The sequence below is a fragment of the Triplophysa rosa genome, linkage group LG6 (assembly GCF_024868665.1).
Source record: "Triplophysa rosa linkage group LG6, Trosa_1v2, whole genome shotgun sequence".
Classification (NCBI taxonomy): Eukaryota; Metazoa; Chordata; class Actinopteri; order Cypriniformes; family Nemacheilidae; genus Triplophysa; species Triplophysa rosa.
Window position 1 is genome coordinate 2,248,785 of NC_079895.1, and position 133,947 is coordinate 2,382,731.

A 133,947-nucleotide genomic window follows, 5' to 3' on the forward strand; every position below is an offset into this window, starting at 1 on the left:
TTTGGAGGGAACCAGAGGTGGAGCAAAACTTTGACATCATTCAGGATGCACAAAACATCTCTGTCTGCATAAGCTAATGGCCAAAATTAAAGGGCAGTAACTGATCTTCACGCCGTCAATATTTTGATTAAAAATAGTTTCTGAGCTCTATTTTACATGTATTCGAGAGAATTCTGCAGCTTTCCTTCAAATCAGCACCAAAAAAGAAATCCATGTTAAATCAACCAAATTTTGGAAACTTTTCCAAATAAAAATTTATTTTTTTATGATTATTTTTCTAAAGAAGCATAAACTTAAATGTAGAATATTAAATGCCCATGAATGATGTACAGAGTAATCCACTATGACCTCTTGTTGAGTTGACACAGAATGACCCGACTGTGACTTTACCAATGGCTAATTCTTGGTAGTATCACAAATGCACGACCCCAAGTGTTTTGTTGTATTTATAAAACAGTGTCCACAGCACACACACCTGATTAATTTACAGTTACAGTTATACACAATATTTTTATCAATGTTTATGTCTCATGCAACGCAGACGGAGCGCCGGCCCACGGAGAGCTCCGTGTGAGTTCATTAGAGTCCCGGGAAACTGAAAGAGGCTCCGGAGAGACGGTGGGAACTTATTCACTGTCTTAAGACTCAATCCTAATCACCTTACTATAGCGTGACTGACAGAGGCTCTCTTCAACATGATTGAAAGTATCGATCGGCTCATCGCTCACCGGAGCGCTCCCTGCAGCCGGGATGCACAAACACAGGCTGCGCTTTAGAAACAAAGATCTCTTCATCTGTCCTAATCATCCGATCGATAATTAGAGTCGGAACAGAGTAGATCTGACAGCCTTCACTTCTTCGTCGTCGTCGTCGTGTCTCTCTGACCACCAGGGAATGAATTTGCTGAGTTGTAAATGCTGTAACACAGTTGACATTGAGATTCACGGACCCCACAGTTTGCGTCTGTGTCACCTTCAGAGATGGCAGCGAGCCAGACTGTGAGCTGCCGGCTGCGTAAGAGTTGTTCATCTCTAATGTCAGACTTCACGGAGATGTTATTATGTGTCACGGCTCGTGTATTTTCCTCTGGGATCCACCTGACTTGTGTCTGGTGTGATCTAGCTGTTTACAGGAACAGATGGACTGATCTGTGGTCATGCGTGTCAGTGTTGAGCATCGCTCAGAACTGAATTGAGTTCGCCTTTACAATTCACATTCAGTTATTGAGTTTGCAAACACCACCCTGATGAAGAAACTACAGAAGCCATCACAGACATTCTATTGGATTGAATGGTTATGAAAGAAATTTGTAAGTCGCTTTGGATAAAAGCGTCTGCTAAATGACTCAATGTAATGGAAATGAAGCTTCAGCGCTAGTTCTGCCGGGAAGACTCAATCTTACGTCACTTACTAAGTATAGACCTAACCAATCATCACCTAACACATGGAGTATAAAAGATCGCCACTTACCCTTTGTTTGCGTTCGCAGTTGAAGCAGGCGATATTCACCCCCATCCTCCCCACCACCACCAGGATGGTCCCTGTCCATTAACCCCAGGGGGGTTGGCTGCGCCCCTGCCTTCATCATCATCATCAGGCAGGAAGTGGAGGAATTCTTGACCCTCTGGATGCGAGCTATGGACGGGGCCTATGCCAAAGAACTATATATTTTACCATATTCGCACCTTGTCGCTGATCAGTTGTCTAATAAATGTTCATTATCAAGTTTTCTTGCCTCCCGAGTCTTTCTGGTAGAAATGGAAACTCTGATAGTCTGTACTGGTAATATGTTGGCTTCTATTGTTGGGATGTTATCGATGGTACCAAAAGAAAACCATTAAATACTACTTGAATACGACCCTAAACACACTACATAAAGGAATTTGTAATGGTTTTAAAGATTTAATTGATGGATGGATAGATAGATAGATGGACCGATAGAATGAAAGAACAATGGATGGATGATGAAACGACAGAATGAAAGAACAATAGAACAATGGATGGATGGATGAAACAATAGAAAGTAGAATGATAGAACAATGGATGGATGGATTGAACGAAAGAAGGATAGAACAATGGATGGATGGAACGATAGAACAATGGATGGATGGAATGATAGAGCGATAGAATGAAAGAAGGATTGAACAATGGATGGATGGATGAAATGATAGAATGAATGAAGGATGGAACAATGGATGGATGGATGAAACGATAGAATGAAAGAAGGATGGAACAATGGATGGATGGATGAAACGATAGAATGAAAGAAGGATGGAACAATGGACGGATGGATGAAACGATAGAATGAAAGAAGGATGGAACAATGGATGGATGGATGAAACGATAGAATGAAAGAAGGATGGAACAATGGACGGATGGATGAAACGATAGAATGAAAGAAGGATGGAACAATGGATGGATGGATGAAACGATAGAATGAAAGAAGGATGGAACAATGGACGGATGGATGAAACGATAGAATGAAAGAAGGATGGAACAATGGATGGATGGATGAAACGATAGAATGAAAGAAGGATGGAACAATGGACGGATGGATGAAACGATAGAATGAAAGAAGGATGGAACAATGGATGGATGGATGAAACGATAGAATGAAAGAAGGATGGAACAATGGACGGATGGATGAAACGATAGAATGAAAGAAGGATGGAACAATGGATGGATGGATGAAACGATAGAATGAAAGAAGGATGGAACAATGGACGGATGGATGAAACGATAGAATGAAAGAAGGATGGAACAATGGACGGATGGATGAAACGATAGAATGAAAGAAGGATGGAACAATGGACGGATGGATGAAACGATAGAATGAAAGAAGGATGGAACAATGGACGGATGGATGAAACGATAGAATGAAAGAAGGATGGAACAATGGACGGATGGATGAAACGATAGAATGAAAGAAGGATGGAACAATGGACGGATGGATGAAACGATAGAATGAAAGAAGGATGGAACAATGGACGGATGGATGAAACGATAGAATGAAAGAAGGATGGAACAATGGACGGATGGATGAAACGATAGAATGAAAGAAGGATGGAACAATGGACGGATGGATGAAACGATAGAATGAAAGAAGGATGGAACAATGGACGGATGGATGAAACGATAGAATGAAAGAAGGATGGAACAATGGACGGATGGATGAAACGATAGAATGAAAGAAGGATGGAACAATGGACGGATGGATGAAACGATAGAATGAAAGAAGGATGGAACAATGGACGGATGGATGAAACGATAGAATGAAAGAAGGATGGAACAATGGACGGATGGATGAAACGATAGAATGAAAGAAGGATGGAACAATGGACGGATGGATGAAACGATAGAATGAAAGAAGGATGGAACAATGGACGGATGGATGAAACGATAGAATGAAAGAAGGATGGAACAATGGACGGATGGATGAAACGATAGAATGAAAGAAGGATGGAACAATGGACGGATGGATGAAACGATAGAATGAAAGAAGGATGGAACAATGGATGGATGGATGAAACGATAGAATGAAAGAAGGATAGAACAATGGCTGAAAGGATGGATGGATAGATCGCTCGAACGAATCTAAAAGAGCAAATCTTTTAGTTGTGATATGACAAACAGCTGATCTGTACTCTGGGAAGGACACATCAAACAGGGGAGATAAGCGGCCTCAGACTGTGACTGAAGCGTGTTTGCGTTTGCTGGCGTGTGTGTGCCGTGTACATTAGTGAAAATCTGAGGATTTGATTTCTGTCTGTGTGTGTTAGTGTGGATCTGAGAGAGGGAGCCTGTAGCAAGCTGTTTTGTTGCTGCTTTGGCTCTGTGCTCGCCTGAAGGCAAGACGTCTGAGAGAAATAAAATAAAGCAAACTCCCTGCAGGCAAACAGAGAGAGAGAGAGACAGAGAGACAGATCCAGAAATATTAACATTTTCCTTTTTTTAGTACTGGCCAAAATGTTTAAATATGTCCTTGTTTACAGTCTGTATGACTTGTGAACTTTTTCATTTTAAGCGTGCTATATTCTAAACTAACAGAATATGAAATGTGTTTTTACATAACTAAAACTCTTCTGTGGTAATGATCATGTCACAGATATTTTAAAGATGAATTTCACAAGCCTGCTATGAACATCTTCAGGTCATGTTCATAAATAACTAAATAAATGATGGGGAATTATATTTTCTATGTGTCGTATATATAGACTGAATAGGTACTGTATTATGTAAGCAAATGAAAATCCATGTATTGTAATCCATAATACATCAGTTTGAATACAGTATTTGAAAGTTCAGAGAGTAGCAGAGAAGAAGCAAACTAAACGCAAATATGAAGTGATGACATCATGGATATTCTTATCAGCGCATGATGTCATTTCTCATCTGGCGTCATTTTGCAACTTTCCAAGCAGGCTTTAGCTTACTTTGCATTAAACATAGTTGGCAACATTAGCTCTGAATATCTCACAAAGTAAAAGTTCAGTAAAACAGAATCTAATGCTCTCTCTCAAATTCAAATTCAAATAGCTTTATTGGCATGACAGAAGTACGTGTTTGTCTTGAAACAAAATGACATTTACAACAACTCTCTCTCTCTCCAGTATTGTACAGTACAGTGAGCTCACTGCAGTCCAGTTTTCTGACCTTAAGCCTGCAGTAAACCATCAGCTAATTGGTGCAGGTCTGAGACCAGGTCACCGAATAATTCACTAATAATCTGCTCGTGGCTTTAACAGATCAAAGACAGATAAAACTGTTGATATGTGGAGAAAAGTTGTTTGCCAAATTTTGAGAAGAAAACAGATCCATTACTGAATAATGCGTGGTGTATATACAGCCACAGAAAGAGAGACCACAATTAGCCTTTTTTTGTAGCAATTCCAGTCCAGTTTGTATTGAATTTCAACCAAACAAACCTGAGTGAGAGGATACAAAGACGCCTTAAAGTTGTGAACCAGTAAGTCAGGCCTATTCCATCATATATTCATGCTTGAACTGATCAAATACATGTCAAAACATTTTGATTTGATATTGTATTGTGTCGTTCAAACATAAACACTAAACTTTTTTTGCAGTATTAAAGATCTCCAAACATTGTTAGGTAATTTTCTACAACAACATGCAAGTGAAAAACTGTGAAGTACACGCATCATATTGAAAAACAAAAGTGTCTGCCAAATAAAAAAAAGAGGACACTCTCTACTTTTCTTTCTTAAAGTTAAGTGAAACTGTAGCTATATTATCTAAACCAGTGGTTCTCAAACTTTGTCGTTGTAAGGCCCCCTTTGTGTAGAGTGCATCGCTTTGCGGCCCCCCAAATAAAGACTTATAATCTTAAATTTAACATTTTTATTTAAACAAAAACATATTCGGTTATACAATGCTGAAACATCAATTCTTTTGTCTGGTGGTCTTATTTTTCTGATGTTTGATTGCATAAAATCTATGATCAATTTCTATATTTCATAAAATGCCACAAAATCTGTGGCCCCCTGGATCCATCTCGGGGCCCCCAGTTTGAGAACCACTGATCAAGTGATAAACATTTCAGACATGTTTGTCTCATGACCGCCTAGATCCCCTTTTCCTTCAGCTTTGTGAGAAGTCGTCGTAATATTTGTCAGTCCGATCGAATGATGAAGTCTAAAGAGATGCGACAGATTGTAGCTGTGATTTCTTCTGCTTCATTGGTTACGTTGGAGTCGCATGTAACGGGAGATGCATTTGCATTCAGAATGTCAGTTTGCTATTTGCCAAGAAATGCATATTCATGTGCTATTTAGCACATCTCTCCAGAGGTGTATTTTGAGGATGTATTTACTTGAGAGAAAATGGACTTCATGGAGTCCATTTTCCATCTCAGTCAGAGGTTTGAAGATGAGCTTGAGCTGTGAAGTGTTGTTCTTTAACCTTCTTTCATGTGCCAAAGCAGCTTCATTTGCTGAGGGCCTGTCAGCGTACTGCAGAAACAATCGCTTATGTAATGTTGAAGAGCCGTCCTCCACAAACACTCCAGTCCAGCTCGCTGGAATCTCGCTGCCCGCGTCCAGTTATACAGTCGTCATCGTAAAATAAACCCTGACAGGCAGACGTCTGTATTGTCCGGGATTCTCTGTTTGAAAAAGTCTACTGTAATGCAATATTCCTTTAAATGTGAATAAACGTAAAGACAAGCTACATACTGTAACACAAGCAGGTGTGAGACGTCAAAAGCACATTCTTTTGAGAAAGGAGTTTTTTCGGTCTGATAAATCACACTGGGATACATTATGGACAGCAAATAGACACAGGAGTTACTGAAGGAAATGGAGATGAAATTGAATCATGGGATAATCTTGACCCTTGCTGATGGAAGTGACATTAGCAATTCAAAGCAAACACTGTACTGTATGTAAACATCTGTTCTTATAAAACATCTGCTGATGTGAAATATTCCTCTCGTTAAACAACAAAAATGATAATATGGGCAACAACATCATGTTGTTTCTTTGTGATTCGTGACTTATAATAATAATAATCATCATCATCATCATCATATTTTTATCTTGTACCTTTCATATCTTTTATTTACATTTATGTCTTACCCCTCTCTGACACACATAAACAACAGTCACGAGGAATGTTATAATCAGCATTGTACACTATTTTGTATATTAATATTAAATTGACAGCGACACAGAGAGAGGTTGAGAGAGACGAAAAAATTAGAAGCATTTGTTTTGCTCTAGACAATGAAAAAGAAAAAAAAATGAATGTGGATTTTCTTCCTTCAGTGTGAACGTCACACTCTCAAAGTGGATTGTGGGATTGACACCGTCAGGTTGATTTCCCCCACTGCCGTGAATGTTAGAATCACAGGTGCGGTGCAGGTGTGACTGAGAAAACAAAAGCAGGAGTAGTTATTTGTAAATGATTTAGGATTTAAACTGTCTCAATAATCCCTTATGAAAATGAACCAGGGTTTACTAAAAAAAAGCAAATGACTATTGTAACGAGTTCAAACCATGGTGATGCTAGTGATCATAGTTACTTCATGGTATTTGTAGTAAAACTGTGGTTATGCAAATGGTAATCACTCCAACACCAAAAACCCAAAACTTTTGCTATATTTGCTATATTATTCATGGTTATTTTCTTAAAGTCCCCGTCAACCGGAAGTTGCGATCGATTTTACTTCCGTATTATGACGCATTTCCGAGTGAAATGGAATTTTGAATCAGAAAAATAGTGGGCGTGGCTTTGGTCTTTCTCTGCGATTTGATTGGATGTTTAAAAACAGCCGTTGCATTTTGAAATGGAGCTGGCAGGAGACTGACAGTTGAAGGGGAGGAGTTAACGGATGCTCCGCCCACGCCGTCTAACATGCGTCATTTAAGATGGACAGTCATTACAGGACAGAAGTGCATTTTCAGATTTTAACTGAAGATTATGAGGGCACACGATTTGTAAAAAGAGAATGACCCACATTGAAAAACTATTTGCAATAAACGCTGCAATGTTTCATGAAAAAATAGGCATTGTCATTTTTAATTTCACTGGGACTTTAAGGGATGTTGGAAATTTATTTGACTGCTAACACAGTGAAACAGAATGTAAAAAATAAACATCTTGGACACCGATAAAAATGAGTCCGGAGTTAAACTTCTCAACTAGAGAGTAGTGGGAAAAAACAAGCTTGCAGGTCTTCATTCATTTTATTCAAATTAAACTAATTAATACAAATATTTCAACATCAAATAAAAGATGATGTGCATGTGGATCACTGAGTATCTGTAATTCTAGTATCTGTTTATCATAACTGCCAGTGGACAGGTGTTTACTTCCATTCAAACCTATCAGTCTGTTTTAACTGCCGAGTGACAGAAAGAGAGAGAGAGAGAGAGAGAGAATGTGTGTGTGTGAATTGAGTTTGGTTGTGGTTGAGAGGATCTGAGTTAAGGTGCTTTCATACTGTGCATGACAAACAATGAGCAGGGGAACCAATTAGTGTGTTGAGTTGAGGAAAAGCTCACGTACTGAAAGCCCCGGTAGATATGTTATGATTCATATCCAAGAAGCATTTAGCTGACTATTTCTTTGTTTGCCAATGGCTTAATTATGGAAGCACTGTAGCGTTGTGTCTCCCCAGAGGGCGACTTGTTGGAGACAAGCCAAGTGCATTTTTTATTGCACCGTGTGTGTGTTTAGACGTACAGCTGTGTGTGTAGTTTGTAGATGGTTATTAGGAAACAGCTCGCTGCCGTTCAGCCAGTTATCATCTGTGTAGCGTAACCACGCTTTTGACTGTCCGAATAAAATCCGGTCCAGTTTGCAGCAGGGGTGGGCGGTGTGATCATGTTTATGAGTAATGCTGTTTTACAGTAACTGTATACATCACAATATAGTTACTTTTGCTGGAAATTCAATGAAAAGAGTGCATGTATATGTTTTCCTTCAAGACAAAGTGAAGCTGCCTTATTTAGAAAAAACCCAAAGCGCGGTGTAGGTTCATGACGGGCTGTACAGAGAACACTAAAATAATGAGCAGAAATCTGTGTAGAACTTGGGAACAGAATTTCTCTCAATCCAAAACGAAAGATTAAGACGTAACTCACAACACAAATTCGGATCATAGTAGTTTGTAGTTGATGATGACAACATTTGCAAATCCAGTAAATATTTCTGACTCGCTCATTGTGTCAGCCCTTATAGCTTGTGATTCCAAACAAAGTAAACTTTATCTCAGTTGTTTCTCAATTATTTCTCCTAGACATGATTGAGATTCAATGGCGAGCAAATGGAAACGTGCTCATCTGTGTCTCAGATATTTCTTATGATAAAAGAGTCTCACAAAGGATACATAAGGATAGTGGTGAAATTTGGATACGTGTTTGATTCTCCTGCTTTACTCTAACTAAGCGTTCATGGTCAAGGCTGACTACAAAAGGTATGTTAGCAGTGAGTTGCAGGGGGCAGCCACCTAAATTCTACTGGTCTCTTACCTCCGGAAATGACCAAGACTGACGAGTTTGTGACCGTGAGATCCGCGTATAAACGGCCGGCACAGACTCTGCGCGACATGAGGAATCAAACATGTATCCAAATCTCACGATTATTATCAAAGGTGATAACACAAAATAATATCATTCAACAAGGTTTTCCTTTTTTGTCTTTTGGAGTCAGATAATATCGCGCAATGTTGAAATAATGTAAACGATAACAACCCAGAGCGCAGGAAAGACAGAACGCACGCATGCCTTCGCCACGCCACTTGGACTCCGCCATTGGGCCGGTGTGTGGTTGGTGCTTGTTCTTCTCTCTCATTTTTCACCACCTTGCAAACTTCTCCGTCATTAGAGATCAGAAGAGATCTCAACGATGTTTTAAAGTGAGCTCAGATTGTCAAGTCGGCAATCAAAAGTCAAAGTTATTGAAAATCTCATTTTGAACTCAAACATTTCTCATCAAATTGACCCAAATCCAGATTATTTTACCGCTACATTCGACATTATTTTACACCTTCAGACTCTTCATGCATTTGAACAACGGACTCAAATTGACAATTGTCAATCATTTATTAAATAAAAGTATTTGTCTTATTTTAAATGATTTTAAGTCATCTTGAGGCTAAAGTCTCCAAGGCTCTTAAACTGCATCTGTGGTGTTATTGGGTCTGACTCTGTATTGCACATTACACGTATAAGAACAAATCTTTTTGGTTTGTCTTTCATCAAAGTGCTGTAACTCAGTTTCTTTTTGTCTGATGTCACAGTTTGTTTTCCATCCCCTCCTCTCCAGCCTCATGAGCGCTGCCGGATGATGATGACATTAGTTTGATGTCACTTTATAAAGCTCTTCTGTATCCAGCAGTCAAACAATGGCAGCACAAAGTGGAACTACAAAGTCATTCAGTTCATTCGTGTCCTCTCGTCTTTTCTAGACTTTATGCTTCTGAATACAAATAGCTTCTTTTCTTTATTTGTGTTATCGCAGTTGAATGTGCTTTACTTCTGTGTGTGTGTTGGCTTTAATAGCAGTTAGCTCGACTTCTCCCTCAGGCAAGACGCCGATGTTTCTGAGCAGGTACAGGTTGGATCCTCACACACACGCACACGCACACACACACATGCACACGCACACACACGCACGCACGCACACACACACACACACACACACACACACACACACACACACACACACACACACACACACACACACAAGCTCTGCTCTAAATGCCTCCTGGCTCTTCCCAGCACACAATATGATCATTGAGCTTCACAATGCTTCTGACAGAACTGATTTTAGAATGTTGGCAGTTGCCTGTTTTCACAGACGAAAAGCAGAACATGTGCTGCGTTCAGTCTGTGAATACTGTTGGATCCCTTCATTTTTGTGTGCGTGCGTTTTGTGTCTTTGTGAGACAATACCGGTGGAGTGTGTATTTGTTCTGGTTCCAATATTCCAAAGAATTCCGAATGGAATACTTATTTCACTCCTGTGATCTTTTTTTCCACCATCTCTCCGCCTCTCAGAATCTGCTCACTTTCAACCTTTAGGAAAAGGAAAATGCTATTGCTCAGATGTTGTTCTTTCAAAGAGTTGTTAGTTGTGTGTTCGTTTAAGTATCAACTTGGTCTCAGATGTTTAAGGAGGAATACAAGAAGACTTTGAAATCCATGAAGAGTGGAGGTGTAAAACAAATGTAGATTGTAGAGGTCAAATAATGTGTATTTGGGTAAATGTGACGAGAAATGTTTGAGATCATATTGAGATCTTCAATAATATTGACTTTTAATTGCAGACTTGACAAATCTGAGCTCAGTTTGACACATTGTTGACATCTCTTCTCAAACTCAGACATTTGTGATTGATTTCGTTCTCAGGAGAAATATCTGAGACACAGATGAGACTTAAGCAAACGTTTCCATTTGCTCTCCGTTTCATGTCATTAATTGAGATAATAGATATACCTCATCTGTGATTTCTCTTTCTAATGTGTAATTCTGTGTTTTTCGCAGGTGTCAGACGGTCAGTGAAAGGACTGTAGGTGTGTCCCCTGGAGTTGAGATGGATGCTGTTACCCGCCGTAATGCCGCGAGAGCTTCTTTCAGAACACTTTCTGTGTGCATGCGTGTCGAGCTCTTAGTCCCTGTGTGAGATGACTCAAGTCTCGTAGATTACCCCCGGCTCACAGCGAGAGAAATGGAGAAATGTTGAAAGTGATAGACAGAGCCAGGTGCTCGGGGATGCACGCGGCTCCATGCTCACGCACGTCCGCTCCAGAGGCTCGGAGGGGGCGATGCCTACTGATAATGGAAGCAGCAGTGGTTGTGGCCATATTGATTGCTCGGGCCACAAGTTTATTGTTCTAAGGAGTGACTAACAACAACCCGCTGGGTTGCGGCTCCGTCCGGCTCGACCGTCTCAGACACTCGGGCCACGAGAGCCGTGTGTTTAATTGTTTGCTGTGTCGGTTGGGCCGCGGTAGGAAGTCCGCGGGGAGATGGGCCGATTCAGCCTTCTGACCTCTCTCTCGCCACAGCGTGATGCACTGATTGAGACGAGAACCTATCAATGGTGCTCCGTCCCCTCTGCGCTCCAATTAACAGACAGAAACCCTGGTTCGCTCCTTACAGAAGGAGCCGGAGCACAGTGGAATAAAGAATCACGCTTTTCACTCGGCGAAGAGCTGAAAGATCCGTGTTTGTTTTCAATTAGGATGGGAAATTTTAGTGTAGCTGTTAGCGGTTGGGAAGATCTGAACTGCTGATGTGATTTAAGTTGGATTCTCATGTCCATCGCAATCAAATAAAACACTTTTGGAGAAATTAAGTTGTTGTTTAAAATGGGATTGTAGTCAGTTTTTAAGGGTTGTTACAATGTTTTGTTGCGTTTTTTTTACGATGTGACATCTGTTTAATTCTATTGGTTGAGCTGCATAAACATATACAGGGCTGGAGTGGGACCAAAAAGCGGATGTCTTTGCAAAGCGGCCCATTGGTTCTGTGCGATTGCGTTCCGGGTATTCCGGCTCCTTCGCGAGTGCGTTCCGTTTGCAGTTCCGTTTCAGCCTGTCCGCAACTGCGTTTTGCCTTCCCGGGGTCCCCCTTCGTTTATTCCCGTTCCGGCCCACCGGGAAAATGCCCGGTAGGCCCAATTACCAATCCAGCCCTGAACATCTACCTGTATCATGTTTTAACGTTTTTCACTGCTTTAGAAAGTTAAAGCTTTAATTTCTTAGTTCCTTTCTTATTTTGATGTTAAAACTTAGTTTTATTTTCTAGTGACAAACCTATTCAATCTTTATTCATTTACATGAAGAAGATGCAGTTGAACCTTGAGCGTCGTCGATTCAATAGCAAGTAAAAAAATACTGAAAATTGTTAATGTTTTGTAAATAAATCTGTTTATATATACATATATATATATAGTTTGTAATTCTTTTTACATTTCATTATACAAAATAATGCAACAACAACAAACAAAAAAATATATATAATAAAAAATGGAATATAAAGTATTGTGATACTACTGTTTCGTGAACCCAGTATTATGTATTTTTATCGAATGGTGAGCTGAGCGTATGATTACACCCCTAGTAAATGAAAAAAAATGCATTTCTGAGTGAGGTTTATTTTAAGGGCACTAAAAAAAAGATATGCTGTATTAATCTATCCTGTCATTTAATTAGATTTTTATTGTAATTTATATTTTTAAAATCAAGGACAGAAAAGTTCTTGAAATGTATGAGCTAACTGAAGAATAAAAAAACCAAACAACAACAAAAAAATTATATCCCAATTTGTCAATCAGATCATGAAATGTAATCATCCAAATGCAAACAGGTCATATATCGAAAAATTAAACATCACAAATGTCATTGGCTCACATCTGCAGGTTCACATAAAAAATCCAGACAGGATTGATCGCCACACTAGATTCACACAGAAGAAGAGAAGAGTTAATTTCAGGTGACATTTCACGAGGGATGTGATGCCCAACCACGAAAAAGAGCCATTCAGTGCAATTCCTGCTCCGGTGCTCAATCACACAACTAAATGTAGATATCCAACCATCTTCAAATGAACAAACACAATTTGGCAAATAGTACAAAATGAAATTGAGCATCGTGCGCTTTCCAATCCACGCGCGGAGCTCCCCGGAGGTCCCTCCCCAGGGCCTGCTGAACGGCCAGAGAGTCTGCCTCAATCCTCACAAACATTATCTGCGAGCGAGTGAACTCTATTTGGGAATTGGTAAAACGCACGGTGAGAGAAATAGACTCGGAATAGAACAGGCCGGCAAATTCCATTTCACATCTGAAGTGGCAGAGCTGCAGAGAGATCATTTGGTTTGGAGTGAGTAAACACAGAAGACTCCATCGCTCACAATGACTTATGTGCGTGTGTGTGTGTGAGAGAGAGAGAGAGAGAGAGAGAGAGAGAGAGAGAGAGAGAGGCATAGACTGCAAAACATCAGGAAGTTCTTTAGCTGTGATACTCAGTGTGGCTTAAGTAATGTTGTGTTTTATTTATTTTGTTGGCTGGTATAGATTTTTAACTCCCTTACTAACACCTGTCTGTGTAAATTGTGTGGAATAAAGACGGTTTATTAAAGTGAACACAGGATCATTTTGATCTTTCGTTTCGGTAAGAGTTGTTGTAAAGAATGACATTTATGCATTGAGTTTAGTTTGAACCACTTCACATACAAACTCCATTCAGTCTTTAGACGATAGAATGAACAGAATGAACTGAGAAATCTAATTTCATCGTAATGCATGACATAGGTTCGTAGGCCAAACCCCCAAAACGAATTTGATGTCAATGGGGTTTTTGAATGGGTTTTTAGTTTGAAGGGGGTTTTAGTAACACAAACTCAGGGTTATTTTTGATAGACAAAGCATGTTGTTGATCACAGAGCTTATTTTCTGTGATCATCTAAAAGCATGTGGAAAATCCTAAAGGTTTTTTAATCCAAGGATCCAGAGTGAAAATACATCATCACTGCAGCACTTTATTATCAAACTAAATTCTGATTGATTGTTTTTTATTTAGCCTTTAGTTTACACAAAAGCAACGCTTCCGGCCTAATTACCTTCAACTTTAGCATTATTCTCAAAAGCACTTCTGTTTCCTTTAGTAAATGTAAATGTAGTTTATGTTTTTCATAATGAGAAGGATACAAGTGACTTGTAGACCTTGAGCACATTTCCAAATTCTTCTCTTGGCTGTTCAGATCCATAATGCAAAACATTTCAGAAGGAGACTGCTTTACTTTGTTGTTCTGACATTGAGAAAAGAGTTTTCTATCAGCTCTCCCCCAACACTTAAGTCAATATATTGAGCAGGAGTACATATGTGTAATAGAGGTATTAGAGGAGGCTGTTATGGTGAGGTGAAGCCTCTATTTATAACCATATATTAGAATTCATGTTTACATTGATCAATGTTAATATTTACATTAAATACCTTTTTCTAAAATACTTCTTTTACTGTGGTAAAGTACCAGTGTAAGCCATGGCCTTTGCTTTGATGGATTTGCCATTTCAGCCCTGTTCGGTTCGACAGCGGGAACCCAGGCCTTCACCCTCTCTCACGATGGAGGGCAGAGCCATGGAGGAGGAGAAGCAGACGACTTCAGGGGGCCGACTGACAGAGGCGACGCAGGTGGAGGTGGAGCCTGAGGCGGAGAGCCGAAGAGCCAGAGTGACGGCGAAGATCCAGAGGACCAGGGTGGAACCGACGGCTCAGGTGACCGAGGCGGAGACGGAGGTCCGGGAGTCCACGGTGAAGCTGGAGCGACTGAGGACCAAGGAGAAGCTGGAGGGAGGGAGGAGCCCAACAGAGCCAGTGGGACAGAACGCGAGGCAGGACGAGGGAGCCCGGTGAAGCCGGTGGACGACCGGGCGATGGTGGAGATGAGGGAGCTTGGAGCCAAGGTGGAGCCACGGGGTCGATGGGCCGAGATGAAGTCGGGGACTCAGAGGCTGAGGACGGAGACGAGGGATCCTCCAGCCACGAAGCTGATGAAATCTGGTATCCCCATGGTGATCCCACACCACCGATGGTTGGCTGAGGGTGAGCAGAGAGACTGGCAGGATGCTGAAGTGGTGCTGCTAACATGGAACGAGGAGGTGGGAGAGGGAGGCTGGGTGGGAGTTCAGGCCTTTTAGGGGTTTCTGGGATAGTGTGTGCAGCATACACACACCATAATGTGACTCCCACTATAGAAAGCGCCAGGGGCAGAGGAACTACCTCCGTAGAGGTAGCGGGGCAGACAGACAGTTCAGACAGGCAGATGAAGGCAGACAGGCAGATCCGGACAAACAGGCACTTCACAATCTTCCCACGAGTCCAGCGTAATCTCACCCTCAGCGGTGGTGCAATGGGCGGGGCTTTCCTCCGTGCCCTCGATCTCCACCGGTCACGCGTGATGTAGCCGGATCCCGCACCTGGTCGGACGTGCAGCGAGGCTCTGGCTCTGGGGCAATCCTCGGCTCAATCGCTCCTGATGGCAATGGCTCATGAATTGCGCCAGGCTCTGGCTCTCCGTCCGTGGTGGGCTCGGGCGTACGCTCCGCGCAGCAGGATGTTGTAGGACTGGGCTCTGGGTCTGGAGTGGGGCTGATGAGCGGCGAGCGGTTACTCACCAGCACCCATTCCACAAACTCCGCGAAACTCCCCCGAGGACCATCTCCGGACAACCGTGCTCTGCACGCATCGCTCAGGCCTTTCACGTAGAACGTACAGAGGCAGTCGTCCGGGTAGTGGGTATGAATGGATAGTTCCACAAACAGTCTTGTATGGTCCTCGAGGGAAAAGTATCCCTCATCCAGCAGTAGAAGGAGAACGGCCGGGTTATCCATGACAAAAACAGGAAAAATAAAAACGGACAAAAAACGGAAACAAAACGAGGGGTAACGGGAAGACGCTCACACTTTTATTTTGGTCCGGTATTCTGTAACAGTGCATGCAGGGAACACTTGAGAAAGCGCAGATAATCCAAAAAAGGTTTAATTATCATCCAAGGGTAAAAACAGGCAGAAGCACATCACCACATACATAAACATGTATTTACATTAACAATACCGGACAAGGAACCGAACTAAGTAGATAACTTAAATAATACATACAGATGATGGGGATTAACTAATAATGTTCAAATGATGGAGATCAGGTGAGACGGGTGCAAAGGATTATGGGGAGTGTAGTCCGGTGGTGAAAGAGGGCAGACAGTGGATTGTGACACATAAGAGTATATTTACATTTCATCATACCGAGATTGCATCTTTTGTTTATAAAAATGAAATATAATTTGTTTACATTATAACTCATGTTTATAATTTAGACAATTGACCTGTCTGTCCTCTTTAAAGATGATATAGTTAAAGTGTTTCAGATCAAATTCAAGGGAACCCGATGTGAGGTAAAACTTTGACATGAATCGACGGTAGAAAACATCTTTATCGGCATATGCTAATGTAAGTAATTGAAGGAGCAGTGACTGATCATCATGCTGGGAATAAAGTTATTTCATTAGACACAAACACTGAATGACGGATTAGCTTAATGATGTTACAGACAAAAGACACTCAAGTCAATGTAAAAAGCACTTCACAACCCCTTTTATATCCTTGATGTGAAAGTAAAACAGAATGTAGAATTATGTATTGTGAAAAATGTGTAACACATAGCAGAATAGAGCCAAGCGGTCATAGGGGTGGAGGTGAAAAGTTATGGCCTAGATTGGAAAAAACATTTATTCAGAACTTTATACATTACAAATTGTTTGCAAGCGGCTTTATGGTAATGTTCGTTCATTATGAAAATAACTTGAAAGGTGTAGTTCACCAAAAACAATCTGTCATTTATTTAATTTAAAACCTGTATACGACTCTTTATTCTGTGGAACACAAAAGAAGATATTTTGAGAAATGTGCCAGTGGTTTTGTGTTCATACAATGGAAGTCAATGGGGGTCAGTGTTGTTTGGTTACTAACATTCTTAAAAATATCTTCTTTTGTGTTCTACATAAAAAAGAAAGTCAAAGAGGTTTGGAATGACACGAGGTGTGAATAATGAAATAATTATACCTTTATGGTAACATTAGTATAATATGAAATTAATATATACATATATATAAGAATATAAACATTTAGATCATTAATGTCAAGCTTTGTTACACACTTTATTGTTAATGACTTTGAAGGAAAAGCGTTCACCAACAGCATTCGATCACACAAGGCCTCTTTATTTCATTGTGATTTATGTGTTTCACTGTGACTTAAGCATATCTTACAAAATCTCTTCTTAGTTTTATTGTTAGAATTGTTTTAACTTTGTAGAGTGAATTTGGGTTGTAAATGACCTCGCCACAATCGTTAACACAAGTTAAAATGTCTACGTGCATTATTATTTATAAATAAATAATAATGATTCTTTTCACTGATGCAGATTGTCAGACCCTTTCACACCATATGTTTTTTTTTTCAGGAATATTCCAGCTGTGAAAAGGATGCTGGACAGGAACGACGATGGCTGTGGCACTGATAGGTAATGATTGTAACTCTCTCTCTCTGTCTGCGGTGAATAGGGAGATGCGTTAATTGAACGGCCTTGACAGGGGTGGGTTTTTCAGGAGTCTCACTTCAACATCGAATGCAAAGTGGAAAGAAAAATTGTGTTTTAGTGGGTATTTTAAAACCATGTGCTTTGACCATGCCTCGCTCAACACTGACCATTGTTGCTGAAAATGACATTTCATGGTTAACAGTTGTGACCTTCTTCGGGAAATCTCAATGAGGCTTTTAAATATAACAGGCTTCACGGATTATCACATGTGTAAATGTACCCAAGAATGCACCGCAATGTGAGAACACACAAGTTTATTCTACACAACTACAGTCCTTTAGACTGACAAAATATGTTTGTCAATTGATATCCGCTGTTTGAAAGACTGAAACATTTAAAACATTTTAATGTGCTTAAATGAGCAAAAATACATGTAGTCTGTATTTACAGTATGTGACTAATTATCCCAGAATCTTGCAGTACCTGCACCTCACGTCTGACATTTGTTCCTACCTTCTTCTCTCTGTTGGTGCATTAAATAAATAATAGCATGTTGGTCTGTATTCCAGATGAGCGCTGTTTCAGTCAGCTCAGGGGGATGTGTATCTGTGAGATATAGGATATATATTTTCTCTCTCAGATTAAGAGATGAGCGGGCGAGAGAGAGAGAGTGAGAGAGGGTGAAGGCCTGGGTTCCCGCTGTCGAACAGAACAGGGCTGAAATGGCAAATCCATCAAAGCAGCAGAGCTTGTCTCACCTGGGGTGGGCTCGGACCCGAGCAACGCAGCACACCGCGTGCCGCCAACGGTCTGCAGCAGACCGAGAGAGAGAGAGACGAGTTTAGGTGTGTAAGGAAAAATGACCTGTGAAAATGTGCATGTGTAACAGGAAGAGAGAGAGAGAGAGAGAGGATGTGCAGGACATGCAGAGAGCGTGAGCGCACTGCCCACTGGCTCAGAGCCAGACTGAACGCCATCGTCCTTCACCTTCCACAGCATCAGTCTGACACACAATTACAATAACTTTACACTCCTCAATCTTTACCTGTAAACACCCACTGTGCTTTCTGCTTTCATCTGTGTGTCACTACACCCTTCACTCTAATACTTTTAATTCTGTTTACATGTCTAGGAAATGTACAGTGTTTTTAGTTTATACAGTACGTGTATAGGGGACCATTAGGTCCACAACAGTGGTCCAGTGTTTTTTTTAATTTCACATCTAATTAAGCCTCAATTCGTATGTATGTTTGTTTTGTGTTAAAAACACTCAAACAGGAAGTGCTTCTGGACCACAGTTACTTACGTCTTCCAAAGTGGTGTATATATGATTATAATAGCACTATGTAGCACTAAATTTATGCATTACATAAATATTGATAATACACACACACACAGTATATAATGTATTATATATAATCCTATAGTTATATACACATATTTGATTTATATACTGTATTTCAAGTTGCTTATGAATAGTTATATATACCAGTAATATATCTGTGTACACTGCACACGTATTGACTTAGAGTTATTATCAGACAGTTATATAAGAAATATAAATACGAAATAATATAAATCATTTTTTTCTGTTTAACCTGTTTAATATATTCTGCCTGTGGAAAGTTTCGCCACACTCGACTGAATTTACATTTTTAATTCTCTTAAAAACTATAAAATCTATAGGCTTTTGCTTGAATGTTTGAAATTAGTTTCAGTTAAATAATACCATACTTTTGTGTATTGGAATTTTAACGTTGAACACATTATGAGTCATTCTGTGTCGATTTGGTGCAAATAAAGAAAAGGGACAACACAAGGTTGCATTAAAAGTAACACAAAGTGTTGTCATTCACTAGACACAGAGATGTGTTGAGTTAAGGACGGATTGTGTTGTCTTTAAGAGTGTGGACATGTAAATGATGTGTATATGAAATCTTGTAGGACTAAAATAAAAATCAATTGGATGAGTCAACAGAAGATGAAAGAAATGTATCCGACAAGTCCCCAGCACACGTGAAAACTGTTTAAAACACAACCCATGATGAGCCAGCATAAGACAAAGCCATATGAAGATAAATACGATTGATCACTACAATTCCTATATGTAAATGCTCTTTTGTTTCCTAGTTTTAAAGGAGTAGTTCACTTCAAAATAAGCCCCCATTGATTTAGTAATTTTATTCCTCCTATGGAAAGTCAATGGGGGCTTATTTTAAAGTGAACTACTCCTTTAAAAATATTACATACTGTGGAAAATAATGATAAGAACAAATGTATGTGTCCAAAGTGTTGACTGGACTTATGATGGCAAATGTGATGAAGCAAAGGAATAAAAGCCTGTTGTTTATTGCCTCACGTTAGCCACTTTTATCTCAAGTGGAGTGCAAACAGTGATGTTTGTTATTTCTTCACTTCACCGGTTTTTTTTGTGAAATATTGACTTGAGCAGTCAGAGGAGCAGAACTCACGCAGCAGGTACTGCACTCATAAACAATCACGTAAACGCCACCTGTGTTAGCAACCTTCCATTGTCATTTGCATATTCAACATCCTCTTAAAGCGTACGTCAAGGCACGGGGTCACGCGACCATTGTGCGGTAACCTAAAGTGACATAATTGTGCATCCATTCAATGACAAAAAAAACCTGTGCGTCGCTTCGCTTAGAAGATTTTACACGGAACGCATTCTGTCACTCTGTAAAATGGAAGTAAAAAAAAAACAACTGTAGACAAAAGGTGCGCGGGGGGCCGGGGATTGTTCCGCTGTATTTAACATTCACACACAATGCTGCGAGAAAGTGACAATTGCTTATCTCCATGGCGATCAATAATGGCTACGGGTTTAGTTCGGCGAGCGCGTGTCTCTAATGCCGAGAGGATGTCATTATTATTTTCTCTCTCCTAATGATGGTCATTATGCACAGCCACTGATTGAATTCCATTTGTTACCTGCGTTTGAGTCTGAGTAGAATAATTACCATTTAAGTGTCTCCATTAAAATTCATACACGAAGACCTCCTGTTAAAAATAACCGAAGTATTCTTTGAATGTGAAATGAATTGCGTTTCAGCCCAGTCCTGATTTAAATACTTGATTAAAGAATGGGGCCGTGTGCGCGGATCTTGATTTCTTACGAGATGCTTAGAACAACCTGTGGCTCTCCTATCCTGCATTCTTATTTAATATTTAATTAAAATGGATCCGCTGCTGGTAAAACACAATCAATATCCGGCTCTCTGTCGAAATTACATTTTCAACCTCCCGTGCCTCATTCAAAACAAACATTGTTTTTCATTACGCAGAACATCGTCCAGAAACCCTGTTTGTTTGTGGTCAATTTTTTTCGCGCCGTTTTAGCTCGATATATGCATGAGTTGATTTAAAGGAGACATGCTTGACTCTTGCGAATTCATTTCTAAAGTGTACGTGTCTCACTTAGTCCTGTAGGTAAATTGACATTCTTTTATCATTTACTTCCTTCTGCAAAACACAATGGAAGATATTTTGAAGAACTTTGATGACCAAATAACACTGCACCCCATTGACTTACACTGTATGAACACAAAACCACTGGGACATTTCTCAAACTATCTTATTTTGTGTTCTTCGGAAGAAAGAGACATGTACACGAGAAAGAATAAATGAGAGTTTGGATTAATTTTTTGGGGGGGTAAACTGTCTCTTTAACTAAAGCGTTGAGGTTTATTGTTAACTGGATAGTTTCCGTTCTTAAAGGAGTAGTTCACTTTCATGATAATTTACTCACCCCCAAGTCATCCAAGATGTTCATGTATTTGTTTCTTTAGTCGAAAAGAGATAAGGTTTTTCATGAAAACATTCCAGGATTTTTCTCCATTTAGTGGACTTCAATGGACTCCAAACGGTTGAAGGTCAAAATTACAGTTTCAGTGCAGCTTCAAAGGGCTTTAAACGATACCAGACGATGAATAAGGGTCTTTTCTAGCGAAACCATCGGTCATTTTCTAATATATATATATATATATATGCTTTATAAACACAAATGCTCGCCTTGCTCTGTTCTGCAATGCACGTTCATGACCTCACGTAATACGTAATTACGTTGAAAAGGTCACGCTTGACGTAGGCGGAAGTACAGAGTCAGTGTTTACAAGTTGAACGTGCGAGTTTTCAATGTAATAACGTATTACGAGAAGTCATGAACGCGCATCACAGAACAAGGCGAGCATTTGTGTATATAAAGCATATACATTTTTTATGTAAAAAAAATTTTTTTTTAGAAAATGACCGATCGTTTCGCTAGACAAAACCCTTATTCATTGTCTGGTATCATTTAAAGCCCTTTGAAACTGCACTGAAACTGTAATTTTGACCTACAACCGTTCGGAGTCCATTGAAGTCCACTATATGGATAAAAATCCTCGAATGTTTTCATCAAAAACCTTAATTTCTTTTCGACTAAAGAAACAAATACATAAACATCTTGCATGCCATGGGGTGGGTAAATTATCACGGAAATTTATTTTGAAAGTGAACTACTCCTTTAATTCAGGTGAACCATGTTAAACCACATTTCTTGAACTGTATACTTTGTTACAGATGAATTGCTTATACTCATTTTTATCGTTATAAAATATCGAACTGTGTGCGTTTTTCTGGACTCTCATTTAACTCACAGAAAGCAAAGCTTTTTCATCTTTATCAATTTTTTGCTCATGAGATTCACCCACTCGAAACCTTGTATTACAGTCATTTTAGCGCCTCGAGCTTAAGAACAGCACTTATCCGCGGTCAAACCGGTGTACTCGTGGCTTATTGCAGTAATACACTTTCGAAGCCTATTGGATTGATAGTAAACATTCTGTCTCCAGTTACAGCTGCTTGTTTTCCTCCTCACCAAATATCTCCAGCACCAAGAAAAACATGTCACTTCTAGTTTGTCGCTCGCCCGAAGTCCACCCCTCCATCCGTCCACCCGAGTGGAATTAACCGTGTTTGTGTTGCAGGTAAATAAGGCGTGTAGAACCCTAATACAGCCGTCGCCGGGTAAGAGCCCAGCTGCGGCCGAGCGCCTATCCCACGGCGCGGAGCGCGGAGGAGGAGGAGGAGGAGGAGGAGGGGGGGGGGCTGCGGGCGAGCCGCGGCGAGACCTAATCAATCAATGCCAGATTACGGCTAAAGCCACTTCCATACCCATTAAAGGAGGACAAATGCAGAATTGCAACTGAACAACTTCTAGTTTAAGCCAACAGTGGGACTTCCTGGTTATTTATCAAAGTCATTGCCGGTGAGCCAGAACGCCTGGCCGCGCGATTGTAGTTCTCAGCAGAGAAGGAGCTCTGTTGAAAGGAGCGCGTTTATGCCCTCAGCTGTGGCGCTGTCAGCCTGCTGGAATTTACTGTAAATCACATTGCTTTTATTGCGAGATTTAGTAGCTTATCCTCTGTGGGTTCCATTCACTGTGAGCTTGTCCCCATTAGGACGTTAGCCGGAGACCATAAAGGGACTTGGCTACACATCATCGTATAACGCGAAACCAAACCTTTCATTTCGATTTTCTAGTACAGCCGTTCTTATACTTTCGTCTTTGTCGCTCGCGAGTCTATTTTTTGGCCATGATCGCTATTAAATGTATTTCGTTTGATAGAGCTCTAGTTAACAAAAAAGAATAGGCCTACATTGTTGTGTAACGCATTGTTGCATTTGTACAAGAACGCTGGTAAACAAACCCCACTGACTTCCATTGTACGGACACAAAACCACTAAGACATTTCTCAAAATATCTTCTTTCGTGTTCCACAGAAGAAAGTCAAACCGTTTTTAAACCACATGAAGCTGAATAAATGATGACAGAATTTTAATTTTTGACTGAACTGTCACTTTAAGTAGGCTACATAATACGCATCGCTTTATTTATTAGTTTATTATCATTGTTAGTTTTCCTTCGGCTAAATGCCTAAATGTAAGTGTAAGTACATTGTGGTTCTTCTACAAGTCTCCTTTATACTGTAAGTCTTTACAGATGTTGTCGTACAGCAGTGTGTCAGAACGTGTTGTGAGCGTTTCTGTGGGCGTGCAAAAGTGTTAAAGATTAAAAACGTGTCGCAGCGTTGCTGTGAAAGTAAACGCTTCCTTTGAGATCAATAGATATACTTTAATCCTGAGGTGAGTAATGTGAAAAAACACTCGCATTCACATACAGTGTACAGCAGAAAAACAGATGATTGCTTAGCAGTCGGTCAGATCTTATAAGTGAAATCTTTGAAAAAACATGATTTCCTCTTCTTTTTGTATACCTTAATTGTATCTAGCTGTTACACAACAAGATATTCATCTCAAGGATAAAACTCTAATACTAAATTTCATTGGTGATTTAAAGCATTACAGACCATATTAAAATGATTAGATTGAAAATGTCATGACGAACGGTTTTAAAGCAGCTGTTTGGCTTTTATTCCAAAGCGTGTTTCCATCGAGAAAGAAAGAGGGAGGATAAAAATCTCATGCAATCTCTGCCAAGCCCGGTTGAATTGATGGGAGCTGACAGAGGAGTCTGCAGGCAGAAGGTTAAAAAACAGCACATCACGTGACTGGACAAACCCCTAACCCCGGTCCTGAGGAGAGTGTGTGCGTGTGTGTGTGTGTGTGTGTTCATGTTTGTATATCCCGGTGGGGACCTAAACCTGAATGCACACCAACACATGGGGACTCGTGTCACCGTGGGGACCAAAATTGAGGTCCTCATGGGCAAAAAAGCTAATAAATTGTACAGAACAATATTTTTTTAAAATCTAAAAATGCAAAAAGTGTTCTATGATCTTTAGGTTTAGGGGTTGGGTTAGGGGATAGAATATACAGTTTGTACAGTATACAACTCATTACGCCTATGGACTGTCCCCACGGAGATAGTAAACCAGACATGTGCGTGTGTGTGCGAGTAAACAACCTACAAACACATATTCCTATCAAATTAGCCGCTAATGCAGAGTCTACACTGCCCCGATCATTATTACTTAAATGGTTAATCAGTTGAAATCCATTTAGATAAATGGCTGTTGTTAATCACAGCGGGGATGTGAGACTGAAGTGAGGAAAAACACATTTAAGGTGTAATGTCATGCGTTTAAGGACTGTTTCCTCGCCCTGTTTAATGAGTACTTATATAGCTCGCACAGGAGCCAAACTTCAGAGGTGAGGAATGAATCGCTGCAGTGATGCTTTTCACATACTGGATGATAATGGTGCAAAATGATTAGATTTTTTCACAGACGGTGAGAACAAGACGTGTTTCACATGAGATGAATATCTCAGCAAACATGAAAGAAACTAATAAATGAGTTACGCATATGCACACAAATCTAATTTATGACATACTGTTTGATTGGGGCATGTTCAGAGTTGTTGTGAAATGCAGACGAGTGCACTTCTGTAAAAAAGAAAGCATATTCTGTATTAATGCATCAAGTTGCATGCAGTTTTTTGCAATTACTATATTCATTCAGCAGTCAAAACTAGACAAATCAGCAGTGGTTTGTCTAGTTTTGGTTAAAAATGCACCCAAAAAATATTTATTATAGTTTTGCTGGAGTACATTGCTTGAACTTTAATACATATTTTTTAGGAGTGCAGACCTTTTTAGCATTTGTTTTTATGATCGATAGATAGGCACCTAACTTAAAAAGTCATAAATATATCAATATTTTAAAAAATTCAGTGTTCACAAACCATACCTTGATTAAAACGCTTATATTTCGTTTGAGCTGAAGGGAACGATCTTGTCAGTTTGACATAATTTGACTTTAAATCATATGTGACCCTGGACAACAAAAGGGTAAATTTTGTTTTTTTATTGTGATTTTACACCATCTGAAAGCTGAATAAATAAGCATTCCATTGACGTATGGTTTGTTAGGATAGGACGATATTTGGCCAAGATACTATTTGAAAACCTGGAATCTGAGGGTGCAAAAAATCTAAATATTGAGGAAAATTGCCTTTAAAGTTGTCTAAATGAAGTCCTCAGCATAGCATAGCTTTCACAAACATAAAGCTTGGATATATTTACGGTGGGAAATTTACAAGATGTCTTCATTGAACATGATAATGATTTTTGGCATAAAAGAAAAATCTATACAATGTATTTTGTCTTTTACTAAAAATGTTCCTGTGCTACTTAAGCCTGGTTTTGTGGTCCAGGGTCACATATAAGGAAAAGTATGTAAAGTACACCTGCAGATTTATATTTTAAACAGATATGGCCATATAGAGGCAAACATTACAGATTGCATCTTTAATGAATTAAACAATCTATTACTTTGCTTTTGCTAACATCACTTTTTTTCCAGCAGCACATTGACAGCCACCGCTGGCGATGCAAGTTGAAAAAACCAGAGTTAAACTTTATGCAAATGTGCACTGATGCGACTACAAATGTCATTGTGAATGGTTTTAACAAACACCGCCGTGGTCAAATCTGATGGATTATTGCTTTAACAATGTAACGTCAACATGTGGTGTTGTATCTCCTCAGAATATTTTGATTCGACAAGCTCAGATGACTAAACATGTTATCAAATTTTCCTCGCGACAAGGGAACGGCGTGTACTCGAAAACTAATTGGCAATTAACGTACTAATCGATACACTAACAGCAAACTGCAGTCCTGCTCCATCCTCAATGTTATGTTATGGTGCATGAGAGTCTGTGAGTGTTTTTAAGGGTTTGTGGTGGATGTTAGGGCAGAGCAGGCACACACTCACGTCTGCAGCGTGTGTGTGTGCGCGCGTCCGGATGATGTGTGTGTTGACGTGCCGTAGCAAGAGTTCAGGGAGGCAGCTGAGCAAAATAATTTAGAATGTCCTGCCTGCTGACACAAGGACAAAAGGCGCAGAGAGAACTTTCTCATATGCGGCTGGGAGACAATGGCGGCCGTTCTGGCTGGAGTCTCGCAGCGGTTGTTTTCTCGATGACCTCTCGTCCTTAGACTGATGGTCGGAGGCAGCAGACGGCCGGGTTCTCCCGAACCACTCCTGCATTGTGCGCGGGCAGAGCAACACACGTTCTAATGGGCGTTTTTGTAGCTGTTTAGTGCAATGACAACCTGGAGATGAATAATTGGTCTGATCTACAGTACTGACTGTGCTTACCCTTCTTAGTCATGTAGTATTTAAAGGAATAATTCACAAATTAAAATTTCATTATAATTCACTCGCCCACATGTCATACAAGCCGTCCGTGTGTTTATTTTTTCGAAAACAAATTGAGGCTTTTGAGGAAAGCTTTCCAGGGATCATATCCATATAGTGGACTTCAACGGGGGGCTGTTGGTTGAGGTCCAACTTTCAGTTTCATCGCAGCTTTAAAAGGCTCTACACGACACCAGCTGATGAATAAGGGTGCTGTCTAGTGAAACGATTAGTCATTTTTCAAGAAAACTAGAAAATGATGTGACAGTTTGTGTCTGCTGCATTTTACAAGCCATACTCCCCCCCCCCCCCCTTAACCAGCAAGCTTTCTCAACCCTCATCACACACATATTGTTCAAACATAATGAGGGTTGCGAGGTGTGGTGAGACTCAATCAAATCAAAATTTTGCCACGCAACAAAAGAGTGAATGAGCCATTTATATAGAGCGCTCGGCTGGATTGGTATCCGGCGTTCCGAGTCTGAAGCAGTACGGTAATTATTACCTTGGAGTGCAGCGAGCAGTCGTTTGTTAGGAAGGCTGAATGGAACCGCGTCGACTGCCGATGGGCAGAAAATCTCCAAAGGCTTTCAGGCTTTTCTGGAAATGGCCTGCAAACTCATCTGGGAACGCTCAGGGCCAGATCGATGCATCAACCCAAGGCCCCAGCACACGAATCTGAGAAGGCATGCTGGGACTGTGGCTTCCACACTAGACATCATGTGTCTAAACTCCGGGTCCTCAGCCAGGTCCCCATGGAATGTCAAAAGAGCGCCGGGACGTGCCTGAGACGAGGTGTGGAGTGGTTCTGTCTCGGTGTGATGTATGACAGAACGTCAAAACCAAGATGTGATTCCAAGAAAACGCATCAAGATATGCCCTTCATTTTGAAGCTAACTTGTGTAAAAAAGGATTTGTTTACCACAAACTCATATTTAAGGTTATGTATGCAGATTTTGAAAGGATTTTCTTTTTTCCATTTCAGATATTGGAAGCAAAGATGATAACAGATGTCTACACATATAATTAACCACAACGTATTCAACAGTATGTTCAAGCATTTAGACGTACAAAATAATATATCATACAAAATGTATACAGAATATATTATATTTGTATACTAGGTTTTTTATTTTCTCATATAGCTGGTGTGTTTGCCTGTGCAGTTGTAGGTGGTTTCCATGGCATTGCTATGAGGATGCAAAGGTGTTCTGAATGTTTTTTTTAGAGCATCAATCAAAGCATGGTTGTGACTATTGTGTCTCCATTTGGTTACTATGGTTTTCTGGTGGTTGCTAGGTGGTCACCTAACCTATCACAGGGCCAAAGTTAAATACACAGTGTTAGAGATAAATACACCAAGGAGAGGCTGTGCTCTTCCATTAAATATAAATATATTATATAGAATGTAACTCAAATAGCATTTTTAGCAATAGAACCATTCAAAGGTTCCTAAAAGAACCATTTCTTTCTTACGTTTTCAAAATGGGAAGCATGTTTTTGCATCAGAAAGGTTCTGTGGATGTTAAAGGTTCTTTATTAAACCCGTCTGACAAAGAACCTCTTAAGATGCTTCATGCCTTGTTGCTTTTATAAATCAATTACTAGCTAAAATAGTTTTTTCATATCTCATTGTTTTCACTCAGATCTAGTAGCCTACCCTCATAACGTTGCTCTGCAATAAAACACACCTGCTGTGAGTTTAGCCACTTGCTTTGCGTTTTATCGATTTGCTATTATTACATGCATTTTACTTTACTATCTTTAAATAATACATGCGTCATATATACACACAAAAACCATCCATATACCGCACACAAACCGACAACTTCTTACAGTGAATCGTTTCAAGAAGAAACCCCCTCTGACGAACCCGCAGACCTCCTTTGAATTTGGCTCTCCGGTCATGCGCATGCGCAATCTGCGGCACGCTGTGCTTCTCCAGAGCAGCTGTTCTGGGTTTGAAATTCCAACATGGCAGAGGCAGTGGTCAGTCCTCCCCACACTAACTTGGAATGGTTTCAAATCGCCAGCATCTGCGCGTAACCCGCACGAGCGTTCACCGGCGTGCCCGTCGGACCGATGCGGCTCTAACCCGAGAGCGTATCCTGTCGTACGAACAGGTAAGAGTTAACCCGGCGATTTTCAAGCATATGAGAATTTAAAAAGAAGCAGAGGCGATGGACTACGGGAGGGAGAGGAGCGCAATGCATGCCCTGTCTGTCCGTGCACCAGCCGGACGGGGATGAAGCCCCTTTCGTGTTCAAATCTACATCCGTGCGATGCTTATTTTGATGCGAGCGGTTTTTGGGCGGCACGCGGCGGGTCGTAAAATGCGCAGGCGGGTGAAGTTTGACATCGGTCAGTAATAGTTCAATATGATTTATTATGGCAACATTAGATCTCGGGTGGGAAAGTGAGCGCGGGGTGGGGTTTGAATTGTTACAAAGTAACTTTCCAGTGCGCGCGGCGCATTATGCATGCATCGTTCCCAGAAAGTTTTCATCTTTGCGCATGCCTTTGAAGCAACCGTGCAATTCCAAAAATGACTTTTTCGAAGAGAATACGCATTTTCCTTAAGTAAAAAGACGCGTGGCGACTGTCTTCGTGTCATTTCGAAACCGATCTCTGTCTTTAAACCCAGCGAGCTTTTTAACCACCGACTGGGAGGAAAAACTGACATGGGCTCTCTGTCGTGGTCATGTGTTTCTTTCCCCTTCCTCTCTCTCTCTCTCTCTCTCTCTCTCTCTCTCTCGCACACTCTCTCTCTCGCACTCTCTCTCTCTCTCTCTCTCTCTCTCACATATTGTCCAAGAGCTTTTGTTGCTTTTGCCTTCTTAATGACATGCATGTAGGTTAAATGTGCACCTGACGGACAGGCCTGGTTTTCACAGCACTGTAATCCGATAGCGGAGAGGGAAAGTGCCGTAAGAAAGACAGAAGCTCCTTTGGAATTCACATTCGGCTTTTCATCCACCGTTTTCGCCTTTGAAAAAGATGATCACTAGCTCCAGTGTACATGGTACGTTGACTTATATATGTTTTAGCTCCAGTGTACATGGTACGTTGACTTATATATGTTTTAGGCATAAGAGTGTGTTTGTGCATGCATTTGTATGTTTTGGTGATGTAATGCGTGCTGTACCTATATCACATAACCTGTGAGAATGCAGATTAACGATGCACGTTTATTTCAGTCTTTAGGCTTGCATTAAAACGCTAGACATGTATATGTATACTGACATGTTCAACTAAGGTGTCAAATGTAATTCTTGTGTGGAATATATAGATGCAGCAATTGCAATTTGCATGACAGTTGTTGCATAAAAATGCGTTTGTCTTAAATTGACAGAATATCGACTTACTGTCAAGATAATCACGAACTTGTGTGGAGAGTTTAAGATAAATGCATTAAATAAAAATCGTTATATATCTTACGAATTAAAGCTTTATGTAATGTCCCATTTTTAGAACAAAATAAATGTTTGAGTTAATCCTGCAATTTCTCTAGAGTTGTTTTTTGTTTAGAAATGTTCCTTGTATTTATGCAAAGTTGCAAACAAAACAATAGCAGAATTCAGACTTAAGTGTAAGCAGTTTGAGATATAGTTTGTAGATGTTTAGTTATAATAAATGACTGATAAAAATAATATAATAAAAACGTCTTCACAGACATGTATTCATAATATTTAAATGATCTTTTTCCTCCTACACTGTAAAAATATTTTGTCATGTACCCTCAAATTGTACTTGATGTATTAACATCTAAGTTAAGTGTTTATGTCTTAAGAGTTGTATTTTTAAATCTGTCTGAATTATCCTGATTAATTTAGGTTACACGAACAAAATGCATTCTTAAGGCTCAGATGCTTTTTAAGGGAGCACTTCCACATTCACTTTTTACCGTGTTTAACACAAAGCTGGCATAGAGAAGTTACCAAAGCGAATTACTGTTTGTAACTGCATACATTTTTCATCCTGAATACAGGACTTCATCCATCAGTCGGGATAGTATATTACGTAGACATTTTATGTAGTGCTTGAACATTATTTGCATGCATTTTTGAAGTGTTCCCTACATCGTGCACATTTCGCATTTTTTCTATTCTTGCTCTTAAATCACACTACTCTTGGACATTTATTTCTCTGTTTTTAATAGCAGCGAGCCACAGTTCTGCCGACGTTGTCGGGCTCAATGCTTGAGGTCAGAAACTATTGATTTGTTGACAGTTACGCCCCTGTCATCGCAAACTCATAGTTTTCAGGACAATGAATTTTGATTTATTTGAAAGGAAATACATTTTGACATTTGGTTCTGGCCATCACCCATCCAAACCAACAGAAACAGCTGCATTTTTCTGTCATGATGATAATAGTTTGTATTCACATCCCTCTTTCATTTGCATTTTTGTATTTAAAAACACAATTTAAATGGCCTGCCTAAGAAGACTGAAGTGTGTTTTCCAAGCCTCTTCAACTCTGTCGATAGAAACGTGTTACCCGATGAGCGTTGTCATGACTGTAGAGTGTTTTTGTGTGTTGGGTTTTAATCAAAGTGGACATCGAGAATGTGTTTTTTTTCCCTGTGGGGAGGTCTAATAAGCCATTAGATGTGTAATGTTCGAACACTTTTCAGAGGTCTATAAACACGACGAGCATCGGTGATCTGATTTAAACATTTCAAGTTTCGGATGGGGTTGTTTTTAACAAATATTATGCAAAGCTTGTATTGATATTATTGTGATATGCGCGCGGGGTGGCTGCCGAAGCGTGTCCTTGTAGACGTGCAGATGTGTGAAAACGCTGCTGGTGTTAACTCGGTCCTGATTTAACCCCAGGCTGGGCTTTATAAGCATGTTAAGTGACACGACAGCTTCACACGCTCCTGATTGCACGGCACGTCTGTCTGCGCGTGTGCGCTTGGCTTTGTGCGCCGGGTTGACACGAAACCTCATGTCGAGTTTTGCGGTTTGTGTGATGACAGATGCCGACCCCTCCCCTTTTCAGCACCCTCTTTTCTTGATGGATCTGATGTATCTGGTGTTGACATTCTAGCACAGAGCTACAGGCGCTCGGCTATATACACAAACCTACAGAAGACGGCATGCAGACGTGCCACTGATGCGGCAATTAGCAGACGCATGCACGCAATTAGATCCACTGTGCCATTTTGGCAATATTGTGACAAGATGCAAACATATAGTGATAGCGTTTCTTCGTTAGTTGATGGTGTATTTTGAATGTAACATGAATGTGTTTTTTTATTCAGCCGTCTATATAATTCAGTTAATTGGCTTTAAGACACATTCTTTGCAAATGATTTCCAATGTGGCAAATCTGTTAAACGCAGCATAAACGGTTAAAAATAGACAACAGAGAGATTTTCTGGTAGAAATATGAGTGAGCAAAGTGAGATGTTTTTAAATCAGTTTTTTTTCTCTTTTGTAATTATTATACGTGATGTTTTTGACCTTATATTAATTGGGAGACTTTTGACTATTTGTACTTTTTAAAAGTCACATGTTAAAAATAAACTAGTGAACAGCTGATTGGATAAAAAACATAAATCCAAAACATCCACTTTCACTTAAATGTGAATTTTAACTTTTTATGTTTATGGAGGCGTTACTGTGTATTTTTATACCCATATACAATCTAATCTTAAATCTAAATCTTTTTTTAGATTGTTGCACAAACTGTTACTTGTAATACTCTACATTCTAGTTGGATTTTTTGTGTTAATGTGACCATCAGTAAAGTTTCTTTGTTTTTAAAGATAAACCTCACACCTGAAACCTGCGCAGCTATAATTTTTGTAATTAGATTTCAACGTCTTCCCGTTCAGCTGACTTACAGTTTGGAAAACAGTCTTACATTTTCATGTTTGACCATTATCGTTTGAGGGCTTTTGGAGAAAAGTGGAAAATAGATTTTACATAAACTTTTTCTTTTTTACAATATTTTGTAAGGCTAAATGAAGCTGACTACATTAGGTTACACCAACAGAAGTTATTGTCAAGTCAAAGATGAAAGCAATAACTACACCTTCACCTTCTTCAGTGTACAAAAGAGTCTTTTTATTGATCTGTATTTGTAATCTTGGGGCTGTTGTGATGACTGTGTTTGGCAGGTATGTGTTTTTGAAGCAAATGCGTCAGGTTGGGATTTGTTCGGGAGGTATTACTCATCACGGCTTGACGTGGGTTATGTAGTTTTGAGATGTGATTTTTTTGTATTCTCATGACAATAGATTTGATTCTTACTAATTGTAATCTTGATCTTAGTTACAGAAAGTAGAGTGAAAAGTTAGAGATTGTTGCTGTTGAGTGTTTATAGGTCAGGTGCAGGTGGGCGGTTATGACCACAAACTTATATCACAGTATGAGTAATTTTCATGGCGTTATAGATATCACCGTATGGATGTTTCTAGAAATCTATCTTTTGAAAAGGTTTCAATTTTATTTTCCGTATTGCTTATAATTAATATCATTTCTTCTCTTTTTATTTCTCAAATGATGCAGGCAAATAAAATGCGTACTGTACCGCAGATCCTCGGGCACGCAGGTATTTTTCTTCCTCGCCCAGGGTTGGTGAAAGACGAGCTGTTTGGTGCGTTAGGCGTGTAAGTGGCCCGGGCCTCCTGGGATTGTTTGTATAAATGAGAATGACAGGTTTTATCTCAATCTAATGGTGACAATTAAAGGAACCTTCATAGTAACTCCGCTCGCAGGCGGATGAGCACCTTGGGGGATCTCGGGGGCCGTTTCAAATTGATGAAACACTCATCTGTACAGACGGATACATTTGTCAGACCGTGTAACAAATCTTATTCGGTACCCCCTGTCTACATTTCAGACGAAAGCTCGACTCAAATGAAATCAGTAGTAACGGCTTGTCATCTTTAAGCAAATATGTTAAGCGTTGCTTGCGTGCGTTTCATCCCAACGTATTGGAGGGACCCCAGGGGAGACGGACAAATTTCATTCTCTCTCTCTCTCTCTCTCTCTCTCTCTCTCGTGGCAGCTGGTTGTGTTATCTTGTGTTCGATTCTGTTCGTGCTGACAATTCTTTCACAGATCTGAGCTGGAGTGCATTTGGAAGAGGTTGCAGCTGTCTGTTGCTATACCGAGAGATGCGTTTGCTCTACTGCAAAGATGAAGGACCATGAATCCTTGACACCCCCCAACCCCCCCCCCCCCCTTCTCTCCACCAGCTCATTTAGACACTGTCTGTCTGTCTCTTCACCCTTTTTCCCTCTCTCTCTCTCTCTCTCTCTCCCTTTGAGTGACAGCACATAGGATGTGTTTTTTTAAATGTACCTGTGCACATTATCCTTGATGTAGGTCCGGATCGTTTCTGTGTCACGGAAGTGTGCATTGATACGTAGACTAATCCATATTTTAGCATTTTTAAGTCCGTGGTACTGGAATTGTGTTATTAAAGACACAAGTCGTGGTTGTTGTACTTTATGGATTTGTAATGATCATATGGATTGTGGAACTGTGCTGGGATGCGGTTTAATGCGCAAACGTCTCTTTTGTGTTTCTCTAGTAAACGCACAATGTTGTGATGGCGAACGACGTCAGACAAAGAGCCCGTCAGATGTCGGGATGTAAAAGATTCATTGTAAACCCTTAAAGAGGTGAAGTGCGTCTCCATGCGGTGAAGCTGCACGCATTGATTTGCAGAACACTCGATTTGATTCATTTAGCTGCGTGCGGGTCATTTCAAGTCCATAATCGTTTGTAAGTTGTTTGTCTTTTCTTATCATCAGTGTCACGCAGTGGTGTAAAGAGTACCTGAAAACCATACTTAAGTAAAAGTACAGATACCTTGCAGCGAAAACTACTCCATTACAAGTTACAAGTCACCAATTCAAAAATGACTTCAGTAAAAGTCTTAGAGTATCTGAATTTAACAGTACTTGAGTATTTTACTCGTACTGAATGTAGGCTCAAAGCAGCACTAGTCCTTGAACACTTAAGAGACATGTCAGTGAAAAACAAGAAACAGTTGATTTGTGAGGTGAGCAATCACATTTATTTTCTTAAATCAAAATAAGACTGAACACCTCAAAATTGCAACAAATCATGGTGGACACCATAACACTCAAGTCTCATTTAAGCTCAAGTGATCATAATAAACCAAACTCTTTCAAAAGGTTTCTTCAATATAACGGATAAATAAAATAATGTTAAGTCCAATTAAAAAGTCAAAGCCTTTTTAAACTGGGCATGCTGGTTTTGGCCTCATCATCAGCTGCTGTCATGTCCTCATTTCACATAAACCGCCAGCGATTGACATTGATAACCCTATCCTAACCCTAATTGATAATGCACTCTTTATTCACATAAAGAAGCCATGTTGACAAGTTTTAGTAAGTAAGAGCAAAACCCACAAGATATAGTACCTTCAATGCCTTGTAAATGGCTATATTAATTCTTCTGTATCAAAAATAAACTGCCGCAAAAGAATGATGGGTACCAGGTGAAATGTAATGTGTAATTGCATTAGTCATTACAAATGTAGTGGAGTAAAGAGTACATATACTTGTTCAAAAATGTAGTCAAGTAGAGAGTAAAAGTTGCTAATATCTTTAATACTCAGTACAACTACAAAGTAGCCAAAAAGATACTTAAGTACAGTAACTAAGTACATTTACTCCAATACTTTACACCACTGGTGTCACGCCGGTACAGTCCATGTAAATGTGTGTTTTTAGCATTTGTCAGCACCGAGTCTGATCTGTACTTAGCCAGCGATGTGATCTGATCTCGGGAGCAGCGCCGTGTAACCGTGATTGACAGTCAGCAGGGAAAATCCGAGCGCCGGCGGTGGACTCTGTTCATTATGATGATACGCTGGCAGGCAACACACAGACTGTCACCGTAATGACAACAGCAAAACAAAATCACATTATGCTGGCGCTTGGCGTTCAACTCCAGCACGGTTTTAAACTCTTTATTTTAAAGATGAGATGGTATTTTAAAGATTTGTTGATAGCAGGGGTGTGTTTGCTTTGGAGCTTTGTTGACGGTGCTTATTGTTGCTCTCTTGTTTGTAAGTCACTTAAAACTGCAATCCGTAACTTTCGGTTAAAATTAAACAATACTGTCTCCTAACATTGTCCCAATTCGCAATCGAAAGGTTATAATAATGATTTGTTATTTGAATTGTCAGGTCGGATGTTGTGGGAAATGTCAGCGAACACGTAAAGATTTGCACCTGCAATGTGATGTTTCGAACAGAGATGGCGATAGAGAGGCAAAAGCGCGGATTGTTGCTTTAAGAAAGCCTCTGTTAAATAAATAAATAAATGTTAATGTTTGGGAATGTTTAATATTGTTCAAGTAAGGACTGGGTGATACTTCGGGGGAAAAGGAATAATGTAATATTTTATCCACGTGTCTATTTATTTTTGTTTGTTTGTAGATGTCTTGAAGTGCATGCATTGTTTGAAAAACAATCATTTAAGCCAAACACGTGTTTTTGTAATTCTATTCAAAATGTTTAAAATAAGATGTACAATACTGTTAAAATGTAGTAACGTTTTCTAGAAAAATCATGTCTATATCGTACGTATCGCCCAGCCACTGCTTCTTCTTTCAGAGAAATGTAAAGCGTGCAAACGTCCTCTTTTTATACCCAGTTCTTTTTTTGTTTGGGTTCTGTAGAGCCGTGAGGATAGAGTAAAAGCTCTTTCATGTGTCTCATACACAGGGGTGAAGTTAATGCAGCCCCTCGCTTCAAACAAACGATGTAAATTATTAGAACGCAACATAAGCGCAGCTCTCGTCCTTTCTCTTTTCTAGCATTTCAGACAATGAGTGCGAGCTTTTGTTTCCCTCTCCCTGGTCACCGAAGCTGTCTGCCGGCATAAAGAGAAGTGGCAGCGCGTTGCCTGCTGGGGATTGGTTGCGAGCACTCAATCCCCTGGTGGGAAAAACCAGTTTTAGCAGCGGACCCGTTAATCTCGGCAGCGCGCGGATTCCCACATTTGCTTGAGTAATTATCATACCCCCGGTGGCAAGGAGAGAGACGTCGCCTTAAATCACTGATGTCTTCATTACTCTGTTTACATTTTAATTAGACATTTCAAACTTTTTGATTTTTAATGGGCTTTGCAGAACGAGAACTCTTCTCTTTAGATGAAGGGAAGAGACGTGCCGAGACTGTGCGAAAGGCGACCCGCGCTTCTCTGAATACTTAAGAGATGACAATGATTATTTACACTTTGACCTTTGATGCTGTGAAGAAGACAGAAGTGCGTTGTGGGTTGCGTACCTGAGAAGTAATGTTTGAATGGGACGAATTGATGGCTGATTGTGAAAGTTGCACAACCGATAAAAGGTGGAACGCTTTCTGATGTCCTTAATTGCTGCTTTGTTGATGCTCTTTTTGTTGCTGTGATGGTCTATAATTGTGGATTTGAATAAACGTTAAATACAATTCTTGGAAAAACTTTTTATATGCCTTTGAATAGAAGGGGCACGTAAGAAATGTCCACAGTTTCCTTCTAGCTAAAATACGACCTTTATCATTGAACAACCTTGACAACTAGAGGAGCCATTTCAGTCTCATTTGAAGATGTTCTTTTGTGTGCATAGAGGAATTTCCAAGACCGCTGAAGTGTCTGTAAACGCATGAAGACAATAAGGAAAATTAAAGAAACGCATGTAATAAATAAAGTGCATTGAAGAGAAACCAAGCCGTCAATTTTTTGTACTCAACAAGTTTGCTGTTGACCGCGTACTCGCACGCCGAGGGTCAGACCTACAATGTGTCTGTTCTTTTACATTAAAAAAAAATCCAAAATTGCATATTCTCCTTGAATTTGCCCTCTGTCAAATTTTTGGAGGGTTTTGATTGAAAAGCATCGCTCACCTATCGTAGACCGCCCGGTTGGTTCTCGCAGGCATGGCTTTCTTTTATTGCAGATGGGTAAAATCTCTTTCTTTGATTCATTTGTTTGATGTTTCGTGACATTTAAATTCATACGAATTACCCTGAGCTGGGGAAAACATGGCCGTGTGAAGATGGCAGTCATTTTGAAGCCCAGCTTGAAGAGGGAATTATATCATCTAATGAGAACATAAAATCGTAATTAATGTCTTGAAATTAGCCTGTGAGAAAAAGTGTCCATTGATATGCATGACAGAAAATATTCATGGACGTGAAAGCGAGAGCCAATATTTTGTCTGTTTCTTTTCTCCCCCTCGTCTTGCCGGCGCGCACGAGAGAGAGCGAAAAAAATCCTTCAGGAATGATGAATTGAGTCATCACGTTCGCCGGCTAATTGTCTCAAATTGATATTTTGATGTACTACTAAAGATCACATAAAAGCAGTCAGATCTTAATTAGGCTGATGATGGTGGGGGGACGTGAGCGATCGCGCGCCGCCGCGGCGCTAACTTCCATCCGTTCCTGACGGAGCGCGGATTGCTTGACAGGTTGGCGTCGGGCCAGAGATTGATAGGAGGAACCTTGAGCGCGGCGGAGAGGAGCTGTGTGAGGCCTGTCGGCGGGAGTGCAGGCAGATGGGAAGGTGCTGTGGAGGTTTAAATGCATCGGGCCTGCAGGAAGGACACTTGCTTTGAAAGCTTTCCTCCGTGCTTACGCTTACGGATACGCTTGCGTTAGGGCTGACGCTTGTGTGGGCATGACTAAAATCTTCATCTTAAAGTCACAGTATATAAACAACAATGTAGTTATTTTTGTGTTTAAAAATCAAGTAGCATTGACTGTTTGGGGATAATCTAACCTGTTGAAAAAAACAGCATATGCTGGTTTGTGCTGGTTTAAACTGGTCATGTGTTGGTCCTTCGCTGGTTTAAGCTGGTCAAACCAGCATCAACAGTGTAATGAAGGATTGTTCATGCAAAAAGAAAAGTTCTGTCATCATTTATTTAACTTAACGTGGTTGAAAACCTGTGTACATTTGTAAACTAACGGTGCGGTTTAGTGTGTTGACAAAATGTTTATATGCTCTCCTACTTGTACCTCGCTTTGGATAAAAGCGTCTCCCAAATGAATAAATGTAAATGTAAATATGACTCTTTCTTCTGTGGAGCACAAAAGACGATATTTTGAGTCTATCAATTGTTTGGTGACCAACATTCTTCAAAATATCTTCTTTTGTGTTTTGCAGAAGAACAAGGTTTGAAATGACACGAGGGTGACAGAATTTTCACGTTTGAGTGTGAGCTGTTCCTTTAAACGAGCTGGACAGCTGGACATTTGGAGATGGTTTGGGTTAGTAAAGCGCAACAGAGCGGCAGGCCGGTGATCTGCAGTCGAGGTGCGCGGGCGCTGGCTGCGCTAATGATGGGTGCTAATGTAATTAGCTCATCCCAGCAGTCTGCAGAGCTGCGCTTTTCAGCTGTCTCGCTCACCCCGCTCAGCGCTGACCCCGACTCACCCCGGCCTTTAACGGCCTACCTCTCTCCTCCCAGGCATTACCCTGCATTTAGTGACAGCCTCGCCATTTGTCGAGTTCCGGCTCCAAAACCTGCGTGCATTTTCCTGTTGAAGTCAAAATGTGCGCTATTTATTATTTCTTGATGCACGTTTCTAGTGTTATTGTGCATGATTCACCAATGCATGTTATTCATAAATGCTATTAAAAATGTAGTTATTCACTTCTGAAACGTTGTGTTTTTTTATTGCGTGTATATACTGTACATCAGCATTATATCATCTATCTGCCGCCATATCATTCAGCCACTGATTTTAATCGTATACTGCATAGGTATTGCATGCATTAAAATTTCCATAAATTATTAAGCGCAACTTTGTATAAAAGGACACTGGTGCATCTGCTGGTGCCACGGAGCACGTGAAGTGTCCTTCATTCATGCCCTTCAACAGAGATAATGATGGAATAGATGTAAATTTCATGAATTTAATTGTTGAAATTGTATCGTATGGAAATTTCTATATCGATATTAAGTTACGACACAAACCATTAGCTGCGCGCCGCTGAGGCGTTCCCATCTTCAAGTTAGCACTTTTTGAGATGGACGCTTGAAGATCAAACGTACGACAAGCCTGCATTTAAGTCCTAAATGTTGATGCTTTAATTGTAAATTTAGTGGTGTAATTGCCGCCGAACAAAAGATTTCCCTCTTTTGTGCTGGAGTTGATTAATATGTGGAACGTTCAGTGTTTAGAGGCCTGGCAGGAGTGGATTATAATGATCATTCCCCTGGGCCTGGACGAACGTTTTATTTTTTAGGATGTCTGAACAAGCCCCCCCCGTCTTTTGCACCCCCCACCCTTCCTTTTTCACCCCGTTCAGCAGGCGTTGAGGATGACCCTGTTTCCTCACTCCTAAGTAGAACCAATTTGGTTTGGAATGAGCCTCAAGGTTTCTCTTAATGAGATTCCCATATGATCCGTCACATTTCCACCGAGAGTTCCGCCGATCGTTTTTGTTTGTGAAACGCTGACGTTCTCTGCTCACGCTGCTTGAAGGCGTACCTTTATCACGAGGTGTTCATTAATTCTGTACATTTCTTCCATTTCCGTTGTTGATTGTGATAGACTAACAATTTGAATTCTTGCAACTTGTTTTCCACGTGTTGTTTTACTCGTACAAATTCCAAACCCCAAGCATGAGGTTTCATGTATGACTGGATGAAAACAATAACAGTTTAGTATATTAGTAACTTGTCACAAAATGTGTTTATTAAATTCCTTTCCAATATGACCTTACATGAAATTATTTTATTTAGTCACATATATGTGACCCTGGATCACAAAACCAGTCTTAAATAGCACTGGAATATTTGTGGCAAAAGCCAACAAAACATTGTATGGGTCAAAGTTTCGGTTGTTTTAATGCCAAAAACCATTAGGATTATAGGATATTAAGTAAAGGTCATGTTCCATGAAGATATTTTGTAAATTTCCTACCATAAATATATAGATATTTTGTTAGTTTCCTACCATAAATACATCAAAACTTTATTTCTGTGAGTAATATGCTGTGCTAAAGATTTCATGTGGGAAACTTTAAAGGTGATTTTCTCAGTATTTTGATTTGTTTGCACCCTCCGATTGCAGAGTTTTAAATCATTTTATCTCGGTCAAATACTGTAACAAACAAATTTCCAGTATCAATCGAATGTTTATTTATTCAGCTTTCAGATGATGTAAAAATCTCAATTTTGAAAAGTTGACACAAGACTGGTTTTGTCGTCCGGGGGCCACACATATTTTGCATTTCAAATTGGTCCAAATGAAGCCTCTGCCCTTAGCAAACATAGTAAAATTTGGCATAAACCTCAATCTTTCCGTTTTAACAAACATCAAAGCCCCAGCAGAGACTTATGTAATATAAATCACTATAACTTTCATTTTTTTATGTGATGCCAGATCGTAGCGCGCCGCCCCTTTAAGAGACCGAGCGCAATGGTATGGCTTGTTTAGAATTTGGCCTATTTGATGATCCCTTTAAATGTCCATGTGGAATTGCGTTAATTTAAAAGAGAAAGAGCTCATATAGAGTTCAGCAGAAATCCTGGGCTTTATGAGGGCTGGCACCTCTTTTCTGTTCATTATCGTGAAATCACCTCAGGGAGGAATGTTGACTTTTCACCGTCCAGAATAGCTGCTAATGTGCAGTGTAACAGCGCACGCTGCCATTTTCAGCTGCCGTCACTAGAGATCTCGGTACGCTGCAACATTTATGTATCTAATATCTATGTATTTTTTCTTTTTAAAATCAAAATCTTCCATATGATGCTTTGATAGTTTGATTATTACGCGTTTTGTTTAGTAACAGTTCTATAGTGAACCCTTCTGCATGTATAGCTATGAGCAGCAGATTTTGAAAAGATTTGTTAATATCTATTACTTATATCTTTCTGCCAGTTTTATTTCACAGCAGGATTTTAAACTCCAACTAAAAGCTGTCGCTCGGGGCCCGAGTGCCTCAAGTTCTATTTAGCATTTGTTGGACTGTTTTGTTCTGGTGCGTCTGGCTCGTACGGCCATTGTTGCATTTTTCATTCCGTAGCCTGACGACATTTCTTCCACATTTTAATGCTCCCAAAAGCCTTTTGCCTCTTTGTTTCCATTATTCATTCCAAAAAGTTCTGCATTTGGAGGCCGGCAAGGAAGAGAGGGGGTGAAAAATAATTTGTGTCTGACGAAATTTATGTGCAGCGAAGTCAGCGCTTTATGCAAAACCTCGACTTTATGCAACTGTGGGGCTGTGTAGGAGGCCTGAGCATGCTCTTGCGTGCATGGCAGTCTGTGTGTGTGCGTGCGTGCGTGCGTGCGTGCGTGCGTGCGTGCGTGTGTGTGTGTGTGTGTAAGGAAGCGAGAACAAATCTGTGTGTGTGTGTGTGGGCCTGTCATGCTGTCACCCAGGCCTAATGTCTCTCCCGAGGGTACCTGGAGGAGAGCCGTACCCACCCAGTCAGCCTTTAGCTGGGGCGCGCGGTGACACCAGCCTTCCCGCGGAGACTGGAGGTGTCACTGTATGTATGTAAACCAGTGACAGATGACTGGAGACATGCAGACTGGAGAGACCAGTCATGAAGAAAAAAATCCGCTTCTCCCTTCATCTCCCGTCCACAGCTCAGACGCAGAGCCATGAAAGAAAAACAGCGAAACAAAACAGCCCGGCCTTTAGTTGTGACACTCCCTCGTGTTTATCCGGCGTGACGCATCGTGCTACTTAAAGCTGCGTTGGTTATTTGGGGGGTTATTTCTGAATTGTTCTTTGTGACATTTGCTTGTTTTTAAGTCTTAACCGAATTAAACGTGTGATCTTGAAGTCGACGGTCTTTTGGTGCAATTCATTGTCTCAATGCGTCTGTTGCATTTTCACTGGATAGTCCAAGCAAAATATTTTATTTACCCTCATGTGGTTCAAAATCTGACTCTTTCTTGTGTGGAACGCAAAAGAAGATATTTTGAGAAATATACGGAAGTCAGTGGGTGGTCAATGTTGTTTGGTTACCAACGTTCTTCAAAATATCTTCTTTTGTGCTCTGCAGAAGAAAGAAACCCATACAGGTTTGACATGACATGAGTGCGAGTAAATGATGACAGATTTTCAATTTTGTGCTAACTATCCCTTTAAGAAGCAAAGATCTTTATTTGCAGTCTAAATCTTGTTACATCCTTACGATTTCCATCTCTTCTCCCGGTGTAGTAGGTCTAGGTAGTGCACACAGGCGCGGACGGTAATTGCGAACGAGCGAAGATTTGGCGAGCCGGAGCCTCGGGCAGCTTTACGGGGTCACAGGTCGCCGGGGTCAGTGTTACACAGCGCAGCCTCACTTCAACCCTGTCTCTATGGAAATGCGACCTGCGACGTCATGCCGTTGTCGTCAGCACTCGCCATCTTCGGCTCGTGTCTTTAACCCGAGCGTTTGGGGAAGCCAGGAATGCACTCGGCTGTAATTTCATGCCTTTTACAGATGGAGAAAGAGACTCTTCAGGTGATAGTATTGTACTTGTGCAAAGAGGTGTTTGAAAGCCAGCTGTGTTGTGATCTCACACGTAGATTGAATGGCTGCTGCGTTTTCTACGCTTCAATTTCCTCTTTAACATTCATCAGGGAGGCCCTGGAACACATCTGCCCGTCGCGGGTGTGAAACGGAGACCCTGGCGGCAGATATCGCTGGCAGAGCAACTGCAGTTTTGAGACGGAGACGTCTTCATTGTTAAAGTTGTTTCGTGGAAGTGCATTGACCCAGAGCTATTTTGTTACTCTGAAAAAACGGAGCCAGAAACGACGTCGCTATATTTTAGGTCAGCGCCCACACACGGAAAAGTAGTTTTGAGATAAATTGTTCGTCTTTCGCCGAGGTGTTTATAAAGCGTTTTTAGATTTCTCAACCCAAGTGCACTTTTTCAGGCGGGGCTGTCCGGCGCGGGCACGGCAGCAACAGATTAATAACGACAGCGTTGTTTTACTGCAGACTAAGACGCGCTGAACTCTGAAAATCCTCAAGGACAAATTCTAAACTTCTCATCCAGGAATTGTTGTTATAAATATTTTTTATAAAATTCCACATGAAAGGTCAACAATTATATACCATGGTGAAAGATACTAAAAAGTATATTAAATTAAATGCTAGGATTATGAGTCGATCAATATTTTTAATTTTTTTCGTTTACACCAAAAGATATTTTGAAAAATGTTGTTAACTGGACCACATTCACATTTGTTTTGTGTCCATACAATAGAAGTGAAGTGGGGTCCAGTGCTGTTCGGTTACCAACTTTCTTCAAAATATCTTCTTTTGTGTTCTGCGGAAGACAGAAAGTCATACAGGTTTGACAAGACGGTGCGTAAATGATGATCATTTTTGGGTGAACTATTATGTCACTATTATGTTACGTCAACTAATGTTAAAAATGACACAACTTCTTGATTTTAAAACGTTATGAAAAAATACAATAGTGCTTTGTATTAAGGTCAGATCTTACTTCCCTTTCCATTTAATTCTTAGCGTGTGAACAGGAAAGTGAGATGTATCGGAGCTTGTTATACATGTCGGGGTGTAAAGTGACCCGCTATTTTTAGTTTCGCACCAAGCAATTCACATTCGAGCACTTGCTGACCTCGGGTTGTGTATATTGAGGAGTGGGATTTGTTCCTTAATAGAATTGTATCTAATTAATTAGCTTTTAATTGGAAGAATACAGAACATGCAAATACAGCACATTCGCATTCAATCGTTACTTAACTGCATAAATAATCTGCTTTTAATGGCAGGTGGCGGCCCTTTAAAGGATTGTTGTCATTTGACTGGTGACGGCTATCAAAGCTGCTCTTTCCATCCCTTGCCGCTCTTTGAGATCTCATTATGCATATTAAACTAAAGCCGTCACAGAACCAAAGTAGTTGTGGCATGAGACCAAAAGTTGAACACGGTTTCATTTTTGCTGTGATGCGCATGGGCGTCTGTTGACCGATAAGAGTTTGTTGTTGAATTGTGAGTGATGTTAGGATTAGGGTGAACTGTTTATTTTATTGTTTTGTTATGATTCTTAAGTGAATCTCAAAGGGGCAGGTCACCCAAAAATAAAAATTCTGTCATCGTTTACTCACCCTCAAGTTGTTCCAAATCTGTATCGTAGGAATAAATGATAAATTTCTTTGTTCTGTTGAACACAAAAGAAGATATTTTGAAGAATGTTGGAAAGCAAACCGTTCTGAGGCACTTTTGACTACCATTGTCATTTATCCTACTATGGTAGTCAATGGTGGTCAAGAACTGTTTGGTTACAAGCATTTTTCCAAATAGAGAAAATATTTTCCCTGTGTTTATCAGAACAAAGAAATTCATACAGATTTGGAACAACTCAAGGGTGCGTAAAAAATGAACTGTCCCTTTAAGAGAATTTTAAGAAATGGAGCGGAATGTTATGTGCAGTATTTTATAAGTAGAAACACACAACATTTGTACACTTTTCTTGATCTGCACCATCAGATAGCATAAACTCACAACATCACACAACAAAAGCAGTTGAAATATAGTCTGAAAAACAATAATCTCATCAGTAACCGCATAATTTATTCATGCTGCAGTGCATGCTGGGAGCTGGCGAACCCTTCACGAATCAGCCGCATTATTTTTATGAAAGTCTTCAGAAAGCTCTATTAGACACGGGGGGAATGTTTTTTTAATGTAGTTTTTAAGTCATTTACTTTCATTGGTATCTCTTACCTTCAAAATCCTACTTATTTTGTAATGTAATTAAATATCGGCTATTTACTTTCTTCCTCGATGTTTCTTTCCACATTGTGTAGCGCTGAGAAACCTTGGTAGGTGTCCTTCTGTTTGGAGTGCTTATTCTCCAGCATCCCTCAGACTCAGCGTCTCATCCGGCCGTCTGTCCTTCAAATCTCTGTTACAGACTCACGTTTTCAATTTACAGGCATTAAGACGATCAGCCATCTGCCTGTAAACCGGCATCGCTGTGGTTACGGGGTATTTAGCGTGGAAGAGCAACAGTATCGAGAAGCTTTATTTGCGATTCATCACGGACTTGTAAAGGAAAACTGCCGATGATCAGAGGCAAGCTGGAAATGTCAATTCAATATTCGGCCACTTAGATCCTCAGTATTCCTGTCAAACGGCTTTTACTGCCGGTGACTGTGATCTGAGCCGTACGGCAAACGTGCCTTTAAAGCTCTTCAATGCGGTTAAAAGTGGTGTGCAAATGAAAGCTATTAATATTTATTAACACTCTGATGCGTGAGGTTAAAAGCGCCCTCTCCACGTGTTGCGTTTGCCCGTTCGATTAATCGCGGTGTTGATGGTCGTCACAGTCATGACATTAAAGGTTACACGCATCGGTTATCGTCCCGGTGCGTGGGTTCATGGGAATATCATAACTTTGATGGATGTTTCAGAAAAGTCCTGTTTCTTACCATTCACTGTCATTATGAGTTTCAGTCACCATTCACTTTCATTATCAGTTTCAGTCACCGTTCACTTTCATTATCAGTTTCAGTCACCATTCACTTTCATTATCAGTTTCAGTCACCATTCACTTTCATTATCAGTTTCAGTCACCATTCACTTTCATTATCAGTTTCAGTCACCATTCACTTTCATTATCAGTTTCAGTCACCATTCACTTTCATTATCAGTTTCAGTCACCATTCACTTTCATTATATGAAATAAAGATGCAATAAAAAGTGAATGGGGACCGGGGCTGACATCGCTTATGTTTCATGAAAGAAAGTTATACGCATTTGAAACAACATGAGGAACAGCAACTGAATGTGAAACCGCCCCTTTAAGTATGTCAAAAAATATTATACATTAGGTTTTATGTCTTTTCTTGAATAATTAGTTGCAGTTTTTATCAACACTAAATGACATTGTTTAAATATATTTGTTCATATGAACTAAAGCTGTGTTCAACGGAAAACAATTTTCATTGTAATATCAAAATTGATATTTATGTTGTTCCTAACATGTTAACATGTCATTTTCTGATACTTTTTATTGTCATACACCGAATACATTTGATGTGATCTTTCTTTAACCCAACCAGAATCGTCGGGGCTCTCCCTCCCGCTGTTTATCTGCGTATTCTCCGGTCAAAAAACCTTCCCATCCCATCTCAACCTGTTTCTTTTGCCTTTCTTTTTGCTCAGCTGAGCATTTGTCTTCACAATTGCATTAGCTCGAAGTTCTACCTTTTGTCTCTCTTGTCAAATCAATATGCGGATGACAGGAGAACCCCGGGCGTGAGGTATCACTCTCTCAGAGCGAGACAGATCTGTCTGTGTCAGGGCCCCGGCTCAGAGCCGAGGCTGCTGGGAACACGTTGGAAACTCAACACTGACGGAGGGGAGGAGATTTGGTTTTGTTTAACCTTCCAAAAGTCTACAGAGTGCATCTCCTTTTGCTTTCTTCTGTCAGAACCGTAGTGTAGTCCTGTTAGGAATGAGACCACGGAGGACAAATCTGCACACTTCAGTATCAACATGATATGTGGGAAGAAAACCGCTACAAATGCATTACAGTTTCTTGACAAAATTTGTTCCTGTCATTCTAAAGGCATCTGTCTGTCACTGCTTCCATCCATCCATCGATCCACTGATCCATGCAGTTTTAATAATCATGGTAACCGAGTAGTTTTACATTTATTATAAAAAAAACATAATTTTGTTTATGCGCAGCAAAAATGAATTTCTTTTTATTTTTAAGTACAAATAAACATTCTTAAATCTGTATACATTTAGTTGACAAGGAAAGTGATTACGATATTAAATTCCTGTTTTCTTAAAACAAGCAAAAATATCTGCCAGTGGGGTAAGAAAAATAAACTTGAATTAAGTACTTAATAAAGAGGTTCAACTTCATTCAAGTTCTTTTCTTATCCCACTGGCAGATATTTGTATTCGTTTTAAGCATAAACTTACATAATTTTTATAGAATCTTTTAGAAATAAGATTTAAAGGAGTAGTTCAACTTGCTGTCATCATTTACGCGACCTCTTGTCATTTCAAACCTTTTTGAATTAATTTTTTCTGCAGAACACCAAGGAAGATATTTTGAAAAATGTTGGTAACGGAACAGCACAAAATCTTCAAAATATCTTCTTATGTGTTGTGCGGAAGAAAGAAAGTCATACAGGTTTCAAATGACAAGAGGGTGAGTATGGTGACAGAATTTTCATTTTGAAGGTGAACTACTCCTTGAATGTCACGTTCCTTGTGAACTTAATGTAACTTTGTTTTTTGCAGTGTGCTTACATTATTGGTCTATTATTTATGCCTATAAACATTGTTTCTTTATTAAATGTTGTTTCAAATGGGGTGAATACTGTAGCGAAGCAGCCAACAAGTGTCTAGGATGCACTCCCATCATCCCATAATACACGAGTAATGTGAGCGATAGCGCTGCTTTGCAAACACTGGCCGTGGATTTGTTTCTCATGCTTGAACGTGTGAACTGTAACCGGCTGTGCTTGTGCTCTGGTGTTTTGTATTTGGGTGACTGAAACATGTCACAGCGTCAGTGGGCGAGCCAATTTCCCCAGCAACCCTCTTTCATTTGTTAAAGTTTGCTGTACAGCAAGGCTACCTCACTTCAGTAACTTTGTAACCGAGTATAGCCCTGAGATTTCTATTTCATACTGACCAAAGATTGCTTCGGCTGCCTCATTCCACCTTTTGTACGGCCAGTATTCTGCGTCTGACCTTTCTTACTGCTGCAGTCAATAGTGAGTGCTTGAGCTGTGGGCCCTGGACACGACCGTGCAATTTACAGCTGGGGACCGCACTGTCCGGCCTTTGTTTCTCTGTCTTTACGTCTCCTCTCTTAATTAAAGCAATATTGAGGTTTTAATTGCTGTTTATTGGGTCTGTAATGATGGCGAAGGCTTTGATTTTTCTGGTTTACGTTTATGCATTCGGCAGATGCTTTTATCCAGAGTGACTTCAATCTATTTTATTCCGTATTTAGTGTTTCTAACCCAAATTAAGGCACAGCAACAATACTGTTCTGCTACTCTTTCTTACCGTCTTGTTTTTTTCTCAAGGTTTGCTCGCCTCATTCTGACATAGATGAATTTGTTTGTTAAAGATGTCTGCAACTTCAAAATCACGTTCTACTCAACGGAGAAGACCCGAGGGTCATCTGGACCTGTATCCAGAAAGTGTGGTGTTGTTTTTTGCTGTAAGACATTCACAGTTTTTTTGACTAGTAGTTATTATTGATACAATAATACAATAATGAATAATATTAGTAGTAGAAGATGTTTCAACTTGGTCTATTAATTGAACTGATAGTTTAACTTAATGTTGGAATTATGAGTCGGTACCGTTTTCAATAAATGTTAATACAGTGAGGCTGTTAAACATGATTAATCGCATCCAGAATAAAAGTTTGTGTTTACATAATATATGTCAGTGTACTGTGCATATTTTGTATTTATAAACATACACGTACACATACGTAAATAAATTTAGGAAATATCTGCATGTATATATTAATATTTATAATTTTAATTATATGTAAACATTTATTCATTTAATATTTTTCTTCAATATGTACATCTTTGTGTATGTGTTTATAAATACAAAATGAATATTCGCAGTACATAGACGTATATTATGTAACCTTAAACTTTTATTTTGGATGCGATTCATCGTGGAACAGCCCTTTACTTGTATTTTACATCGTTTGATATCTAAATGCATATTTTTATTACTATTTTTTTATATTTGTATTTAATTAGTCTAAGTATAACACAGTAGTTTGAACTACATGTTCTAAATATTGTTTTTTGCTTATGTTCCTTATTGGAGAGAAGATTTGAAATGTAGTCCTACAGTTGTGATCATAATGAGGATAATATTTCTCTGCAATATCTGCCATCCGTCAGACTCTATCCTTATGAAAACTAACCATGATTTAACTATAGTAACCTAAGTTTTTATTTGTAGTATAACCACAAATTTGTAGTGAATCTGCCTAAAAACATACTTCACTTTTACTACAATTAAACCATGGTTAATTTTCCTAAAGGTGGATATCTGCAATAATTATTGACAAATCCTGTTTAATCAAACATTTCACATTATTGAGCAAAATCTGATTATAGATATATGTGGCAAAAGTTTCTTTAAAATGTGTCAATTGCAAGGTGGGGATGATTCTGAACATGAATTTCATCCGAGCCGACGGTCTGTCTCGTCCTTCTGGCAGGCTGTTTTAAAAGCTATCGATCTCATCTAGGTAAGGTAGCATGTGATGTTTTGGACCTCGGCGGTGGCGCTGAGGCTATTTGAATTCCATTCAGATATCCAATAGCCACTTGGATGTACATATTTCATAAGCCCGACGCTTTAGCCACTACATACTTCAGTTTTTATTACTCTCCAAGATCAAGAAACCAAATGTTAACTAATCAAACAGAAGGGCTGTGGAGAGGCTTTATAGAAATACATATTTATGAATGATCGACTGAAATCTCACAGATCGACATTCTGTACGTTGTCCGTCCAAATGTCCAGACATTTTTATTTGTGGAAGCACGAACCAGTTTCGGTCGGTGCGTGTCTCTCCTGCCCTCTCGATGATAAGGGTTCCTAAAATCCCACTTTACTGACACAAAAGCGAGGTTTACTGTTTCAAGAGAGGGTTGTGAGGATCTGTTCAGGACGGGACGGAGAGCGACGGCAGCTTGGGTTTCTTTCTGGGTGAGACTAAACTCTGGTGGACACAGTTAAAGGGACAGTTCACCCAAAAATAAAAATTCTGACATAATTTATTCACCCTCATGTTGCTCCTGACTCTTTCTTCTGTAGAACACAAAATAAGATATTTTGAGAAATGTCTGAGTGGTTTTGTGTCCATACAATGTAAGTCAATGGGTGCCGATGTTGTTTGGTTACCAACATTCTTCAAAATATCTTCTTTTGCAGGTTTGGAATGAAATTAGGGTGAGAAGATGATGAAAGAATGTTCATTTTTGGGTGTGCTTTTGTTCAGTCTTTCAACGATATATTGACTACATATCACGCTCAATATCAATGCATTTTTTCTGTTTCTTTGCAAAGTTACGTTGCCAACTACTGGCCTGGCATGCATAATACACCGAGTTTTTAGTTGTTTTTTCAGATCATGATGAGTTGAGATTGTTTCGACAATGTTGAAGTCTGTTTGCAAAACTTTTTAGCAACTCAAAAAAAAAATACATTTGCATTTTTAGTACATCACTGTTGTGTAAATGAACCCTTAAGCATTTATTTAAGCATTGTTTAAATGGTAGTATCAGTTGAGTGTTGGCAACTAGAATTTCTGGCCAGACTGAGATTTCTAGTGTTTTCTTTGCTAGACCAAATCTTTACTTCAGAACTGCTTCAAAGAAAGACACAACCTGCTCGACAGTTTTCTCTAAGTGGCTTTCACGCACCGTCTGAACTACACTAACAGTTTTCTTTTCAAACCCGCCGGGCGCTGTCTCTCGCCATCAAGCACCTGTAAACAAGGAAACCTGTTGAAATATCAGCAGCCGCAGCTGTTTGTTAATACCATCAGCAGCGTGTTAACAGCAGTCTGATGATTCTGATCTGGTTTTCTGCCTTTTATTCCCGTGTGTGTAATGAGGGGAGAGTGTGAGGTAATCACAGCGCTTCATCGGACCACTGAACAAAGTAATCTGTTCATTTGCGAGGGGCCGCAGACGAGAAGAGCTAAACACAAGCGGCTGGAATGTGTTCTTCCTTCCTTCCTCCTGTTTTTGTGGTGACAGTCTTGTCTTGTGTGTGTGTGTGTGTGTGTGCGTGTGTGTGTGTGTGTGTGTGTGTGTGTGTGTCCGTATGGGGATTAGGAGTTTTGAGGATTTACATGTTGTCGAGAAAGTGGATTTAGTAAGGTCACAGTCTTGGGAACGTCGCCTTTGAAGTGTGTAAGTATCTGAGGGAGAACCTATTCAAACCTCTATAGTGGGTCTCTCTGCTTTCCATCTTTATAGAAGCATTTACTTTACTGTAAAACATTATCAACACATCAGAGCTGAATCTACAGCACAAAGAGTATAAATGTGCATTTAGATGTTTAGTCACTAGATTTATACTTTTATTAAGAATGATAGTAAACTTTTCAAAACTTTGAAATAACACGAGTAACCATGGGAATTATGTTGTGGCTGAAGAATATCCAAAATAAATCAACATTTTGTTTTATTTCACCTTTTATTATATCTTCAATGTTGTCACACTTTGTATAGAATTTGCAGAAATGTCATTTTATCAAAGCAGTTTCTTGAGGTCTCACCCTGAGAAATGAACTGTATTGAAGGAGTTCACATCTATTCTGGATTCTTATGGGCCATTTTTCTTTATAATTTGGTCCATTTATTACAAGTCATTAGTTGAAAAAAATAATTTAGTATCGTTTAGTAGGTTTAGACATTTTCGTTTAGAAATGAATATGATTTTTTTTCCAAAAAGTTTCATTTCAAATATTCAGACATGCGATTTCAGATAAATGTTTTAAAGTCCATAAATACAGTTTTTTAATACTGTATATACTATATATAAACCGCATATATATATATATATATATATGCATTAATATATGTGTGTGTATATATATACAGTATATATATATAACTTTTTTATGAGAAATAAAAAATACATAGACAGACTGGTATGTATTGATATATGTAATATATTATAAAAACATATACATAGACAGATAGATTTTTTATTTTGTCATGTGTCATAATGCATTTTGCAAGTCATCACATTTTTTAAATCAATATTGTGTTCAACCCTAGTAAAAAACTGATCATTTAAATCTTGTAATATGTGATAACTTGCAAAATACTGTATAGTGCATATTACATTATGTATTTATATGCAGTATTCCATGATAATTCTTAACATTTGTAAAAACATTACTCTCTCTTTCTCACCAGTCTTTGACCAAAACATTGACTATTTAATTCCTTTGAACAATCAATCAACTGTTACATTTTGGAGGTATTAAAATCATTCAGTTACTGCAAACCATTCTGTCATTTCAATACTTCAGTTATTTTATATGTTTGACAGCCCATTTTTCATTTGCATATCAAGTCAATTTTCAAATGGTTTCACTTTTCTCTCTGTAGGTTGTGAAAGTTTCCACACAGTCTGTGTCGCTGAGCATTATATTTAGATGGATGACAGTATTTGTCTCTCATTCTCATTGCACTTAAATGTTTCTGTCCGGCGTCTCTCATGGCCAACTAGCGTTCTTTAGACTAAAGCGTTGGGCTCCACTCTTCTGACCCTCGGTGCCGCGTCTTAATGAGCATCGCTTGGACGGAACGGTGACGCCTCGCGTATGCGCGGGACCCCGTGAATTATTACTTTGCATAAGAAAATGCCAAATGTGAAACGGTTGTCTCTTTTCACGGCAGAGCGCCGGTCAGGCAGAACGCATCACGGGCTATTAGGCCGCGCCGTCAACAGCCTCAACTCATCAGCTATAAAATCATCTGTGATTATGTGGAAAGGTTGGAGCATTTAAATTTGCATTTGAATGATGACGTGCCAGGACGTTTAAGCGTGCGATGATGAATTTAGATGCGGAGCGGATTGTTTCACTCGCTTAACAACTCGCCCGAGGGCTTTTCTGTTCTCGGATTTGTTTGTCGTTCGTGTTTCGCGAACCACTCGAATGTTCTGTCAGCGCTGGTTAATTATTCGGCTTCGAGTTGAGATAAATGGTACTTTTGTCGGTTTACGGAAGATTAATAGCAGTGCCATGCCTGAACGCTGCCTTGTTATTGAAATATTCATATATTTTCATTATGTCTCGCGGAAGGAAATGGCATTCGATGCATTGATGCATGTGCAGATCGTTGTGTCGTTCAGCACGTCGTTCTTTTTCGAATGCGTTGCGTTTAGGTTCTTTGTCTTGGGAAAGACTTTTCTGAAGAGTTTTCAGACGTTCGTTTTTTTCCCTCTTACATCTGCGTTTGTTTTAGATCTATATTCGTCATCCCCAGTGAGAGAAACATAAAGGCGAGTTCAGGTGAGACGTAAATGCGTGTGAAAATGTGAGTCTATGTATCATAGCCGAACTCAGTTGAGTGTGAACATTTAAAACTGGCTCAGAAATTGCTGCAGAGAGGCTGTTGTGAAACGCAGCGATGCATTATTCAACGCATGCACCGCAGCGAGAGGCTCAGTCAGGGTCGGTTCTGATCTCAGGACGAACCTGAGGTGGTGCTCGGACGCCGCGCCAGCAAGACTTACAAACGTCCATCGCTAATGTTCACCAGAGTCACGATACACGCATTTCTGTAGTCGATACCAATGGATCTTAATCAGGGTGGGCGGCATATATAATTGAACGGGAATAGAAATGAGACCGTTGTGTGTACCTTGGTGTCGATTGTAAGTTCAGGAGGCTTGTTTTAGAGAAGCCATTCTAACTGAATGAAGTTTTGGAGTAAATGAGTTCAGCTCTTTGGTAACGTTGGATGTTGGGAGATGAGTGGCGTTATGTGATGGGAATCTGCATAATGTGGATGAGTTCTGTAACGCATGGGTGCTTTAGCAGAGGTGTGTGTTCTTCACAGGTTATTTGTGGCTGTCAAACACTAACAGAGCTCTCAAATGTAGACACCTACTCTCTGAACCGTACAAACGTTCTCTATTCACAGATAGAAATCGGACTCTCTCGGCCCAGTTTTGTGTGTTTATGTGGTGATGTCTAGTCTTCTAAGTTTACTTTTAAAGCTTTTTCCTGGCCTGGTGCGATCGGAAAGTGTTTTTTTATTTCTGAATGTGACGTTCTGTCCTCAACCAGAAAAACAATTTCTGTCATCACCCTCATGTTGTTCGAAACCGGTATGACTTTCATTATTCTGTGGTGCACAAAAGAAGGTATTTTGAGAAATGTCTCAGTGGGTTTTATGTGGGTTCAATGTTGTTTGGTTACCAATGTTCTTAAAATTATATTCTTTTGTGTTCTGCAGAAGAAAGTCGTACAGGTTTGTAATGACAAGAGGGTGAATAAATGATGAAAAAAATGTAATTTGTCTATCCCTTTGAAGGAGCGCTTTTCCCAAAGATGTTCCAAACCGCTGGTTTCTGTCTAAAGTAGAATTTTCCTTCAAAACATAAATTTTCTTGGTAATAAATAACAGCATTAAGTTTTTGAGCATTAAAGGAGCAAATGTTATAAATGACCGACATTTAATTTCTGTGTGAACTATTTCTATAAGGCGAACATGATCCACTAAACAGTCAGATATTGATTTTGGGTTTGACATTTTAGTTTCACTGTGTTAAATGTGGATTGTCTTGTTTTTGGAGATCTGAGATGAATCAATTACGTCACGACATCTTGAGACATCCCAACACTAATTGCTTTGAATTGTTACACAAACCTTTTCAGGAAATCTACTTTCTGTAGCATTTAATCGTCCATTGTCAAGAAGCCTTTCTTTGAATGCCTTTTGATTTGAATGTTTTTAATTGAATTGAACCAAATTAATTCACCACAAAAAGACCAAGTGTTAATGTTTTCTTTTTTAATCCTAACACTCTCGCCCATTCACGTCCTTGGGCTGCACTCTTTCATTTAACATCTCGATGGCTCTTTATAGCCATTAAATTAACAAAGTTTGGGGGAGTTATATCATAAAGTGCTAAACATTCAAAGGGCTCATGAAGAAGCGTTTCTGTGGCCATTAAATATAAAATATTAAAATATAAATATACGTGTTTTTACTGGAGTTACAGAAAGAAGCTTTGTGGTGAGCGAGGGCAGGAATGCTCTTAAAGACCCCGCAAACCCCCCCGTGTATTATACACGTCAAAGAAAAAAACTCAAGCTTTCCACTACATTTGCCTTTTCAGTTTGTCCATCTTTTACTTATTCGTCTTCACTATGATTTTTGTGATTTTTATGATTAGGATCTGCGTACAGTGTTGAAGTGGACGACTATCAAGGCCAGCCATTACTTTTCTGTCTCCAAGTGTGTATTATACTGACTAAATAGATTAAAATACAGATTGGCACATTATTGCTTTTAAGTATTTATATTCACAATGTTAATTTTAGATCATCAGCTAAATTTTCCACTTATGTCACATATACTGTAATTCACATTATAATGTAATTGAAACTAAACTTATGAGGCATTGCTGTGTATATAATAATAAAAACGCATTGACACGATCAATGGCGATTTAGGCCGGCTTACAGAGCGTGAGTAAACCCCGTCAGGCCATTTCATCAGTGTCTTTATTTTTACGACCTTTATAAAGTGATTTTTTTAGATTACGTAGGAACGTCTTTGTCCTAAACATCTGATGGACCCTTCACCGGACGCGACACTTGAAAATTATTATCGCGAGCAATATAAGATAATGGGGTGGTCATTACTCGCGTTGCCGTCATGTCTCCGTATATCGTCTGCTCTTGAAATATGATGCATCCGCTGTGCTTACAAGCCACTTAATATCAGAAAGTCTAGCGTGTGTAATGATTTATCCTTCAGCTGTTGTAATGTGCGTCGTGTCTGGGTTATGGGCTAAATAATTAGCTCACTGTAGTTAGACTGATGGATGAGACCGAGGCGGATGAGACGCTTCTGTAGCCGTCCTAATGTCACCGTAAAGAGGCGAAACCGAGCGGCAAATGGCCACATAATATACTGAAGCTGCTGGTTTGTGAGATGCTGATGTGACACCAGAGTGTTTCCTTTGGTGAATCTGTAACAAGTTGTTTTCTGTAATTATTGTTTGTTTTTTTAGGACACGTTCTGAAACGAGACGGATGTAAATCGCATCACACAGAAAAACTCATGCTTTTAATAGAATAAAGATGCTTCCAGACTTTTGAGCTGTTTGAACTTTAGCTGCCTGCTTGATTTTTGTTTGCTGTTTCCTAACACGGCGCTAGATTTTGCAGTTTAACTTCTTACAAATCAAATTTGTGAATGTGCATGACCAACAGTGGTTATTGGTTGAAAATGAACTCTTAATGCATCAACATTGGTGGATAACTGTGCCTGATTGGATGATTTTGGCTAATGTCACACAAAATGTACAGACAGTCTTGAATCCGTCACATGAAGTGTTTTCTATATTTCCCATAATTGATACAATAGCAGATGGTGCATTAGACAGGAATGATAATGGTATCTGCCTCCAGTTTCTACAGTACGCCTGTAGATTCCTTCTGGTTGTTTTGTTTACGGTTTATATTTTTCCAAATTTTAGAATAATTGTAAACCCATCAAACCCGTAGAAGAACACAATTGTAGCTGTGGGAATTATATTGTGACTGAAAGCACCTAAAATAAATGAATTCTGTTGTATTTTAGCATCTACAATGTAGTCACCGTTTGACTAGAATTTGCAAAACCGTAAACTTGCAATTTTATCATCCAGCTTTTTGAAGTCTTAACCTGGGAAGCTTAAGGAGTATTGGAGGAATTTCCATCTATGCTGGACTCTTATCGGCTGCTTTTTATTCATCATTTTGTAATCTATTTTTTAAAATATGTTGGCACAATTATATTTTTGTTTATAAAGGTAATTTTTGTAACACTTTTCAATAAGGTGCTATTTTTTAACAGCAGTTAAAGCATTTGCTAACAATGAACAATTGAGTTTTTTAGCATATATTAGTTCTGGATCATGTTAGTAGTATGTATGTCAATACAGTTATTCATGTCTCATGGGGCATTAACTAATGTTAACAGACACAACGATTGATTTTAAACATGTTTTAGTAAATGCTGAAATTTACATGAAGTAAGATTAATAAATGCTTTAGAAGTATTGTTCATTGTTAGTTCATGTTAGCTAATGCATTAACTAATTGTCAACAAATAGAACCGTATTGTAAAGCGTTACCGTAATTTTAAACATTGAAACACTTTTCAAATATTTCATATCGCCGTATATCTCATTAATTGTTCGGTTTGAGCAGTTTTGTGTGCATCTTAAACCTGCAATCTGTAACTTTTTTGGGCTGTAAAATAAACAAAAATCAGTAATTGAACAAGTAAATAAACAAGTCTCTCAATTACAAATCATTGAGAGACTTGTTTATTTACCTTACCTCGATTTACATCGGTAAGCGTAATGATTTGTAATTTGAGCTGTCGGGTACGATTTTGTGGGAAATGTCAGTTTGACGTCGTTTGAGTTGAACACGTTTAGATAAGTACATGAAGTAACCTGCAATTTTACATTGGAAAGATGGCGATAGAGAGGCAAACGTTACAGATATCGGCTCTGAACTGAACTTCAGTTACCAATTTGCTAGCCTTTAAAAATAAAAAAGGTTTCAGGTAAGCTTTTTTCCCAAAGCTTTTCAGACATATTAGAGCAAATACACAACATTGACATATGAATTCATTGTTTAAAAATATTCAGATTTTTATTTTATGGTTGCATCACCGAGGCATAATTCTCTAGATGTTTTTGCAGGTAATGGAGACAAAGGCACTGATTCAGAATCGATGTGATGTTTGCAGTGCACTGCCGAAGCAAGAGATCAGAGGAGAAGAGACGCCGCTGTATCAGTTGAACAGGCAGACAGACGCTGGAGAGGCGTAATCGCTGTTTACCAGATTGAAATGATTACAGCTCTGTCACACTCGTCCCGGAGAATAAAATCCTGAATATTACGCTGATTTACAAAGAGCAGCCTTGTCTCTACAAATTGACTGCATGACTGACAGGCCAACTAAGTACACAGGGTAAATGTAAACCCGGCTCTGGCAGGTGTGCTTAGTTTTGGGTCTCTCCGTCTTGTTTTCCTGTCAGGGAAGCCACAGTGTTGTGTCGGCCTTTTGGAGAGCTGATCTGAGCGCTTTGGCAAGCTTGGGTGTCCGGGCCGAGTGTCTTTGAGAGCGTCGGGCTACAGACGGAGAGCGAAGCTACTTCATGCTAACGCTGACATTGATACAATAGCAGATGGTACATTAGACGGAAATTATCACATTATCCGCCTCCAGTTTCTGCACTACGGTTTCGTTTCGCTGCTGCACATATGCAGGACTCGCAAACATATTGACGAATTGTTCACTTTTGGTTGTTTGTTTTACTGTGGTCAACTACAACAGTTTTAGTGTGAATGATGTTTTTTAAAAGGTTGTGGGATGGGAGAGCTGTGTTGGACCGATATGTTGTCATTTGTTGATAATTTGCTATTTTGAGGTCGTCACATCAACCAATAACTGTCTGCTTGGTAGATGAACAAATGTGTTACCTAAACAATTATTTGGGAATATTAAATATTATATTGTAAAACAATTCCAAATTATTTTTTTAATAGTTTTCCTTACTGTTGTAAGTCAGATAAATTCTTCTGCTAAATGCCAAAATATATGTTAAACAGAATTTATAAGACTGCCAAACGATTAATTGCGATTAATCACATCCAGAATAAAAGTTTGTGCATATTAATTTTGTATTTATAAACACAATCATGTATACATATTTAGGAAATGTATTTATTTATATTTACTAATAATTTAAATTGTACATAAATGTTTATACATTTTTAATTTATATATTTAATTTATATTTTTCTTAAATATATTCATGTATGTCTATGTTTTTATAAATACAAAATTAATATTAACAATACACAGACATATATTATGTAAACAAAATATTTTATTCTGGATGTGATTAATTGCGATTAATCGTTTGACAGCCCTAAAAATTTACCAAATGAATTTCTAGTCAATTCCGGTCAGTTTTAAGGCAATGTATTCTTCTTTGGAGTGCAGTGCATTCTGGGATTCACATCTTTTGTAGTTAAATTGGCACTTGGTTTTTACATTCTTACCCATACCGGTTGATGATGATAAGTACTTTTGCTAATCTTTCAGTATTTTATTGTCTGCTTTTGAAACCGCTCCTGCTTTTTATATCTGATTGGCTTTTATTTCATCACATTTTCTCCTCAGTAAGATGACAGTGTTTTTGCTCCGAGGTTAAAAATATTGTAACCGCTTCAGCTGTCAGACTGTTAATATTCCTGCCATGAGTAGACTTTCCTCCACGTGTTTACAAACACAAAGCTAATCATTCATCTTTTTAAACTCAGTATTTTGACAGTGAGAGTCTAAAGCGACCCGACACGTGTGCATTACAGTGATTTTACAGCAGTTATGCGGGTTCTCAGGTTTAGAGAACCTTTTCTTAACTTTGGTCACTATAATGTGTCATGCGTGGCCGAGAGGGCCTTTTTATGTTTAGAACACAGTTTGCTCATTGGCCATGCCTTTAAATAAAACATGGCAAGTTTTATTATTTCAAACTGGATGTGTGAAGTTCATAGAGATCTTTCTATTAGAAATAATTCATGTTTTTTCATTTAAAGAAGTTGGACATGTCCAGGCTTTATAAGATGAGTTTTTTTTTGTTAAATACTTTGCCCTGTCCCAGCAGAATAGTGTGTTTCACCAGTTCACGAATTTATTTCATATGTTAATTCATCTATTTCTTGTGTGGTTTATTTGTTTAAGCAGTGCAGTGCTGGTGGTCGTATTGACGTTCTCTAAAATCTGTTGTTGCATTTCAGCAGTAGGAGTTTGGAGTCAGATACACAAATCTGTGGAGATCTGCAGAGAAAAGTTTAGTGTAAAAATTTGAACAGACATGCTGAAAAAAGGCCTGAAGGTCAGTGAGAATGAAGATTCAGTAGCGCTACGGACATAAAGAAAAGACCTTGTGCTTCAGCCGTTGAGTCCTAGCGCAGGGCTCGCGTGACAGTATCCACTCCACAACAGCTTTCAGTCTGTTGTGGTCTACATTCTGATTCTTTCATTTACTCACCCTCATGTCATTCCAAACCTGTGTGATTTTCTATTTTCTTTCAGATATTTTGAAGAATGTTGATAACCCCATTTACTTCCTTTGTATGATTACAAAACAACAGAGACATTTTACAAAATATCTTATTTCCACAGTGTCACGGAGGTTTTGAATGATGTGAGGGTAAATAATTGATGACGAACTTTTTATTTTTGGATGCCTTTACATCAAAATCGTAGTGGCAAATCCTACTTGTGTGCACATATTTGAATAATGTCAGATATTGTTGTGTTTCATTGACCCAGTTATTGTTCTGTCATGTTTTGAGCTCTTAACAAAGGCTCATCTCAATTAACCAAAGCACTAAATGATGGACTTTAGTCTCTGACATGTGTTTAAGTGTCATTAAGGAATTAATTGTGTTTAGACGGCTTGATTAGATTAAATACCCAGCAGGTAATGTGACTGTGCAGATGTGTTCTGATTCAATGACTGTTTGTGGAAAACCGAGTTGAGCGATACAGCTACGGAAATATTAGTTTTGACCTTCTAATGATATTTATGTTTTTACTCTGAAATAACTTTAAAGGGATACTTCACCCAAAAATGAAAAATTCGTTGTCATTTATTCACTCTCATGTATTACATACCTGTATAAATTACTTTGTTCTGATGAACTCAGAGAAAGATATTTGGCAGAATGTTAGTAATTTTCTATTCTGACATCTTTGACTGCCATAGTAGGAAAAATTGAATGGTAGTCAAAGGTGCCCCAGAACTGTTTGTGTTCCTAAATCTTCAAATATATCTCACTTTGTGTTCAACAGAACAACAAAATATACAAAAAAAATTTCCCACTATGGTAGTGGATGATGTCACAGAACTGAAAATGGCTAACATTCTTACAAATATCTTTCTTTGTGTTTAACAGAACAAAGAAATGTTTATAGGTTTGAAACAACCTGAGGGCGAGTAAATGATGACAGCATTTTTATTTTTGTGCGAACTGTCCCTTTAAATCACAGCCTTTCGGCTTATAAAATGCATAGTTTAAAGCTGCAATCTGTAACTTTGGCCCTTATATTGCCTTCTCTTACTAGTTCCTTTAAGTACTTTACATATTTATCATTTTTGTTTATGTTTGATAAAAAAGTCGTGGATTGCAGCTTTAATTTTAGATTACTGGCAAAAGGAATATCTGGTGAGTTTTCTGTAAATAAGACAGCCCTGGTAATAAAATGCAAAGTAGAGATGCATCGATGTATCGGCCAATAATCGGTATCGGTGAATAAAAGCAATTTTTCACACTATCAGCTATCGGCCAATAGTTTAAAAACAGCCGACGGTCAGGGCCGATATATCCTGTCAATCAATAGAGGACTGGAAAATGCAATGAATTTGTGCTCTCTATATAGAAAATCTTCATAAACATCACCAGTTCAATATTAATGGTCATTGTCTTAATTAAAAACATTCAGAAAGGTCAGATATCGCATCTCTAATACAAAATAAAGAGAAACTTGCACGACGTTCTTGTCCACCATCATCACGAGCGGTCAGGAAAATCGCTGGCAGTCAAAAACCTTGACTAAATTTCTTGAGTAAATTAGGGGCTAAACGACGACCTCTGGTCTCCTGTAGCTTTTAAACCAGGATGACATGGATTTTCAAATGACCATTTAAGCTAATATTTAAGATGAATCGCGCGTAATGATTTCTGACCGAGATTGAATTAGAATCACATCCCGGCCTCCCTCAGACAGAACGAAAGGAGAGAGATCTGTAGCGCGTCGAAACAAACACACGGGCTTGTTTGTATTTATAAATGTAATTAATATCTGTCCGCGCTATTTGCGTGCTTGTCATATGGAGTGCTCCGTCGCAGGCACATGAAAGCAAGAGGCTCTCATAATTGTGTTTACATCCACAGATAAAAATGCCCGGGCTGTAATGATCAGTAATTATAAATATTTTCCTGGGTTTTACGGACCGTAGCCGCGTCCATTGTGAGGCGGTGAAAACAGGTTGCATGGCTTAATTATGACATTGCACAAGAGTAAATGTAGCAGCGCGCGCTAAACACTTCCACTGGCATAATCACACCGTGAGCCGACTTTAAAGAGCTCATTACTGTTAGCTTTCTAAAGAGCGCTTTATTAAACACAGTTACCTAATAAGCGTCTTTGGTGGTGCAAATTGCCCAAAATGGTAATGAGTCTGATTAGGCCACGTTTCAATTATGACAGCTTCCTCCTAGGGCGTCTGCATCCATCCTCCCACCAGAGAGAGAAAACGGCCCTTTTATGTGAAGGAATCTGGCTAGAGATTGAATGTTGATGCTAGGACTGACTCGATAGTGACTGATCAAAGATGAAAGCCATACCTGCTTGACTTTTTGTGTTATTAACTTCAGAAGTCTTCTTTTTTAAGATTGTGATGGCATTTTGGGAGGTATCTTGTTAAAGGGAGAAGTACATATACTGTATATAAGTCAATGGTTAAACATTGTTTTCGTGTGTGTGCGTGCGTGTGTGTGTGTTCATGTTTGTATATCCCGGTGGGGACCTAAACCTGAATGCACACCAACACATGGGGACTCGTGTCACCGTGGGGACCAAAATTGAGGTCCTCATGGGCAAAACAGCTAATAAATTGTACAGAACAATATTTTTTAAAACTCTAAAAATGCAAAAAGTGTTCTATGATCTTTAGGTTTAGGGATAGGGTTAGGGGATAGAATATACAGTTTGTACAGTATAAAAAACATTACGCCTATCGACTGTCCCCACGGGGATAGTAAACCAGATACGTGTGTGTGCGTGTGTGTGCGTGTGTGTGTGTGTGTGTGTGTGTGTGTGTGTGTGTAATTTAAAGGGATAGTTTACCAAAAAACATTTCTTTACCCTCATGTCATTCAAAACATGAATGTCTTTCTTTCTTTTGCAGAACACAAAAGAAGATATTTTGAGAAATGTCTCTATGGTTTTGTGTTCACACCATGAAAGTCAATGGAGTCCAATGTTGTTTGGTTATCAGTGTTCTTTAAAATATCAATGTGTTTTGAGCAAGAAAGTAACTCATTCAGGTTTGAAAATGACATTTTTGGGTGAACTATCTTTTTAGGTTTATTTTTTTACATGCTGGCAATTTTATTTTGTATTGCTTTAAACACAAAGGTTTTTGCTAAACGTCTTAAAGTTTTTTTTTTCTCAAATGATGTCTGCGTTTTTGCAGACAAAAACGTCTGTTTACATAGAAAGGTGAAACAGCGCAAACGTCCTACCCAGTACTTGTGTTCTCACAGATGTATCTGTCGAGCACTTGAGCGTCCGAAATGGCCAAAATGCACATCCCCAGAGTATACACACACGTAGGACACGCACCGAAAAAATCCACCTCGTAGCTTCCTTTCAGCAACACAGTAATGAATTGAGAATGGTGCGAGCGGCTGTCCAATTTACACACTGGGAAATTGGACAGACAGAGCGCCAGCGAGCCGCTGTTTGCTTAAAATCGGCCAAGGCTAGCCAGATTAATAGATCCGAAAAAGGTCAGCTTCTCTGTCTCATTGGCCATGATCACAGTGTCTGAAATTACACACCGCAGTGTATCACTCTCTCTCTCTTTCTCTCTCTCTCTCGCTCAGCCTCCACACCCAGCCTCGGCGTGTTGATCACTGTCAGAACTAACAGATCCATTAGATGAGCAGAGATGATCAGTAAATACTGTCAGGTTTGTTGGAGATGTTATAGTTTGTAATGGGTGAGGACGTATGGTGTCTTTCATCATAACATCGACCATTATTACCTTTTAAAATGATGGTGTTTTTAGTCGTTATGTGGCTTTGTTTTAGTTTTAGTGAAGTTCGTCGTTATTGTACAACTCGACTGGTTTTGTTTTTCAGATGTTGCAATCAAGTGGTGATCAAACCCGTGTGCATTTAGGCAGATGCCTTTATCCAAAGTGACTTAAAGGGATAGTTCACCCATAATCCTCATTTACTCAACCTCTTGTCTTTTCAAAACTGTATGACTTTCTTTCTTCGGCAGAACACAAAAGAAGATATTTTGACGATTGTCTGTGACCGAACAACACTGAACCCCATTGACTTCCATTGTATGAACACAAAACCACTGAGACATTTCTCAAAATATCTTGTGTGTCGTATACAGGTTTTGAATAACATTTGGGTAAATGATGACATCATTTTGGCATAACTATCCTTTTTAAACACAGAACTGAAATTGTTTGTTGTAAAAGTAAACAAAAATGTCCTAAAAGTCATAGATTGTTTATTTGCAAATGTTGCCTTTAGATTACCATGAACATACACAGCCTTTGTCAACAACAACTGAAGATACGAACATTTGTACCTCTTGCTTTTTAAAAGTCAATATTAATGCATTTCACTGCCATATGCCTATTAAGCTTTTGCGTTTTTTCCATCACAGATTCTTTAAAGCTTCTGTAGGTCTCGAAAGTTCTTCTGAAAGGAAGCGCATTAGCGTCATCTCAGAGTCGATGAACTTTCAGAGTCCGGCTGGCGATCAATCAGTCCTGCCTGCTTTTGTTTGGCATCTCGGCCAAATGGACGACAGTGGTCAGTGTAATCTAAGATTTTCCAGGCGTAAAGTAGAGCAGCCGACTGTAGTAAATTAAACAAAGGGGGTTTGTGAGAAGTCAGTCAGGGAAATTGAGCTCTGGAGTCCTTCGGCCGTCTCTCTTTTATACAAACACAGGTAATAATACAGCCGCTCTCATTACGGCTCTGATAGACAACAAAGATATACTCAACTAGTTTGATAATTGCTCGTAAAAACAAGTGGATTTATGTTTACATGACATATGCAAACCTTTTGTTTATATATTACTTTGACAAAATATTCTGTAAAAGCTTCACGTCTTCTGTTCTCACGTGTTCAGATGTGCTCCGCTGTGCAGTTTTAGGCCCGATTCACATTTCGCGTCTTTTCCGCGCGCATATTCGTTATTTTAAAAGTAGACGCACGGCAGGCGCGCGCAAATAGGGGGCGACGCGGTCGTGACGCGCACATTTTTCTAGGCACATCGGCGCCACATCGAGATGGAAAAGTTCAACTTTTCGGAGTGGCGCGTGGGCACCGCGGGTCATTTGAAGAGAGAAAGAGGCGCGGTTTTGGACGTGAAATGTGAATCGGGCCTTAATCTTTTTCAGGGCTCAAGACTGCGGCTAAATAGTCGCATTTTGTGACCAGTTTTCGAGACATTGCGAGAATTTTTACAAGTGCTCATGCATGTGCGACCTGCAACTTTTGAATTTCTTCTAGTTGTTATTTCATGTAGAAAGACGAGTAGAACACGACCCGCCACCAGTGCAGGCTGTGTGTGATAGTCAACTGCGCGCCAGTGCGTGGGTCACTCGCCTCACTGATGTTTCCCAAGGACACGCACAATCCAGGTCGTCATTGACAAGTTTACACACACACAACGTGAGCGCACTACGGCTGGGTCCGAAAACGCCCCTATACCCTCATTCACTATTCCCTACATTAGTTCACTAATATAGTCCACTTTAAGGGGTGGGTGAAAACGAGTAAATTCGGACACTCACTGAGGGCACCATCTTCTGCCGAGACGCGGGAATTCCTTCAGCGCGAGCATCACGATAGATGGCTACCAGCTAGCCGTGAGTGTACATCGGTTGTACACTCGTCATTTTGATGCATCATGGGATTGAATGAGTGCACTCAATAATGTCCACTATGAATTCAGACACCACTAAAAATGGATGTCCCCTCAAATAGTGCTATATTAGGGTATAGGGGGCTATTTCGGACATATTTCGCTGATTGCTGTGACGGATTTCTTGAGCCCAAGGCCGAACGATTTGATATACGAGACGTTTAAAACGAAACTATCCGCGGAGTTCAGGAAATGTCATTTATTTGTTGATCGCTTGAGACAGCACTTGATCATTTCAAATGCGTGAACGATATTTACACGTGTTATGTGAACATGAGGAAAAGTGTCCTTAATACACGATAAAATCATCGTAAGAACGTAACAACACAACAACACGAGAACTTTCATTTTGCTTTAATGTGGAACACTGTAAAAAGTTAAATATACTGTATACTTTTTGACAAGCACAATTTCTGTCGGTTCAAATGAATTCAGATTACAGTCTCTATTTAGCACCAATCAATAACAAAGCTTCTCTGTAGACTCTACCTCTTTTTAAATAAGCAGAACCAAATCTGCGGTCATCGAATAACTTATTTGTCAGTATCAGTAATGCAGTTATGTTGGGTAAAATAATTGAATATTTTTGCTTGCGCTCCTGGAGCCCTGATTTTGAATGTGTAAAATGTACCCTGTGTGTGTAAGCCCTGGCATTACTGTAGATCGGTACGATCAAAGTTCTAGCCGCCGTGTTCCCCAAGAGTCGCCGAATCCTCTGATGACAGATTAGAGAGTCCCGAGTGACATTTTTATACCTGTAACAGTGATAAGGATGTCCTCTTGTGTTATTTATGTGTGTGGCAGTGCTAACCGTAGCTTGAACACAGCGTGGAGCTGGAAAACTGTTGATTTAGTGGAGATGAAGCTCGGACATGATTCATCTTCCCATCCTCTTTCATTCTCCCTCTCGCGTTCCACCTCTGTGGTTCTCTTCGCTCTTAGACTCAATTATTTTTCTGGAATGTCTTTCGTCGTGCGGAGCAGGCGTTTTATGCTTAAATACGCTGTGGGGTGACGGGTTTATCTGAAGGGTTGCAAGCATATCAAATAAAAATTACAAAGCAATTCACAAATATTGGCGTACATGAGGTGGATACTGTAATTCAGAGCCCAGCCCCCGTAAAAAAAAAAAAAACTTCTTTGTGTCATAACGCTTTGATCTGCGTAAGGAAGGTTTTATTTTTGTAATGGTTCGGTAATAGTGAGGGAAAGTGAATTTGCTCATTTGTTCAAGCGCCGCGCGCTCGGTAAAACCCATCAGACTGCGAGACGAGAGCATTGTTTGAAATCTATCGGTGGCGCTTCGGAGGATTTCAACCTTTTGAAACTCGTCTTACTTTGTTGTAGAGCAAGTTAACACCCACATTCCTCACAAAGAACTGCCTTTGAGAGGAGCCACGTATATATAAAATATATATATATATGTATTTGAAAGTGGAACATGAAAGCGGCGGAATAAATGGATTAACAAGTGGATGTACAGAGGCACAGAGAGAACCTCTGAATTCCCAAGGTAATATTCCCAAAGCCACACAGCTCATGTCCATAAAGAATGAAAAGGTTGCGTTTTGATGGTGGCAGATATGCGTCTTGTATTTCGCTGGTGAAATAAATCAACGTGCACACTATAAACAGAGTTCAGGGAAAAATATGCATGATGAGATCACAAAAACTGTTTTAATTGAATATAAAGATTTTTACTTTTCTTGGCTGCTGTTTTTTACGTTCTCTTTTTAATATCTTTTTTGTATAGCTTGAATAAACTAAGATACCTTTTTTAAAGACCATTTTCAGCTTTTCTGAATTTACTTTTTATAGGTATGTGTTTAGGTACAATTATAATTTTTGTTTTATTCTGTGAACTAACAGCATTTCTCCAAAATTTCAAACAAAAATATAGTTTTTATTAGCAGAAAATTGAGAAAGAAACTGGAGAAACAGGTCAAAATAACAGAAAAGATGCTCTGTGTTTTTTTTAAGATCTCAAATACTGCAAAGAAAACAAGTTCATATTCCCTTTTAAGCAATACAACAGTAATACGTGTACATAAATAATCATTTTTCATGTGATAATCTTGATTTTTGTCTCAGTTTTCATGTGTCTCGTCATGCTGTCAGTCTTTCACATTGCTGTTGGATGACTTTGTCACTCCTGAGTTTTGATTTTGTTGAAATTGAACAGACACTGGACTGGAATGACCACAATACATCTAGAAATGCGGATTTAAAGAACATTTGGAATGGTCTCGTAATCTTTTTCTGCGGCTGTATGTTCTGCATGTATGACTGTACATAAAATTCATAAAATTGACTGACATAGATTGACAAATCAGAAGAAACACCAGTTCCTGGACAACCCACTCGTGCAAAATATAAAAACAACTGAGCAATGCATAGACCAAAATCTCAAAGGTGCAGACGAAACTTTTGCGGTCTATCTCTCTTTAGCAGCCAAAAGCAGGAAAGCATTCTGTGAAACGTAGAAAGTGAATTTTTATTCTGAAGGTGTTTTAGTTAATGAGTGTTGATGAGGTGTCGCTCTGATGTGCCCACAGTATTTTTCATATTTTACACACAGTAATTTTCCACTCGTAATGTGAGTGAAATGCCCACTGAATGAAGGGAAAGTTGTGGAAATGATCCCAGATAACCGGACACCAGAATACGGTCGAGTAAGATAATTCAGTGTGTTTGTTTGAATTCTTAGACATTTCCGTCGTGATCGGTTGATTATAGTGTTAAAAGTGCCGTGCGTCTGGCTTTAGCGATGCTGGTTTTATCCCTGCGCTTATTAATGGGCTTTACTGGCATATGTGCCATGTTCTCCCCGGCTTCCTTTGTCTTCAGACTTTCTTAGTCATTAACTCGCCGGCCTGACAGCTTCACCAGCCAAAGCAACCATCCCTTTGACTAAAACCTTGTAAATTAACACAATTAGCTCAGCATCATCCTGCTAATTAGCTCTGTATGTGTGTGCGTGTGTGAGTGTGTGTGTGTGTGTGTGTGTGTGTGTGTGAGTGAGTGAGTGAGTGCGTGCGTGCGTGAGTGTTGTCTGGCCAGGCTACTGAGGGACTCGTGCGAGGGAAAACCACATGCCTATCTTCAATTGTGGTGGAATTGCTCCGATAAACACACAAAACTGATGCTATTGAGAGAGATTTCTATTTTGAGCTGGAGGGTTCAAAAAGAAATTGTGACTAGATTGCAGTTTTTGGATATACGTCATGATAAATACAGCTAGGACTGGATGATGTGTCACAGTCATCATAGATTTGCAAATATCCTGGCAATATTAAATTAAATTTACAAAGCGATTTTGCTCAGCTGCATCCACTTCTGTACAGAAGTGCAATATGTGATTTTATTTTTTCAAGTTTCTGAGATGGCTAAAATCTTTCTTATTTTTATGTTGAAATTCAGTTTTATGTTTCAGTGACCTATTCGGATTTTATTCATTTTCATACAGAAGGTTCAGTTAAACTTGTTAAAAACAACAAGAAATTGTTTTGTTTTGGAAATTAATGTTTATTTATGAATTAGATTTTTTAATATTCAAAACATTGTGATACTTTGTGCGGTGAAGCCAGTATTGTGTATTGTATCCCATTGTTACAATCCTACTTTTTTCACTGTACTCTATGTTCTCATTTTGCTTAAAGTATTTTTATTTTAATTGGCGACAGGCTGTTTGTTTTGAATCTTTGGTTAAATGTATATTTTTTATATCACACAGCCTTAAACGCAACACGTTGCAAGCAAAGTGTGAACTATTTAATTGTTTATTAAGGGTTTACCGGGTTTATATTTTATTCATGATGATCATACCGCAGGGAGTAATTATGTGTGTTTCGAGCCCTGAGAGATTGTGTTTTTAAACGCTCGCTCGCTCGTTGCCATTCAGTCTGTGGCTAACATTATTGGATAGAGAGATCAGGGTATTGTGGCCGAGAGCTCATAAACACCTCCGTTTCCCGCCATCGCTTCTTTGTGCGATGAATAGCGCCCGTGAGCGCTCAGGCCCGTAAGCTCAGATAAGCGGTAGGTGTGCCTGTTTGAGTACAATAACACTGCGGCCGAGTGCCGTTGTCATCAGAAGTCCATCTTCAGACGACGACGACGACGGCAGCGCGCGTGCGAGACCACCCCCGTCATCCCGACGGCTCTGGAGTAAATGTCTCTTTGATAATCCCATGCTGCGTCTAAAATGACAGCGTGCGCGACTGCTTGTGTTTGCAGATGGAGTTTGGGATTAAACTTGATGGTGGCTTTTGAGCCCCGGAGGCAATAAAAGACAGCGGCTGTGAAGAGAAAAGACAGTGAGACAGAACCCAGAGCGTCAAAGTAAAAGAAGAGAGAGACAGAAGAGCATTAGAGCGAACGAGAGGGAGGCAGGAAGGTTTTTTCCCCCCTCTGCCAGCGCCCCGTGCTCCGGGAGGCGGGCGGCAGACAGAAAGCTGTTGTAATTCATGCCGTGCTGTGGGTTTGTGTGATGAAAGCAGCGGAGCGCTGCCTGGGAGATTGCTTTGCTGCACTCCTCCAAGCAGATTTGAAACTGTCTGGGACTGCTTTAGATGAGAGTTGGATTATAGAGTGACCTGCGATGTCTGTGTCACTCGGCTGTGTGCAGGGTGCATTATACTGCGCTAACCAGGTGTTGGAGGCCCGAATCTGCAGCGTTTCTGCGATAGCAACTGTCAGCAGAACCGGCGATATGAAGCCGGGACTCTTGGAGAGCTGGATGAACGGAAATGGAAAGTAATATTTGGCTGCTGTTGTTGGGGTTGCCGCTGCTGTTTATTTGCTTTCTTTTCCATGTCAATTGCTTTAAAGATCATTGAAGAATCTTTTTAAACCTGGTGATCGATAGCCGGATGTGATGCAAATGATTTTTTTGATTCCGTTTTAGATGATTTACAAACAGTTGCATGCCCTTTTTTTACTTGGTTCACTAAAAATATTTGCAAACAAACGCTGACAAGACAATAGGGCTGCAACAACTAATCGATAAAATAGATAATAATCGATAATGAAATTCTGAATTTCATTGTCGATTAGTTGGTCTGTGACGTCACTTGACGTCACGCAGTTATAGATCAAGCGCGTCTTCTTCCCTTTTAAAATGACCATTTTAGATGTCTCTCCGTGCAGCACGAGGTGCGCAGTTTTAAAGTCACACTTGTCTCTCAGTGCTGCACGAGATGCGCAGTTTTAAAGTCACACTTGTCTCTCAGTGCAGCGCGAGATGCGCAGTTTTAAAGTCACATTTGTCTCTCCGTGCTGCACGAGGTGCGCAGTTTTAAAGTCACACTTGTCTCTCAGTGCTGCACGAGATGCGCAGTTTTAAAGTCACACTTGTCTCTCAGTGCAGCGCGAGGTGCGCAGTTTTAAAGTCACACTTGTCTCTCCGTGCAGCGCGAGGTGCGCAGTTTTAAAGTCACACTTGTCTCTCCGTGCAGCGCGAGGTGCGCAGTTTTAAAGTCACACTTGTCTCTCCGTGCAGCGCGAGGTGCGCAGTTTTAAAGTCACACTTGTCTCTCCGTGCATGCACGAGGTGCGCAGTTTTAAAGTCACACTTGTCTCTCAGTGCATGCGACGAGATGCGCAGTTTTAAAGTCACACTTGTCTCTCCGTGCAGCGCGAGGTGCGCAGTTTTAAAGTCACACTTGTCTCTCCGTGCAGCGCGAGGTGCGCAGTTTTAAAGTCACACTTGTCTCTCCGTGCAGCGCGAGGTGCGCAGTTTTAAAGTCACACTTGTCTCTCCGTGCATGCGCGAGGTGCGCAGTTTTAAAGTCACACTTGTCTCTCCGTGCAGCGCGAGTGCGCAGTTTTAAAGTCACACTTGTCTCTCCGTGCAGCGCGAGGTGCGCAGTTTTAAAGTCACACTTGTCTCTCCGTGCAGCGCGAGGTGCGCAGTTTTAAAGTCACACTTGTCTCTCCGTGCAGCGCGAGGTGCGCAGTTTTAAAGTCACACTTGTCTCTCCGTGCAGCGCGAGGTGCGCAGTTTTAAAGTCACACTTGTCTCTCCGTGCAGCGCGAGGTGCGCAGTTTTAAAGTCACACTTGTCTCTCCGTGCGCGCGAGGTGCGCAGTTTTAAAGTCACACTGTGTCTCTCAGTGCTAGCGCGAGGTGCGCAGTTTTAAAGTCACACGTGTCTCTCAGTGCAGCGCGAGGTGCGCAGTTTTAAAGTCACACGTGTCTCTCCGTGCAGCGCGAGGTGCGCAGTTTTAAAGTCACACTGTCTCTCAGTGCAGCGCGAGGTGCGCAGTTTTAAAGTCACACGTGTCTCTCCGTGCAGCGCGAGGTGCGCAGTTTTAAAGTCACACGTGTCTCTCCGTGCAGCGCGAGGTGCGCAGTTTTAAAGTCACACGTGTCTCTCCGTGCAGCGCGAGGTGCGCAGTTTTAAAGTCACACGTGTCTCTCCGTGCAGCGCGAGGTGCGCAGTTTTAAAGTCACACGTGTCTCTCCGTGCAGCGCGAGGTGCGCAGTTTTAAAGTCACACGTGTCTCTCCGTGCAGCGCGAGGTGCGCAGTTTTAAAGTCACACGTGTCTCTCCGTGCAGCGCGAGGTGCGCAGTTTTAAAGTCACACGTTGTCTCTCCGTGCAGCGCGAGGTGCGCAGTTTTAAAGTCACACGTGTCTCTCCGTGCAGCGCGAGGTGCGCAGTTTTAAAGTCACACTGTCTCTCCGTGCAGCGCGAGGTGCGCAGTTTTAAAGTCACACGTGTCTCTCAGTGCAGCGCGAGGTGCGCAGTTTTAAAGTCACACTTGTCTCTCCGTGCAGCAGCGAGTGCGCAGTTTTAAAGTCACACTGTCTCTCGTGGATGCGTCTCTTCGTGCAGCGCGAGGTGCGCAGTTTTAAAGTCACATTGTTCTCCGTGGATGCGTCTCTTCGTGCAGCGCGAGGTGCGCAGTTTTAAAGTCACACTTGTCTCTCCGTGCAGCACGAGGTGCGCAGTTTTAAAGTCACACTTGTCTCTCCGTGCAGCGCGAGATGCGCAGTTTTAAAGTCACACGTGTCTCTGTGCAGCGGAGGTGCGCAGTTTTAAAGTCACACTTGTCTCTCCGTGCAGCGTCGAGGTGCGCAGTTTTAAAGTCACACTTGTCTCTGTGCAGCGGAGGTGCGCAGTTTTAAAGTCACACTTGTCTCTCCGTGCAGCGGAGAGTGCGCAGTTTTAAAGTCACACTGTCTCTGTGCAGCGCGAGGTGCGCAGTTTTAAAGTCAGACGTGTTCTCCGTGGTTACGTCTCTCCGTGCAGCACAGTTGCGCAGTTTTAAAGTCAGACGTGTCTCTCGGTGCATGCGTCTCTCCTGCAGCGCGAGGTGCGCAGTTTTAAAGTCAACGTGTTTTCATGCATCTCTTCAGCTGCGCAGTTTTAAAGTTTAAAGGGAGAGGTGTTTTAAATGACAAAATTAAAGATTATATTAGTAAAACCCAATTTGTGGCGTTTGCACTTTGCAAAGTACATATTAGGCTAAATACCCTGATTTGGTGGTTTATTTAGTTCAGAGGTGGGTAACGAAGTACATTTACTTGAGTACTGTACTTAAGTACACTTTTTGAGTATTTGTACTTAAGTATTACTTTTTCTGTTTACTTTTTACTGTACTTCACTACATTTGAATGACAAATATCTCACTTTTCATGGCACAAAAAATGATTTCCTTGGCCGACCCTCCCCTCGCTCCCATGTTTGGGAGAGACTATTGTCAGTTGCTTCTAATATGACACACCTGAATCAACTCACCAGGTGTGTTAATTATGGAGATATTCACAACATTTTGGGAGAAGGCTAATGAGTTCAGTTGTGTATACTTTTCCCATATCTGATTTACTTATCATAAGCAAAAGATGTAATTACATTTATATCGGATTAATCGAAAAAATAATCGTCCAACTAATCGATTATCAAAATAATCGTTATATGCAGCCCTACAAGACAGTCTGCAGATTTGCTACAGTAGGCTGTTTAAAATTTGTAGATATTTCAACTGGAAAACAAGACAAATTTACTTCAAAAGCAACACTCATTTTTCATTCTTAAATGCACAAAACATAATTGGCTTGCTTGTATCAATCTCTCATGTGTCCCGTTTATTGGTAATCTGACATCCTTGATTTTGTGTTTGTTGTTCTTCAGGCTTAAAGATGCAGTGGACCCCAGAGCACGCGCAGTGGGCGGAACAACATTTTGACATCTCGTCCACCACACGTTCCCCCGCACATAAAGCTGAAGCGTACCGCGGACACCTGCAGCGGACCTACCAGTACGCTTGGGCCAATGATGACATATCAGCCTTGACAGCCTCCAACCTTCTGAAGAAGTATGCAGAGAAATATTCTGGCATCCTGGAGGGTCCCGGTGAGCGGGCGCTCCTGTGCACGTACTCCGAAAGCACCCCAGGACTCTTGAATGGACGCAAATCAGAAAGCGACATATGGCAGGAGGGAATCTACTCAATGAACTGCGCTGCAGATGTGTTATCTGCAAGTAAGACTGGATTGACGGCCGGCCTGCCTCTGCCGGACGTGACAGTGAGCGTCGGCAGCTCAACAGGGGTGGCGAGCAGCCTGAGTGAGCCCAGCTACTCCAGCAGTAACTGCGGAAACCACTCGGGCATCCCATCTCAGGAATTCGCTAGCAGTTACAATGGCTCGTACTTGCATTCCACTTACAGCGGCGGGCAAAGCACACCGGCTCTGCCGTCCCCACACCCCTCACCTTTGCACAGCGCTGGGCTCCTTCAGCCTCCGCCCCCTCCTCCTCCAACCCTGGTGCCCAGCTACAACGCAAGTTCTCCGAGTCTCTCCAGTTATAACTACCCTCCAGCAGGCTATCCCCCACAGACTGCTGTCGCCCCGGGCTACAGCCCAGGAGCAGCGCACCCCCCCTCAGCTTACCTGCCCTCAGGCATTGCTGCCCCCACTCCCCTACCCCCTTCCACCCTTCCCGGTTACTCCTACCAGTCCCACAACCACGCTCCAATTGCACCGACACCTTTGAACGGCAGCTCGGCCAACACGTTGAAAAGAAAGGCCTTTTACATGACGGGCCAGGGAGATATGGACTCCAGTTATGGAAGTTTCAACTACAGCCAGCAGCGTTCCGCTCAAAGCCCCATGTACAGGATGCCAGACAACAGTCTCGTCGACTCAACCAGAGGGAATGGATTTGACAGGAACGTTGACGCATCAACTTTGGCCTTTAAGCCCACGAAGCAGTCGATGCCTCCAGATCAACAGCGGAAGTTCAGCGGCCAATCCGGCAGGGCGCTAACCCCTCCTTCTTACGGATCCTCCAAAGGTTCCTTGGGCTCTTCGTTCGGCAAGTTCGGATCCCCCATCTTGAGTGACCACGGTGATGACAACAGACAGCATCTCTCTCATTCCATTGGCACGGCGACATCATCCAGCCACCCCGCTGAGGAACAGTTAAAAAACAGCGATGCCAGTTTGGTGGAGATGGTCACCACTGAGATTCTGCAGCAAACTCCTCCTGTGGACTGGAGTGACATTGCTGGGCTGGAGATGGCAAAAGCCACCATCAAAGATGAGGTCCTGTGGCCTATTCTGAGGCCGGACATGTTCAGTGGAATGGCCACGTTACCTCGCAGCATCCTCCTCTTTGGAGCTCAGGGCACTGGCCGGACTCTGCTCGGCCGTTGTGTTGCCAGTCAACTCGGGGCTGCATTTCTCCTGCTCAGCGGCTCAGCGCTGGTGACGAAATGGCTCGGAGAGGGTGATAAGGTCGTCCAGGCATCATTTCTTGTCGCACGTTGCCGGCAGCCCTCGGTGGTGTTCATAAGTGATGTAGATCTGCTCTTATCCGCCCAGCTGAGCGAAGAAAGTCCAGTTAACCGAATCAAAAGCGAACTCCTCCTTCAGCTCGACGGCGTTCTAAGCTCGCCGGAGGAACATGTTCTAGTGGTATGTTCCACCAGCAAACCCGAAGAGATTGAAGAGTCTCTTCGAAGGTACTTTGTAAAGCGGTTGCTAGTTCCCTTACCGGACGCCACTGCACGACACCAGATAATCAGCCAGCTGCTCTCACAGCACAACTACTGCCTCAGCGACAAAGAGGTTACGCTGCTCGTTCAGCGGACAGACGGTTTTTCCGGGCTGGATGTGGTCCGGCTTTGCCAGGAGGCCATGGTTGGTCCTATCCATGGCATGTCCGGTGCAGACCTTTCAGGAATGATGCCAGGTCAGATGAGACCGGTGTCGTACCAAGACTTTGAGAATGTGCTTTGCAAAATCCAGCCCAGCATATCGCAGAAAGAACTCGATACGTACACTGAATGGAATAAGATGTTTGGCTGTAGTCAGTAAAGACAGATAAACCCACAGGGTGACCCGCTGGGTACAATTACGAATTCTTTGGGTGACATGTGCAGTTCTAAAGTGTGTTTTTTACAAATGTAGATGACCCCTGAAGATGTACCTGTGGGACGGTCGGAAAGAGTTAAATGATGCATGGCAGTACTGTAAGTCAAGGTCTGGCCCTTTGCACATAATCCAGACAGAGAAACACTGTTTTCGGGCTCGGTACTCTCAGTACCAAGGAACTCTGTAAGTGAGGACAAACTTCTTTGTATGTAAATATCATTCTGCTGTTTTTGAGATTCTGTTGCTATGAAGTGCCTGAAGTGGTGCTTTATCGATTCGGATTTGTTTGCCTCACCATCGACATTGGTGGCATGTGCTAATATAGAGAGCTTTAACATGAAACTCGAACAGACATGTTCTGCTTTTCTTTCCTTTTCTGTTCTCAACACGTCAATCGAAAGAACAACAGTATTCCTCAGTCACGTCTCACCTGTAGACCCCGCGACGGGCAGTAGAGGGTCCATGTTGTAATCTGGATCCTAATTTATTAAATTCACTTGCGTTTGATTTCCTTGAAAAACTCAGGAAAGGGATTGTGATTTGTACAGTACCTCAAACCGATTATGTGATACCACCGCATACTGCTGACAACATTGGGTTTGCTTTCTAATTTGCTTGGTCTCTTGGTTTACCTCAGCCTGTTAAAAGATGAAAAAGTTATGACTATGAATGTAACCAGAAATGTCTGGCTTGTTGGAAAGAAAATTTGAGGCGTTTTTTTCCTTCCATTATGTATTACTTTTCTCTATTATTGCTTGATGTTTGGAAAGCAGAATTCTGTATTAACTGCATCGCATATTTATAGACTCTTCAAAGATTCCCGGAGTCAAAGATGGGCACTGTCTGTTGTGTAGATAAGGTTAGTCTGGAACCATGTCTTGAGTATCCAGTAGACGTCAACATTCGTGTAACGTACAATATTTCATGTTTGTCGTCTCTGCAGAATAGACGGAAGAGTTGGGGTGAACCAAAAGTGTACAAAGAGGCTACTATATTAAAGAAATAAGTGGAAAGATCATCTTCACTTTTTTCATAACGCAGTTACGTACGTTTGGTTTTTGGTTGTGGACGCTGTCCTGCTGCTGTGTGGTGTTGGTGTGGAGATATCAGAAGGCTCATGCGTTACCCTACGTTCTGTTCTACCTCAGTTTAGCACTACTTCCTCTGCGACCGGAACAGAGGTCGTAACCTCTTTAGGTTTGTTCAGCTCTGAGGTCTCCGTAAAGATCAAGCTAACTTTCTCTTCAAAACATGAAACGTTTGTCTCGCACTACCTGTGCAATTTTTAAGCTCGCTCCGGAGCGCCCAGATGACACCAAACACATGCTCTGAAAAAGCATTCTTAAAGGGATAGTTCACTCAAAAATAAAAATTCTGTCATCGTTTATTCACCCTCATATTGTTAGTCTTCTGTGGAACGCAAAAGAAGATATTTTGAGATGATGTTTCAGTGGTTTTGTGTCTACACAATGGAAGTCAATGGGGGACAATGTTGTTTGGTTATCAACGTTTTTCAGAATTTCTTCTTTTGTGTTCTGTATAAGAAAGAAAGTCATACAGGTTTGGAATGACGTGAGGGTGAATAAATGATGCAAGAATTTTCATTTTTGGGTAAACTAACTCTTTACGTCTGCAGGTGTATAGCTAGCTACCCGAGTACCCAGTACTGAGGGTTTGAGGTACCACGGCAATGCGTTGAGCTTACGTAAATCCATAGTGTATGTTGGGATATACAATCGTTAACAGTAAGAGGAAACCTTGTTTTTGAATGTATTTCCGTTTGTTTCTCGATATGTTTACTTCTCGAAGCATTTGAGTCAGCTTTTGATCTAGCACTAGAGAGGCGGTGATGTGATTTGTTCCCTCGTTTTCAATCTCTTTCTTTCCTCTGCCTTTATATCATGTGTCTCAAGTGTTGGACAGGACCCACGCTCCGTTTTCAACTTCAACTTTTTGTCCACTGCAGTGTAATTTGTCACCATTTAAGGTGCTTATTTAGCTGGTGGAGGCACCAGATCTTCACTACATGTATATATGACATATCCTCGAAGAAATATCTGTTGGCTTTTTTCACATATCCAGATACACCGTTCAGTAGCTGTGTGGGACGCTTATTTCATAATGTTTGTTAAGTGATACGTGCGCCCAAAGGACCACAATTTCCAGCCTCGGTTCGGTGTCTAAGGCTAAAAGCTTTTTGCGTTCCTTTAAGTGTTTTGTTTTTGTTTGGTGTTGTTTTGAAGAAAAGTTTCTATTGTGCAATTTGTCAAATGCACTTTTAACGTTTTGTGTTAAAGCCTGTCACACTTATTTGTCCTCCCTCAAAACCAAAGCGAACCAAACTATTTTACTTTATGGTAAAATTGATCCATACGTTCCATCACATTCACACTTTCAGAGGAACTTGTAGATTAAACCAGTGATTGACGCAAAATATAGTTCTCTCTTTTGTTGGTAATGATTATATTCTGTGTATTTCGAAGCCAAAAAGCACTGATGAACAAAACCACACTGACTGTAAGAGTAAAATGAACAGTCTTTACTGTTTTCTGATGTTGTTTTTAGGGTTGTGCTACACTGTACTGGATTATTGAACAAAACTGTTTTTTATTTCAAGGAATGGTACAGCTTCAATATAAGTTGCTATTGATGGTATAATTTGATGAATACCGAAAATTAGTTTGACTCGTTTTTCAGTCTGGGCTCATGGCTAATATGCAGTTTAAAAACACAAATGAAATACTTCCTATACAGTATTTGTGAACTCCAAGTCAAGTCCAATCTTTTATCTTGTTTTATGAGTACGCAAGGATACTACAAAGAGACATTCTCCTAACATAACTCTCACAGGAGTTACATTAGTAACACAGTGAAATGTTCATCCATGAAGTAAACCGACGGCGTGTTTGATTTCCAAACTAAGCCCAAATTATTTTCCACACGAGTCGACATTCTGCAACCCGTCCGGTCAATAAAGCTTAACTTATATTGAACCTAAACATTCCTCAAATCGATTGAAAAGAAGAGGGAGGGAGTAGGAGAACATCCAAAAAAGTACAAAAAAAAGTTTGAAAGCACATCTCCGGTGTAGATATGAATCAAAAACCGCTTGATTTTCTTTTCCTTCTGTTTGTGTCTGTTGACTTTCTTCTTTCAGTGCTGTTGTAGATGTTTCTGTCATCTATATAGAACGATCTCATCCGTGTTTGATTTGACCATTATTCCTTATGACCATTTCTACCTCATTGCTACATATTGACATGTAGTACTTATGTTCTGTCTTTTTTGAATGTCACACATTTGTATAAAAGGAAATAAAGACAAAAATGTATCAAAACGAACAAAAAAGGGTCAACAAAAGGCTTGTTCTTTAACTTGAGCAGTCTACCTCAAAAAGACTGTCTGTACGTACACTGAGCGAGAGTACCTGCACATGTTCGGCAGAGACGATGCACACTCAACACTCGGCCTCTGAGGATTAGTTTCGGGATATTGTGGACTGTATAGGTCTTCTCCGAGGTCTCTACATGCAAATTTTGCTTTTTTTTTCACCCCTCGATCGAAGTAAACCGCTTTCCCTCTTTGTGAACTGTAGTGTGCATGTGGATGTGTGTGCACTTATTATGAAGTGTGTACGTGTGCATTTTTATATGAAAAAGTCTATATGAAATGTAGATGCATTTCATATGCCGTATTTGTACATTAGATACACTTGCACATTTGTGTACTTAATGTACATTTGTTATTAGTATAACGTTTTGAAACCACATACATGTTATTATGTGTGTGTATGTACATTATTGCCATTATTGCATTCGACGTAAATGTATTTTCATGTATGCATAGGGACAAAGGTCAATAAAAGATCGTTCAAATGCTTTTGAAACGTTGTGGCTTTTTTGTGTTGCCTTCCAATTGCATCTCGGTTTCGAATCTCGGTATGATGGAGTGATGATTGAGGAGCTTTGTGAAAATTAAATGTAATGAGGAGATGCGTATTTGAGAGACCTATACATTGCACAATATATCAAAGGTGGGTATTAGTATTTTTTACTAGAATTAAACGAGAAGTCAAATCAAACATGACTGGTTACGTCTTAACTGGGCAACAGCATAGACATCCAATCAGATCACGTAATTTCTTAACATGTGTTTTTTATTTGACTTCTTTCTTGAGGATGCATAGCCATTATATTGGATATTGAACATACTGTGAATGTGCAAACTTCAATCAATGATTAGAAAATGTTTATATTGAGAAACTTAAAAAGTTTCATATCAAGAATATCCTAAAAACGTGGCAGATTCTTTTTAACAAAGCACATTTTAAAAGTCGAGTATTAAACAAACATAATGCCTCTGAATGACAATAACTGCCGTTTAACAAGACTGGCACGTGTGCTTAAAGAGTCCTGATGCTACCCAGCAATTACGTTTGTGAAGGATGACCATTAGCATCCGTTTCCCAAACCATTTGCTGCGTTTCTTAAATACAGTTTCCATTGTTTGTGATATTTCATTATTCTTTCACTCGTATAAGACATTCCATTAATGCCCTAGATTTTTCTTTCCTTTTTTTTGATGGCATAATTATGTAGTGGATGGTCTATGCGTGGGAAGCTGCAGTACAATTAACATTGGGAAGTTGGTGCATTTGATGCCCATGGCTGTTTCGTCTGTAAAGAGCCGTGTGTCATTTCTGTGGCTGAACATGTTAAAATACGCTCTCTTAATGGATGCAATTTAAACGGGGTCCTTCACAGCAATGCAGGGAACACACTCGGGCTGAACCAGGACGCATTTTTATCAATGTGTTTGCATTTTAAAATGATGTCTATAGTACGTACACACAGAAAAGACATGCGTACCCATCACTGGAGTCCAAAATGGGAATGCAGGCTATGCTTAGGATGTGAACACGACACGTTGTATTTTCTCATTTGTACATTTCCTTTTTATTTCTAATAGCTGTAAGGTTGCATCTGTGTTCATTAAAATGCAATTAATTCTGCAACACTGCCATTGAAGATGTGATGTCTGCAGGTCTCCTTCACTTCAATACAGGTCAAAGAGTGGCAGCCAATAGCGGTGAGCGTTGCTGAGTCATGCATTGACTGATGTTAGCTTCTAATCAGGAGGCTTTGGCACCATCAAAAGTCTCTGGTCAGTTTTTATTGCCTCAAGCTTGTCCTTAACATCACAGCTGAGGTGGTACATACTGTATAAGGACACACATGTATCGCTTATGATGTCTTTAGCATTTTATATTGACTCAAATAATGTCCTGGAAGTTATCCCACTAAATGTGTAGTGAGTAAAAAAGTGTGGGTCATAATTAAAAAAAAATGCAATCTAAGGTTTTTGGTTGAATATGGCAATGCATGATTTTATCCCCATGTCCATTTTTGCATTTTGGGATTTTTACCGGTGCTATTATTGTTCATGTACTGAGCACATATTTATGACAGCTAATTATGAATAAAACAAGGAGATTACAGAATGCACACATGATGTGTGCTTGCTTTATAACAGTGTGTTACTTTATACAGTATGTGTGCATGTATGTGTTTTTTTTAGATTGAATGAGTTGAATAACACACAAAAAACGGTGCTATATAGCATTAAAAGTGGTTCTTTGCTCGTAATCATAGGGGAACCACTTTTAGTGCTATATAGCACCATATCGTGGTTCTTCAGAGGTTCTAATTTTGCTAAATGCTTTTTTTTTCTTTCATCTATAACATTCTGACAAAAAGTAACAAGAATGGTGTAATCAAATCAAGTGTGCAAACAAAAAGCAGCAACTACAAAATTAGTGGTGATAATGAATTATAAAAAAATGAAAAATAAAGTTGTCTAAAATGATACTGCGGTTATTAGGGCCTGTTTTGTAAACATCAAAGATGCACTAGTGTTATCCTACTCATTAACATGATGAAAGTGGAGCTGAAGCCTGTGAACTTTAGTTTCAAAACAAAATGAAACCAACTGACCAAAGGAAAAACCGGTGATAAGAAAATGGGCAAAAACAAAATTGTGTAACAGAACTTATACTTGAGTTATTTTATGAATATCAAAGATCCATTTGTCCAGGTTATGTGCTCATTAGCATCGAAGCGGAATGTCTGAGAACTTTATTTAGGAAAACCTGCTGAGGTCTCTTTCCTATATCATTGAGGACATTTTTTACACTTTTAATAAGAGACTAATGATATTTTCTATTACACATAAACATAATGCGCACACAGACCTGTGGACATTAACCGATATAAAGTACATCGTTTGAGTTATAAGCCACCAGAGGTACTAAAAGGTGTTTTTATATGATCTCCAAGTTTACCCAAGAGCAATATAATGATTACATAGATTTGTTTATTAAGAACCACTTATGGTTAGCTTCTTCATTGGTTGCTGAACAACTTTTTATTTTGTTAAAATGAGCATCCCCAAAGAAAACAGAGTTAGTGAATATGAAAATAAAACAAATCTGTGTACTGGCATTAGCTGCCTCATTAATGGCAGTGGAAGTCTGTAAACTGTAATGTGTTTCATTTCAAGCCAAACAAAAAATAAAGCAAGAAATCATGTACTTATTAGGGCATATTTTGTTATTTATCAACGATCCACTATGGTTTGCTTCCTCATTAGGCTTCTGATCAACTATTTTAGTTAAACCAGTTCACCAAATGCACAGACAACAACAGCAACCTAAAATAAAAATAAATACAGCTGTAAGTTGGTAAATATGAAAAAAATCACTTTATCTTCCTCATTAACTGCAGTGAGAGTCTGTTTCATTTCAAACCAACATCCCCCCAAAAATATAAACATAAAAACGGATGTGATAAGAAAATATGTAAAAAATAAAGTTGCGTAAAACAAATCACATTGCCGTTATTGGGGCCTATTTTGTAAATATCAAAGATCCACTTGTCCTGGCGTCGCGTGCTCATTAGCATTCTGATGAAAGTGGAGTGGAGAGTGTGAACTCGAGGTTATCTGCGACGCCACAGCGCCCGCGCTGCGCCCGCACCGCGTCTCTCTCACTCCGCGGCTCGAGAGGATGAGGCGCAGACCTCTCTCAAATCACTTCCTTCATAACAATTAAAATATGCAAAGTGATAATTTTCTTTAAGTAGCCTTAAATGTGCAATCGATTTAAATGCGAGGGGAAATTGCCTAAAGCTCCTGAAGCAGGGAGGGGGAAGAGAGAAAGAATAAATTATGCAAATGGTAAAAAGGACTCTTGAAAGCCTAATTTTTCTGTAATAAGCATACTGTTTCATTTAATTTTTTGCCTCTTATTAAAAGTGACAGTTCTTTTGCGCCGTCTGATGGCTATATCTGACACAAGCCGGAGGAAATGACTGCCCAACTAAACGCTCGAGACTTTTCTCCGGCTTTTAGATGATGGTTACATTCACAAAGTAATTATGCGCCGGAGAGTCCAGAAATAAGCTTTAATTACATAGTAATCGCTTCTGATGGACACTAGGAAGTGTGAGAGCTGCCAGACTGCAATCCATCAATGCCAAAGCCCTGGCCATTTTTAATTCTCCTTCATTTGCATCATAACCTCCGCACCAAGTTGCACAAACGCTGTTAAATGTTAATAGGACCTGTCTCTCTACTCAAAATGAATGCTTAAGCTGTTCTCATCTTTCTCTCTCTCCCCCACGACCCTCTTTTCTTCCACTATCGCTCGCTCGCACCCCGCGCACGCACACGCGTCGGCGCGCTCTCTCTCCAGCGCGCACGGAGTCACTGCAGCTCTAATTGGGAGCGCTGTGCTGAGTTTTATCTGCTCCTTTCTAACAAGACATACACACAACGTGTGTGTGCGTTTCAAAAGCAAAGGGTATGTTAATGGTTTGTGTGTGAAGTGCTTGATGTAAAAAAAAGACATGGAAACAGGGAGCACGCGTTTTATTTTATCTGTACCCTGCTTCATCTAAGCACTTGATGTATTTACATGAAAAATCACACAGACTGAAATCTCTTTCTGAGTCCAACACAATCTGTCATTATACAAAATATATGCAACAATGAACATATCAGTTTTACTCATTTAAAGTTATCGCCCTATCCAAAACTGAATGCACAGCTCAAAGTTGCAACATTGTCATATTTTTTTACCTCTTAGTTAAATGTATGACCTCAAGTCATGTGTTACAGGGATTTTACTATGATGCTGTGGAATTTTAGACACTTTGCTTCACATCAGAAATGTTTGTAGCCCAGAATAACTTTACACAATGGCTATGTGCAAAAGCAATTGTTGCAAAGTAAAAAGTGTACATTTGACACATATTCAAGAAACTGGAAAGGAAATGCCTGTATTGGCAGATTCACCAAAATATATTTACTCTTTATTAGGCAAGATGAGATTGAACAATACATTTGCTATTATAATTATAAGAGAGAGAGAGAGAGAGAGAGGGAGGAAAAAATGGACCGCAGACAGAAACGGGCTGAGCTCTCACACTTGTGCATTTATAAACACATTTAAAGAGCTTCCAAGCAATCGATAAAGAATAGCTGCTCCAAAATATTCCTCTGTGATCTGAAGATGGATGTTAGACCGCTGAGGCTGCTGTCTAGCTGCAGGCAGGACTGACTGTGTACGCTGAGGCTTAAGTGCATGCAGAAACATTACAGTTGCATATGTGTGTGTGTGTGTGTGTGTGTGTGAGAGCAGGTGGTCTCCTCCAGTCAAACTGCCCACCTCCAATTAGCACTTGGCCTTGCTGCATATAGAGTTAAAAACGCACAGCCTTCACTCCTACATGATGGAGGAGAAGAGGTGTCTAGGTAAGGGCCATAAGGTCGGCTGAGATCGAGAGGGCTGAGATGCGTACGGGTGAGTTACGCTCTTGCAGTTCAGGTGCGAATGGCCGGTGCAGGCGAGGAAGTAGTTGAAAAGAACGGCATCAAGTCAGACATTTTACTTAACAGAATGTTGATGCCAGAGTTAGCAGGTTCGATTTCCAGGTTCGAGGTGTGCGGAATGAGAAAAAGCACTATATGTCTCTTTGGTTAACAGCAAATGTTAAATGCAAACAAATATACAAATAATAATGATAATATGTAAATATATCATGTAAACATTGCACAAGAGCAGTAAGTATTAAGCAACATAAGAGTTTAAGGTATCATCCTGCATTGTGTTTCTAGAGATGCAGAATGTATTCATAAATTTACATTTATTTATCAACTTTTTGTTCACTTCTGAAAAATGCTTAGTGTTTTAAAAACACCACCCTTTTTCAACTTTTCAGAGAAATCAACTTATGTCTTAAATCAACGAACATCTCTAAATATTAAAAAGAAACTGTTTCAACATTGAACAAATGAAATGTCTCATTTAAATAGCTTTTTGTTCCTAATTCAGCAAAACCAAATTATTCTCCTCTCTTTAACCACAGAATGGACCATGCCAATCTCCCCCACTGATAACAGACGCCAATGACGTCCATCCAATCACTAATGCCATGAGGTCATCATCCTCCACCTGTCATTTCATACATTTTCAACCCGTCCTGAATGAAGAGAAATGACGACGCACGACCCTCCCCACACCACACCACTCCACGTAACGTGGAACATTCCCGATCATCATACCATCATCCCTCATTGGCTGCACATTTTCACAAAGTGCCCAAAGTGTCATGTACCTCCGTTAGCGTGTTGAGAACGGCAGTTGAGGAAGAACTTAATGATGTGCTGATCACAGATGATACCTGGTCCTCTCTCACCGCGCAATAAATATATCCTCATTAATGTCAAGAAACCAAAGAGTGGCCCATTATATAAAAGTTATGTCTTAATAATGCCTCTTACTTCATCCGAAGAGTGACACAATTTTCTGTTCTAATTCGCCGGCAATTATCCATCTGCCTTTTTTTGTAGGGAGTCCAATATCCCAGCAACATTTTAATTACAAACATAAATGAAGTTCTTACACCCGTTTGGCATGAATTCTGAAAGTGTAGATTCTTATTAATATCTTAATTACTATTTGAAAATCCCTAATTGACTGTAATACTTTGCACTTGCATTGATTGTAGGTCATCTCAAATATAGAAATTGGTGTAGCACAAGAAGCTCTGGTTATTGTTATTCAAGAGTTGAATTATTCCTTTTCAAGAAACAGGAGGTTTCTAAAAAAAATCACATTAATTTCAACGTATAAAAAATGAGAGACGCAACATCTTGGCTTTTAAAAATGTTTCATTCCTGGTGAAAAAAAAATATTAAAAAAAGGAAATATTTAAAATGTTGTTTTCATGTTGATGTGTTTTGTCGTGCGTTTTTCTTGTTTATGTTGTATGAGTAAGACAAAGATACATTTTCTTAACTAAGAATAGGCCTGTCACAATATCAGATTTTTTATTTATGATTATCATGGCCAGAAGAATTCATGTTAACGGTATTATCACAATATCTTTAAAAATAATTTTAAGAATATATAAACATATTCTTATTGATTATTATAGATACTATTTTAGATTAGAGATCTAATTATGTGATTTCTATAGGCCTATATAGGTACACACACACACAATAATAAAAGACACTATATTGGCTTCAAAGTGGTCGGTTCACTGTTGCACACTATTGGTTGGTGGAGGGTTAAAAGTGACGGTTGACACGCTCATCTGTTAGTTTTACCGCATCTCTTCCTGCAAGTCTTAACCTGGAGCAAAGAACAAGGGAAGCTAATAGGGTGCTCTACAATAACCGCACACGCACACGCATAAACACACACACACAGCTCACAGGGCAATCATTTGAAACATATAGCATCAGTCTTTCAATTTGATCCCTCTCCCCTCCGCGCACCTCTCCGTAACATCATTATTGATGGCGAATTTGAATCCTCCTCTGACGGCGGCCTGTTATCCGGGCTCGGGGGAAATGCAAATTGATTCCAGATCTGAAGTGGCATTTTTTGAGGGCCTGAACGCATTACGCGCTCTGTCATTTTAGGACCTACTGGAGGAATCGCAGGTAAATGTCAGTCTCCATCTCGCCCGGTGAGTGTCTGTTTGATATGAGGAGCGTCTCTCGCTTTCTCACGCTGCTCTGTTTATCACACATGAAAATCAGATATCCGAGGAGTGATTGACAAGTCCAGAGTTAATATAGAGATGCACGAAAGGGTATGAGAACGTATGAATGGAACAAACCAATTTAAATATCAATTACATTACTAACATTGACTGAGAGTAAATATAGGCCTATTCATTATATTTGGACTGCCAAGTCCGTCCAGAACCTTCCCAGCTACTGCCCATATTGAATATAGAATCTCATTAGAGTTCAATAATATTTATACTGTATTTATGTGTGTTATACAGAAATATGAATGAATGAGATACTCAAACATAAAATACATGGAGCAAGTGTTTGTGTAATCAGTGTTTAAATAACCATTGTTTAAGCCCCGCCCCTTCCACCTTACAGAACGCAGTTGCTTCCTGGCGCACGTTCAAGCTCGAACCGGTGCGCAGAGCTAGGTAGTAACTGATTACTTGTCATCTGGATTACATAATCAGATTCCAAAAATCAAGTACTTTTTACATTTTAAAATACTCATAATCAGAGTACAGTTACTATTTTATTATTACAGATTACATTACATAGATTACATTACATATTACTGTTTTATTTTTTGGTAAGCCTACCACTTTAACTATTAAGAAAACCAACCAACCCACCTAAATTTAAATCTTCACAATTTAGCAACAATAATCCTATACTCAACATTCCTTGCGAAACTTCATTAGTCATAAATCCAAATAGATTTGTTCTGCTAAATTGTCCATGCAGCATTCACAATATATCATCTATTTTTCACAAAGGTAATACATTTGAAAAATATTGTTTAAATTGTATTTTGTAGAAGATAATCACAAGCATATAGGCGGGTGATACATTTTTATCTTTCACAAATTTATTTTGTTGATTTGCGACTGTGTGTACCTGCCAGTCTTTCTGTTGTGAATATTTACATTTGCTATTAGCAAACCTTTATTAATGTGGCTATAATATATGCAGGTATAATTTAATATAATTTAATTTAATATTTTAATGTTTTATTTTTAATTTAACAAGAAAAGTGTTGTAGACACAAAGATACACCAGGTAAAGGTTCCAAAATGAGATAATTTTCAAAAATCGTGTTTTTTTATTGTGCATTCGAATTAATATCTATCAAACTGCAGTTGGTTTGTATTGATTTAAGCCGTAATAACTAAAAAGATACAGAATAAAAACATGATAACATAATAAAAACACATGAGTTATCTCATTTTGGATCTAAACTCTTCAAATGTAATCTAAATGTAATCAAAAAGTAGTCAGATTACAGTACATGTGTAATGTGTAATCTAAGGGATTACGTTACTGACTACAAATTTCACCGTGTAGTTTGTAACTGTTTACAATTCCCAAGTAATCTACCCAGCAACCCAGTTTTGCTACGGTTTCCAAGTTGAACGACATGTTTCCTGGAAACGGTGTGCAACAGGGTTTGAGATATGTTTTCTCTTGTTTGGTGGGTGTGTCAAAAATGTCAGCCCAATCAGCAGCAACATGTATATAACCTACACGGTATTAAAGAGACAACTCGCACAGTGGGTCCAAGTAAAGTCGTTTACAAATGTGTCCACTGCAGCTCGGTATACACAACAATTGAAGATATTAGAAGACATGTATTTTGCAGAATTAAACACGTATATATACGGATTTCATCAGACTCCGAAAATTCTTCAAAAAGAACAAAACGAATAGTCTTCTCAGCTACCATAGTTGCAACTCTTGCGTCATCAGAACAGGGTGTTCAACGCACCAACGTTTCCGTTTAAAAAACGTTTTGTCGGGGCTGAACGCAGCCCTGGAATCTGCCCCTTACCTGGACTAAAACCATTTATCATTCCTGTTACATGTTATATATTAAATTATCTTTATAAATAATTTTACAAACTTATTTAAAATGTTCATTCAATATTTCAGAAGAAGTTATTCATCACAGAATTAAGTTGATCTTTTACATTGAAAATAACAGTGGTATGGCTGCAAGATGTTCAAGACAAAACTAAGTTATTTTAATAAAATACTGTAGCTTCTTGACTTCAAAAATCTTTAAATATAGAAAACAAGTCATATTTTTTACTAATCTTAAAACGGGCTCTTTCTTTAGTGCTTTTAGTAGCTCAACATCTTTTTGTGTTCTCGAGAAAATCGGTCATGTGAGTTTTAACTCAACATTATGGTGAGTAAATGACTTTTTTATATTTTCTTATTCATTTTTTGTCCCTTTAAACACGAATGACTGAATGACAACGGAAAAGTAGAGAAATACAGAGTAAGAGAGAGCGCTGGAACAGTGAAATAAAGGGGAAGCAGATGGGTGAAAATGAAGGTCAAATTGGATTGGAAGGTTTGTCAAAATGTGATGACATAAGCAATCTGTACGCTGTTATTGCACTTTGCTGGAGGTGGAGGGAAACATTTTAAAATTACAGGAAAAAGGAAAGAAAGCTCAAGAGCTGCCAGGGCCGATCGCCTCAAGTGTTTTCCCTTTGTTCTTTATCCATTTACTTCCCTCCATCTCAGGCTCCTTGTACACCCTCTCTTCCCTCTCTTCACAAATGAGATCTCATTCATTTCAACACTCCTTTTCAGATGGTGGATTGAGGGTCTGTTGTGATTTGTCAGCTGAAAGCAGGAAATAAATAAAGCAAAATGAAAATAATAAAATGCAACTAAACATATAATACTGCAAAGAGGCTCATTAGCATTTGAATGCTTTTTTATTTGTTGCACAAAAACAAACTGTGTAGTATTTTGGTAGAAAATCATCTGTCAGTTTGTATGAGCTGGCCGAAAAGACGCCATCAGTCACAAAAATCACAAACAAAAACTATGCAAGATAAAACCCAGACTACAATAAATACAGGGTAGGAGAAGGAACATGACAAACTTATAATGTTTTGGACCAATAAATAATTCTGGTACTGTGTTGAGTCACTTGATATCTATCTATCTAAAAGATTCAGAAAATGAAGTTCTTAAAATTCTTTAAAATCTAGATCTTAAAAATCCTGAGCTCTGCACATTACTGCAACTATACCACTTTTTTTACATCTGTGAATGTTTTTAGGTGACTAGGGCCTCATTTATGAAATGTTGCGTACAAACCGTCCTAAATTTGATTTTACGATCATTTCTCAAAGTGCGTACGTGTGATTCATAGAACCAGTGCTCGAATCAAAGGGGGGCTGGGGGGATCCGGGACCCTCATAAGGCATTAGGGACCCCCCATAAGAAGTAAAAATAGACTTGGGGGATTTTTTTGAGTAAAAATAATAATGACAAATGTGATTAAATTCATGCAATTGATATGGTAAATTTAGTGAATTAATTATTTACAATAATTTATATTAAGTTTGTTTATGGGCTAGTTGTCATGTCTCTTTAAATTTTAAACGCCCCGCCCCACGTCTGAAGACCACTAAGCGCACATCGTTGACACGACTGCTTGATCGGCGTCGCTCCAATGAAGCTAACTTCAGCTAAAAAATGGAGAATAATAAACCTCCACTCGCAATCGGGAAGAGGAAGCTTCTACTTTTTTGAGGGGTAATTTTCTCTCTCTCTATATCTTTCCACTATATTTATCAACTCCATGTCGAGGCTTTTGTATTTCTTGCGTGAATTATTATTAGGCCTGGTTCTGGGGTGCTAGAGATCTCGATGAAGATGAGTAACAGCTTTTTAGTCATTATAAAGGGAGTGCTCAATGTGCGGTTTCTGTGCTATATATACATTCAGAATTGTATAAAACTTGTTTTTCATGCTGCTAAGACCAACGGCCACATACACGCCGCAAAGTTTCGGGAATTACATCGGCATATAAATGCGGGATTCAATCTTGAAATAGCTATGATTGACATATTGATAGCCATAGTTAGTTCCTGAATAAAGCTGAATAAAACTTTTGGACTGAAATGGTTGAATAGTCTGCTGACTGACTCATAACAGTCCCTTGCCACCACCTACTGGAAGTAACTGTGTAAACTGCACTGAAATCGTTGAAAAATCCCCACAACACTAACACACAGACTGACACAATTTATATTTTTAATATCTAATAAACTAGTTTCTTGCAATTAAACAAGTCTTTTGGAACCAACATTATTATCACAAATAGTCAATCATCCAGTTATTTTTAGGGAAAATAGTAAATACTACATTGGTAAATAATGCTAGAATTATTCTGTTGGACGTACACTACCATTCAAAAATCCTTTCTGTTCACAAAGCCTGCATTGATTTGATCCAAAATACAGTAAAAAAGCCTGTTCTTTTATGTAAGCCTGGTTTTAATAAATAGTATATAATTATGCATATTATGATCAAATATATTGTGCATTTTGTATAAATTGTATATTGCGAGACTAAAACCCACCAAAAACAATCTTATGATGGGGACCCCCCATAAGAGTTGACTCAATTCGAGCACTGCATAGATCTAACGTACGCAAAGAAAACGCGTGTACGCTTCTATCAGATGGGAAATCTACAAATCGCAAATGATCGTGAATTTGCGCGCAGCTGAACAGTTTCAGATCTCCGCCTTTTAATGATGTCTAATTAACGTCATTGACATATGAAAGAGCACCTGTCAACATCCAAATTCTTTACAAGCGGCAGGAATGGCTTATATTTAAATAAAACCTGCAGCACACGGACAAGCAAAAGTGCGTACGGCTGCTCAGACCCTGACATGGCGTTAAGCACTTTTCCACGTCAAGGTCCGTTTTTATAAATACGTTGCCGTGGGTTTTTGCGCACGCACAATTTACGATCAAATCTGTGCATACGCACGAAATGAGGCCCCAGATGTTAAGAAAACAGCTCATGGGCCAGCCTATAATATGAACTCAAACATTTATCATCAAATTTACCCAAATCCAGATGCAATCTAGATGCATTTTACACTACCACTCTGTATTTCAACAATCGTCTCAGTTGTTTCTCTTTTCATTTCTCCTGAGCATTTTAAGAGAAACATCTGATGAAACTTGATCCTGAGAAACCCATCAAATCTTCTGAGCTATAAAAGAGCAACCTCCAAGCAATACAATTTTCCTTTGGGATTTAAACATATACTGTATGAGACAAAATGAGACGAAAAACTGTAGGACATCGCTGGACATTAATGGGTTAATAGTATAGCTTTACAGCTGTCTCAACCGTGTCGGTTTTTATTTCTCCTATTAATAGGCAAATCTTAGACAAAGTTCAGTGAAACGTGACCGAGAGCCATGAGCTATGAAAGAGCAACCACTGAGCAAAACTCACATCCCCTGTCATCTCGTCTCCGCCTCCTACAAGCCCCCACACACACGCATCCGCACGGATTGCTGGATGCCAGATGAAGAGAGGCATATCTGGATGTAATATCATTATGAACGCTTCCCTTAAAGCTCAATCATAACAGCGTTATGAGCGATACAGCTCTCTTTATAAGACACAAATGAAGTCGTCCATCGTCCCCTGGATTGAGTCATCAATTTCCCATGGCGATAAGGCTCGTTTGCAGAACCTAATCGTCTTGTCTGCTCCGCGCCGTCCCGCAGGCTGATCGGATAGCGCTTTTGAATACTGCTACACGAGCATGACAATCGAAAGCGTCCATTAAGATTGAAAGGCCTCCATTACTGGGGTCTGCCTGTGGGGGGAACACAGCTTTTCTTTGTGCGCGAAACACCGGCCGGCGTAAATCACTCTGCTCAGCTGCGTGTTTATTGATTGCGGCCACTTGTGCGCCGAATTCTTCTCCGAATAAAGGGGGGGGATTTATTTTCCTGGCCGTCAGGACGTCGGAGCGCAGACGAAGTCGCTCAGGAGGGCTCAAGGTGCGACGGGATTTCTATACCAGAGTGTATGGATGGATTTCTCAGGTTGCTCTGTGATATAAACCCCGCTGGGCCATTGATTTCTCTGATGCTCTGTAATGAAGCAATGCTGAGACATAAATTATGTATTAACCAGCAGACAGACGATGACCTGTGATTCATTCACAACCTGTTATGTTTATCATACGGCGGCCCGATACCATCTCAAGTTCTCGCGAGCGTTTCGCTGAGACAGACACTTTGGGGCAGACATTTTCCGGTCGTCGTTGAAGAGTCAAGAGAGTCGACACAAATAAAAATGTACTCATTTATTTTTGAAGACATCCTTTAAAGTCCCCATGAACCGGAAGTTGCGATCGTTTTTACTTCCGTATTCTGACAGATTTATGAGTGAAAAGGAATTTCAAAGGAGAAAGTGAGTGGGCATGGCTTGCGTTTTTCACTGAGAATTGATTGGATGTGTAAAACAGCTGTTGTATTGATTTTGAAATGAAACTGGAGGCAGACTGACAGTTGAAGGGGAGGAGTTGACGGATGCTCCGGCCAAGCCGTCTAGTTTACGATGGATAGATAGGGCGGAAGTGCATTTTCAGATTTTAATTGAAGATTATGAGGCCACATGAATTTAAAAAAGAAAATGACCCACATTGACAAGCTATTTACTATAAATGCTACAATATTTCATGAAAAAAATAAGAATTGTCTTTTTGATTTCACTGGGACTTTAAGGAAGATAAATCACTGATGAGATCTCTTTAATTTCTCCATTTTTTCTCATAAACATCAATGAGACTGAATGGAGAGAAAATTAAAATGTGCTTATGTCTCACAAATCGCAGAAATCTCACAAATGAGTTTCAGAAGAGATCTCGGCAATGTCTCAAACTGAGCTCAAATCTGTCAAATCTGCAAGCAAAAGTCTCTTTCATAGCTCAGGAGATTTGACGAAGTTCCCAGTTGTGTTTCATTTAAGTGTCAACTAGTCTCAGATATTTCTCCTAAAATTGCTCAAGAGAATTTTTTTTATACAAGTATAAATAAGAGTATGGAGGTGTAAAATGAATGTAGATTGTAAAGGAAAAATAATCTGGATTGGGGTAAATTTGATGAGAAATGTTCATATCGAGATCTTCAATAATATTGACTTTTGATTGCAGACTTGACAAATCTGAACTCAGTTTGAAACATTGTTGACGTCTCTTCTCAAACTCGAATGACAGAGACATTTGTGAGATTCCTGACTCTTTTTAAGCAAACATTTCCATTTGCTTTCCATTTTATCTCATTGAGGTTTGGGGAAATTATTAAGATATTAAAGAAACCTCATCTGTCGTTTTTCTTACGGGTTGCTCCATGCCCTTAATAAAGAGACTCCACCAAGAGATTTGACCCTCGTACAGCCGCGTTTCATTTATTTTTGTAAAGGGAGAAAGCAAGAAGACGAATCCTCTAAAAGTCTCCCGTCTGGGCTACAAATTAGGTTTCTATTTGAGAGAGCGCTCAGCTTTTCAACGGCCCCACTCTCAGAACTCCCTAAACCGTAAATCTGTGCAGAATCTCTCTGTTTACGGTCAAACCTCCCAGGAGCTCTCTGTCCACGGCTCTGCTGGGAATCTCTCGGCCTGTAAAGTGCTTCCTGAGTAATCGTTACTCACAGTTTTGAAGCGGCGCTGGCTGGCGGCGTGTTGATATTTTCTCCATCCTTTTCATTAATTGAGTATTGACGGAGATTGGAGAGTCATTACACCGCATTGATCTGTCTTAAGTTCTGCGGCTCTACGATGCCAGAAAGGCGGACGAACGGCTTGAGGGAATTATCTGAAAGTGTACAACTCAACATCGTATCATAAGCAGCATCTCAGTCTGAGTGCTTTTAAAGGTAAATGAATTTACTTACCAGCTCTTCAAAAGCATTTTGGAAGCCGCAGTGTTCAATTTATGCACCTTTGGATTTGGCATCTAAAATCATGCAATTTTTGTCTAGATGGCAAGGTTTAGAATAGTGTTCTAGCTTATAGCTGAATAGGTGAAAGGATGCATTTTACAACGGTAAACATTTCAAACAACATTGAGCTATTGCTGTCACATCTCAACATTTGACATTATGTTGGATATTTATCTCAGCAAATAAATATCATTCATGCATTTTGTTTAAATCTGTTAACTTTTGACAATCCAATCACAAGAGTCAAGAAATGATGATATTTGCTGATATTACCTCTATTCATCACACATGAAAATGGAAGGTCTAGTCAAGGGCATTGCATTGTGGGATACAGTATGGCATGCAGCGTGCTCTTGCATACTGCACATTTTTGCAACGTAGTAGGTCACAGAGGTAATCCATGCACACTGAAAATGCAGAAAACATTTAAAGCATAAATAATAAAACCACCATCACATTCGAATATTCCAAAAAGTCTCAGTAACATTAAATTCTGTCTTCATTTATTCACCCTCATGTTGTTCAAAATCTGTCTCTTCTCTTGAACACAAAAGATGAAATTTTGAGAAATGTCTCTGTGGTTTTGTGTCAATGGGGTTCCGTGTCGTTTGCTTTAAAATGTCTTCTTTTGTGTTCTACAGAAGAAAGAAAGTCAGCTTTGAATGACATAAGGGTGAGTACACTGTATGATGAAATGATATTTATTTTTGGACGAATAAAGAGTACAGCTCCCAAATATGCAAAATGACAGACAGAGAGCTTTTCTGATTGGCTAAAAACGAATGGACAGGACGCTTCTATGACCTCTTTTTGTCTAATCCTATTGCAGAAAAGTGTGATTTATGAGACCACATAATTCAGTGATATCTTTCAGGGTATTAAAAGCACCTTAACGTTTAAAAGCATTGTCCAGCGTAAACAGTCGAGCTGTATTTTCTCATCCTCTTATCTCTGTTGCATTGGGAAAAAAACAACAACTGTCACATCTGCTGAGAACAAAGGTCACTTACAGAAATGTTAGCAGCAGATATTTCAAATGTATGTTTAACGTTGTCGATTTATGCTAGTTGCTTCCTTGACATTTTTATAACATTTCTCCCTAAATCTTATAGGTCAGAGTTTTCAGTGATATACAGTACAGGCCCAAGAGTTCAGGCTTCTCGGAGAACTTTCATGGCCCGTTGTGAACTACAACACAACGTTTAAAAAAGCAAACGATCCTGTTCACAACTCGAGAGCATTTAGGAATCAACCACCTCACTCCTGTATGTCTGAGAAAAAAAATGTGTGGCGTTTCAATCCATATATGTAAATACAGCGCTCCTCATCTGTGATGATAATGTAGAGCTTTTGTGTAGGTTGGTGCTAGCAGAGAGAGAGTGAAAATCTTTCTGCTAGTGGGTAAAGTCTATTGATTGAGAATTCCTACAGCTCAGAGGTGATAAATATTCATCGCGGAATCTGATTGTGAAATGGCGATCAGCATTCGGACGGATCTCTTTCCACGCCTGAACATCGGCGGACGTAATTGTTTGACCACAGCTGGTACGGCACGAGTTCACCCACAGCTTCATATTCATGCGGGAGGCCTGCGTGTGTGTAAAAACACCAAAATAATAAATAAACATGGAAAGGCTCGTTCAGCCAAGGAATAGTTCAGAAGACATTGAAATTCATTATTTACTCTGTCTTCATTTATATCATTCTGAAATCATATGCCGCACTCTATAAACGCTGGGCCGTTTCAATCTACGGTTCGGTAAAATATGGACAAACCTAACCGATGGGTTAAATTAAGCAAGAAAATGTCCATATTTGACCCATCCGTCGTTTGAAATAACCCAGCGTTTTTTAGCATGCTATTTCTTCGGTGGAAACAAACAGAATTTGCGAAGAACCTTCACACAGTGATGTTTTCAGATTACTTACGGGTTTTATGGTATATTGTAGTTTTCTTCTTTGCTTGACCGACATGATAGTTTGTTATATGACACAGTGTACATTCCCTTACGAAAAATAAGTGAATTCAAGTGTGCTACAGGAGAAAAGAAAGTATAAGACATATACATTTTGTGAAAATGGAAATGTCCTTAAAAAAACACTTTAAGTAGGCCTACTGTTAAAGGTTTATTTCAAGGATACAAATTGAAACCTTAATAGGAACATAAAGTCCAAAAATAATAGATCGTCTGTGTCGGTCCTTCTGAAACCTAGTATGTCCATATTCGCTGTTTTTCAGAAAATAGAAAAAACACTGTCCTTTACATGATTACATACTTTGTTGTCAAAATTGACAAGCACGTTTTAACACTTTTTATTGGTAAGATATTTACAAAACCCAGTGACAAACATAAAGGGTGACTAATAATAATGATTTATGACAAAAAATAAAAATCAGGAAATATGGAGATATAAGGGGTGCTTCTCAATTAATATTTGTGTATACTTAAGGCAGATTATATAATGCCCACTACAATAAAATAAAGTTAAAAACATGCTTAGAAGTGGTGAGAAATGTATATGAAATATGTCAAATATATGTTATATATAAATATGAACTGTTTTACTACATTTACAATAATATAATGCTTTATTATCACATATATGCGTGTTTGAATATGATCTAAAGATGTGACAATGTGCAGGGGGAGGAGAATTTATACACGCGACAAAACACTTCCGCAAAGGAAATACCTGTGTATCCTCGCTCATGACTCAACAGAAAGCCTCCTCGATCCTCGCCTCCTCCCGGTGCAATTAGAGAATTAGGATGTCCTTAAAGAAGGCTGAACTTGATCGGTTTCCGGGTCAAAGGATGGAGGACGGAGGAGCGAGGAAACGAGGAGGCACCCAAACTTTCAAAAGGACAGCAGCGATATTCTTGCAGTAAAAAAGTAGTTGACTGTAGTTTACTGATACTAGACTACAAAGTGCACTTTCATAAGCTAAAAAATGTGCAATAAGTATTGAACTAGAAAACTACTGGTACAATGATATTAGTAGACTTAAAACAAAGTATAATAAAAAATTTAACGTCAGCATGATAAAAAAAGAACTTATTTTTTGTAAGGGTTCTTAAAAATGCTGTGTTTCTCTTTGTGTGCACTACTTTTGTAAGAGTAAACAATGCCCGAATTTTCATTTTTTGTCCAAACCGTTCCTTTAAAACAACTCCATCACTGTCTTAAGGACATCTCATGACAGATGCTATTAAGATTCGCCTCTCCTCGCGAAGATTCAAAGAGAAAGATTCCCTCGATCCATTCCAGGCACATTCAAAGGCAGGGGACTCTGCCCGAACTCCCTCTTCATTATCATTCTCGGGTTATCCGCCGTCGAGCGAATCTGCAGCGCGAATGAATTAGTGAGAATTAAAGAGAGTCTGTGCTGTGAACCCTCTCCAAATCTCCGCTAAGATGAAAGGTACACATCTACCGTCTCATGCACCTAAGCTCCAAGGGATCAAGCACCTCCATAAGTCCTCTCTCTTCTCTTGCCCTCTTCTTCTGAAACGGCAACGGTGCAGGCAGTTAATGTAGCCTAACGCCTGCTGACCGCGGGCCGGGCCGCTTGGGTTTTTATACCGGGTACCGACGGGCCGCACCTCCGATCGCTGCCGATTAATTACCGACTAAGAGCCATCTTTTCTTCTCCAGACTGGCCTTCCTTACATCTGAGCTGCTCACAGGAAATCAAAGACCTCGGTGCCACCCTGAGAGATGAGCGGCCCGGCCGTCATGGAGGAATGTTCACAGGAAACGTCTGCTTAACACAAACTGCTTAAAAACAGCAGAGTAAAGAGTTTAGTGGTCTTCTGGTGTGATCGCCGAAGGGTGACCGTGAGGCCTACATTTACATTCTACAATCATGCATTTCATCCAAAGGGACTGACGGTGCACTGTATTACAAGTGTACATTTGGTTCGTATCTACATGCTGTAACAACCCTCACAAAAAAGTCAACTTTAAAAAAAGTATGCTTTAAGTATGTACTTTATATAACTAAATAATTCACTTTTAAATCAAATCAGTTCCAAACTCACATGCTATCAGTTTATGTGCTTCTGAGGAAAATGAATCAATTAAAGGACATGCAAGGACCTGCGTTGTGCTCCACGCCCTCTGTCCATCTCACCCTCCCGCCAGACAGGTTCTGTCTTTCTCTTCGTCCGGCTCTTTTCTCCATCACACACTGGCCTTGTGCCGGACATCAAATGACCACTCAACCCCCTGAGGAGCGCTCGAGTTGCTACCTCCTCATTTGAGCGGCCTCCCGCTCTCCCCCAGCTCTCTCCGCACGGGGACACGCGACATCTGCCTGTCTGAGAGCGGGAGGCGTTCGCGGGCGCTCCGTCCGTCTGTCAGCCGATCATATTGGCCTGTCACGTCGTCCGCCTCTTATTATTCAGTACAGGGAGAGAGAAAGAGAGAGGAGAGGAGTCGGGGGAAAATGAGAGAGAGAGTGCGGAAAACATTTTCATAGATTTCTGGCACTTCATTGTTTGTGCCAAATTGCCCCACAGATACATGTAACTGGTTTTATTCACCAATGTTTACTCTGTAATCGTTATCACATAATCTAATTACTGCTGCTTTCCACAACCCCACCCCGTCCGTCAATTTGAGGCAGTGCGATCGATAGAGAGAAATTTGCATAAAAATCTATTTGGCATCTTGAACGGATGACGGCTTGGATCAAGCAGTGAGCTCTGGGGATGAAGATGCTGCCAGCCCCCATCCATCCCCCCCAAAAACACAGAGGTGAACCGTCTCTACTTTACAGGGAATATGGGCTGGATTTAATCACGGTTTATACATTCTTATTCTTACAGCGCAGAAGTTCAATGACGGGTCATTTGTGGTAATGCACATTAGAGATGGATTATAAATTAAACACTTCTGCTCATTTATATTTAGATTGTTGTTTTGGGAGGATACTTACAAAAATTGGCTTTTCATGACTACTTCAGCAGTTAACCTCTGTATTGTGTTCATGTTTTTGTGGGGCAAGTGAACCCATGGAATTATTTGTTTTGAATCAATACATCCGTCAAATGTATGTAAAAATAACTTAAGAGATGTTCCCTTTTTCCCAATTTCAGCATATACAATAAGTGCCAAATATGTAATACTGTACCTCTGTTAAATCACATTCATGAAACAAGTTGCTATTTGTTTTTTTTTATAAAATGTAATATAAAGGGTAACTATGATATGGGTGAAAAACCTTGTCGAAAAAATAAATATGTCTGAGGTTGAGAAAAGCAACTAATTGCTTTTTTTTGGTAAAAATTGAAACCGGCACCCACAAACCTGAACACTACATAAGGGATGCAAGTCAATGCTCATCACAGTTGTATTACAACTGAGCAGTTGTATATAATTAATAATGCTTATTTTTTACAAATGCATTGTTAAATTTGTATATGGATTTATTTACTAAATGAGGTATAGCTACGTGTTATAGCGAATAAATGTTTGCAAAAACACCGCAATATAGGTGCAGTTAGTAAATTTATCTACACGATAACAAATCCAACAAATACAATATATGTATATATATAATTTTTTTTATCTATATATTTATTATTATTATTTATTTGCTTTAAAAACATTTAATAATTATATATTATAAACAGTTTGTCTTCTAAATTTTTGCTGTCACACCATAGGACATATGTATGGTGTATTTGTAAACTACCCATATACCCTTAATGAATATTAGAGCTGGGCAATATAGCCTCTATATACAGTATATACTGTATATATATATATATATATAGATAAAGAGAGAGGATATACATTGCTGTGCTCTTCAGCTTCTCAGCACAGAGCTTCTGCCCATATCTTGCTTTTGCTTGCTCTGTTTCAGGCTGTTGTGAGGGATCTTTCAGGACCGGCGTTTGGCTCGGTTCCATGCGTATGTTTCACTGCCTGGGACCTGAAGCCTCCTGCTCGGAGCGCAGGGTGAAGGAGAAACTAACACAGTCTCCTTGTCAGCTGCAAGGGTAATTACTCCTGGCTGAAATTACTCAACATTTGTTTATTAGTTCCCCTGAGCACACTGTAAATAGATTGTCCGTTACAGTCCGATCGCATTAGAGACCGTGTAGCCCCTCAGAAGCCCCCCAGCCTCCTGTTGGCTGTGCGTCTGGTTTCTCACAGAGAGAACTGTGTTCCGGCCGAGCGTTCTCCATTAGAGACGCTGTGCTGTGTCTAAAACGCCACCGCAGCCGATGTAATTGCTGAATTCTGTCACATAGCTTCAGCTTCATTACAAACACTGAAGGGCTGAATAACAAAGACATCGAAACCAGCAGCACATAGGAAATGTTTTTAAGTTAAACGTTTGAGTTTTTTAGTTTATTAATTTAAGTATACTCAAAATGTAACTATAGTAAACTTTGAGTATGCAACTAGTTTAAAACGTTTTTCATTTGTACTGCAAGTGAATTTAGAAGTATACTGATGGTTCACTAGTTTAATACTCGTAGCACACTTTTTAGTTAATGAAAGTACACTTCATTACTCTCAGTAAACTACTAGTAAAGTATACTTGTAAGTTAAACTGTAACATCATACTGTACGAGTTTTATTTAAGTTTACTATTAATGTATTATTTCACACTTTAAGTACATTATTATGTTCTTATATTATGTACGTTTATACGACTGTATGTCAAACCATGTGAAAAAAGTATTCAGCAAAAGAATAAACTCAACTACAAGTCAAGTATACTTAGAAAACTTTACTATACATATCTAAAATAAAAGATTGAGGACAAGAATAGGTCAAATATACACATATGTATTGTGTCTTAATCTTCAGTTAAATCTGAAAATGCACTTCCGCCCTCCCTGGTGACTATCCATCTCAAATGACGCATGTTAGACGGCTTGGGCGGAGCATCCGTTAACTACGGAAGTAGAAACGATCGCAACTTCTGGTTCACGGGGACTTTAAAGTCGGATGTAGATAAACTCACAAACCAACTTCACTAATAAAGCAGTCATGCAACAAGATCAAATCGTGAAACTTGTTCAATACTCGGCCTCAATGATGTCCGCACAAAAGCGAGGTTGAACCATGTCAGCCGTTCCCTACATATAATTTCGTACTGCTTTCCAGTATTTTATTGTAGTTATTTTCTGCCCGCCGCCCACCGACGAGTGGACATCCTCGTGTCGGAGGCCTTGTATTTGTGTATTCTGTGATGGGAAGATGAGGCGAGCCGAGGTCTGTCCCTGTATTCATCGTGTTGGATGGTTCCTGTCAGATATGACATTCTGAAACACTTGACCCACAAAAATGAATTCTCGGCCAGAGCCCGGTGACAGCGATGGGCAATTCATTCCCCTAAAATGTGAGGAGATAAAAAGGAGGCGAAAGCAATAGCGCTGTCAAAGGAGGAGAGAGCAGAGTCATGGAGTAAATCTATGTTTGAGAATGTGAAAACCACACGTAAAAAGTGATTTCCAGGGAAATGGCTTCAGTGTAAGACGCTGGCTGATGTGGCTTTTGCTTTGATCGAGAAAGAGAATCGTAGGCCGGCCAATAAGACGGAGAAATCCGCTTCTCTCTCTCTGTAAAGTATTGTGTTGTTAGAGATGGGCTCTGTGGACGTTAGACTAATAAAATCTCGTCCTTCCATTTCTCTCCGTGCCTCCAGCGCTAGCCCTAATAACAGCCTGTGTGCAAATAAGGCCTTCGAGCCCCTGGACATCTATCAGAGCCCTCCTGAGTCACATTACACCACCTTAATGGCCACTTTGTGTGTGGTTATGATATTAATTTTTAGTGTTTTCTGAAGAGCTCTAATCAGTAATGTGACGTTGTCTCACTGCTGCAGGGATTCCTCCTCCTCCATATTGTTTTTCTTTATGGACTCAATTTGTCAATGAGAGAAAAATGTGAACATTTCTCAGTCCTCATTTTCTCATCTCTTCATTTTTTCTTTATCCTGTTCTCCAATTCTACGCCTATTTCCCTCTTTTATTTCCTCATCTGCTCATTTTCTCTCCTCATTTCTCCCCTCTATTCGTTTACTTCTCCCTCATTTTATTCACTTCTCTGCTCATTTTCTTCTCTCTTCTCCTCATTTATCCTCTGCTCATTTTATCATCTCCGTCTTTCATTTTCTCCTCTCTGGTCATTATCTTATATCTTCTATGTTTATTTTCCTCTTTCACTCTCTCATCTGCTCTTTTTCTTCTCTCTCCGTATTTTCTCTGATCTGCTTATTTTTTCCTTTTCTCAGCTTTTTTTTCTCATTTCATTTTCTCCTCTGTTTATATTCTGTAGTCCTGCTCATCTCCACTTTTCTTCTCACCGTTTCTCTTCTCTGCTTATGTTCTCCTCCTCTCATTTTATCCCATGTGCTTAATTTCTCCATTCGGCTCATTATCGTCTCCTCTCTGCTCATTTTCTCCTCTCCTCATTTTCTTCTCTCCTCGTCGTCTCCCCTCTGCTCATTTTCTCCTCTCCTCATTTTCTTCTCTCCTCGTCGTCTCCCCTCTGCTCATTTTCTCCTCTCCTCATTTTCTTCTCTCCTCGTCGTCTCCCCTCTGCTCATTTTCTCCTCTCCTCATTTTCTTCTCTCCTCGTCGTCTCCCCTCTGCTCATTTTCTCCTCTCCTCATTTTCTTCTCTCCTCGTCGTCTCCCCTCTGCTCATTTTCTCCTCTCCTCATTTTCTCATCTCCCCATCATCTCCCCCCTGCTCATTTTCTTCTCATCTCCTAATTTTCTCCTCTCCTCACTATCTTCCCTCTACTCATTTTATTCTCTCCTCCTTTCTTCTCTCCTCATTGTCTCCCCCTGCTCATTTTCTCTTCCTTTTCTTTTCTTTGTTCATTTTCTCATCTCCTCATTTTCTCCTCTGCTCATTTTCGTCTCTCCTCATTGTCTCCTCTCTTCTCATTTTTTCTTCCTTTTCTTTTCTTTTCTTTGTTCATTTTCTCATCTCCTCATTTTCTCCTCTGCTCATTTTCGTCTCTCCTCATTGTCTCCTCTCTTCTCATTTTTTCTTCCTTTTCTTTTCTTTTCTTTGTTCATTTTCTCATCTCCTCATTTTCTCCTCTGCTCATTTTCGTCTCTCCTCATTGTCTCCTCTCTTCTCATTTTTTCTTCCTTTTCTTTTCTTTTCTTTGTTCATTTTCTCATCTCCTCATTTTCTCCTCTGCTCATTTTCGTCTCACCTCATTGTCTCCTCTCTTCTCATTTTTTCTTCCTTTTCTTTTCTTTTCTTTTCTTTTCTTTGTTCATTTTCTCGTGTCCTCATTGTCTCCCCTCTGCTCATTTTTCACTCTCTCTGCTCGCTTTTATCCAAAGCGACTTACATTGCATGATATTGTAATTTTTTGGTTTCTTTTTCCTTCTGCTTATTTTCTTCTCATCTCCTAATTTTTTCTCCTCTGCTCATTTTCTTCTCCCCTCATTTTCTCCTCTCCTGTGAGAATGTGGATAGTGCGGCTGCTGTTAGTCCTGCCAACTCGCAGCTCATGTGAGCAGATCAACAGATGGCCAGCTACACTCGTGGTCTGAGGAACAAGCTACCACGCAAACACTAGATGTCATTTTGCATTTTTAAATACACGTCACACCCCCCTCCTGCAGAATGTCAGAGTCTGATAGCATCAGCCGGCAGCACAGATTCATAATAGATTTGGTTTAAAATGCCTTTCCTCAAAGAGCACAGCAAAACATGAAGCTGCTTTCAAACGACAACATGAAACGTGGTTTGCAACCCATTTTACTTCCATAATATAACATGTATTTTAAATGACAAATATAGGTCAGGTCTGTATTTTATCCAAATGACCACGACATACAATAATATTTGCTGGCTAAAGCAGATAAAATATCAGAGATTTGTGATATTAGCGGCAAAGCGAGTAATTTCAGTTTAGTTACATTTTGAATTTATTAAAGAAAAACATTTTGCAGCAATAAACCATGCAAATGAAATGCAGAAACATGCTTTAAGGAAGCTTTTAAAAACATGTCATCTGTATTTTTCGATCATCATTCAAATGTGTAAAAAAATCAGTTTAGTGAGAGTTTTTATGTATTTACACTTAACCCGCCTTGAAGATTTCAAACACTAAAAGTTTTACAGTATAAAAAGATAGTGAGTTTATTCATGAGCTTTTAAAGTAGTTCTCCTCACTCACTTCAGTTTGCACCATCACCTCATTGACCTCTTCAATTTCATCAACTCCCAATATGTATCTTAAATTTTCAAGGAAATGTTGTGTACTTTTTGAAAGCCTCACATCTTTCCGGTTGTCTCTGCATTTAAACATACAGGTCACTCGCTTGCAAAACCTGCCAACATATCAGGCTGTTCTTTGTACTTTGGTGATCGTATAGATCACAGGCTTCTTGCGTTGCACCTTAAAATCCTCAGCTGAGAAATCAAACCTGTACAACAACGTCTTCTCAAAATAGCCGGCGATGGAGAAAGAGCGAGAGAGAAGACGAACAAGGGGCGTTTAAAATGCAAGGAAACTCTTCCCCGCTTTCCTCAGAGCTCCAGGATTTGGAGGACGGGGAGGCGGAGGGGTGCGAACGAACAGCCGTCACTCTCTGTGTGCAATTTCATTCATCTAACAAGGCTCTGGAAGTATGCTAGAGAGGAGCGGGCCGATGATAATTGCCTTTAAAGACTGAGGAAGAGAGAGGAGAGGAGATAAAAGATCCGCACCAAAGAGCACATTAGGACATGGGAGGGGCTGGCAGGGCCGCCGAGGCTTTTCGTATAAATAGTCATGAAATGAGAAGTTTCTTCCAAGGATTGAAGTGAAGAAATTCTCTCGGCGGGGGCAGCGGGCCACACCAAATAATCCTTGACTTAGCGTCCCATTCTGAATCCCATATTAGCTACAGAGATTTAAATGTAAATATGCCATTAGGCTGTCATTAAAGTGATCAAACTGCGCACCACACAGGTCAGGCCAGCCACTGTTAATTTTGCAGGCAAAAGCTTTTTTTCCCATCTCTCTTGAAATGTTAATAACTTTCTATTAGTTAATGTAGCGTGACTAAAATTCAAATTAGACATAATTTATTTTAATATCTGTGACTAGCGAGCCTGACCGTTTAGCCATGGTCTGCAGAAGAATACAAGATTGTAAATCGAACTCATTTGCATCGCATGGTTTTAGAACGCCTTGTCTCTCGCTTTTTCGCCATTGTGATGAATCATCTCTGATCCTGGAGGTACAACTGTTCTTTAGTGAATATCGCCACACGTCACTTTCAATATACGTCTTTATGAGCATGCGTTGGGCGGGGTGAAACAAGAAAATTACCCCAAGGACAATCCAGACTATTATGGTAAAATGATGATATCGTTTCATATTTGGAATAGAATATGGTCCTAAATGACCTTTTTTTTTTTACTACGTGTTATCGAAGTAAAAAATCTTTTTATAATATTTTGACTGTACACATGAAAGGGGGAGTATTTTAACATCATAAAACGTCAAACGTCAAGTTTGAATTAGATTAAACTAATTTGTCCCGAAATAACTTTATTGATCTCGATAACCTGGAATAAAAAAAAAGTACTGCTATGTTAAAAACATGTTTGCTAGACTATATCCCAAGTGAAAAAGAGCACTATAATACATTTAAACTGCACTAATTTCACACACTAATGTAATATAGTAATGTACTAAATATGGGTATTTGACGAATAAATCATACATGTGTCCTATGGTGTGACAGCAAAATTTAGAAAACAAACTGTTAATATTACATTGTTTTATATTATTAATATTTATCATATAAAATAGGATAAGAGAGATTTATCTTCATTGTTAGTTTTTTTCAAAAATTTTGCCGTCACACCATAGGACAAATTTGCATATTAGTCTGTCAACTACCCATATACAAAAAAAATAGTTTTTAGTACTTAAGATAAACGTAAGAAGACCTAAGTGTACTCAACTGTGCTATTTCGAGGACCCTATAAATAGAAGTACAAAAAAACTATATTTTTAGTATATTAAGTACAAAATTAATGTGTGACATTGCATGATATTGCTTAACTTTTCTCATCTCAGACGCTGGTTTTGATACTTTCTGAAGACACGCTCGCGTTACTAGCATCTGGTATCAGAAGTTGTTGATGCAGTCAAAAGGCAACTCCTGCATTCTGAGAGACAGACAGAAATAGGGGCTGAGAGCAAGTAAGGGCCTGCTGATTGGAAACAGCTGGGAAAAAAAGGGAGGACGCTCAGTTTGGAAAAATCTGGGTGACCTCCACTGGCATGTGAAAGCGCATCTTCTCAGCTGCCAAACCCATAGCAAGTTAAGTGGGATCTGTGGGCCACGGCGCAGAATGGTACCAACAGCACTCCACTCATACACCGCACGGATTAGATGACACACGAGCATTACTTTAACACCAGCTTTAGATACCTGAAGGAATGATCTTCCAAACCTACACCAAATCCTTTGCAATACCTTTAAGAAACAAAACACTTCATCTTCCCCATCCCAACTACTCACGCACAATACTGTCAATGATAAAAGCTTTTTACAGTTGAAATAAAAATGCTTTATTCATTGTCATAAGTAAATAAGTAAAATAAGAACATATTATGATCGGGTGACGTGATCTTAACATTTCAACCTGTATCAGGCAAGATTTCAGTAAGGCCACTAATAAATGAGTAATATAATTTTAAACATTCTAAACATTAAGTGCTATTAGAAAAACTGAATGAAAGATAATAATATTCACGGTGTATAAAAGCGTCTGCAAACATAAGTATGGTTTAAAAAACCTCCTTCCATTACTGCAAAATGAAGGGCAAGTGAGCAAAAATGCACAACATTTTAAATTTGCATTATGTTTTCTAAACAAGCTTTTGTCAGACACAACTTTGTATACATCTTCATCAGTGAGAAGAGATGGTTCACCCCAATATATTGCAGTAAATGTGCACCTTTGTGTTTTGGGCATGATCTCAAAGGTATGTGTAATTTTCTTTGAGAAAACCTGAGATTAAACAGACTGAAGTAATTCAAACACTGCTAGAAACGGAGACTCTTTCACATTAAGAGGGAAATATCGAAAAAGATAATAGAAGATCGGCTCTTTGATTATTGCAGACGCTTCATGATTTGATTTCGTTTTATTTTTAGATATGTCAAAAAGATTTTGAGTTAAAAACATCTGAATTGTGCAATTACATAGAAAACTAAAAAAAAAGAAATGTGATATGATAGCAAAATCTACTGTATATTTTGCAAATATTGATTTTCAACAGGAAAATCACAATGAAAAAAATGTTTTTTATATTAAAAAGTAGGGGTGGGCCGCTACCAGTTTTTCCTTTACGACAGGGCTGCATTCGCATTTATAATACGTCCGACTAAGCGGCCAACCCCTCCGTTCCGGCCCCATACATTAGCGGCATCCGCCTCCGTTCCGGCCCCATACATTAGCGGCCCACCGGAAAAACGCCCGGTACGCCAGATGGTCAGTCCGCCCCTGCTTTACGATCCGATTCCGATACCTGAATTGTAAGTATTGGCCGATACCGATCCGATACTAGAACAGCTTTTTCCTGATCAGTGTGGAATTGCATGCATTTTATTGTATTGAACAAAACTATAACGTTTTTATGAAAGTTGACTGAACATAATGATATATGCTTCTCATAAAGTACAGATACTTGAAAATTGTTCGTGAGTAAAAGTGAAAATACTTCACTACTGTACATCTCGGCTCTAAAGTGGCACAAAAGAGCCCATGCCCATGCAGAATGATGCGCTTAATGTATCCGCTTCTCTACACGTACAGTATTGCGCATTCTGGAAGCTGGATGATGCGCTTCATTCATTCTCTTATTTTGGATCGTCCCGCCACTTCCGATACCCGATCCAGCAAACAATGTCGGCCCACCCTTATTAAAAACCAATGTGATAAGGTCTATTGTTTCAATATTCAGTACATAAAAACTATACAAAAAACTTACCTATCTTAGTTGACTTCTTTTTGGGGGGGATAGATAGATAGGCTTCCCAAAGAGAAAGGTAAATGGTTATTCAACTGGTCTGGCTTCAGTGCACAAACATCACTATTGGAGTCAAAAACAAGCACTCAAAGCAGTAATTTCTGAATCACTTCTGAATATTTCAGAATATTTCTAAATATATGACCCGCATTAGAATGTGCTGTGAACCAGCCAAAACACAGACACCTGTCACTGCATATCAGCTCAAATGTTTAAGATGTGACTCTTATTTCTTAAAAACATCTCTCGCAAACAAAGACACGAGCAGGAGCAAGATAAACAAACGTCTTCTCTAATTGTCCCTGTTTTTACTCTATGATAATATAGTCTCAGAGAGAAGGAATAATCCCAGTCCTCATTCTCCTGCCGATGGAGTCAAAGGGGTGAACCCCCTCCTTCTGTCCGGAACCCCGAAGAGGAGCAGTCGTGGCATAGCACGCCCGGCCTCATCTATCTACAGTACACGTGAGTAATATTCATTTGTGCGATGTCGCCAACACGGTCCTCAGTCTTCTCACTTCTCAAGAATCACACCAAAGATTACAGTGTTTAGCATTTCAGAGGAAGTGCTTTGTGCATTTCGGCAGCGGTCGACTACCATTTAGCACCCTTCATCGTAACGCAAATCTGCATTGATATTAATATTAATGAATATGCTAATTAGGGCGGCTTGATGGGGGGACACTTATTCATATTAGATTCATTAATGTAATGAATGCATGGCATTATCAGTTCCTGTGTTCCTGTGTCCTTGATATGCAATGAGGGCTTTAAGAGCAAACATAAGGTGTGCCTTTGCCGAGATTATATATAACGTTCAGGGTGGGCGAAATATGTATATATTTTAAATAAAACATGTAATGTTCAACATTGAAGAAAACAGAAATAGAGTTAATTTGCATCGGGCACTTTAAGAAACGCTAAACTGCGTACCACCATTCAAAAACGATATCTGTCTAATAAGGACCAAAAAAGGAGGGTGAAACCAATTTAACTAGTGGCCACCAAAGTCGTCTGCAGAATGATCAGCGTTGAGATTCGGCCCGTGTAAGCCTCTTATCAACGGTGGCGTAGAACCCTGTCTCACTTCTGAATTTCAGAGATATAGCAATACAATAAATGTGACATTTTAAAGCTTTGGCTTTACTTGTTAATTGGAAACTCATTTTAAATTGAACTTAGGGAACTTAATAAGTGTGTGTTTAGATTGAAGACTGTTCAGAGCTGAAGGGGGGGGGGAGAACAGAGCGCCTACTTTCATACGAGATTGACTAAAGGTCTAGAATTCTGGGTCATTTTATTTAACTCCTAATCAAGAGGTATTCCAGGTGGGTTCCTTTTTAAGGTGATTTATGGCTGTCATATTGCAGTTTAATTTGGGTGCGGTATGAATCCATGCTCTTTTCATTTAGCTTAATATCACAGAGCCCGTGCTGCATTATCTCTAAGCATTAAACAAAACGTGCACGCAACTCGGTCTGGTAAATTGACAGAGTCGGCGGGAGAAAGGAATCACGTTTTCGTAGCCGACGGAGGCCAGCGCGCGCCAGGCATTTGTGAGTGGACGCTCGCTGCTTTGCATAATATCCCACTAACAGGCAATTAAATGGCTGTCCCTCCTCATCCACAGGTGACTGTGACGTCCCACCTCCAGCAATAAGATGAAAGCCATTTGAACTGTTTAAAGCCGACTGAACTCTAAGCGCAGTTCTGCGTGAATGTAAATGAACGTCTGGCATGTTTGGGTTTTTCGGTGTGAAATACGATCACTCGTACACAATACGCATACTACGTAAGAGTCTACAAAGCAGTTTCATAAAAGTGGGTGTTACCAAAGTCATTGAGAGAGAGAGGCTGTGTCTGAAACCGCTCCCTATCTCCTATATAGCTTGCACTATATCCAGTAGCGGTGTTAACCACTACGCAAACCACGCAAATGCATAGGGCCCCGCAAGCTTGGGGGCCCCCTAGTGGCCACAAGCGGTTAAATCATTTGATGATTGCTTTTGACGCTTTTTTATAAGTGGAATGTGAGTTCACCATAGTCTAGAAAGCAAGCACTGAATTCTTGAGGGATACTTTAATAAAATGAATTCCTATAACATTTACTTGATTTGTGTTCATGCTATTTAGTTTAAATAATTATTGATAACTAAAATCATATTTCATTTTAAATAATCAAAATTTGCCCCACATTTTTTCGGGTAGTGGTGCCGCCCCTGGCACAGATACACAGTCAGGAAGCGCGCATATAAAATATTTAATTCCAAAACAAAGAATGTTGATTCTTATACCAAGCTGTCAACAATTTTGTGTGCTGTTATGCGGTTCAAAGTAAAATAAATCCAGGTTATATATGTCTCACTAATTACATGTACTCAATATAACTGTTATGCAATTAAAAGAAAAAAAATGTTACTATGCATGTGTGGGGGGCCCCGGGTCTTGACTTTGCTTAGGGCCCCCAAAATGATAAACACGCCCCTGACTATATTGTTTTCAGCCAATTATGTAGTGGTGTCCAAAACCTGAGTGAACTACTTCAATCCCTACATTCGTTCACTCTTTTTTATCCAAAATGCACTCTGATTGTGAGTGTACATACATTCTGTGTTTTTGAGAATAAACAGATTACGTAAATGAATGTTATTGACAGTGGTGCTTTATTTTAAATATATTAAATAATTGTATTAAATGTTAAAGTAAATAAACGTGGCAAACAGTTGTTTTGTTCTCTTTATTAAAAACTAATACAAAAACGTGACAAATAAGGTGAAAATGAACTTGACCATTTTATTAAGCAATCCATGAAGCCACACAGGTGTAAGATAACCGTTATGTCGAATGTCCGCGACAGTACTGTCAGACGCAGGTTATATTACGTCAGTGTCTGAAATCGTTCACTCATTTTCATTCACTTCTTCCCCATATAGTGGACTCAAATGTCATTCGCTATATAGGGAATAGTGAAGGAGGGAGCGAGGGAACGGTTTCAGACACAGCAAGAGAGTCGCGACAACGGAAGTTCAAATTTTTCGAGCGTCACGTGATTCATGGAGCCTTCAGATAGTTCCAGGAAGTTATGTTATTTTCTTTTAATTCTTTATTTCTTTACATTTTTATTCATTAAACGTCTTACCTATTAAAATGTGTTAAAAGTTTACCTCAGTTGGTCTGTTTAGCCGCAGCTCCATGCGTTACTACTAGTAACTTTCGAGAACTATTGAGAGGCTTCATGATCCGCCATTGCTGTGAAAACATTTTTTGCTCTTTCAAAGCTCAGGAGATGTGAAGTCCTCAGGGTTTCATTTAAGTATCAACTTCATAATAAGAAACAAACCAGACTTTTTTAACACATGAAGAGTATGGAGGTGTAAAATGAATGTAGATTGCAGAGCTAAAAAAAATCTAGATTTCATGAGAAATGTTTGAGTTCATATTGAGATCTTCAATAATATTGACTTTTGATTGCAGACTTGACAAATCGGAACTCAGTTTGACACATTGTTGACATCTCTTCTCAAACTCTAATGACAGAGACATTTGTGAGATTTCTGCTTCTTTTTCTTAAAAGAATCATCTGAGTCGCAGATGAGACTTTTGCAAAAGTTTCAACTCGCACTCCATTTCATCTCATTGATGTAAAAACAAAAGAGATAAAGAGATCTCATCTGTGATTTTTCTTATGGTTCTTTAACACATTCAACAACATGCATCATAAAACCAGAAACGCGCGCTGATAAAGTAAACAGGGTGAATTTTGATTTCGTGCTGAACTGTTTAAAAAATATCAGATTAAATGCTCCAGTAAATTCAGACGATAATAATATCACAGGCACGCTGAGCCAAGTACGCTGAAAAATGCCTAATTAACACACATACCTCCTGTAGTTTCTCAAACTGCCATCAGATGCAGCATCGCTGGGCCTGCAGCCCCCTCGGAGGGATCATTCCACCCCACAGCGAGGGCCTCTGCATGGGGGGAGCTCCATCATTTTACCTCCAACTCTACCCACCCCCTCGCTAATGGTCCAATCAATTGTGTCTGTAACACAGTATTAAGACTTTAATATCAACTGTACGCATTTGTTTGCCAGGCCTGTTAACAAGTCAAAATTAAACAGACTAGTCTTTTCCTAAATATCATGTATGCAACAAACAGTGTAAGTGATTCAAAATCACAGGGGTTGTGGCAAAAATGGATAATCCCAAACATTTAAAACAGCAGACTGTTTATGATCGCAAAGATAACAGCTTTTTTCTTTATTTGGTTTTAAGTGAGCAAGTGTAGCATACGGTACAGGTTACACAGAAGGTTTATGTACATATCAAATTCTACATTTGAATCATAAATTTATCAATTTAAATAATAAACAAAAGCGCAAAAATAAAGGATATTAACCTATCCTTCATTTGGTTTTAAAAGACTCTTACATGCATGGGTGCATTTTGTGTGCCCATAACGTGTGCATCTGATATTATTATACTAATTACTTTAATTTTATCATAGTAAAACCATTTCATAAGGTATAGTAAGCATTTTTTAGCAGCTTGATAACCATTTGCATTACCATAGTTTTACTATAGACATCATGGTAAATTTACTATGGTAACCATAGTAAACCCATTTTTGCAAGGTTTGCTTTGTGTAGTGTAGTGTGATGTTAATGTTGTAAACAAAATCTTAAGTTCGATTAAAATAAATGTTGTGCATATTGTTTTGTTTCTAAATAGTGTACATGTTATAAAGCTCTATTGTTCAGCTATTTAGGTTAAACTTACTTTATTTCGTGCATTCACGCATTCCTGGGGTAAAATATGATTAGGGCATCTTGTTAAAACTGGTGGAGTGAAGAAGTGACTCTTATTCTTAAAGATGGATGGGCGGCACTTGGGTGTCACTGAGCGCTGTGTTTATTTAAAGCTGGTGTTGTTGGTGAAGGATCATTCTGGTCAGCAGTTGGTACCCGGTTCGGGAGGAGAGGAGGACCACCGCCGGGCGCCTGACAGTGATGAAGCGCACGCACACATGCACGTAGATTCATCTTTAGAAAGCTGCAGCAGCCAGAGCGAAGATGAGGAGAGGAGAGCGTTTGCCCGCGCAGAAGTACAGTCAAACCCCAGCCAGAAACCTGCAACAAATTGCAGTATATTACACTGAAAAAGTTATTTATAAAAAATGAAATTAATCAGTGTTTAAATTATGCCTTAAACATCTCTTGCTGTAATTGTAACTTAAGTATTATAATTTTTAAAAAGTGGATGGTTGCAATTGTCATTTTAAGTATTCAAGACATTCAAAATTATGTACTGGTAAAGTTCAGATACTTAATCTTTATGAATTATAACGTCATTATTTACGCAATGGCATGGAAATAAAGAAAATATAACCTTACAAGGTGGAAATAAAAAGTCAAATGGTAAAAATTTTCTTTGAGGAGACACAAGGTATAAAGCATTATCCAGGGGAGCTTTGAATATGTGTGTGCGCACGCATGAAATGATGAAAAAGTATGAATTTATTTATGTATTCAAGCTGCCCTCTGCTGTTGATTGTCTCCATGACAAGACAAAGGTTGATAAAGAGTGGAGATGTTTTATCTCTCATTACATGTGTGGAGCCAAACACTCTGTTTGAAACAAAGACCATCAACATATGTGTGACATTAACATTTTGATTATTAAAGGGACAGCTCAACCAAAAATGAAAATTCGTTTATCATTTACTCACCCTTTGTCCTTCCAACTCTGTATGACTTTCTATCTACTGCGGAACACAAAAGAAGATATTATGAAAAATGTTAGTAACCAAACAACACTGAACCCCATTGACTTCCATTGTATGAACACAAAACCACTGAGGCATTTCTCAAAATATCTTCTTTTGTGTTCCACTGAAGAGAGTCATGTATAGGTTTTGAACAACATAAGGGTGAATAAATGATGACACAATTTTACATTTTTGCCTAAACAATTGCTTTAATAAATGCACAGGGGAGGCCGGGGCAAGTTGTCACAGGGGGAAGGTGCCACAAGGGACATACGCCAATATGTAAATTAACCCAGTTGCAAAATGCTTTGTTTTCTCTAGCAATGCTAACACTCAACTGTCCTAAAAACGGTCCTAAATTAAAGCAATTTGTGTCAATTCTTCAAAATAACTTTTTAATACTTTAACGTCATGTTGCTAGTGTCTTTTGGGTAAATAATAAAATTACAGTCATACATTAACACAACAGTTAGTTATGTCATAAAGATTTTAACTTTTAGCAAAACGAGGTTAACACTCGCACTATTTTGTAAATAACTGTGTGCTTAATTGCTTTAATATAGTCTGCACACCATGACAAAATCTAAACACTGTTAAATGAACTGCTCCTGAGCAATAATGTTAGAAATGCTCAATGGCTTTTTTGTACCCAACCTTTACAAAATATGCCTATGTCCTCCTGAGACCATTCATTTATGTCTTGTGCATTGTGTCTTGTAATTTCTCTGAGACTATACATGCCACGGTTATAAGATAAATCTGCCTTGAAAAGAGGACACCCTGTTCAGGGTTCAGCCAGGACAACTTCTGATTGAAAGCGTCTTCAAAGCATCAAAAGGCACAGACAGTTCTACCCATCTGTCGGGAGTAATACTGAAGTATAAAGTGGTTTCACCAAAGTGCAGAATTTCTATATGACTCGTGGATAAAATGCTAAAACTGTTGGAGGTGTTTGTAAATGCACAGATAAAGGCGGCTGTGTGTATCTGTGACCTGCCACACGCTCATCCTTCCTCAAGGACAAGAAGATTCTGTTGTAAATCAATAAGCCATGATAGAATGTGAGCTGAAGTGATTTTACCATGGCTAAATGAGTGTCCTTACAGATATGTATATATACATAGATGCCTCATTAGTGTCTCTATCCACAAATCATCAGCCATATTGGAATGGTCAAAGTTGGTCCGTGAACACTCGAGAACATGTTGACAAAATGACCATACTTTGAAACCTGTTTGAAAAAGTTCATATACATTTATGCATTTGGCAGAAGCTTTGATCCAAAGCGACTTACATTGCATTATACTATACAGTACATTTGTATATGAGTGTGTGCAATCCCCTGGGATTGACCACATGACCTTGGCGTTGCCAGCACCATGCTCTAACCATTGAGTTACAGGAAAGCAATAGAAAACAAATACAAAGAAAACACAAAGCAACACATTCTCACCTGTGAAAGGTTTCCCATTTCTTCAGGGATTAAAATCTAGTGGTTTTTTTAACCAGAGGCTGTGCAATGTCGTGGCATCTAGGAAAACTTTAGATTTTTGCTGCATGGGACCACAGCAACTGAAACGTTGACCGTTCCAAGATGGCGGATACGCTGAGGTGTCTGGCGTAGTTAAATGTAGCATCTACCTATAAGTATCTATGGTTACCCAAAAGAATATATTTCGCCTTTCAAATCAAGAGTAGAACTTTAATGCCATCTACACTCAAAATAAATGAACTGTCTCTGTTGTTAGTTTTACTAAACCCATCCTTGTTCACAGTACATAAAGAATGCAAGTAACTACATTAACTACGTTATTTATACAAAAAAATTAATACGGTCGGCTTTACATAACAAGTGTTTGACAGGTCAACTTAACATTGTTGAGTAAATGCAAAACCCTATAATATTGGACCTATTGTTGAGTTTACTTAATATAAACAAGTTAATTCAACATGACTGGTTGAGGGGGATTTTCAGTTCCCAGCATGCTTTGCGTAAGACTGCATTTAGGCAGTAAATTTAGAAATTTAGGGTTATTTTAAGTGCTTTTCAGTAAAGATAAAGACTTGTTTGTGCTTGATGTTCTTTTATCTTTGAGGTTTAAAAGAGTTTGTTGTATTTTTGAGTTTTAGGGTTACCCTTGTTTAGAAGAGTGGTACATGGGCTGTGAGAGGTTAAAGCGCGCTTGTAATGTCTATTGCATCATTCAATGAGCATTAATTGTGCTAATGCCAGTACTGAGATGCCTCTCATCTCATCCGATTTGCTCATTGTGTTTTGACTTACATGCAGTAGGTCTGTGTATAATTTATGCATTACAACAAAAAATACCATTGAGAAGGATAAATATTGAGTTTAATTAACTTAAAATTACTGGTGCAATCTGAATGGTTTGGATTTACTCAAAAATGTTTTTTGTTCATACAACTAAATAGTTAATTGTAGAAACTACTCATATTTGCGTGGAACCACTTGACACTACTTTTTTATGTAAATCCAACAAATAATACTTTTGAGTGTATGTCGGCAGCTCATTCTAAGACTCGATTCACACAGGGCGTCGCCATTAACGCGTCTCATTCACTTTGAATGGGTGACGTCATGCATGCCAAACTGAATTGTGGGGCCGTAGCATCACTACTGTTACGAGCAACAGAAGTTGAATATTTTTCAACTTTTCAAGCACCAACGCAGTGTGTTGTGGTCCAATGTGATTGGCTGTTGAGAGATTCCGCCCTTAATAGGCTTTTCTCAATAGGTGACAATTGCATTGGTGTTGTTAATGCTCTATAGCATGAAAATTGAATTAAGATCAGGGCCTGAGACAGCAAGGACCAGTTCCATATGCAAACTAGGCCAACATAATCGATCCCAACCCCTTTCCACATCTCATCAGAATTCCCTTACGTAACAACAGAGACGTGCGGACGCGATGCAGCTCGCGTATATGTCGGCATTAAGATCCAGCGCTCAAAGTCAAGTGCCTCCCACACCGAAAAAGTCGGAGCGATTTACCTCACAAAGCCTCCCAGCTTTAATAAGCCGGCTCCTCCACACGAAGGCCCTCTTTAAAGAGGAAATTGTGGTTTTTAACCTCAGAATATTATCTTCTTTATTCTCCGTCTCTTCCCGCGGGCTGTGGGTAAACGGCGGCGAGGTATGTGGCAAGGCCGGAACAGACCCCACTGATAATCCCATCTCTTTAAGCGCTGATAAGACAAGCAATTTAATGTAATTATAAACCTGGTGGCACAAATGGAACGGCAGTATTTTCAAATGGCGTAATACGCTAAAGTACACTCGGCGATTTGAATCGCGCTCCACCAATTACCTCCCGGATGACAATACAGCCATGAAAGTAATTTTGCTCAAAATTTGACATTATCAACATAATTGGCTCTTACGGAAGGCTTGCGTGACACATTCATCACATTGCCGGCTATAAATACAACAGAGGAATGCGTTAAGAGGCCGAGCAAACACAGCTCATCTCTCAAATAAACGTTGTTGACTAACACTATCATTACCTCGCTGCTTAATTACTTTTTGCTTTTTTGATTTAATTGCTTCAATAAAAAGAATCCGTAATGCATTTTTAATTACACTGTCCAAGTGACCTATGTAGAGAGAATTTTACAACACTGGGCCAATAATTAGCCTGTCATCGCTCAGTTAGCGAGTATTGTGAGACTGTCCTCTCGCCGCCCGGCCCGGCCACGTGAGGCTTCCGTATTTTAGCTCTCATTATTTTTTACAATAGCGTGACAATAAGAGCGGCATGAGAAGATGTGGGTTGTCTAATTTGGGTTGTGTCAGCTATTCAGAGTCTCCGGCACAGCAGAATCTTCTGGGATCTGCGGTGAAAGGCGTGAGGCTTGGGATTCGAGATGGCCTCCGGATGACCCTCAGCCTCCGGCGAACTATGGACAAAACTTCCCAACTATACAAGCACTTGATACACATAACAACGAAAAAGTTCCAACTCTTAATTCTGACTGGATGAGACACATCAGAGACCTCTGGAACCTGTTTCCAATTGCTCTCCTTTTAATCTCATTGATGTTTAAGAGAAACATCGGAGATATCAATGAGATCTCGTCTGTGATTCTTCTGTTAAGGGAAGCACCTAAAATACTGTAAAATAACACACAGCTTTATTTTATCATCAGCAGCGTACGCACCGTCACACCTGAAGCTCTAAAAGATCTTGGAGGGTAAAGAGCAAAACAACCTGCGCTCACTGCGTTCTTTCCACTCACTGGGTTTAATACACTTCTAGACGATTGCACCTCGCGGTTCATCATATTCATACAAAGAGTGTGTTCGCTGGCTCTCCGCATTAACCTGCGTCACTGAACAAAAGTGCCACACCATCCTGACCCTTCCAGCTCTTCATTCACAGATATTATTTCTGATACAATAAATAAAACAGGAACAGGGACCGGCAGCATCTCTGGGAAACAATATGTGCCGCTTCTCCCGGCTCGGACTGTTCAAGAGTCTCAGAGATCATTGCACACAATGGCACTCTATGCCAGCGTGTGGTCCGGCTAGTGCGCTTGTGATGACAGCCAGGTGGAAACATGGTGATATTTGTAATATTTTTAGGGTGGATGTCTTTTTATTTCATCCCTTGCTGACAGAGAGCGATGATATTCTATCAGGTTACACTTCAATAAAGATCAATCGGAGTCGGGGTGGTCTCATGAAGGACTATCGCTGTAATGACCTTTAGGCCGGACGCATGATTTTTGTTTTTTTACAATAGTTTTGTAAAAAACAAAAATCATGCGTCCGGCCTAAAGGTCTTGTGATGATCCACCTGGCTATCATCACAAGAGCACTAGCCAGACCACACGCTGGCACAGAGCGCCTCTGCTCAGCAGACATAGTGTGCAATGATCTCTGAGACTCTTGAACAGTCAGAGCCGGGAGAAGCGGCACATATTGTTTCCCAGAGATGCTGCCGGTCCCTGTTCCTGTTTTATTTATTGTATCAGAAATAATATCTGTGAATGAAGAGCTGGAAGGGTCAGGATGGTGTGGCACTTTTTCGCTGCGTTTGTTCAGTTCGGCCTTATCATTTAAAGTTCTTAAAATATTTGTATAATTTATTCACCCTTATGTCATTCAAATCCTGAATCTTTCTTCTGTGGAACACAAAATATATTTTGTGAACATTTTTGTGTTCATACAATGGAAGTCAACAGGGTTCAGTGTTGTTTGGATACTCTTCAAAATATCTTCTGTTGTGTTCTGTAGAAGAAACAAATTCATTCAGGTTTGCAATTAAAAAAGGGAGAAATCATTTTGGGGTGAACTATCCCTTGAACGACATTTCTATACACTCGTTCAGTAAGTCTCAACAGGGCTGTGTTAAAGATCTTGATTTTGGATTAAAAATAACAGCATCCAGGTTTGGAATTACATTATTGTTGTGTAAATAATAAATCCCGTTTATGATGGGCAAACTATTCTTTTCCCAGTCAGCAAATCAAAAAAAATGTGCCAGCACCTAAAGAGTGCATGTTAGTCTTTATAGGTACATACTGCTACCAAACATAAAGACGGTTTCATCGGACGTACGCGCCTGGCCTGAAGTTAACTTCCGGTCTGTGTTTAGTTATAACAATTTATTTTATATTTAATTTCTACTAATATTATTAATTTCTACTAATATTTCATTGTATATTAATTGTACTCAATTAAATTATAACGACTCGACAGTTATTGATTCTTTGCCGAGGTCTACCGGAAGTTAAGTTTGGACCACGTAAAGTTTGTTTATATCATTGCTGTTGAAACCGTCTATACTGTACATACCCAAATGGTACATTTTAATGGAACTTTTTAAAGGGCACCATCCCAGTAATAGCTTCTGTACTTTTTTCTGAGAGTGTACATATAACACTGAAAAGATGGAAAGCCGGGGATGCGTTATGTCATAAATCTCATCAATGGCGTAGACAGAGTTTTAAAAATCTTGCATTCAATTTTTTTAATCCGCTCATGTTTCTAAAGCTACAGATATGAATGTAAACTGTGCTTTAGAGCATCTGTCCTTTGGGCAGCGCATGGACTAGCACTAGCGCGGAGAGCTCTGACCTTGTTATTCTGCTATGGCACTGGCAGGCAGCCATATTGATTGAAGTATTTCTGGACTTCTCTCCTGAATCTCCAGGTGGACTCGGATGCCTCGGTCCCTAAGAACCTCAAACCAAACGCTCCTCATCTTAAATCTCTCCATCCCATGAGCGAAAGAAAAAAGAGGCAAGTGAGAGTAGAGAAAGAAGGACCGCCGCTGCCTGGGGACCGGAGGAGAGAGAGGAGGGGGCGTCTACGATTCGCACTGCTGAGAGCACGGACAATTAGAGCGCTCCCCAATGCCTCTTTGCTCTATGGCTGCCTGGTGGGTTGCACCGCGGGCTGCGAGCTGAGGGATCGGCGCCTGGATGGGCCTCGGGCCGAGAGCTGGGGGAACCCGTAATCTGCTTCCCCCACCCCCGAGAGCTTCAGAGGGGCGGGCGAGATCGAGCTCTATTGGACAAAGACAGTCTCTCTCTCTCTCTCTCTCTCTCTCTCTCTCTCTCTCTCTCTCTCTTTGCTTTAAGACTATGGATTCACACACGATCACACACACTGATTGCTGCCATCGCGAGTGGATTTTCTCTTGACTGGATGTCAGAGGACTTTTTTAAACACACTTGGAGTCAATTTGTGGAAACATATAAGACGTTTTTTTTAAAGAACTATGTCAGAATGCATCTTCTGACATGTCTGTTCAGGGACTATAGAGATGGATTATACAGTAGCAGTGCTGTCATTGACTGATGTGTCATGACCTTAATATGGCTTGCGGGTCTGTTCTGAAGAAAAAAAGAGCAAACGATGCAAAATGCAATTAATAAAATGTAGACACGCATATGATTGTACATAGTTAGGACGGCAGAATAACAGGGACAAGAAAATGCTTTCGATATCTTTTCAAATTTAGACACTTATTATTACACATTTTAGGACAATGATGAACTTATTAAAGCTATAAACAATGCTTGGAGTCTCTTGGGATCCCATCGATTCTGTGCTCTTATTGGCTCCTTTGTCATTACTCATTCCAATATTATTTAAAAACATTTTTTCAAATTCAATTCTATTTGTCATAAACGCATAAGACACATCTTGCAGTGAAATGTAGGTCTGGTCAGCTTTTCTTATACTGCGCAAGTAATGAACGTAATAGAAAAAGAGGATAAACGTAACAGAAAGGAGCGACCATAATAGATAGAGAAGATAAATAAAACGAAAATAATAATATTCATAAGTACATTATTCGTATAGACTATTCAACAACGTCTCACTTTACATTTTGAATTTATTGCCTCAAATTGAGCGTGTGGTTTTAGTCTGAAGAGCAGATCTAAAGTACTCCCTCTTGGCTCCAAAGCCTATAAAGCTAAAAACCGGTTCGCATTGCACCCGCCTGGAATTAAGGCCGACTCTCTCCGTGAAATTCCCCCGGCCCGTGACATAATTTAACAGTTCACCGTGTTATACCTATAGATACGTTACTTTGATGTACTGTAGAATCGCTCAGATGAACAACACGGACCAAATCGCCCCGGCTGAATATGACAACGGTCGAAACAAGCGGCCTAATTAGGGTGCTACATGTCTGAGAATGCACAGGCGAACTTAGCACAAATAGGAAAAGGTGCTTTCAGCCCGGCGCAGTCGACCACCTCAGTCCCTTAATGTATTACCGCCCGCAACCGCAATCACCGGAGCCACATTTAAATGCGGATGATACGAGAGAGACGGGGCGCAGGCTGGCGAAAAGCCACGCGAGAGGTGATTTAAAACATTGGTCCTAATGAGACTGACCGCTGGCCGTCTGATCTGAATGTGATGGCAGAAATTAGATGAGGGAAGAGGTCAGATACCGCGGCGGAGAGGCCACGGTACAAATGAAACGGAGTCTACGACGCGTGGCTGTCAGGCGCTCTGTTTACTTCGTATCGAGAAAACAGTGGTTTGCGAGCTTGCAGCGTAGACAAAATAATCAATCGGTTTGTTTCTGTGTTGGGAATGTGTTTTGCGAGGCTGTGGGCGTGTGTTTTCACCAGCTGGAATGGGTCCACAGCAGGTGAAGAATAGATTGCCTCAGCTGTATCTTTCTCACTCTTGCGAACCCGTATACACACTCCACATCTCTCCGCACAACAGCATGGACACCTCACACACCATCATGGAGAAAAACAACCTATCATCTTCAATCAACCCAACATCTGCCCCCTTTTAATAGCTCCAGTTGCGGAAGTTGCACGAGTTGCCTCGCTACTTCTAAAGCTGCTGAAAACTCATCTCACAATTGATTTCAAGAGCATGCTACTCTCATAAAAAGCATTGAAAAGAAAAACCTTAAACATAGGATAAGCCTTCAGACTTCAGATTCAAGTCATCCTTACTTATAGACCACTTCGCAAGATGTCAACACTTGGTTCACAAGCACGTCGGGATTCATATCTTACACACATAATTCAATCTTAAAGATATTTGTTAAACATTTTGATTTGGTTAGAAATGTTCTGTTTGTTGTTCATACCTTTGTGTAGTGTTAAAAAACTGAAACAGGAAGTTTTCCTGGACCAGTGTTGTTTACGTCTTCCGAAGTGGTCTATACAGTGCTTCATACAAAGCAGATTGCTTCAAAGCAGCTTTACAGTAAAAAAAATAGGAAAATAAAGAGAAATTACACAAATTTTAAAGTATAGTAGTACACACGATACAGAAAATAAACTCTGGTTGAGTTTGATAAGTTTCAGGTTGGCGAATAGATCAAACAATTACTAACATACACGGACCACATCATTTCATCTTTAAACGTTAAAAGTAAAAAAACAATATCTGACCTTGAGTATTTTAATAGGAACCCAGAGATTGTAAATGTTGAACATTAGGTGCAGGGTGTAGCAATGCATTATGGGATTGTTTACTCTATCAACAATACATGCAATGCTGTCTGAATTCAATTCAATTGCAGCCGTGCTCACTGGGTTTTGGAGTTTAGAAATATCTGAATTTGGAAATTCGAAAAGCCGAACTCATTTTAGTCTAAACATCAATCCGAGTAATGTTCTGAAAAAATCAAGCCTTCTGCCAAATCCATTAGGACCAGTTCAACCATATCGTCTGGAACACGAGATGAAAGCACAGAGCCCGCAATCTTACGCAGGGCCTCGGAATGACGCCGAGTACCTGATCCCTGGCATTTTGATTGACAGCTACTGACCACCACTCAACTGGCCCCGGCGTCTTCAGCTTGCCGAGCGCAGCGGGGACTGTCGAGTCTCGGGGAGCCGTGCAATCAACTGGGCCTTACAGAGATAAACAACGCTCCAGACCAAAGGCACGTATCGCACAGTTCCATCACGCGGTCTAGCAGGGTTCACTGACTCCACTGTTTCAGAAATTGCAGGATGGATTCAAACAGAGGTGCGGACTTCATTGTTCTGTCGGCTGGTAAAGGTTGAGATGGAAAGACAGATTCTCAGAATCCTCAGACTGGGGGATTAGAATGCACAAAAGAAGTTGCATCATATGCCGTGAGAATTCATCTCAGACGCATTTATGTAAAACAACATGCAAACTCAAACAATTTGAGTAAAAGTCCTTTTCGAAGCTCAGAATTAAAACAGTGGCGTTGGCACATTCAAACTAAACTAGAGAAGCTAATTCTGCACACACACACACACAAAAGAAAAAGAGCGCTGAGCAGAACCGGGCGATGATAGATGAGAGGCCACTTCGGAAAGTTTCTTTTAACATATTCGGCAACGTCTCGACATCAATTCTCACTAAATGACATACGGGAAAACCGCAAAAGTTGCCTGCCCGTCCTTGGGCGCGTGATTAGCATACCAAAAATAGCGTTCACCAGCTCAAAACAAACAGTTAAATAAATAAACAAAACTGGCATAATGCAGGTTACGTAAGTGTCATCTTTATCTGGTAAACATTCCCACGAGCAATGCAAAGAAGCACCCAAGAGCATTTACATCCCTAATTTAGCCATCCATTAAAGAGAAGGATGCTTTCATAGTAGCGGCGTGTTTATCGGCCGTCTCGCGGGATTCATTAGATCCGACGCTGCCTTCAGAACATAATCTATTGCTTAATTAAACTTCCCAAATATGAAATTTGAACCCATGAATAAGAAGAGAAGTTATCGCTTTGTTGTTTCTCCTTTGCACAATATTTTAATGAACACAAACTCCAGATATATTACCATTTGCATGTAAATAAAGCTTTTCCTCAACCACTTAAGGGCTTTGATTTGACTGCGCCGGGCTGCAAGTCATGTTTTTTTTTTCTGCTTGATGTATCTCTGAAGGATACGAATTGAAGCTCATTGACTGCGTTGGGAAATTTCACAGCTAGTGGCTCCGTCGCACATCATTGCGAAGTGTGAAATTTTAATCAGCGATGTTGTGAAGAAACAAGAATCGTCCGACGACCATAATTAATGACTTCTGTCATAGAGATTAGGCTGGCAGATTTGAACGCGCCACTGTTTTAAAGAGCGAGAGAAAATGCATTAACTAAATTGTATAGCATGAGGCGCTGGTGAATTACAGACGTCGCGCCGGCGTGTCAGTTTGTGTGCGTCTGTATTCTCTGTTGTCTTGGACGCCGGTCGATTACGTTTAATTGAACAGCGGATTCTGTTGCTCTCGTTCGGCATGCGATCATCTCACGCACAGCTTACTGATGCGTGATATTCTGCAAATGATTTCAAACATGAGAGAATACGTTTGTTTGCGTTCTATGGCTAAACTGTGATGATAAATTTATGTCGCCTATCTTCATGCATCGCTTCTGCTCATATCACTCTCGTTACATACAGCAAACTTATTAAAGTGTTTATACTATATATACTACACCATGGCACTCATAGGCCCCAGGAAAGAAATGATATGGTTTTCTTACTCCCTGAGCATATTTAGTAAAAGTGTCTATTTGCAAAATCAGATTGTCAACAATTAAGTTTTATTGTGTTAATTAGCTGTATTTTTTTGAGTTACTTAATCAAAACAACCCAATTGTAGTTTGATTAATATTACTTGAAATGCAAAAAAAGTTATCTGTTTTTCAAATGAACTCTTCATATATTAAATGATATAATGATTATTATTAATATCTATTGTTAGACTGGAGCACAGAAATGAATAAAAAATTCGATTCTTCCTTATTTTAATTTAGTGAAAAACAGAGCAGAAAAGATGCGTTTTAACTACATTTTACTTTATTTATAAGTCATTTATAGAAAAAACTACAAAACATCCTGATAAGCCAAGAATATAAATCAAACTTTTAAAACCACATGACTGAAATGTATTAAAAAACTTGACACTGAAGGTGTATGCTTAAAGCTTGTAGACAAAAATGTAATTGTGCAAGCATATACGTTTCTTTCACAGCAAAACTAAATACTGCAAAAAAACTATTTCTTAAAATGGATGACTTGGCCCAAATAATGACGAAAACATCTAATAAGAGTCCAGAGTAAATAGGAACTCCTTCAAAACATCTCAGGATGAGATCTCAATAAGCTGCTTGATTAAATGAGAAAAAAAATCATTTCTGGAAATTCTTTGCAAAGGATAACTACACTAAACTTGTTAAAATAACTTTTTCATTACGTGTTAATTCATAGTTTTGATGAGTATGCTATTATTCTAAAATCTGAAAATAATTCATAAATGAGAATAAGTGACCCTAAACTTGCAGATCGGATCTGTTGTTGTTTCCAGGAGCCGTGTTTCGAGAGCCATTTATTTCTCCGACCAGCTCATTAATATGCAAATAGTGCATTGAATGTTTTCATTTTCCAGCACAGTAATCTGGTGCTGTTTATCCAATCACCAACTTTTATTTTACTAGCTTGTATTAAAGAGCGAGAGAGAGATTGTGCTTCGAAGCATGCACACATTTTGAAGTGGCCGCTAATCACAGATTGCAAACTCAAGTGTAGCCTGGAAGTGGCTGGCCCCCATTACGCTGCGCCGGTGCCCTCGCTGCGCCCCGAGTTGTGTTTCTGGCCCTGGGGTGACCCGCGGGCTAATTCCGGCAATCAATATTTTAAGTGCTTCCTGCTTCACTTCTGTCACATCCTGTGGCACGGATTTTGATATGTGATTAATTTAATAGTCCGAGAAGCATTTCGGAAAGTAAAATGTGTAGAACAGACTGATTACTGATTGTTAATTGCCAAGTGTCTTAATTTCAGACGAAATGTGAAAAGTGTATTTCAGGACACTTAGCCGTTATGAATCTCATTGCTGAAAAAGAAAAACAACAATAATAATTAAGGTTTTCTGCCCTTGCTGATTTGTGCCTAAGACCCTTGAATCAAATGCTGCATGAACCAAAGTGTTAAGATATTCTTGACCGGCTCCAAAATCAAAGTTGGTCTGCTGTGATGTGCAATAACTTGCTAAACAATGCGATAAGCAATATGATAAAACTTGGGTTTGTAAAATTACTTAAAACCTTATTCAAATATACAGCCGCAGAAAAAAAGTAAAAGACCATTACAAATTTTCATTTAATGAGCATTTCTAGATGTTTTGTGGTCATTCCAGTTCCATTTTTTTGGTTTCTCTACGGCTGTATATATATTTAAAATCTGAAAATACAACTTCTGACTGTAAACAACTTCTGGATTAGTTTGCTATGCGTGCATCAAAGCTTGTTGATCGTCTTGCATACACGCATGCACTCATGCTAGCACGCACACACATCCCAACCAACATCTGCATGTCAGTCTCTATCTCCATCAACCTGACACTTTTACTATACAGAACAAGTACTTAAATCATTTAGCCGTGTGTGTCCTGCTCTGTTAGACTTACTGCAGAATGTGAAAGAAATGCTGCAATGGTTGTAGATGGTTGCAACCAGACCAAAAACAGAATCTGCTGGAACCTGCAGAATAAATACCAACGAAATTAAATCTGAGAATACTACACTCTTATTGGTAATTGAAAGCAAAATTAAACCAGCCTTAACATTTAATAAACAAACATTTAATAAAAGATTTAGGAGCATTGTGTTACAGAAGCAACGCAAATGTAATGGGTTCGATTCTCAGGGAACACTTTATCTTTGGCTAAAACCATTTGCCTCAAGTTCAAATGCAATGTACAATTTTGTGAAAGGCTAGTGTTCTGCGGACATGCAGAATTTGCACGGGCCTGGCTGCTTTAAGCATTACGATATCTACTGTGCAAATAAAAAGGTTGCCGGTTCATATCCATGTAGACGTGACCCAGAATGAGAAGGTTTACTGTGAGAAAAGTCCAGTTGTCGTAATCTCCCCCTTGCGCATCACACTTAACCCACGGTTGCTCCAGTGGGACTCCAGAAAGACCCCTGTACGGTACTTTGAATGAAAGAACGTGCCTGCTAAATACCCAAATTGACAGATTTTTGACCATTGGAATTAAGTCTGGTTCACTTTTATTCTGCAGGCCAAAACCCATGCACAGGAAAGTAACCAATCGATCAACAAATCACAGACTTAAAAGCGGGATTACATGCTATGTCATGCATTCTGACTTCTTTACCATGTTGAACATGCTTTCTTCTCATGCTTAACATGGTCAACTTGTTAAAAAACGAGTTGGACGCATGAATGTGAGTGTGTTACCAGATCTTTAAACGGACCCAAAACTAAAAATTCTGTCATTATTTTACTCTTGAACCCTTGAGTTGTTCCAGTATAATTTCATTTGTTGTGATGAACACAGAGAAAGATATTTGGAAGAATGCTTGTAACCAAACAGTTCTTGGCCACCACTGACTACCATAGTAGGAAAAATAGCTTTATAAATGTCTTTGTTCTGTTGAACACAAAAGAAGATATTTTGAAGCATGTAGGAAAGCAAACACTTCTGGGGCCATTTTTTGGTAGTCAATGGTGCAAGAACTGTTTGGTTACAAGCATTCTTCCAAATATCTTTCTCTTCCATTACCAGACTAGTGTTGTTTACATCATCAGTGTCACATCAAGTAGGCCAAAACTGGACTTCCATTCACAGCTTCCACAACATAGCTGGCAGAACTTTGGGTCAGCGCCGACTCCTGGCGACCTGCCCGACGTTTACCGGCACCGTGCTACAATTCTCTGACGTGAGGGTTTGTTTCACAACCTGCCTAATCAATTGGAAAACAGCCCTTTAGAATGGAAGCTGGCACGCTGATACATTCCTCCATTGTGTCGTCCGTCGAGAACACAAATAACACCCGGCTTGACAGTCGGCCACGCGCTCCCGTCTCACCCGGCGCGAAACGAGAGGGACGTTAAACTAATTGTACGTTATTGTACGCTGCTGCGCGGAGGGCACTGCCCGCTTTTTGTTTGTCATCTACAGTAGAGCGCGTGAACATTCACGTCCGTGCTAAAACGCTGCCAGGTGGGAACCCCATTGTGTTTGGCTGACAAGCGGTGTTAATGAAATCACAGACGCCTGTCCGGCAAACAACGGGAAACCTCCAGAGAGACGCTTTACACCGAGACACAGTGGCAGCGCTTTGCAGACTGACGCCGGTACTAATTTACTCCACACGGGAGGAGAGGGAGAAGGTGCGCGCGGGACTCGAGTCATTCATTACCGCTCCTGATATCAGCCTGAAGGATGTAAATGACCGATTCTGTTCTCCGTGGTGGAGCAGAGACGGGGCTGATAAGCTGCAGGCAGGGCAAGAAGGACTGATGGAGCACCGCAGACGCCACAACAGCGCCCGCCGCTGCCCCTGTATGTTCACACGTCTGCGCGGACAAATTAAATCCGCATCAGCGCTGCGTCCAGAGATTCATCACTGCCGGAGTTTAAGAGAGAAACACAAACACATGCTATTGGGTGAGAAATGTTGACAGCTCATTACGGTTTCCTATGAGAAACAAAGTGCATAATGGCCTAAGACGCCGAATCCACTATTGGGTCACATTGGTATCTTATGATCTTACTGGAAACTTTCAACTGCTGTCATAAGAGGTCCTATGTTAAGAGATGAAAGTTATTAATTGGCACATGAAATACAAATGCGAATCCTTTTCCATCTCAACAAAACGATTTAATAAAAGTGCTGAGAAAAGCATGATCAGCAGACATCTGGATGTCATCGGCTTGGGCTGAAAAAGTTTGACAAAGATGAATTAAACACTGCATCTCATATTCGGGTAGAGAGACATGCTTTAAAATATAATGTTATACAGTCTTTACCATTTCTATGACTGTGCCAGCCATTAGCCATTTCTCCAGTGTCATGTGACTGTTGATGTCATGAAAGCCTTGTCCCCTAACCATCATTCTTGCCTCTTTCCAAGCACTATCCATGCACACAACTTCATGTTGATGGCTGTAAAAAACTTGATTCGAGTTACACACACCATGTCTTCTGCTGGCTAAAGTGAAGCAGGTTTGACCTTCAGGGTTAACAAACATTGTCTGCGCTGTAAGGCCACGAGCAGGCCCAATCCGGCCCTCGCATTGTAATGGCCCAGTGTCCATTCTTCCGGTTGCCGTGCCTCCGCTCCTTTGCTAATTGCTGGCGGTCGACACACAGTGTGTGGCTGGCTGCGCCTCTGCAAGCGGTTCAGCTTCTTAATGAGGGGTTTAGGCTTCTGTGTCCAAAACCTGCAGTAATGGGTGAACGTGGACAGAGCAGCATCATGGAGAAACGGCATTAATTGGATTGGGTGTTTCCAGCATGGCTTGCCGAAGTAGATTCGCTATAAAACCTCTAAAAGACCTCTCGTACCGGCTGCTTTAAACCCGGACGGCTTATTAGATTATCTTATTAGATTTGTGTGTTCTGTCACCCAAAATCAAGCTGACCTTTACTCCAGGCGGATGCACTGGCTTTTGTTGTCCTCTCTCTCTTTCTGACAATTGTTTGTCTTTTCTGTGTGTGAACTGATAAAATGTGTAAAAGTCAGTCGCACAAATCGTGTCTGGAATTTTATTCCGTTTCAAAATGATTTGTCATTTAACACAGTGTTCATAACAATATGACTTCCAGTGTGTCATTTTTTGGAGGATCTATTGACAGAAATGCAATATAATATACATACCTATGTCTTCAGGGGTGTATAAAGACGTCACGTAATGAAGCGTAATGTTTTTATTCATTTAGAATGAGCTATTTCTATCTACTTACACCACGGGTCCCCTTACATGGAATTCACCATGTTGTTTCTACAGTGGCCCTAAATGGACAAAATGCTCCACAGAACGTGCTTCATTAATATGTCATCTCCTTGTGACAAAACATGACAACATCTTAATCCTATGTCAGCCACCATAGTGCTCCGAAGGGAGGGGTGGAGTGAGCCGTTGGTTGCAATTTGCAAACTCACCGCTAGATGTCGCTATACACTGGACCTTTACTATAAGAAACAAGCATTAAAATAACTACAAATCAATTTGTATTTGGCATTTGGACTAGTCTCAGACTAAAATAAATGTTAGAGCAGTGTAAACTAAAAAATTAAAAAACTCTTATCTTAAAATATTTCAGTGCCATTCTTTGCCAGTGTGTTTTATTGTAAGGTATGTTTGTAAAAACCACTTAAATGTCTTACTCTTGGCTTAATCTAGTCCCTGTCTCAAACATTGTTATTTTTATAACAAATATGCATAATTCTACTTCAAGCTCTTAAAAATATGGGGACCTTCAAATACATTATGGACAACGGTTGGGGCCTCAGTCAAAACGTTTGAGATCCACTGATTTAGCAGATGCTTTTATGCAAAGTAATACGTATTAATTCCTATTACTGTCAATGGTGATTTTCATTACATATTCATGAGCAAAGCTAATTATTTTTTAAATTGTGCCTTAAATTTCACCCTTCCATTACAGGAAACACGTTTCAGACTGTCACTGTCAAAGTTAATGGCAATTATTTTTTTAATAGTGCGAGGATGTTGTGAACTGTAATAACAATAATGCCACAATTCAAAAACTATGCTTCATATTCCTAAATAGAATGCACATCTTTGTTCCTTTCTTTTTTATTTGAATGTGCAATATCTTCTCGACAGGTTTCGGGAGACAGTTTGGGAGAATCATGTGTTTACACATCTGTAAAAAGAATCACGATCATTTGAACCCAAGCTGTTGTAAAAGGCTGCTCAGGAAGTTCCAAAGAAAAACCTCCCTGGATCCCTCATAGCGGAAATCAAACTCCTGACAGGTGAAATGAACTTCTTTCATCGCCCGGCTGTATATGAAATCCATTTATTTGTGGCTTTCAGTGTACGGTTATCCAAGACCACGCGGCAGGTCACCTTCTGACCGTCTTCATTTGTCCTAAACACAAACTTGTCCCAGAAATCTTTGCAAGACTCCTCACAGACCACTATCGCAAGACATACCGTTACACATCCAGCAATTACGCCCGCGTGTAAGAAAACAACAACGGCAGCCCGGACGCCGTCGTAAAATATCAACAGATAATGTTTCTGCTGTGCATTTCTTCATGTCACCAAATGAACATTATGAGCTTTTGTAATGGGACCTGGAGAGGGGGGTAATGTATATGCTGTGTGTAGTCACGGTTAGTCTCCTCTGTTGTAAATCACCTTCAATGTGATGGGCATAATATTCTCTGCTGCCCAGATTCCTGGAATCCGTCTTGCCCGGTGAAACAGTAATTATGGGATGTGGATCTAGCGCAAACAGGAAAAGTTCTGTTCCCACTGCCTTATTGGACAAATTTGCTCATATTGCCTTAAATAAATGAGCAAATCAATTCAGTGACTGGCTCTGGACTACAGCACGCTACAGCTCACACACACACACACTGTTATTAGCACTTTGGAGGCACTGAAAGTTCATGAGCACAGCCAGCTAACATTAATCAACCTACTGCAGAGACTGCGGGAGAGAGAGAGAGACAGAGAGAGAGAGAGAGATGGTGTGTGTGTGTGTAGACAGAAATGTGTGTTTCTGAAAGCAGTGGGAAAGACAGGTGTCATGAGCGCCATTCAGAACTAAAAAAACTGAATTGAGAAGGACTTCAAAGTTTCAATTCAAATCCTGAATTTGAGAACTGAAATAGCAAATAGAACGCATAAAATATTTTATTCATAATATGGTTTACCCCAAGGCATTAGAAGATATGACTTTATTTTCAATTATAGACTATCACCAGACAGATACAGTAAATCGTATTTCAAATGTCATGTCTTTAAATATCAAAAGGTGTTTTAATTTGCAAAAAAATTCATTTTTTTATTGTGCATTCCAAGTAATATCAATGAAACTGCTGTTGGGTTGTTTTGATTATGTTATAATACCTAACACAATAAAAACATGATAACATAATAAAAACATGATTTTTAATTTTTAATAAATATATTTAATTTTAAAATATAATAATAATATAATAATAATAATATACTTTATTTTATATAGCGCCTTTAAAAGTAACATCTCAAAGCGCTTCACAGAAACATATAGATAAAATATAAAAAAGTAAAAAAAATAAAAAAAGCATACATTAGAGTAAAAAAACAAATTATAATAATAACAATATTAATCATAATCACTTGAATGCTTGCCTAAAAAATAAGTTTTAAGTAAAGATTTAAAAATGGTAAA

The 133,947-nt window shown here is 39.7% G+C and overlaps 1 protein-coding gene across 2 annotated transcripts; it reads left to right on the forward strand.

The window, feature by feature from the left end:
- Nucleotides 1-28,723: 28,723 nt before the first annotated feature.
- fign (fidgetin) lies at nucleotides 28,724-80,454 on the forward strand. 2 transcript variants are annotated; one of them, XM_057336990.1, is made up of 3 exons: nucleotides 28,741-28,851; nucleotides 29,623-29,750; nucleotides 74,365-80,454. In XM_057336990.1, exons 2-3 carry the CDS (start codon nucleotides 29,726-29,728, stop codon nucleotides 76,551-76,553), a joined length of 2,214 nt encoding a protein of 737 aa, XP_057192973.1. In that variant the 5' UTR covers nucleotides 28,741-28,851; nucleotides 29,623-29,725; the 3' UTR covers nucleotides 76,554-80,454. The 2 variants fall into 2 exon arrangements, with proteins under 2 accessions (XP_057192974.1, XP_057192973.1); XM_057336991.1 differs by lacking the exon at nucleotides 29,623-29,750 and having other exon boundaries at nucleotides 28,724-28,851.
- Nucleotides 80,455-133,947: the final 53,493 nt, after the last annotated feature.

Bases quoted from the DNA above. Each gene is read 5' to 3' on its own strand.
- fign (XM_057336990.1), top strand. From the start codon at position 29,726: ATGATCACTAGCTCCAGTGTACATG. The intron at 29,751-74,364 runs GTACGTTGACTT...GTTGTTCTTCAG, and splicing joins CACTAGCTCCAGTGTACATG to GCTTAAAGATGCAGTGGACC.